At 36.6% G+C, this 144,179-nt stretch overlaps 8 protein-coding genes and 4 non-coding genes across 16 annotated transcripts in view; 7 read left to right on the top strand and 5 right to left on the bottom strand.

The window, feature by feature from the left end:
• cacna1fb (calcium channel, voltage-dependent, L type, alpha 1F subunit) overlaps positions 1-19,131 on the top strand; it is a 51,055-nt gene extending 31,924 nt beyond the window's left edge. The window contains 31 exon segments of the mRNA XM_051117547.1: positions 1-57; positions 325-427; positions 2,096-2,225; positions 2,718-2,777; positions 2,865-2,971; positions 3,356-3,443; positions 5,242-5,349; positions 5,459-5,511; positions 5,654-5,800; positions 5,899-6,100; positions 6,403-6,453; positions 6,455-6,562; positions 6,880-6,990; positions 7,130-7,213; positions 8,268-8,396; positions 8,476-8,541; positions 8,684-8,775; positions 8,929-9,088; positions 9,287-9,414; positions 9,493-9,589; positions 9,670-9,772; positions 10,088-10,189; positions 10,349-10,476; positions 12,988-13,107; positions 13,866-14,125; positions 14,223-14,246; positions 14,351-14,473; positions 14,561-14,718; positions 15,136-15,248; positions 16,960-17,307; positions 17,761-19,131. The exon segment at positions 1-57 is cut by the window's left edge and continues 1 nt beyond it. Of these exon segments, the coding sequence (XP_050973504.1) occupies positions 1-57; positions 325-427; positions 2,096-2,225; positions 2,718-2,777; positions 2,865-2,971; positions 3,356-3,443; positions 5,242-5,349; positions 5,459-5,511; positions 5,654-5,800; positions 5,899-6,100; positions 6,403-6,453; positions 6,455-6,562; positions 6,880-6,990; positions 7,130-7,213; positions 8,268-8,396; positions 8,476-8,541; positions 8,684-8,775; positions 8,929-9,088; positions 9,287-9,414; positions 9,493-9,589; positions 9,670-9,772; positions 10,088-10,189; positions 10,349-10,476; positions 12,988-13,107; positions 13,866-14,125; positions 14,223-14,246; positions 14,351-14,473; positions 14,561-14,718; positions 15,136-15,248; positions 16,960-17,307; positions 17,761-18,027 (3,827 nt within the window). The 3' untranslated portion in view covers positions 18,028-19,131.
• On the bottom strand, positions 11,859-11,931 carry trnar-ccg (transfer RNA arginine (anticodon CCG)). Its single transcript has one exon. It is a non-coding gene; the product is annotated as a tRNA-Arg (tRNA).
• Positions 12,742-12,814, bottom strand: trnar-ccg (transfer RNA arginine (anticodon CCG)). The gene has a single exon. It is a non-coding gene; the product is annotated as a tRNA-Arg (tRNA).
• trnar-ccg (transfer RNA arginine (anticodon CCG)) lies at positions 13,649-13,721 on the bottom strand. The gene has a single exon. It is a non-coding gene; the product is annotated as a tRNA-Arg (tRNA).
• Positions 19,132-19,285: 154 nt separating the features above from the next.
• On the top strand, positions 19,286-19,358 carry trnaw-cca (transfer RNA tryptophan (anticodon CCA)). The gene has a single exon. It is a non-coding gene; the product is annotated as a tRNA-Trp (tRNA).
• Positions 19,359-22,506: 3,148 nt separating this feature from the next.
• On the top strand, positions 22,507-29,996 carry sypa (synaptophysin a). Its single transcript, XM_051117602.1, has 6 exons — positions 22,507-22,650; positions 24,234-24,299; positions 27,465-27,589; positions 27,977-28,175; positions 29,354-29,545; positions 29,678-29,996. Exons 1-6 carry the CDS (start codon positions 22,633-22,635, stop codon positions 29,960-29,962), a joined length of 885 nt encoding a protein of 294 aa, XP_050973559.1. The 5' UTR covers positions 22,507-22,632; the 3' UTR covers positions 29,963-29,996.
• An 8,641-nt stretch (positions 29,997-38,637) lies between these two features.
• On the top strand, positions 38,638-42,485 carry plp2a (proteolipid protein 2a). Of its 3 annotated transcripts, none has more exons than XM_051118055.1 (6): positions 38,638-38,750; positions 39,209-39,320; positions 39,548-39,706; positions 39,854-39,952; positions 40,114-40,205; positions 42,312-42,485. In XM_051118055.1, coding segments are annotated over exons 1-6 (552 nt in total). In that variant the 5' UTR covers positions 38,638-38,661; the 3' UTR covers positions 42,313-42,485. The 3 variants fall into 3 exon arrangements, with proteins under 3 accessions (XP_050974012.1, XP_050974014.1, XP_050974013.1); XM_051118056.1 differs by having other exon boundaries at positions 38,666-38,750; positions 39,215-39,320; XM_051118057.1 differs by lacking the exon at positions 42,312-42,485 and having other exon boundaries at positions 39,916-39,952.
• A 429-nt stretch (positions 42,486-42,914) lies between these two features.
• emilin3a (elastin microfibril interfacer 3a) lies at positions 42,915-46,864 on the bottom strand. Its single transcript, XM_051117877.1, has 4 exons — positions 46,716-46,864; positions 45,918-46,037; positions 45,054-45,820; positions 42,915-44,949 (listed from the first exon to the last, which is right to left on the bottom strand). The coding sequence occupies exons 1-4, from the start codon at positions 46,862-46,864 to the stop codon at positions 42,992-42,994; spliced, it is 2,994 nt and encodes a 997-aa protein (XP_050973834.1). The 3' UTR covers positions 42,915-42,991.
• Positions 46,865-56,483: 9,619 nt separating this feature from the next.
• On the top strand, positions 56,484-77,456 carry samd10a (sterile alpha motif domain containing 10a). The gene is made up of 5 exons (XM_051117679.1): positions 56,484-56,657; positions 61,574-61,755; positions 69,557-69,725; positions 73,398-73,538; positions 75,795-77,456. Exons 1-5 carry the CDS (start codon positions 56,645-56,647, stop codon positions 75,815-75,817), a joined length of 528 nt encoding a protein of 175 aa, XP_050973636.1. The 5' UTR covers positions 56,484-56,644; the 3' UTR covers positions 75,818-77,456.
• A 2,908-nt stretch (positions 77,457-80,364) lies between these two features.
• Positions 80,365-93,966, top strand: uckl1a (uridine-cytidine kinase 1-like 1a). Its single transcript, XM_051116486.1, has 16 exons — positions 80,365-80,680; positions 83,260-83,444; positions 83,565-83,671; positions 84,336-84,506; positions 84,657-84,728; positions 85,149-85,338; positions 86,384-86,445; positions 87,654-87,670; positions 88,006-88,104; positions 88,327-88,420; positions 90,377-90,439; positions 90,569-90,691; positions 91,794-91,901; positions 92,099-92,255; positions 92,449-92,537; positions 93,147-93,966. The coding sequence occupies exons 1-16, from the start codon at positions 80,580-80,582 to the stop codon at positions 93,309-93,311; spliced, it is 1,803 nt and encodes a 600-aa protein (XP_050972443.1). The 5' UTR covers positions 80,365-80,579; the 3' UTR covers positions 93,312-93,966.
• Positions 93,967-98,033: 4,067 nt separating this feature from the next.
• On the bottom strand, positions 98,034-135,335 carry si:dkey-70p6.1 (uncharacterized protein LOC570575 homolog). Of its 2 annotated transcripts, none has more exons than XM_051117879.1 (7): positions 134,712-135,335; positions 118,007-118,230; positions 110,344-110,401; positions 109,052-109,139; positions 108,208-108,785; positions 101,551-101,685; positions 98,034-101,257 (listed from the first exon to the last, which is right to left on the bottom strand). In XM_051117879.1, the coding sequence occupies exons 2-7, from the start codon at positions 118,138-118,140 to the stop codon at positions 100,703-100,705; spliced, it is 1,548 nt and encodes a 515-aa protein (XP_050973836.1). In that variant the 5' UTR covers positions 118,141-118,230; positions 134,712-135,335; the 3' UTR covers positions 98,034-100,702. The 2 variants fall into 2 exon arrangements, with proteins under 2 accessions (XP_050973836.1, XP_050973837.1); XM_051117880.1 differs by having other exon boundaries at positions 109,106-109,139.
• Positions 135,336-137,730: 2,395 nt separating this feature from the next.
• Positions 137,731-143,851, top strand: nkain5 (sodium/potassium transporting ATPase interacting 5). 2 transcript variants are annotated; one of them, XM_051117650.1, is made up of 6 exons: positions 137,731-137,978; positions 140,087-140,224; positions 141,895-141,975; positions 142,195-142,392; positions 142,861-142,921; positions 143,048-143,851. In XM_051117650.1, the coding sequence occupies exons 1-6, from the start codon at positions 137,925-137,927 to the stop codon at positions 143,059-143,061; spliced, it is 546 nt and encodes a 181-aa protein (XP_050973607.1). In that variant the 5' UTR covers positions 137,731-137,924; the 3' UTR covers positions 143,062-143,851. The 2 variants fall into 2 exon arrangements, with proteins under 2 accessions (XP_050973607.1, XP_050973608.1); XM_051117651.1 differs by having other exon boundaries at positions 142,861-142,925.
• The last annotated feature ends 328 nt before the right edge of the window (positions 143,852-144,179 follow it).

Genomic DNA, 144,179 nt, shown 5'->3' with positions numbered 1-144,179 from the left:
TGGACATAGAAGATGAGTACGAGGAAGAGGAGGAGCCTGAGGAGGGAGATGACGAAGGTAAAGTCCATTGGCATTAGATACATGCATACTGCTTCGGAACAGTTTGTTTATTCTGAAATGTTTTGTAGTGATTTAGAAGACGTTTGTGACCATAATTACTCATCTTATGGCACACACTCATTGCACTAACAGTCCCTCTTGCTGAGTGTCCTGAGGTTTAGTGTTGGCTACAGTGGTGATAGAGCTAGATTGTGATCTTATTAACTCAGTTTCCCACTGTCTATCTCTCCCTCTCTTTTTCTTTCTGTTCTTCCCTGCTGGAAGAAGGAAAAACTCAGCTCAATGTTGCTGACTTCGCTCCTCCTAAAGAGAAAGTTCTACCAATCCCAGAGGGCAGTGCATTCTTCTGCCTCAGCAAGACCAACCCGTGAGTGGGCACTTTAAACACACTTGACCATTTAAAGAGATAGTTTAACCCAAAAAAATCAGTTCTGTCATAATTTACTGTCATTCCAAGCCTGTATGACTTATTTTCCTCTGCGGAGCTCAAAAGAAATATTTTGAGAAATACTGAGTCTGTGTTTTTTCATCCAGACCAGGGGTGGCGAACTCTGGTCCTGAGTCCTGAGTTCAGCTCCAACCCTTAAAATTCACCTGCCTGTAGCTTTCTAGTAACCCTTCAAACCTTGATTAGCTTGTTCAGGTGCGTTTGATTAGGGTTGAAGCAAAACTCTGCAGGGCTGCGGCTCTCCAGGACCGACGTTCGCCACCCCTTATCCAGACAATGGAAGTCAATCTAAACGGTTTGGTAACATTCTTCAAATTAACTTTTTTGGCATAGAAGACAGTAGGTCATAAAGTTTTGAAATGGCATATGGGTGACTAAATTTTGAAAAAATATGTTTTTGTGTGATCAGTTAAATCTTTGTTACAATTTTATATACACCTTTGTATGGAAGCCCATTTCTTCCACTGAATAAAAAATTTAAAAAAAAGGTTATTCCGACTTTTTATCTCAGAATTGTGTGCAGTTGTGAGTTATAAAGACCAGTTTTGAGGGGGAAAAAGACTGATATGTTCTCAGAATTACAAGTTTATCTCACAATTCTGACTTGCAATTGCATGTTATAAGGTCAGAATTGTGAGATATAAACTCGTAATTCTGAGAAAAAGTCACAATTACGAGATATTAAGAGAAAAAATGTCAGAATTTATATCGCACAATTCTGAGAAATAAACTCAGAACTTTATTTCTAAGAATTGAGAGTTTATATCTCACAATTCTCAGAAAAAACTCTGAATTGTGCAATAAAAAGTCGCAATTACCTTTTTTTTTTTTTTTTTATTCAGTGTCAGAAAACAGACTTCCATACATTTGTGTACATATTTTTCTTTATATAATTTTATTTACCATGAGAATCCCAAGTATTCCACAACTGTTCCAAAATAAAATAATAATAAAATAAGGTAATAATAAGAATTAGATTATATTTATTATATTATTAAAATATCTTAAGAATATATGTTTTCCCCATATATTTTATTTTTGGCACTTACTCCACCTTAAAAATAGAAATTGTGTTTTTGTTTCTCTTTTTTTTTAGCAGGAATGTATCAGAACAAAGTTTTGGAGTTATTTAAAAAAAAACAATTTGGCTTCCTAAATAAACTTCTTATGGTAAATTTTCCAGGGGTACCAGCCAGTCAATCTGTCTTCAGTAAACAAGTCAAATCTTTTTAACTTTAAGATAAACAGCAAAAATTATATCTGACTCAAATATGTGTTATTTTTGTTTTCTTATCATTTGGAATCTAACACATATGTAGCATAATTCAGAATGCAGAATAATGTCTGGAAATGCATCCAAATACTAATTTTCACTCACTCAGTAGTGATTTATGTGACATTCGCTGTGTACTTGTTAACGGGTGGTTTTGGACACAGCATATTCATGATTGTGTAAAATTCCTCTGTTTTATGTTTCATCATGCGCCTCTTGATTTGAGCAACGTGGAGAATAAATTAGAAATAAAATGTTTTGAACCATGTAGACCACACACAGCTTACCGCAGTTATCTTTGTGTCTCCCTTCAGAATAAGAGTGGGCTGCCATACCCTGATCCATCACCACATCTTCACTAATCTCATCCTGGTCTTCATCATTCTCAGCAGCATTTCTCTGGCTGCGGAGGATCCTATCAGAGCTCACTCCTTCAGGAACAATGTGAGTTTCCTGCTGACACACAAGCAGCATCATAAATAGTTATTTACTGCAGCTGTCCTGATTGGCATGTTGGACGAGCTCTTCAGAGCCAGCTGGGGAACGCCATCCTTCAATCAGCTGACCGTCAAACACACACACACGCACATAAACATATAGCTTAACATGATTTACCTAAGTAGGACATGCTTTTGGATCAGCATCCTTGCTAGTCCTGGAACAACATTGGGATCAACCAATCAGAGTTGAAGTTTGGGGACAGAACTGAGGTCAAGGGCTTGAACAACATGGTTATCAGCCTATTATTTCCCTGAAGGTTTAGGAAGACATTATAGTGAGAGCTCAGATTGAATTTTAAACAATAATGGATGCTCCAGGAATGTGTTCTACTTGTCTAATTCACATATACACAAACAAATCTGTCACCAGGCATCATTTGTAGTAGTGAAAAATAATTTTTCATATCAGGGGAACTAATTTTTGTTCTCTCTACAGGTGTTGGGTTATGCTGATTATGCTTTCACTTCTATATTCACTGTGGAGATCTTACTGAAGGTACTAATTAATCAATCAATTTTGTAAACAAGTACACTAAAATACCCTCACGTTTCTTCAAATTTCCCTTCCTTTTTCTCTCTGTAGATGACAGTGCATGGCGCATTCCTCCATAAGGGTTCCTTCTGTAGAAACTGGTTTAATTTGTTGGATCTTTTGGTGGTCAGTGTGTCTCTGGTCTCCTTCTTCTTACAGTAAGTCCACTACACTCATATAGGTATCAAAAGATCCCTGTTCATATCATATTTGTGAATCTGTAAGATATCTGATGTATTGATTGGTGTATGTAAGTGTATACATCGCCCTCTGGTGGATGAATGAAGATGGTTCCCAATCCCATCTCCGCTTTGAATGCAGTGCAAATGTGAAAATAATTAAATAAATAGAAGGCTGATCCCCAAATGTTTTCAACTATTCATTTGCATATTTGGTGCAAAATTATATGAAAAAGTGAAGTGATGTGAAAGGGGTATTATATGACTTGACTGCTTGTGAAACCATATAAATCACACTGTTAGAGACACTGAAGACGAAAGAAGTCCACACAAAGTCAAACCTCTCCTGGTTTTTTCTCTTAGTTCGAGTGCCATCTCTGTAGTGAAGATCCTAAGGGTGCTCAGAGTATTAAGGCCTCTTCGTGCGATCAACAGAGCCAAAGGACTCAAGGTACAGCTTTTAGTGTGTTTGTGTTTGTGTTTTTTTTCTGCACATGTAGTTGTTGCCAAAAAAAATTACAGGCATATACATATGTAATTTTCCAATTCTGACAACATTTCCTCTTTCCTTTACTTTGCCTGAAAAACCTTGTTTCTCTTCATATTTACAACCTCTAATTTTTAGTACATTCTAAAGTTTGGGCTCTGTAAGATTTTGAAAGAAGCTCTTTATGTTCACTAAAACTGAATTTATTTGATTCAAAATACAGTAAAAACTGAAATATTATAATATTATTACAGTTTAAAATAAGCCATTATTCCAGTCTTCAGTGTCACATGATCCTTCAGAAGTCATTCTAAAATTCTGATTTGGAGTTTAAAAACATTTGTACGGATTAATATTTTGTGGAAACAATTTTTTTTCTAAATGATTTGATAAACAGAAATTTCAAAAGAACAAAAAATAAATATTTTGTAATATTCGTCAATAAATATGTCACTTTTGATAAACTTAAAGGGATACCATTGTAAAAAAAGTAATCGATTTAAAATGTATTTATTTTATACTAAGTATAGTTCAGGTTTATAATTACTGACATATTGCTTGAGACTTACTGATATAAAAATTTGAATTAAACTTTACTTGGAGTACAACTTGTGCACAAAGCACGTTTTTTAATATTAAGCCTAAAATACGTTTTAACGTCTCTGTTGAGGATTGTATGATTTTTAAATAGTATCTGTCTTTAAATGCAAAATATTTAAAGTGTACTTAATGTATACTTACAATAGTTCCGCTTTAGCATAATCATATATACTAAAGTATATCTTTAGTTGGAATTCAGCACTACTTCCTCACAATTCAAGTGTGTTAATTGCAAAATTAGTTTAGCAGACTTTAATTATACCAGTTTAGTATAATAAAGGTACATTTGCAGGGTATTTTTTATTAAGTACATAATATGTAAATGTATTTGTAGTGTACTTAGCATGAAACAAATTTTTTAAATATTTTATATATTTTTTTACTAGGGTTATTCACCCAAAAATGAAAATTCTGACATGAATTACTCAGCCTCATGTTGTTCCCGAACCGTGAAACCATCGTTCATCTTCGGAACACAAATTAGGATATTTTTGATGAAATACAAGTGTTTTTTTGACCCTGCACAGACAGTGACACTACTGACAAGTTCAAGACCCAGAAAGGTAGTAAGGACATTGTTAAAATAGTCCATGTGACATCAGTGGTTCAATCATAATTTTATGAATCTACGAGAATACTATTTGTGTGCAAATAAAACAAAAATAACAACTTTATTCAACAATCACTTTTCTTCCATGTCAGTCTTTAACACGTTCAAGAAAGTAACAATCGTTATTTTTGTTTTCTTTGCACACAAAAAGTATTCTCACAGTATTCTCTTATAATTGAACCACTGATGTCACATGGACTATTTTAACGATGTCCTTACTACCTTTCTGGGCCGTGAACATAGTTGTTGCATTACTGTCTATGCAGGGTCAGAAAGCTCTTGGATTTCATCAAAAATATCTTCATTTGTGTTCCAAAGATGAATGAAGGTCTTACGGGTTTGGAACGACATGAGGGTGAGTAACTAATGGCAGAATTTAAGTTTTTGGGTGAACTATCCCTTTAATACATCTTTGCTAAATCAAAGTATTAATTTGATAAAAACAGCAGTCTTACTGACCCCAAACTTTTTAACGGTAGTGTTATACATATTCACAGAATTGTTTGAGTGTTTCTCTGTCATTATTATCTCTTTCTCTCTCTGTTTGTGTAGCATGTGGTACAGTGTGTGTTTGTGGCCATAAGGACCATTGGGAACATCATGATCGTCACCACACTGCTTCAGTTCATGTTTGCCTGCATCGGTGTTCAGCTTTTCAAGGTAAAACACACACTGCATTATAGACTGATTGTCTACATCCTGTGCTCTCACAAGTTTAACATTAGCATATATACATTAATGTATACTAATGTACCGTTGTATTTTATAGGGCAAATTTTATCGTTGCACAGATGAAGCTAAAAACACCCCAGAACAGTGCAAGTATGTCATATTTCATTGCTGTTTAATTCTGTTCTTACATTAAGCACATGTGTGTGCCTTTGGGCAGCATGTGTGCTTATGTGTCATGAGTGTTCGTGGTTTATGTGCCTGCAAATTGTGTGTGTGTGTTTGTGTGACACAGGGGCACATTCGTGGTGTATAAAGACGGAGATGTGAGTCATCCAATGGTGAGAGAGAGGATCTGGATCAACAGCGACTTCAACTTCGATAATGTACTGATGGGAATGATGGCCCTGTTTACAGTCTCCACGTTTGAGGGCTGGCCAGCGTGAGTCTGCTCCTCTGACATCTTCCTCCATATGTCACTGAAGGTCACCATGACCATGTTTACGCAATATGCTCCACATCCTGTTTTTCCTCATTCAGGCTGCTCTACAAAGCCATCGATGCCAATGCAGAGAATCACGGCCCCATTTACAACTACCGCGTGGAGATCTCTATATTCTTCATTATTTACATCATCATCATCGCATTCTTTATGATGAACATCTTTGTGGGTTTTGTCATCATCACTTTTCGTGAACAAGGAGAGGCTGAATTCAAGAACTGTGAGCTGGATAAAAATCAGGTCGGATGAAAAGCTGTTTTAAAGAATATTTTACATGCTCCAGTATTTCACATTTTACATTTAAGTTTGCAACCAGTTTTACCTCTGTGAGGTGACATATTATTGTTGATTAATGAATACAATTATACACATTACTTCTTTTGAATAATATGCACAGATAAAACTGAAATGTGTATTAAGAATGAGTATATAAGATTTCAGGTTGACTTTTCATTTTGAATAACAGCCCATTCCAGTTGTGCACTACTGCAGTCCAGTGTGTACTTTCTCACATACGTCTCCTTTTTTTTTGTTACTTACAGAGACAGTGTGTGGAATACGCCCTAAAGGCCCAGCCGCTGAAGCTGTACATCCCCAAAAAACCCAGTGCAGTACAAGTTCTGGTCTATAATCAACTCCACAGGGTTTGAGTACATCATGTTTGTGCTGATTCTCCTCAACACTGTTACTCTGGCTGTGCAGGTAAACAGCTGAGTCTGACAAGTCTTACAAAAGCTGTATAATCAGCATGTAGAACCACAGACAACGACATTTTAGTCTATTTTTGCTATTGTGAATCTGAGCTTATATGAGCGTATTTAAAATCCAACATAAACCTTGAAGCCAGTGCATGTTAAAATAGTATTGAGTAGCACCATTTGAGAGAGAATGCCTTAATAAATTGACATTAACCTAAACATATGGGTCTATGAAGTATTAAATTAAGACCAAAAGATTTGAGGCTGATACTGAGATAAATGCTGAATGTAAAACCACACTCTCTCTGGATTCTTCCACAGCACTATGACCAGTCAAAACTTTTTAGTTACGTGATGGACATCCTCAATATGGTTTTCACTGGCCTTTTCACTGTGGAGATGATCATTAAACTGATGGCTCTCAGACTCAGGGTCAGTCCTTTCACTTACAGATGTCTTAAAATCATTGAACCCTTCTCAAACCATTCATTCTGAAGCTTTATTTCATCTTGAACTTTTCAAGTGTGTTTTTAATATCTGATTGATTTTAGTTGTTTTTTCCATTCTGCAGCATTACTTTACTGATGCATGGAATTCCTTTGATGCTCTGATTGTGGTGGGAAGTGTGGTGGACATTGTAGTCACAGAGTTCAGCGTAAGTTCCTCTTTTCCTTATGCAACCAACTGGATTGAAATAGATACAGTTCTATAAGATAGGCTAAACTAGTACAGATTACTTGACATATTGTGCAGTTCAGGGTAATTTCAGTGGTGATTTGTATAAATTATAGAATTTGAGTCTTATTGGATTCTAATAATGATTATATTTGTGTTTAATGCAGATATTAGCTCTCTAATATTTAATGTACAAATTAGAATCACATTGTATGTTATGGAAGCCTGTTTCTACCACTGAATAAAAAATAAAAAATTCTCAGAATTTTGAAAGAGATGAGAGATTATGAGACTATGACAGCAATAGAAATATTCTCGCAATTCAGATTTTTTTCTCGCAATGTAAGTTTGTATATCTCAATTCTGACTTTTTTCTCACAATTTTGACTTTTTTCTCAGAATTGTGAGATATAAACTCACAATTGCAAGTTATAAAGTCCGGTTTTGAGGGTAAAAAAAAAAAAGATATGTTCTCTTGTTTATATCTCATAATTCCGATATACACTCACAATTCTGAGAAAAAAAATCACAGCTCGCAAAAGTATTTCTCAGAATTGCAAGTTTATTTTTCAGAATTCCAAGTTTGTCCCGCAATTCTGACTCTATAACTCGCAACTGCAGTTTATAACACGCATTTCTGACTTAATTTCTCAGAATTGCGAGTTTCTATCTCACAATTCTGACTTTATAACTTGCAATTGCGAGTTTATATTTCACAGTACTGAGAAAAAAGTCACAACTGCAGGACATTTTTTACAATTCTGACTGTATTTTTCGCAATTCTGCCTTTATTTCTCACAATTCTGACTTTCTCAGAATTAAAAAAATGTCACAATTGCGAGATATAAACTCAAAAAAGTCAGTTGCGAGTTTGTCTTGCAATTCTGACTTCATAACTCGCTATTCCAAGAAAAGTGACACGAAGTCAATATTGTGAGATGTAAACTTTTTTTATTCAGTGGTGGAAACAGGCTTCCATAGTTTCCTATAGGGCACATTATGAAAAAAAACGTTTCTCCTTTCTTTCTCCTTAGAGCTCAGAGGACAGCTCTCGTGTATCCATTACTTTCTTCCGCCTGTTTCGTGTAATGCGATTGGTTAAGTTGCTCAGCAAGGGAGAGGGCATTCGGACCCTCCTCTGGACTTTTGTGAAATCACTCCAGGTCAGAAGACAATGATTACTAAAATATTTTTCATATTTGAAGCAAATGTTGTAGTCTAACTGTACTTGTTGTCCCTCAGGCTCTGCCGTATGTTGCTCTTCTGATTGCTATGATCTTCTTCATCTATGCTGTGATTGGAATGCAGGTAATTGAAGGCTTGGAAAATGTATAGATTATTTTTTTAATAATATTTTTATATTTTACATTTTTGCTTTGCTATATTTGTAGTCTATGCTATATCTGTTGTTTTTTTAAAGAAACAACTAATCAGTTGCTCTATTCATCAGACTTTTGGAAAGATTGCCATGCAGGACCATACACAAATCAACAGAAACAACAATTTTCAGACTTTTCCACAGGCTGTGCTGCTTCTTTTCAGGTGAGAGCATAGTGCTAGCAACATCAAGTTCATAGATTTGATTCCCAGGAAATGCATGAACTGATAATAATGCATACCTTCAGTGCAACGTAAGTTGTTTTAAAAAATGTCTGCTAAATGCATAAATGTAAAGTTTGTGCTCTTCACGTGCAGGTGTGCAACGGGTGAAGCGTGGCAGGAGATCATGTTGGCCAGTCTTCCAGGAAAGCGCTGTGACCCAGAGTCTGACTCTGAGCCGGGGGAAGAATTCACATGCGGCAGCAACTTTGCCATTGTCTATTTTATCAGTTTCTTTATGCTTTGCGCCTTCCTGGTAAATGTTGTTGATTATTAAATTAACTCTATTCTTCATAACTTTTCCTTGATAGCTTTTGTCATGTAGTTACATTGTGGCTGTGTAGTTTCCCAGCTTTTATTAAAAACTAAAAATGTTTTTGTTCTTAACATTTTTTTTTAACATTTAATTTTTTGGCTGAAATGTTTTCAGTGCTTTGTTTTTGTGCTTTTTCAGATTATTAATCTGTTTGTTGCTGTCATTATGGACAATTTTGACTATCTGACTCGTGATTGGTCAATTCTCGGACCACATCATCTGGATGAATTTAAAAGGATCTGGTCAGAGTACGACCCTGAAGCCAAGTAAGATTGTCAGTCTCTTTCTAGTGCCTTTTTATGTAACCAAAAAAATGCTTCAAGTCTAAGTAAACATGTTTCCAGGGGTCGTATAAAGCATTTGGATGTAGTGGCTTTGCTCAGGAGAATCCAACCGCCACTTGGATTTGGGAAGCTCTGTCCTCATCGTGTGGCTTGCAAGGTACAAACACGCACATAAAATTCAAAATTGGTCTTTTCCCCTATTCTCTTTCTCTTACTATCTCTTTAACTTTTTGTCAGAGGCTGGTTGCCATGAATATGCCCCTGAACAGTGACGGTACGGTGACCTTCAACGCCACCCTGTTTGCCCTGGTCAGAACTGCTCTGAAAATTAAAACTGAGGGTCAGTATGAGTGAACACACAAACACACACACCCTCTGCATACTTATCCACTTCACCTCTCTGTTTGAACTACAGATGATTCATATGAAGGTGTGCTTTGCATATGAATACTGGAGCGCTTCGTTCATTGTCGTTTTTGTTTTTCAAATGAAACATCACTGAATTCAACCATGTACAAAAATATAGGTTACCATGCAGAATAATAATATGCATTAAAACTTTTAAAGAGTGAATAAGACAATCTGAGACTGTGTAAAATAGGAAATGGTGTTAGGTACCCATGTAAGCTGATTTGGCTTTAATGCGTTGTCTCAGGGAATGCTGATCAAGAGAACGAAGAGTTAAGAATCATCATTAAGAAGATCTGGAAAAGAATAAAACCCAAAATATTGGATGAGGTTATTCCACCCCCTGCTGGTGAGTTCCTTTATCTAGTTCTTTAAGTAAGTAAAATTACCACAATGCACCAGGGTTTTGCAAAATTTGAAATTTATTTATAATCCTATGAGCATGAGAAATATTTGTAAACTTTTTGTGCTGTTTTATTTGCAACATTCTATGTTGGTTCTTTCACAGAGGAGGAAGTGACTGTGGGTAAATTCTACGCCACGTTCTTGATCCAGGACTATTTCAGGAAGTTTCGGAAAAGGAAAGAAAACGTGGGTCTGGGAGATTCAGAGAATCGTAACCCTTCCGCTCTACAGGTAGATCTCTATCCCAGCTTCTGCATTTTATTTCTGTAGAGACATTTCCAATACATCTAGACACAATAATAGCCTTGCATTTGCTAAATCACACATTTTATGCAAAATGTCCTGCACTTGCACAAAATGAAATCGCAAAGACAGATGAGTTGACAATCATTTAATGGGTTCGTTCAAATCCCACATTGAGAGATGATACACTGCAGCAGACTAAACTAACAAAAGCTTTAACTATAGAGCTGTGATCCTGGCTGTCTTCATGCCTAGTATCACCTTACACAGGCTCTTTTTATTATTCTCTGTGGGTGTGCTGTCATTGGTAGGTTGAGGTTACTTGTGTGGGTTTGTGTCCATGCTGCATGCATTTCATCATTCTTACAGGTTGCTTTGTTCACAATCTGCCAGTCTTAGAGAAAACATTGTGCAATAGACATTCCATCCTATACAAAGGAGCTAGTTCTCATGACCCAGGTGGGACTTGAACTCACAATCCCCAGCTCCAGAGGCTGATGCCTTATCTCTTATCCATTAGACCACTTATTTTAGCCTTCGCCATGAATTCTAAGTATAAAGCATAAAAACAACATCTAATATGTTTGCCATAATTTTGGCTTCAGCTTCATTTTACAGACAGCTTAGGTTTGATAGGTTAATGATGTCAGTTTTCTACAATTTTAACTTACATTTTCTTTGGCAACACAAATTTACTGTCAGCAACCCAGGTGGGACTTGAATCCACAACTCACAGCTCCTGAGGCTGATGCCTTATCCATTAGGCCACTGGGCCTTTTTAAGAAGTTGATATTTAGTCTCAGTAATAGTTAGTACAAGCCATGATAGTGTAACAGTTTTTTTATTTTCTCTTTCACCCCTTCTTGGTTTTAAATTACCAATTGTTATGTTTACAACCTCAGTCCTTCTCATATGATCTGAGCAAATTCATCAAGCAGGACTCACTTCAACATTCTAACAGTCAGGTTTTCTTTGACCTGATTCAGGTTGACCCAAGTGGCTGATAATAACAATTTTAATTAGAATTTTTGGTGGCAACACACATTTTAAGGTTTGCAACCCAAATGGGACTTGAACCCACAATCCCCACCTCTAGACTCTAGAGGCTGATGTCATATCTATTAGGCCTCTGAGCCTTACTTTTAGCTTTGTCCGTGTAGCCTCAGTCAATAATGCTAAGTATAAACCATGAATCTAACAGGCCTGTGATTATCTCTTGTAGCGCTACTTGGTTTTGAATGGTCATTATGTTTGCAAACTTAGGCCTTCTCATATGATTTTAGCAATTTCATCAAGCATGACTGGAGTTTTTACTTTAATTTCAACATTTTTACTTAAAGATTCAGATTCTACACAAGTTTTATGTTTTGTGACCCAGGTGGGATTTGAACCCACAATCCCCAGCTCCGGAGGCTGATGCCTTATCCATTAGGCCACTGGGCCTTTTTCTGTGTTTTATATTTAGCCTCAGTAATAGTAAGTACAAGCCATGATAACAACACTATTTTTGTTTTTGTCTTCTAGCCCTGCTTGGTTTTAAATGACCAGTCATTATGTTTACAGCCTCAGTCTCTCTCATATGATCTCAGCTAATTCATCAAGCAGGACTCGCTTTAACATTCCAACAGTCAGTTTTTCTTTGACCTGGTTCAGGTTGAGCCAAATGGCTGATAATAGCAATTTTCAGTGGAAACACAAATTTTTAGAATTGCAAGAATTGCCAAGTGGGACTTAAACCCACAATTCCCACCTCTAGACTCTAGAGGCTGATGTCATATCTATTAGGTCTCTGAGCATTACTTTTAGCTTTGTCCATGTAGTCTCAGTCAATAATGCTAACTATAAACCGTGAATTCAACAGGGCTTTAGTAATTTCATCAAGCAGGACTGCAGTTTTTACTTAAATATTAAGATGCTACACAAGTTTGATGTTTTGCAACCCAGGTGGGGCTCTGGAGGCTGATGTTATACCCATTAGGCCACTGGGCCTGTTTTTGGCTTTTATATTTAGCCTCAGTAATAGTAAGTACAAGCCATGGTAACAACACTACTTTGATTTTCTCTTCTAGCCCTATTTGGTTTTAAATGACCACTCATGTTTACAGCCTCTGTCCTTCTCACATGATCTCAGCAAATTTATCAAGCACGACTCTCTTCAACGTTCTAACAATCATGCCTTCTTTCATAAGTTCACCCAGCAGGACAACATCTTCAACTTAAATTTTCTGTTTTCCACACAAGTTTTATGGTCTGCGACCCAGGTGGGACTTGAACCCACAATCCCCAGCTCCGGAGGCTGATGCCTTATCCATTAGGCCACTGGGTCTCTCCCATTCTTTCACTAACCTATATGCCTAAAACCTTACCTGTTAAATTGTTGGACCAACATTTAGTGGTGTCTGAATTGTTACATAATGTATTTTCCTCAATGTTTTTGGTGATTTGGTGAGCTGCATATATACTGTGGTACCTGTCTCTTTCCGCGTGCATCTGTGTCAGGCGGGGCTGCGAACACTACAGGACCTGGGGCCAGAAATGAGACTGGCCATGAACGAAGATCTGGAGGAGGAAGAGGAGGGTCTGGAGGAGGAGCAAGAGGAGGATGATGCTCGTTATAAGGTGCTCATCACTTGGACCATCAGTATTATTTTGGAGCACAAAAACTTAATTGCTCTGTTTTTCAATCAATTAACTGAAGCACACTGAGCACATCCTATAAATTGGCTGAATAGAAAATAGTCCATTATATCCAAATAGTCAGAGACAGAAGGCTTAGATCGTTATTCAGAGTAATGAGGCACATGGTCTATTGAGACGGATTGTAATTTGAGTACCAGGCAGGAGCAGATATCAGGTAATGAATGGAAGTTTAGGCTGAGAATTTTGTGGTGTAGGTGTAGATGTTGTGGTTTGGTTGGTTAAATGAGAATATCAACTAATGCATTCCCTTCCCGTAGCCATTCAAATTGTCAGCATTCACCGTATATCTAGGTGTATAATTAGTTTACACGTCAATCATAGAGTACATGATTGCCAATAGTTGCTCTCCTTAGTTAAAGTACACCAACTGTAGGGTAAGCTAAGTAATTTGTCCTTAAAGTCATTTTTGCAGCACGTTTTTAAAGTGTTATGAGCATTGCTAACAACATTAAAATGCTCACGACCCAGGTGGGACTTGAACCCACAATCCCCAGCTCCGGAGGCTGATGCCTTATCCATTAGGCCACTGGGCCACTGTTTGTTTCTGCTTTTGTATGGGTTCAGCCACAAGCAAATTCTTACAGTCTTCAGTGCTGATTTGATGCCCAAGAAACATTTCTTACTATTATCAGTGATGAAAAATGATCTGTTTTTTTCCTCTCTCATATTACTGCTAGAACGAAAATGGCTATGCAGGCCACACCGAGCCCTCAATCAAAAGCCGGCGCTCCTCTTTGGCCACTACTCCCAGCGGTGCTCCTGTTCCTGTCTCAGGAGATGGCATCTTGAATGGAGGACTGGGACGTAGGAGCTCCTTCGCAAAAACACCGAATGGAAATGGCGCTCTGGAGCACGAGAACTTCAGGAGACGAGACAGCATGCGTTCCTCATTTCATTACCAACACAAGAATGGAGTGATTGACCAGCTGCCCAGAAGGTAAACCTAGTTGTTTCTTCTGCATTGATATTAAACCTCATATTAATTATGTAATTTATTGTTCATTTATTTCACATACTATTTGTTTGTTTGATAGATCATCATACTACAAATACCCAAGGTAAGCATTCGGCATAGTCAGCAGCCCCACCCATCACCCTTCTCTGTTCCTGTCTGCTGTTCTCTCAGTCTCCTGCTGACTGCCTTTCCTCTTTTGTCCCTCAGGAGGGACTCCAGGGACAGATTCTCCTCTCCACTATCTCGGAGAGAGGAAGGCGGTGAGTACCCTGGAGAGCAGCGCTTCTATGGAAAAGACGAGGACAGCGAGAGCGTCATCTCTAGAGAAAGGTACGCATAAAGTCTTACCAGTGCCTGAATTAATGAATTCATATTTGGATGCTGGATTTTAATCCATTAAATCTTTTTCATCCTCAGGCATGGTTATGCAGAGGACAGCACAATGTTCCAGGGACATAGAGACATGTATGATGGACACTCTATGAGACACCCTGTCTATGGTAATCATTATGGAAACAGTTATGGTGAAGGCAGGAGGACAGCAAGGAGACGCCTGCTGCCAGCAACACCTACTGGTAAAACCATCAATTGTGATTTATTTAAAGGGATAGTTCACCCAAAAATAAAAATTCTGTTATTAATTACCCTCATGTTGTTCCAAACCCATCTTCAGAACACAAATTAAGATATTTTTGATGAAATCTTTATGATTCTGCATAGACAGCTGTGATTCTACCACGTTCAAGGCCCAGAAAGATAGTAAGGACATCTTTAAGATAGACCATGTGACAGTTTCAAACTTAATTTTATGAAGCTATGATAAAACTTTTTGTGTGCAAAAAAAACAACAGTGACTTTTCAACAATTTCTTCACTTCCATATCAGTCTTCAACACGCAAAGGTCTTACGGGTTTGGAATGACATGAGGGTGAGTAATAAATGACGGAATTGTGCATTTCACTGCTTTTCATTATTTTCTGGCTGTTTCTCAGGGAGAAAGGCTTCATTTAACATACAGTGTTTAAGAAGGCAAGGTAGCAGTGATGATCTGCCCATCCCAGGAACTTACCATCAGAACTCCCCACCCTGCAGAGCACGTTCACAGGTAATGTGACAATATATAATATATTTTAATATATAATCATATATTGTATTGTGCTTTTCAAATGCTTTTGATTTTATAGTCTTACCCTTTTCCCAGACCCAGACTTTCAAATGAAATCTTAATTAAATAATGGACAAGTTCACTTCCAGAACAAAAATGTACAGATTATTTACGCACCCCCTTGTCATCCAATATGTTCATGTCTTTCTTTCTTCAGTCGATAAGAAATTCTGTTTTTTGAGGAAAACATTTCAGGAATGTTCTCCATATAGTGGACTTCAATGGTGCCCCAAGTTTGAACTTCCAAAATGCAGTTTAAATGCAGCTTCAAATAGCTCTAAATGATCCCAACTGAGGAAGAAGGGTCTTATCTAGTGAAACAATCAGTTATTTTCTAAACAAATTGATTTTAACCTCAAATGCTTGTCTTGTCGAACTTTGTGTAATCTGGGTCAATAAAAACTCCCTTCTCATTTTCTTCTCCAACTTTAAAATCATCCTACATCGCTGTAGAAGTACCAACCGAGTGTTTACAAAATGAACATGCAAAGAAGATCAAACACCCTTTACAAAAAAAGGTAAAACAGTGATGTAGGATGATTTTGAGGTTGGAGAAGAAAACAAGAAGGGAGTTTTCCGACCTACCCTAACTATATTAGAGTTCGCCTGCGCATTACAGAGAATAGAGAAGACGACCATTTGAGGTTAAAAAGTATATAAATTGTCAATTTGTTTAGAAAATGACTGTTTGTTTCGCTAATAAGACCCTTCTTCTTTGGCTGGGATCGTTTAGAGCCATTTGAAGCGGCATTTAAACTGCATTTTGGAAGTTCAAACTTGGGGCACCATTGAAGTCCACTATATGGAGATAATTCCTGAAATATTTTCCTCAAGAAACATAATTTCTTTACAACTGAAGAAAGAAAGACACAAACATCTTGGATGACAAGGGGTGAGTAAATTATATGTAATTTTTTGTTTTAGAAGTGAACTTCTTCTTTAACAACTATGAAAATAAACAAAGGCCAAAATTAATGCACATATCTTAATATATATTGTGTGAAAATAATTTTGATATATTATGTATTACTTCTCGTATATATAGAGGGTTTGCAGTACACCACGGTTTGGTCAGTTCACCAGATGCATGGCCATATTGGCGATACGCAGATGTAAACAACAGCATTGATTGCACGGTTAATGTACAACTGAATATGTTGAAAAAAATGCGTAATGCTTGCAATAATTGACATTATTACGTTAAGTGTCTCCAATAAGGCCAACTGATGACACGTTATGAAAACACTCTATAAAACTCAAATGTGTGCTTGACTAACACTGATGTCTGCTAAGTAAATACATTTTTAAAAAAGTTATTAAGGGGATAAATTGTTGTGAAACTATGTGACCAAATGTGAGTTGTTTTTGTGTGAAAATATTTTATATTTATGTATTTAGGATGCATAAAATGTTACTTGTTGAAATTAGCCTTAGCAGACAAATTAAACAAGCTTGAAAATTTTCTAAAAGTATTCTGTTTTCCAAACGTCCACAGACGTCCACAAGAAACACCTTATCTTCACACAGTTCACAGTTCCTGATTGTCAACTGCTTTTTATAACCGAAGTGACTCCCTTGAATATTAACGAGTCACGACATTAAGTGAGTTTCAACAAAAGTGTGACTCTTTCTGTTTCTCTCTCCCTTTTAGGGATACGGCAGCTACGATTCTCGTCGCAGCAGCGCTAGATCGTCCACGGGTTCAACAGCCTCCTGGGCAAATACCGGCCCTCGGCGGGGTCGTCTCCTCTATGCTCCCCTTATCCTGGTAGAGGAGGAGGGAGCAGGAGGGGCTGGAAATGTGGGCATCTGGGACAAAAAGGGCGGTGCCGTCGGAGTGCCTGCGTCGGTTCGGCAACCCAGTTCGGGATGGTACTCGGGACCCTCTTCGGGTGGAGGGGGGCAGCCGTACAGAGCCTACACCACCCTCAGAGTCCCCACCCAACTCAGTCCTCACTACAGCGAGAAGAGAGGCAGCGCTGACAGTCTGGTAGAAGCGGTATGAGCAGAGAAACACTAGAGCAACATTACAATAATAGCAAAATAACATTACAGACACATTACAGTTTGACTACATCAATATTGGAGTAACATTATAACATGTTAGAACTAAAACAACATTAAAGCAACGTCAAGGGAACATTACAGAAACAGTAGCTTAACAACATCTAAGCAAACACAGGAGCTCTTCATCAAATTACTAATGCTGCTGTGTTAGATATGTAATATAGTATAATTTAATAACATTACTACAGTCACATGATCCTTCAGAAAGCATTTTAATATGATGACATGATGCTTAAGAAACATTTCTTATTATTTTCAATAGTGAAAACAGTTGGTGATGCATTTTTTAGGATTCTATGATTGAACGGTAATATGTCATCTGAGTTTGACGTGTTGTGGCGTCACTCTCAGTCACTCCAGATCTTTCTCTTTTTGTCTTCCTCAGGTCTTGATCTCCGAGGGTTTGGGGTTGTATGCCAAGGACCCGAAGTTTGTAGCCTTTGCCAAGCGTGAGATTGCAGATGCCTGTCACATGACCATAGATGAGATGGAAAGTGCTGCAAGTGATCTCCTGAGTCGTGGGGGCTCTGAGGAGAGCCAAAGCTTCCTGAACCACACAGACATGGGACCCATATACAGTGACGAGGAGCCGATCAGGAGCCACGAGGAAGAGGAATTGGCTGATGAGATGACTTGCGTTACATCTTTTTGAATGACAGAAAAAGAGCCAATCAGGACATGAGTGGGTGGAGCAACAGAATCCTGACTGACCAATCACATTGTTCATGCTGCTGTAAGTCACAGAAAGACTGGAGGTTTTGCTCTGAAATATTGTGACCGATTCTTAATCTGTGAAAGATGCCAGCTTCAGTTTACCCTGTCAACATGGCAGTTTTAAATTTAGATCTCTGAAAGGACTCGTTTTATAAATATCTTGTTGAACATTTTATATATGTAAATGTGTTTTTACTCCATTCATGTTTATGTTTGTCATTTACAGAGGGATTCGCCTACCTAAAATACATACAGTATTTTAAATTATTCAAATAAATTATTTAAGAATATTATTAATAAATAATTGAAATATAAACACTTATAATTAAGTATAATTTTTCAGGTTTGTCATTTTGTGTATATGTGTGTGTTTTTTCCACAGTTTTCCATGATAGGCTCCAGTATTGGTTAATCGTCTTTGAACACGGTGTTTACTCCAATTCATTAAATTTAAAATAAAAACATGATTTTCGAACAAAAAGCACACTGTTTAGGAGACACAAATTGCACAGAGCCTGGCTGGAATTTCAAGGACACTTTTTTTAGGACAGTAAAATAAAAAACAATGTCTTTTTTTGGAAAAGTTGTTTAATTTTGTATTTTGTTTGTGTATTATTATTATTATTATTTATTTTTTATTCCAGTTTTATACGTGTGGTTGCTTTTGAAATATTGTTGGTATGCCTAACCACTAGTCAGATTCCTTTTACTGATCACAATACCCAAAGGACAGCCACAGAAACAGTGATCTATTCAGAAGAAGGACACTCCGCCCTATTCATGGGGCTCATTCAGTAAAAAAGGAACTTTCTGAACATTTTCTAAAAATAAATGAGCACACATTGCAGATGTGAACATGTCTGTCATACCACATCTCTATGTAATCCCCAGCGTTTGCTCCATTTCCCAACAATTTTACTTCGTTAGTGTAAATATACAGAACGGGATTAATACAACTACTTCACATGGAATATTATAAGAACTAAAGCTTTATATGTGAGATTGAATGAGTTTATTTATGAAATTCTGAATGAGGTTTGTAAACAGATATAAAGATGAAATGTTTCCACTCTTTGCAATCTGTCATTTTTATAATATCCGGAAAATTTGGGCCATTTTTAATTCGGAAAGCCATTTCGTGGGAAGGCTTTTGTGCAAAGCCATTTTGTAATGCAAAATGGAGCAAATTGTGTAATGGCCTGGTGGCCTAATGGAGATGGTCTCAGCTTCCAGAGCTGAGGATTGTGGGTTCAAGTCCCACCTGGGTTGCTTTAGACTGTATGTTTGGTCAGAGGAAAAATATATGTTTAATATTGAAGGGATAGTTCACCCAAAAATGACAATTCTGTCATTATGTTATTCCAAACCTTAAGATAATCTTAAAATATTCTATCAAAGGAAAATGTAGAAAAGGTTAAAGACTGTCAGATGACTCTCTGACCTCAACAAATTATGCAAGGCCTGTATATGTGAAGACTGTTTATGATTAGCCTTCATAACGTACAGTTTACACACAACTAAGGCTTATAGCACCAGTCCGTGTGAGAAAAAGTGTTAAATATAAGCTGTGCTGATGCATTTTATTGTGTTACTTTTGTACTAATTTGACACCAGACCACTTTGCAAGCCGCTGGCTTCAATTATAGTGGTGCATTGTGGGGGAGGACACTTTCTTGAGCCTTACTGGCCTTCGAGCGCAACTGTCCCTCCCCTTCTTCCAGACATCTGGATCTATGATAAATGCTCTGCATCATTACTTCTTTATCAGAATTAAGCATTTCTCAGCCTCGTTTACAATAGCAAGGCTAGGGATATTGAACTGCATGAGTTTTGCAATGAGACACCTTCATAACATACATAGAGATGCTCTAATTAGTATTTTTATTAGCAACGAGAAAAACACAGCTGCAGTGCTTTAGGATTCAAAGGAGGAAGTAGGGAGTGAGGGAAAGATGTATTTTATCATGATGCTGCCTTTTCTGCTTATGTTTCAAAGACTCTAGTAGAGAACATTTCACCATCACACCAAAAAACAATCCGCTCTAGATATTATCCACCTTATTTTTTAACGTGGAAGTAGGCCTATGGGCGAGACTTCCGGTTCATTAGACGCTATAAGGAAATGACGAGAAGAATACTCTGATAGCACACATACGTCATAGAGACATCTGGAAGACGTATTTTGTGTTGAGTGCTGTATCTGCAATACGTCTGAGGGTTTGTTTCCTATCAGATGTCAAATAGACGTCTAATAGATGTCTTTAAGATGTTTGTGATTTAGAATGTATGTAAAACTGACATCTGTCATATGTTTGTACACAGCAGATGCTTTCCAGATCAAATGATCTTTAACAGACATCTTGCAGACGTACGTGTGCTATCTGGGTAACAACGTGCAGTAAACGGTAAAACGGTTTGCTTTATAAACCAGTTTGTTCATAATTAATATAAGCAAAACCAGCTGTACGGCTAAAAAATTACTCAAAATAAGATGAATATACATTATATGAACCAAATGATGTCATAATTGTGCATATCAGATTGTGAATCTATTTAAAGGAGAAGTCCACTTCCAGAACAACAATTTACAAATAATTTAATCACCCCCTTTTCATCCAAGATGTTCATGTCTTTTTTGTCCTCAGTCGTAAAGAAATTATGGTTTTTGAGGAAAACATTTCAGGATTTTTCTTCATATAATGGACTTCAATTGTGCCCCCGATTTTGAACTTCCAAAATGTAGTTTAAATGCAGCTTCAAATGGCTCTAAACGATCCCAGCCGAGGAAGAAGGGTCTTATCTAGCAAAACGATTGGTCATATTTTTCGAAAAATAAACATTTGTGTACTTTTTATGCACAAAAGCTCACGTAGCACAGATCGGATGCGCGTCCACGGGTCGTTCTTGAACGATTCATTCATTTTTAACGAATCTTTATTGTGACTCGCGAAGAACGAGTCATCTCGGGGAGTGATTTGTTCAGTTGCACATGCGCAACATCCTATTAGGTTCTGTACTGGAATTAGTTCACCTGTTTCGAGTCTTCAGGTTTTTCGAGTCATTTGTTCATCTTATGGGGCTGTCACATGATGCTGATTTTGCTAAAATTAACAAAATGACTCGAAAAAAGATTCGAAAACTCCATCTTATTTTCTCCTACAACTTCAGAATCGTCCGACACGTTGTACCTTTTTGTTTGTAAACAGCGTTTGACTTACTTGCACTTTTTTAGTCTTTGCGCGTTCGCTTTGTAAACACTGGGTCTGTGGTTCCGCCTACATTCGGCGTGACCTTTCAACATGATTCAATAGTATGTAGCGTCGTGAACGCACATCCCAGAACCTGTGCTACCTAACCTTTTGTGTTTAAAAAGCATACACACTTTTATTTTCCAAAAAAAATGACCGATCGTTTCTCTAGATAAGACACTTCTTCCTCGGATGGGATCGTTTAGAGCACTTTGAAGCTGCATTTAAACTGCATTTTGGAAGTTCAAAATCAAGGGCACAATTGAATTCCATTATATGAAGAAAAATCCTAAAATGCTTTCCTCAAAAACCATAATTTCTTTACGACTGAAAACAGAAAGACATGAACATCTTGGATGACAAGGGGGTGAGTAAATTATTTGTAAATTGTTGTTCTGGAAGTGGACTTCTCCTTTAATTCTTACAAGTATATCCATATTTACATGCTGGAGGACCAACAACTGCAAGACTTCTCAGCTGAGATTTCAGAAATATTTTCATGTTCAACATTTCTTTATTAAAACACCCATGTTTATTTTTTTCCATCTCTAAAAATAGTGTATGAGTCATCTTTAACAGTCCAACTCTGTATGGCTACTTCCCACAAGGAAAACATTCTATTCACACCTTCCTTACTTTGTGAAAGATCTTAATAAATATAGTATGGGTTCATTATGAAATTTTAACAAGATTAGTCGAGGATATGAAGGCCTACAGCACGCCATCTTCTTTGTGAACTCCTGAGTTAGCAACTGTCGCGGCAGAATATCCACAATCCTACATCATTCTCATATAGAGCTACAGATATTCATCATAACTGTGATGCTTTTGTTGTTGATGACTCCCACGAATAGTTATTATTTCCCAAATGGCATCTTAGCATACCTCCGAACCACTGCAAAATGAAACGATCTAATTCAATCTCTGCACTTAGTGGATGGTGTTGTGTGATCAATCACATTCATAATTTACGGCCTCTGCAGCGCAAGCAGAATGCCATCGAAACAACAGCTCATTAGAAGGGGGAAATATCATATTCGAGAGCATTACTGAAGATAGAGCTAGAGGAAGCACGTAAATTGTGACAGGTTAATGATCTCATTGCTCTATTGCGATCGGCGTCGGTCGATTCATCCCGTTCTTTGCGCACCGAAAAAACGCCTTCTGGAAGCGTGCGTGACGCAACTGAAGCTGTTCTGTTGATTTCCCCTCCCCCCTCCGTGGGCTGTTCCGCTTCCATCACTCACCTCCCCCCGATTATAGCTGTTTCTCCTATCTACGAGCAGGCGACTAACATGGATATTGTAAATCAGGTAAGGCATTTGGCTTCAAAATGATTTTAGTATATTATTGCTGTGTTTATAATGCGCATGTTTTTCGTTCGTCTTTCAGTCAAGGATTAATTGTATACGATAAAGATGCGCTTAGAAATGATGGTGGAAAATTCTTATAGGGAGAGGTGCCCTGCTGATGCTGTGCGTCTATTCACTGATACATTATTTCAAACAGCTTCTTTTTGTGACTTTCTATATTTTCGTTTTTAACACAAGCTTTATGTTTAAATTCTGTATAGTATTTAAACAGATCTGATGAAGCGCTAGATTTTCTAGACGTGTTCGTAGAGGGATGCAACAACGTTGCATGCAATGATACATTTACTAAACGCACGTTTATTGTTATGATATTAAACAATATTGTGTAATTTACATTTTGTTTAATGCAAAAGCAACATCAATCCAAAGTGAAAGCACAAGGCCCTTTATCACACGCAGATGCGCTCGTAGATATGCTTTTAAAATGGCAGCTGACTTCCATCCCAATACTGTGACTTTCAGCTCCGAGCCCAGGCCTTTCTGTCTTATTGTTATTATTAATATTATTAATATCATTGTTTATTAATTAATTAATATTGGGCAGCAGAAACGGGGATCGAGAAATCTGGGTCTACTAAATATGACACACAATCATATATTGGTTATTGATGCTTATATTTACAGACCGTCGTTTGATACATATTTTTGCAAGGTGATCCAAACTACATTCATGTGTAGGCGAATATAATATTGCAATGAATAATTTAATTCCGTAAAAAGATCTCAATCGTTGTATTGATCGATTGATTTATTTATTTGCATGGTGTTTAAAGGAGGACCATCCTCACGGGCAAACAATGGTGTCGTGTGAAACCGCACCTTCCTACGGTATCACATACCACAGGTCTGATAAGCAAATATATTCAAATATCATAACAATACCGTCATGCCTAAAGCTGAAAAACGATCACATTTACGCACCACGCTTAATACTTTTACCTCCAATTAAGGGCCTTGCATTTTTTCTCACATTGCTAGAGAACAGCGCTATCATTTTTTTTTTATTTTGTCGTGAGGAATGGTTTCAGAAATCTTTATCGTTTGCTGTTCAATATCTCTTGGGCTCGGAGATGGCGGTGACGCGCACGCAGGCAATCTGGCCATGATTCAAGGTCCTCGCGACTCACCTTTCTTTCCTCTGCTTCGAGCAGAGATATGAAGAATTTATGACTTGAAAATATGTTTTCTGTTGCACCCTGTTTTTGCTTTGCGATAGGTTTTCGTATATATATTTTTGTTATTTTTTATTTTTTGACGACGCTTTACAGTAGCAGCAGATGATGTGCGTAGGTTTCACAGTCGCTTCAAAAATTGGCTCTTATAAGAGCGAAGAGGCCTGTTTGTGTTATGAGTCATCGTGATGAAGACACACCATCCATAATACATTTTCATTTTTTATCTGTCTATCTATCTATCTATCTATCTATCTGTCTGTCTATCTATGTGTCTGCCTGTCTGTCTGTCAGTTTGTCTGTCTGTCTATCTGTCTGTCTAACGTTTTTCAAATGTTATTCTTTTGACAGTTGGTTGCCAATGGGCAGTTCAGGGTGCTCAAAGTCCCATTAGGCTTCATCAAGGTCTTAGAATGGGTAAGTTTTCATTTTTATATATACAGACTATATAAGATGGTGTGTTAATCAGTTTTAGTCCATATATACATTTCAGCCATTAATTTACTTACTCAAGGACTGAAACCAGAGGTTTAAGCAGATGTCCCTTGTATATTATAGCTGAAAAGGGACATATCCTATATCCAATATCATGGAGAAATGATAGGCTACTGTCACTTTTCATATTACAGCTGCCTCATTATATCTAAGGCATATGTAACACTTCAACTTGTTAATCAAACGTGCATACATACAGAAGCATTCACCACCATTTGACTTACGCAGTCTGTTGCAGATCTTTTTTGGTTTGAAGTTGGTTTCTATATGGTCAGTAATTTCCTCAGCTTGTTTTAGGAGCTGGATTCTTAAAAGCTGTAACTACCATTTAAGCTTACTACTTTACAAATACAGTATATACATCCCAGAGGAGATTCAGTTTAACATAACTGTAACATATGTTCATCAAAATCAGCGTTGTGTTTGTTTGAAATCTAAATTACTAATAAATTAGTAGTAATAAATAACATTTAAAGGGATGGTTCACCCAAAATGAAACTGTCAATAATTACTTATGTTGTTCCAAACTTGTAAGACCTTCGTTCATCTTCAAAACACAAATTAAGGTAAATTTTTAAGAAATCCGAGAGCTTTCTGACCGTTCATAGACAGCAACGTAACTGAAATGTTCCTAGGGCCAGAAACGTAATAAGGACATCGGTAAAACAGTGCATCAGTGGTTCAACTGTAATTTTACGAAGCTACAAGAATACTTTTTGTGCTGAAAGAAGACAAAAATAATGACGCATGCGCGTGCATTCCTCTGCGTGTAAATGTGTCCTTCGCCATTTTCGAGAGTACTACAATTCATGTGTGTGGTTGTTCTCGATAATGGCGGAGGATGTGACTTAGAGGAGAAGAATTGTTGAATAAAGACATTATTTTTGTTTTCTTTGCACACAAAGCATATTTTCATAGCTTCATAAAATTACGGTCGAACCACTGATATCGCATGAACTATTTTAACAATGTCCTTGCACGTTTCTGGGCCTGGGAACATTTCGGTTGCGTTTCTGTCTGTGCAGCGTCAGAAAGCTGTCGGATTTCATCAAAAATATCTTAATATGTGTTCCGAAGATGAACAAAGGTCTTACAGGTTTGAAACGACATGAGGGTGAGAAATTATTGACAGAATTTTTATTTTTTAGTGAACTAACCCTTTTAATAGCTCATTTTAAATCATACAAATACACTTAGTGACTTATTTGAATTAATTTTGTTGAAATATATGTTAAATAGCAGGACAGTTTCTATATTCTGACCTGTCAGAGCCTCTTTGAATTTTTAGCTTCTTCTTTTAAAGCAACCTAGGGAAAAATACAGAAGATTTTACCACAATCATCCATGCTGTTCTTGTACTCTGCTGTAATTTGACATTTGAACATTATATATTAGTTTGTTTTAAAGCTCAGTGTTCTGTACTGCTTCATACAGGCAAAACCAGTACATGGCCAGTGTAATCATGGTATGAACACAAGATTACAGTTGAAAAGGTGCAAGTTTTGTTTCTGAATGCCCATGGTAGAGACATGGTATCATTTTTACACACTTTCGTAAATCCAGTCAAGCCTAATCACAATGAAAGCGTCCAAACTGCAATATCTAGCATATTGTAAGAACTGCAAAGTGGCCAATATGTAAACAATATTACGCCGCTGCCGCGTGATGTTTTCCGCTCATCATTTGTATAAAATTGAGTATTTCTCACGTTCTCAATGTTTTATGTTCCTTAAGGAATTAACTGAGGATGCTGTACGCAGGGTTAAACACACCGTAGAACACACCGTGAACACACCATTACCTAGATGCACATGGGAGAACAGACACAATTGCAGTGTATTAGTGCCATCTATTGGTCACACAGTCCTTCTTTACTTTGCAGTTTGCACATAGTGCAAAATGGCAACAAATAACAGGCTATGCAACGTAGTAAAATACTGAACAAGGCTAGATGTGTATTTTGTCTTGCACCTGAAAAATCATAATTTTAATTAATCTCTTTAAGTAATACAAAACTGTTAAGACATATAAGGCAGTTGTAATTCTCCAAATTATTTTATTTAATAAGCTGTTGATACACATGCTCAGTTTAATTGATTCACTGAACCATGAAACTCGGTTTAGTTCATTTGGGTTGGTTTCTGTCTGGGATCAGTCTTTTCTGGGCATGGTAATGTGAGCTGATCTGATTTTGTTTGATTTGATCAGATTTGATTTGTTTGGTCTGTCTTGTGTGGTGTGTTTTTGTCTGGTCTGTCTTGTGTGGCTTGACTAATTATTTAATAATCTCACTTGGACCTTGTCTGCTCTGGTGGTTAGGCGATGTGATTCGTTTTTTCTAACACAGTTTGTTTGCTTGTACAATAACTGCATTAGTATGTCTTGTTATGGTTAAGTTGCTTAGCTGGTTATCAGTCTTTGTTTAGATGTTTGTTCTTTTGGCCTCATTTGACTTGTTTGTTTAGCATGGTTTGCTGTGGCTTGATGTGTGTCTATTGTTTTGGTCTCCTGTGATGTTTCCTGGGTTCATAACAGAGCCCAGCTCAGCGATATGACAGATGGCAGAGTATCTCAGTGAAATTTAATAGCTTCATTCTCCATTCAGTCCCGCCACCAGTCAAAATCCATAAGTAATCTCTATGAGTCTAAATCCTGAAAGGAAAAATAATGTGCTTATGTCAGGATGCTGGTGTCACGTGGTGAAAGATGCTTTCATTTGGTTTGTGTAGTCTGTATTTTAATTGCATTCATACACACCTTCTACAGTAAACAGTTTTAATATGTAAAATATGACATTTGCACCAGTCTTCACTAATTTTTCCCCTGTGTGATGTGTGAATGTGAGTCTTCAGATGAAAATGTATAGAAAGCGTTCTAATTTTTTCAGTTCCAAACCTTGATCTTATTAGTCAAAACAACCTTTCAGTCACTGAAATGTGTGAAACACTTGTTAACCTTCCTGTAGCTCAAAGAGAAGAGTGTGGCGCAAGCAACGGAAATGTCAATGTGTGAACTGATAAAATGTTTACCATGAATGCTTTTGAATAAAAAATCTGCCAAATGCATAAATATAAACCTCTTTTCCAGGTGTTTGCCATCTTTGCGTTCTCCACCTGTGGGAGTTACTCCGGCTCCTTCAGGATGAGTGTGGAGTGCAAAAACAGATCAGACAGTGACCTAAAAATAGATGTGGATTTTGAGTATCCCTTCAGGTACCTATGCCTTTTTAGACCTGTTTGGCTATATCGAAGTTGTACTTCTTCAAACACATTTACTTTTTCATGAACAGCTTTTAATGCAGTACAAACCCTTTTAAATATGCAGTATTTATCTCTGAACCCCATTCTGAACCCTGTTTTATTAAATCCTAGTGCTTCTGGGCACACTTCCTTTTTACGTATTGTTATTTACAATCCCAAGTACACATAAATGTGTTATTTCTTCTTTCTTCATGGTCCATAATCCAAGCTAAATTGTTTCTCTAGCCCACTGAGATTGTAGTCACTCTAAATTAGGCTAAGTTGTAAATATGCTGAGATGCCCAACTTTGAAGGTGTTATGGTTCTATCAGTAACCCTGTTCCCTCCTATCTCTTCCAGGCTTCATCAAGTGTATTTTGATGCCCCTGCCTGCAAGAATGGCCAGACTGACCGTTTCTTCCTGGTTGGGGACTACTCATCCTCAGCAGAGTTCTTCGTCACCATAGCCGTTTTTGCATTCCTGTATTCCATGGCAGCTCTCAGCATCTACGTCTTTGCCTTTGAGAAGTACCGCGAGAACAATAAAGGACCACTGATTGTAAGTCTTCTTCCGTGATACATAAACACTAAGGTAGCAATTTGTTAAAAGCTTGGTTCATCCAAAAATTTAAAATCTGCTATTACTCACCATAGACAAATTGTCCCCCAAAATATTTGAAATTCTTGCCCTTCTTTGCTGCACTCCATTAGGCAGTGCTCTGTTTTTTAAAATGAAAAGGAAGGCGTAGGACCATAAAATGTTTGACCAATCTGATCATTCGGTCCGAACATTACGATAGGCTGTCCTACCTGCCTGTCAGCATGTGTATTTGCATACCCCCGCACACCCCGTTCGCACAGCCATGATACATCATTATCGTGCTCCATTATAGTATTGCAGACCGAGTGAGAATGGAAGGCGTTATTATTTTAATATTATGCACTTTATACTGTAATGTTTTCTCACCGGTGAATGAGACATGAGGTAATCTGACAGCATTGGGCTTAGTCCTCCACCAATGCCATCTCTCATTTTGTCGCTGGTTAGCTTCTGTAAGATAGAGTTATGAATTTTGGGTGAATTATTGATATAATGTAGCAGCTCAGTGTTGTATCCCAGCAGGCACACAATGTCATAAGACGTTGATATGTGGTTAAATTTCGGTTGTGACGTCGGGTGACCAAAATTCAATTCAACGTCAAAAACGATATGTCGAAAACACAATGTCAGTTCAACCTCTAATGTCTATGTTAATTTCATGTCCAATACCGACATCAACTGACTTGGACATTTTGTTGTTTTAAGGTTGTGTGACCAAATTCCAATGTTAAGTCAACGCCAAATACTGATGTCACCTCGATTTTCATTTTCAACCAAAATGTAACATCTGTCCGAAATTGGGGCCCAATGCCACCTGACAAATAAGCTTTCCATTGATGTATGGTTTGTTAGTATAGGACAGTATGTGGTCAAGATACTGTCTGAAAATCTGGAATCTGATGGTGCAAAATAAATAAATAAAAGTATTGAGAAAAGTTCTTAGCAATGCATATTACTAATCAAAAATTAAGTTTTGATCTATTTACGGTAGGATATTTACAAAATATCTTCGTGGAACATGATTTTTACTTAATATCCTAATGATTTTTGGCAAAAAACCCATGCTTCTTAAGACTGGTTTTGTGGTCCAGGGTCACATATTTGCGTATAATTCTATGTAAATATCATCATTGCAGGATTTTGGCGTGACATGTGTATTCACCTTCATGTGGCTGGTGAGCTCGGCAGCATGGGCGAAGGGTTTGTCTGATGTCAAGACAGCTACAGACCCAGAGAAGGTTCTAGATCTGGTCCCCACTTGTGAACAGGAAGGAAACCGCTGTCGTGAAGTTCACGACCCCGTCATGTCTGGTCTTAATACTTCCGTGGTGAGTCAGTTCTGCTTGGCCATACATGAAATTCACTTATTAACAAAAATGAATTTTTATGATGTCATTCTCTTGTGATTACAACTTTTAAATTGAATTATTAACCTTATTTTTATTTATTTTTCTCTCAAGGTCTTTGGCTTCCTCAACCTGATCTTGTGGACGGGTAACCTGTGGTTTGTGTTCAAGGAGACCGGCATCGTCGCACCATTTATGCGCCAACAGCCCGCCCAGGAGAAGCAGCCCGCCCCTGATTCCTACGGGCAGGGAGGATATGGGCAGCGAGACCCATACGCCAGCTCCCAGGGAGGCTACCAGCCCGATTACAGCCAGCAAGGCTACAACCAAGGAGGAGACTACGGTCAGGGCGGATATGACCAGCAGGGGGCACCCACCTCCTTTTCCAACCAGATGTGAGCAAAGAAATCTCTGAGGAAGCGGGAGATGGCTGGTGAGTGGAGATGCAATGCTTTTGCTTAGATATCAATGGTTTAATGTTAGATCTTGGATATTTAATCATGCCTAACCACCTTTTTTTTGCTCTCAGATTAGACAAAACTAATCTTTAAAAACACAATTTAACAGTTAAATGTAACCTTAAAATTAATATTTCTTTTTTTATACTGTATATTATAATGTTGTGACATCTAAATTCACTTGCAGCATTTTAAACATTTGATTTTACATTTTGCTATTTAAAGGGATAGTTCACCCAAAAATGAAAATTCTGTTATTAATTACTCACCCTCATGTCGTTCCAAACCTGTAAGACCATTGTTTATCTTCAGAACACAAATTAAGATATTTTTAATGAAATCCGAAAGCTTTCTGACCCTGCATAGACAGCAATGCAACTACCACGTTCAAGGCCCAGAAAAGTAGTAAGGACATTGTTAAAATAGTCCATGTGACATCAGTGGTTCAACCTTAATGTCATGAAGCTATGAGAATTTTATTAGGAACATTATTAGGGCCAGAGCACCGGAGGTACTATTGTAATTGCTTAGTTTCTTCTTCTCCTCCAAAATAAATCGCATTTTTGAGGGCCTAAACATGGTTGAAAACGCACGAAACTTGCACATACGCCAAAAGTGATAAAAATTTACATCTGATATAGGTTTCAGAAGTGGGTGTGGAAAAATGGCTTGATAGCGCCACCTATAAAATTTGAAAAAAGTGCCCCTCAAGTACGAAATTTGGTAGACATATGAAACACACCAGTACCTACAAAAAAGTCCTCTGGTGCAAAGTCTTAAACCCAACAGGAAGTCTGTTATTAAGAATTTTCTTGGCAAGTTTTGTGCCGTTTTTGCCATTTTCAGGCGTTGTATTGAAACAAACTCCTCCTAGAGATTTAAACGGATCAACACCAAATTTGGTCAGTCTAATCTAAAGCCCTTTGGGATGTTAAGTTTCGAAGATCTTGAGTTTTCGTTGAAGGGCGTGTCTATGTCGGCCTGACAAACTTTGATGGAAGGAAACAGGAAGTTGTTATAATTCAGTCATACAATGTCCGATGCCCATGCCTATATTCAGTTATAGTCATAGCACCACCTGCTGGCAACAGGAAGTGACATGTTTTACGCTGTAACAAACTCCACATAGAGATTTAAAGAAATCAACATTCAATTTGGTCACTCTACTCTACTTTTTGTTTTTGTTAAAGGGTGGGTCTGTGGGTTTGATGTTTCACCATGTGAAAGGAAGTTGTTATAACTCAGCCATACAATATCTGATCTGCCCCAAACTTCACCTGTTCGATAAGAGTCCTGACCTGAACACATATAAACCCAATATTCTGTTGTAATCATAGCACCACCTGCTGGCAAGAGGATATGTTACGTTTTACACTAACTCAAACATACCATGTTCAATCTGCCCCAAACTTCATATGTTTGATCAAAGTCCTGGATTGAAGACGTCTACATGCCAATATTCAGTTGTAGTCATAATGCCACCAGCTGGCAGCAGGAAGTTTTAGCACACTTAAATGACTATTTTTAACAATGTCCTTACTTCCTTTCTGGGCCTTGTCAGTTGCGTTGCTGTCTATGCAGGGTTTGCAAGCACTACGATTTCATCAAAAATATTTTAATTTGTGTTCCGAAGATGAATGAAAGTCTTACAGGTTTGGAACAACATGAGGGTGAGTAATTAATGACAGAATTTTAATTTTTGGGTGAACTAAACCTTTAATTTCAGATTTATTTAGACAAAACAGGATGTAGAGTTTTCATGTCAGCATAATCTCAGGTAGCATGTGTGTGTCTGCCTGTTTTTCCACAGAAAGAAGTTGATCGTGCGACTCTAGCAGTGTGGTGCCTGAACCCTAACCACAACCCCACACTTCCTCCTGTTTGTGTGTCTGTGCTCACATCTGTGAAAGATAAGAGGGGTGGGAGGGAGGGGAGTGGGGGGTCTAATCTGAAATCACATATAGATGGGAGGGGGATAGAGCGGAGGAATTTTAATGTGCTGTTTATTATTGTGACGTATACAACTAAAAAAGTTTGATCAAATTTCAAAACACTTGAATACTGTACCAAAATATGAAAAAGTATATGAGTCCTGTTGCTATATGAATTTCGAATTGATGATGTTGACAATAGTAATGCTAAACTTGAGAGAATGTATTTGTCTGTGCTGTATAGATATCATTATAAATGAATATATAAATCTAAATATTTCCTAAAGATATGTATGGGATTATTCCACTGTAGTCTAGTTCAATTTAGAGACCCCAAATAAATATAATACTAATAATGTGAAAACAATTCACAAAGCCCCACAGAATTTCTTCCTTGAAAATGTTTACCTCTGGTGGGTCGTGGTTTGGTACAGTTTGTTCCATTTATAAATGTATGTTGACCAATTTTGTTTGGTATTAAGTTGGTTTTTATTTCTTCATGGGTGGGATGGAGCACTGATGTGACTGAGGCTGAGGCGGTGGGGGGCGTCCAGGGCTACCGTGGGCAGAATCATTCCCAAACTCATGGAGGGACCACATTATTTCAACCAGCAACCAAAACGGTCAAGGGTATCTTAAAGCATTTCTCATTTCCTGACTGCAAATGTTAACCTTGTTTAGTTCTCTCTCTCAAAAATCTTTGTCTTATGAAAAGCACATGCGTTCTCAGTGCAGAATTAGCATGGTTGTTCATGACACAATGCCTCTGAGTGCTGTGTTGATGTAGTGCCGTTTCAGTTAGAGGATGCTAAAAATAGATATATAAATATATATATATATATATGGACTGGGGTTTTGTTTGTGTTGTGTGAGCACCGGACAGAGAGAATCAATCCTGTGTGTTGAGATGTCAGTAATGTAGATATACGTGCCAGTTTCAATTTCATCAATATTTTCTTGTTTCCCTCTCTCAAAAGCATATGCAATATTACAGGATTTAAGCCTGTGATATTGTGGTATATTTTCAGATGTACATATAAAAATATATATATAAAGCACCGATATCATGAACTGCTGTAGTGTGACCTTTCCATGATTTGCATTAAAACATCACCCGAATGCCAGTTTAGATTTTTTTTTCTGCTTGATCAATCACTTAAAATGCAGATGATCAAAAATATCTGGTGTATATGATAGCTTGACCTCTCGGCTGGAATTAAGGGGGGGTCGTTTAAATTAGCTACGAAATTTATCATTGAACCGCGTTTATGGCAGGTTAACTGATGCAATAAAGTCTATATTGTTTTGTATAGTATTCAAACAGTATATATTAAAGTCTAGCACTTTCAGATGCAAGGATCTAGTAAATGCACCAGATTAGTTTTTGCCCTGAGTTGCTCATCGTTTTATTTAGGGCTGATGCAGCAGATGTTGTTATGATGAGATCCTTTATATTATTGCATGATCAGATGCTCATAATGCAAGCTTACCCAGACTTATAACTATCTATTTGGTATTTTTTCAGACTCTTTAATTTGCCTGTGACTTTGGGGAAAACCAGGTTTCGCTTTTGGGTAGAAGGCCGTCGGCCTGCTAAATGTATTAGTGTGTCTCTCCCTCCCTCATTCTCTCTCTGTCTTTCTCTCTCTTTCTCTTCCGTTGTCTACTCTGGCCCACTCTTCTCCTCCTACAAATGAATATGCTACTCAACTTCTCCGTTGTTAGTGGTGTTTGATATGTCTTGTGAAACTCTCGATGCCTTTGGGTTGTGCTGTATTTAATGTGTATGATATATTCTTAGCGTTTATGAAGATATTGATGACAGTGGTTATGACCATGCTGAAAACTCAATCACCAAAATTATCCAGAAATTCTGTTGTATTGTTCTATGGAATCCATGAAGGAAATTCAATAAAGAATAAGTTATCCTGTTGAAAAAAAAGGGTTTGTTGCTTCTGTGATTCAATAACTACAAATTTTATTTTACTGAAATTATATATATATATATATATATATATAATAGGGCTGTCAAATGTTTAATCGTGATTAATCACATACGAAATAGAAGTTGAATTTTGCCCAATATATGTGTGTACTGTGGGTAATTATTATGTATATATAAATACACACAAATTAATGTATATATTTAAGAGAAATATGTTATGTACAAAATATTTTTATTTATATATAAATTATATAAAAATGATAATAAATACATATACTTGTAAATATTTCTTAAATATATACATAATAATTACACACAGTACACACACATATATTAGGCAAACTCAAACTTTTATTTTGTATGTGATTAATCATTTGACAGCCCAAAACTGAAAATTCTGAATCTGTTTTATGATAACAAGAACCAATGTTTATTTCATTTTTATGTTTTACAGCAAAATAACATGAAATAATACAAAATGTTCAAGTGAGAGTTATGCAGATCAAATCCATGACACTTATAAACAAACAGTTAACCAGAAACAACATATTACACAGTGTCAAGACGAAGGAGAAACTTGTAAAAATAAATCTTGATTATTTATTAATCTCTGGTACTGTGAGTGATTTTTCTAGTATTTCATCAGGACCCATGCATTGAAACCACGTCATAAATTCAAATGTTCAAGCTTTCATGATCGTTAATATTGCTCATGATATGTTTTGCTTCATATACAAACATTCAAATTTTTTGACCAATTATACAGTCCCACCTATAATGGTAGAGCATCCGGTGTCAGGAAGGAACACTAGGGCAACAACTGATGACGTTTCACAAGTTCTTTTCTTTTTTTTTTTAATTTCAAATTCATGTATTATAATAGTACAGAGGGAACAGGTGGCATATGGACAGCATCACATGCAGTTATGAGCGCTTCACAAAACAATATATTATACATACTGAATACATATTGTGGTTAAAAGCAAACTTCCAGGATTCTAAGGCTTGTTTATGAAAATTTGAGAGTTTGATAGGTAACTTACAACACTTAAAGGGGTCATCGGATGCCCATTTTCCACAAGTTGATATGATTCTTTAGGGTCTTAATGAAAACTCTATAATATACTTTGGTTAAAAATTCTCAATGGATGTGTAAAACAGCATTCTTTTTACCTTGCCAAAATCAGCTCTGCAAAAATCATTTCATTCTGGTCGAGGCTGCTTTAAATGTTAATGAGCTCTGATCGCCCCGCCCCTCTCTTCTCTCTGTGGAGTGACGAGCTTGTTTACTTTAGCCGCTAAACTTGCTAACTAGTACATTATTAGGAAAGGCGATCGCAAAGATTCATAAAAAAACCCCTTATACTCACTTCTGCTGTAAGTGAAGCTGGATCACAAATGATTTGCGTGAACATAGACGGATATATGTAGATCGGGAGGCGCATTCCCTTCACAAACAAACGTAATCCACTGCATCTTCGGGGCTCAGATGTCGGAAGTAAATTTGATGACCACTATGTTCATTATTACATCCAGCAACACAACACCTCAATCGCTCAATCAGAGATATTCTTGTCTAACTTACATCCCTGCTCCGGCATCAAAACAATGGAGGTTGGACTGTTACAGCTGATCTGAGGTAAGACGCTCATGTCAATCAACTATCGTGGGAGCGGCCTCTGTCGGTCTGGCATGGGCTGTTGGAAGTTTCCGCGTACATTTACAAGTTTACAAAACACAAGTACAGACAAAAGTGCATGTCAGCGCCTATAGCCTTGTGGGCGGTTGCGCCTCAGGTGAGAAACGGCTAGTAGGGTTGCCAGGTCTGATTATTAAATCCAGCCAGTGCCTGAAGTGGGCCGGTGTTGTACCACACCAGTATGCAGTACCGTGTTGAACGAGAGGGGGTAATAATTTGGCGGGGTCGAAAATGGGCACATAATTATTGATTTATTGATTCCTGATGTCATGATGATCATATTTATTACATTTATCTGTTTTTTTTTTTTTTTTACTACATCAAACACTTAAATATTTAATAAATACTTTAATCAGTAACATAAATTACATTAATATAGACTGTTACAGAACCCTTAAGAACCCTTTTTTAAGAATTATCATTAATATCGATTAACACAAATTAATACAATACAAACTAGAGACAAACTTTAAGTTGGCTTGAGAAAGCCAGAACAGAAAGTTTTAAAAAGTTTGAAAAGTTTATAAAATTTGAAAAGTTTAAGAAGTTTTAAAAAGACTTTACATTTGATGGTTTTCAGTCTGAAATAGTTTGAAGTCTAAAGTAGTTTTAAAAGGTTAAAGTTTGAATGTTTTGAAGGCAATACAGTCTGTCAGAGATAGATATATAGACAGATAACATAATTAGCAAGTTACTAGAATGATTCTAGCATGATTAGCATTTTACTAGCATGTTGCTAATGTGTTTACCATTTTATTAATATGATAACGGGTGGTTGCTAGGGTGTTGCTATGCGGTTTCTAGGGTACTCAGGGTGGTTGCTAGGGCGGTTGCTAAGGTACCCAGGGTGGTTGCTAAGGTGTGCTATGCCTTTGCTAGGGTATCCAGGGTGGTTGCTAGGGCGGTTGCTAGGGCACCCAGGGTGGTTGCTAGGGTGTTGCTATGCAGTTGCTAAGGTAACAGCCGTGGTTGCTAGGGTGTTGCCATGCGGTTGCTATGTGGTTGCTAGGGTATTCGGGGTGGTTGCTATGGTGTTGCTATGCAGTTGCTGTGGTAATCAGGGTGGTTGCTAGGCCGGTTGCTAGGGTACCCAGGGTGGTTGCTAGGGTGTTGCTATGCAGTTGCTAATGTAACAGGGGTGGTTGCTAGGGTGTTGCCATGCGGTTGCTATGTGGTTGCTAGGGTATCCAGTGTGGTTGCTAGGGTGTTGCTATGCAGTTGCTATGGTAACCAGGGTGGTTGCTAGGGCGGTTGCTAGGATACCCAGGGTGGTTGCTAGGGTGTTGCTATGCAGTTGCTAAGGTAACAGGGGTGGTTGCTAGGGTGTTGCCATGCGGTTGCTATGTGGTTGCTAGGGTATTCGGGGTGGTTGCTAGGGCAGTTGCTAGGGTACCCAGGGTGGTTGCTAAGGTGTTGCTATGACATTGCTAAAGTATCCAGGGCGGTTTCTAGGGTACCCAGGGTGGTTGCTAAGGTGTTGATATGCAGTTGCTAGGGTACTCGGGGTGGTTGCTAGGCCGGTTGCTAAGGTATCCAGGGTGGTTACTAAAGTGTTGCTATGCCATTGCTAGGGTATCCAGGGTGGTTGGTAGGGAGTTGCTATGCGGTTGCTAGGGTACCCAGGGTCGTTGCAAAGGTGTTGCTATGCCGTTGCTAGGGTATCCAGGGTGGTTGCAAGGGTGTTGCTATGCAGTTGCTAGAGTAATTGGGGTGGTTGCTAGGGTGGTTGCTAGACTGTTACTAGTTGTCACAGATCATTACTATGGAGTGTTATAGAGTTCTTAGCATGTTCTTAACCTGATTTAGCACTTAGCTAATCACTTTTAGCATGTAGGTATTCACTGCTAGCATGACTAGCATCTTAAGGATTCATATTTGCTAGCATGAGTCAAAAGAACACAGTCAGATGTTCTGATGTAGAGATATAGGACTTGCTAAACGGTTGCTAGGGTACTCTGTTTGGTTGCTAGGGAGTGGCTTAAAAGCTGCCAATGATGACACACCAAAGGCTGCTTGCCAGTATGAATGAACCAACCCCCATGTCTCTATGACATTCAGATTTGAAGATATGTCTGTGTGGGTTTGGGTTACTAGGGTCCTAGATAGATAGATAGATAGATAGATAGATAGATAGATAGACAGATAGATAGATAGATAGATAGATAGATAGATAGATAGATAGATAGATAGATAGATAGATAGATAGATAGATAGATAGATAGATAGATAGATAGATGATAGTTAGATAGATAGATAGATAGATAGATAATAGATTAGATAGATAGATAGATAGATAGATAGATAGATAGATAGATAGATAGATAGATAGATAGATAGATAGATAGATAGTAATGGTTAGATGATAGATTAGATAGATAGATAGATAGATAGATAGATAGATAGATAGATAGATAGATACATAGAATGATAGATTTGAATGATAGATAGATAGATAGATAGATAGATAGATAGATAGATAGATAGATAGATTGATAGTAATGAGATTTAGATAGATAGATGAGTTTGAATGAGTTTGAATGGATTAGAAATACAGTACATAGAAGGGAAGTTTGATTGAGTCTCAAAGGATTCTGGGGATTTTGACAGTTGGAATTTGAAAAGTGTTGGCTCATTTGAACATTCCGTCAGTGTCTATGGGATTTTTCAGAGTTTTAAATTTTTTAGGAAAACCGTAAGTCCGATCAGTTAGAAAAGATATAGCAACTCGAGTCAGACCAGTCTGAAGATCTGGGCTGAGTTTGCAGTTTGTAGAGTTAAAGCTCTAGAAGGAGTAGCAGTCAGAAATTTTAGTCTCAGAAGAATAATAATAACTTTAAGTTTAAATAGCATATCAGTAAGTTGGCTTTCTCAAGCCAACTTAATTAATCAACCCCAAGTCATTCGCAGCCTGGCTTTAACCCGCGGAGTAAAAACAACCCGCAGCAAAAGAGTGAAATAAGCCTACTTCCACTTGAAAACATGTGTCAACATGCAACATTCTTTAGTAGTTTTAGGAGGAGTTACTCGTGTTGGGTCTGAGTTGTATTAGGTTGTGCAATAGATTTATGTCATTAGTTTCACATCTGCTTTACTTCATAAAGCACCGTTGTGAAAGCATCCCATCCGAGCGATTTATTCAACAGCTTCTTATCAGGTATTTGATGCATCAGTATTTGATATCAAAGCTCTGATCAGATTTTTAAATAATTTATAGCCCACTATATATATATTTCAGTAGTTAAGTGTATATTTCAGTTTTATGCTTAACAAGTTTCTGCCTGAGGGATTTTTTTTTTCCGTGTTCATTTTAAAAATGAAATATGTAACCCTTTTGGTTTTAAAATACAGTGATTGCGTGCATTTAGATCACCATAACAACAGTTAAAACCACACATATAGCACCTCAGCACCATGATAAAAACAGAACTATGTAGTTTGTAGGTATTCACAAAAAAAGTGACCTAAATACATTTAGTATAAAGGCACAAAAGCTATTGGTCTCTATCTCTCTCTGTAAGTTAATACACTTCATATGCTCATTAAGTATAAGAATACTTTTTTATGCACACATTATCTGTTACTGTACCTGCTTCTTTATTATTTTTAATGAAGTTACAGGATCAAGATGGTAGACACAAAAGAAGATAACCAGCCATTTTCAGCCACTGAGCAAAACACCAACTTCATCTGGTCACCAAAGGGGAAGATTTTAGCTCTTGAAATTGTAAGTCTGCCCAAAGAAATGAAGCTAGTCAAGATTCATATTGATTCCAAATGAATAATTTACTAATCTAATTAGTTTAAAGTAGAATTAAACATGATACTTTTATTTGATACATTTATTACAAGCTGTAGTTGATTCATACTGAACAACTGTGCGTATGTGATCAGAGAAATGCATATATTTATACAGAAAGATTTGTTTTAATTATTTTATATTTGTTTTCATAGACTATATGTGCCATTGCGACTATTTGTAAAGCAGTGTCCTTTGTATGCTACCTTTGGGGCTGCATTACAGAGCTGGTCTGGGCCATTTTCATGTTCATCGTTTATGCCATGGACCTGCAAACCTACATGCACCTATCGCTGATGTATTTACAATGGCTGGTAAAAATATTCATGTACTGGATATTGGATTATCTAGATTTTTTGCAGCTTACTCAATACCTTTTATTCTCAACCTCTTTCTTTACATTTAGTACTGAAAAATAAATGAAAAAAAGAAAAAGTCATATGTTCTCCTTTGTATTATAGGACTTCTTTAGAGCAACCACAGGATCGCTCATCCTTCTTGTTACTTCTCTTGTCTGTCTTAGCTGGGGGCGGGAAAGTGCCGGGGAAGTTTTTGGTTCGGTGAGTAAATTAGCACAAGTTTGTGACTAAAAGGGATATTCTTAAAAGACAAAGTAATAAAAGTCTCTTATCATATTTTACAAAATGAGATCCTAATGTACCCTTGTGCTTTCACCATTGTTGTTTTTTTCACACTTTTTTCATTTTGCTCTTTCTTTAAGATTTTTGCTTTGCTGGCAGCGGCAGCGCTTGGATATGATGCCTTTGGCATAATCAAATACATAAAAAACCTGAAACAGCAGGGCAACTGTTAGTAAGTATCAGCACCAACATACCTAAATAGTCACTAAAAAGTTATATGCAAAGTTTTTAAATGTCAAACGATTAATCGCATCCAGAATAAAAGTTTTTGTTTACATAACATATGTGTGTGTACTGCATATATTTTTTGATGTAAATATGAATACACACACAGCATATATCTAAAAAAAAAAAAAAAATCTATGTATTTCCATGTATATATTTATATTCATAGAATTTAACCCTCTATGGTAGGCAACACAGCCTATTTTTGTTTTTTTAAATAAAATGAGCCACCCATTTAATGAGTCAATGCTATCTTAGTAAAGAAGAAGTCAAATACTAACAAATGAAATTGCAAAAAAGTGGCCACATGACCTATAGGGGTCTGTTTTGCTTCCTCTTTCAGGACATGTGCACATGTTACATGACTCCCCCTTTTTTTTGTCCAGAGAAAGGTGCAGTTTTCATCAATTTTCATCCATATAATTGCCAACAAAAAATCTGAATCACCTTCACTGATTAGTAAAGAAGTATTTTCAAAAACTTTTCATAATATATCATTAAATATATCATAGGAAATGACAAAAAACTGCATGTTGCCTCAAAGCAACATTGTACCGTAATGGAATCACATATGGCCATACCAGGCATATAGCATAGCATACATGTATATGATATTTGTAAGAAAAAAGTTAGAATTATCTAAATGTATTTTCCATTTTTGCATGATATTGTAATGCATTTATAAGAATTGTAATTCATATACAATATCTAAACATATTCTGTTGAGAGGAAGTGCTTCCTCAGCTTTCACAAGCAGTGAGGAGTCATTAGTGAGGAAGGAGATTTTACATGCATGTGCTTGTGTGCGTATGTCCATGCTTGTAAGGAAAAGTTATATATTAACATAAGGTTATGATAATTTTATTTTTTTTTACTTTGAAACAACACTAATTATAATGTTTTGGTATGATAACAGATATGATAGTTTAGTTATACTTGTGATCCACGATGGTACAGTGTTGCCTGAAAGCAACATGTGAGTATGAAATCTTACTTTTTGTTAAATATGAGATGTGCAAAACATTAAAAGTGTGATAAATCTATTTGTTCAAATGTTTGATTAAAGAAATTGGTGTTTTAAATAAACTGATTATTTTTTTTCTGCATGAAAATATCAAATGTTTCATTTTGTCAATTGTGGTACAATGTTGCCTTGAGGCAACAAACTTTTAAAAAATAAATAAATAAATAAATCATTTATAAAAATCTTTATTGATATTGTTATAGTGTCCAATTTTAAGCAGGAAAAACATCACAAATAATTGTTTCCTCATTGATATCATATTGCGTACCATAGAGGGTTAAATTATATGTAAATATATTTACTATATGAAGATAACATATTTTTCTTAAATATATACATGTGTGTGTATTTATATAGACATAATATATATACACAGCACACATATGTGACTCTGGACAACAAAACCAGTCTTAAGTCGCTGGGGTTTATTTGTAGCAATAGCCAAAAATACATTGTATGGGTCAGAATTATTAATTTTTCTTTTATGGCAAAAATCATTAGAAAATTAAGTAAAGATCATGTTCTATGAAGATATTTTGTAAAATTCCTATTGTAAATGTATGAAAACTTAATTTGATTAGTCATATGCATTGTTAAGAACATGATTTGAAGAACTTTAAACGCAATTTTCTCAATATTTTGATTTTTTTTGCACCCTCAGATTCCTGTTGTATCTAGTTGTATCTCGGCCAAATATTGTCCTATCCTAACAAACCATACATCAATGGAAAACTTATTTATTCAGCTTTCAAATGATGTATAAATCTCAAAAATGACCCTTATGACTGGTTTTGTGATCCAGGGTCACATATATTATGTAAACAAATTTTTTTATTTTAGATGCGATTAATTGTGATTAATTGTTTGACAGCACTAACAAATTTAAATGTTAGAAAACCTTAAATAAAACATTTCAGATACTGGATGTTGGTTTCACAAATACACAGAAGTACAGGTCTAAGTTTTGGCCAGGTTTTGATGATACAACAGCTCAACTAATTGTACTGTATGTTCTGTTTTCATTCCCAGATGCTGCTATGATCTAAACTGTGGTTCACTCATTACAACAGGAACTCACATATGATATCAGTTGATAATTTTGTAGATTTTTTGTCATGTCTTGTTAGCATCTAAAAATCTAGATTAGAAATTATACATTTTTAAATCTACTTCATGTCATGCCATTAAAGAGTGGAATTATTAGCCTGTTTCTGTTTGAATATTTTCTCTTGGAGACCAATAATACACAGTAATATGCAAACCTCATAAAGTAAAAAATGAATTTTATTAAGAACCAGCTTTCACAAACCATATATAAAGGTACAAACACACACACACACACACACACACACAGAAAAAAAGGTTTCAGGTTTACCTATATGAACACAACAGTCTTTCTAATTTATAGCCCTACAAAAAAAAATAATAATAATAAAATGCAAAGACAGACATCCAATTCATATAAAAATATTCACAAGAACAAAGTAATACACTTTACCTAAAAACCCTAAGTGAAAGTTAATAAAATACTTTAAAAAATCACAAAAGACAAATGATTTAAAAGACAAACAAAAAACAGCAGCACCACAGACTGGGAAGATTGAATTTCAACACTGATGTTGGTAAGAAAAGAGTCTCCTGAGAAAGATACTATATAATAGTACCTACGAGTAAAGACTGTCTGCACATTGAACTGTGCACTTGAACTACTAGTCACCTCTGTACTCTGTGGGTACTGAAAACTGGTCTCCTCTGGGATGGGATGGTTCTGTTGCGTGTTGTTCTGCCGTTTGTTGTGTTGTAGCTAAATTGTCCCCAGCTATCCTTGTAGACCCAGATTGTCCAGTGCAGTTTTGGATGCTGTCTCTGAGCTCAGACAGCTGGTGAGAATGGTTAACAAGGGTGCTATTTACATGTGACAGATACCCATCAGAGTGTCTCTCCAGCTCTCCACGAATTCTATCTAGGTCATCAGCCAGGTGTGCAAGGCCTCCACACTGACCCTCCACGCGCGCAACACGACCCCCGACTTCAGTCACTTCCTTCTGGACACCCAAAGCAGTGGAACGACAACCCTGGAGCTCTCCGGCCACTCTGCGCCGCAGATCCTGGAGTTCCCCTTTCAGACGGGTCAACTTTCGCTCTCCGGTACCCAACATAGACGCCTGTCGTCCCACCAGCTGAACCACACCCTTCACTTGCTGTGCAAGCCTTTCTTCTCTTTCTTGCCAGGTGAGGTTGGTTTGGCCGACTTCTCTGATCACAGAGCCAAGAGACTCTTGCAAGCCACAGAGAGACTTGTTAACGGAGTTCACGCTGAATTTCAGCAGGGTCACCTCACTCTGAAGACCTACCTCCTCTTGTTTCTCTGCCAGCTGGACAAGAAGATTATATAGAGTGGCATTGAGGAAGTTCAGTCTCTCCACTTGTAAATCAAGTTTCCCATTAATTTCCTTGTGGCTGTCCTCCTTTGCCTCCTCCTCAGCTCCCAAAGGAGCTACATATCCTGTAAGAACAGGCTGTGGAACACAAGATGAAGTACACATAACCTCTATGGATTCAAGTTGTTTCTGTAAGCGGACCAAGTCGTCCTCAACTCTTCTTCTGAGCGATTCTACTTCTGTCTCCAGTGTGGGCACAACCTGACCCTCTAGTAAAGTTGGTGTTGTGACGTTACCTAGCTCCTCCACTGCAGCCAAAAGACGACTTTCAAGAGCCTTAAGCTTCCCGTCCAATTGCGCCTCAAGGTTGCTAGGCACTTTTTTGTTATTGCTTGCTTCCTCTTGATTTAATGCAATGTCCATCCTGGATTCCACATAGGCCAGTCGGCCCTCTAATATGCCCTCTATATGATCCTTGTGTCCACCAAGTTCGGCACGTAGGTGCATTTGGGACTCATTCAAGCCACCCACTGACTGTTCCACATAAATTAGCCTTTCAGTTAGACCTGATAAAGCAATACAGCAACCTTCTTCAGGCTCCAGGTCTTGAAGCTGAGCCTGCAGTTTTTGGAGTTCTGTCCTCAATCCTGTAGCCCTTATGTCTAGGACTTGCTCAATTTGCTCTTGTCCATCCAAAAGTTCCTCTTTGCACTGGAGCCGCACCTCTGTCATACGACCCTTGCATCGCTCCTCAGCACTCTCCACACGCTTTTCGAAGCCATCTAAGATGGCCACCCGAGCTTCGCTCATTTTGGACTCCACCATTGTCTCCAGGGTCTTTTGAAAGTCAGTTGGTGTAAGGTTCACTGACCCGTTTGACAGTCTTTGAAGGGTGTTGTTGTGACCCACAACTGCACCTCTCAACTCTTCAAGCTCAGATACCTTTGCAACGAGCTCTGCTCGGAGCTCTGAAACCTTTTCAGCCAAATCCACCAAGTTTGGAAACTGCCCCACCATATCTGAACCCTCAATATCCGGTGCACCTCCAGGCAGATCTCCGAAACCTACGGAAGAGTCTCTAGACAGGGAAGGAGCGGCGATAGGGCTGGGTCCTGCAGAAATGAGAGCCGTCAACATTCGGTTGGCGTCTTCACGAAGGGAAGCACGCAAGCTATCCTCCAGGCCTGTCACTGTACCACGGAGAGTCTCAAGACCAAGAGAGAGTCGCTGCACATCCTCTTCTATCCTGTCCAACCGCTCATCTTCAATACTGTTTTCATCATGATCTGTGAATGGATAATATTTGTTAAGTTAGTGTGGACACACTTAAAGCTTTATTTTCTACAAAGAAATGCTGACTCTAAAGAACTGTGATATATAGCTCTTTTACCTTGGTTTGTTTCACCACCACCAGAGGGCGCCTGTGCATTGGGAACAGGCTCTGTCTCACTATGTTCTGGTATAGAACTATGCTGATCTGGCTGAGGACTCTGGTAGTCTGTGATTGGCTCATTCTCTTCTGGAATTAAATCGTGGCCAAGATCTTGAGGCTCTGGCATCAGTTCAGGATAATCTACTTCCGGTTCCTGGTGGTCAGGAGAAGGTTCAGCTGAGGTATCTCGGGACGAGGGACCAGTATTAGGGCCTGGGTATTCATTCATGCCATTAGATGGTGCCTGAGGCTGATTCCAGGGGTTTCCACTGAAACTGGGATAGGGAAACTGACCTTTATATGAAGGGACTGGACCCTTCTGCATAGGCATGGGCCCTTTAAAAGAAGGCATGGGACCCTTCTGTGCAGGCACAGGCCCTTTAAAAGAAGGCATAGGACCTTTCTGTGCAGGCACAGGCCCTTTAAAAGGAGGCATAGGACCCTTCTGCATTGGCATAGGTCTTTTAAAAGGAGGCATTGGACCCTTCTGCATTGGCATTGGCCCTTTAAAAGGAGGCATAGGACCTTTCTGCATTGGCATGGGGCCTTTAAAACGAGGCATAGGCCCTTTCTGCGCAGGTGGTGGTCCTTTGAATAGGGGCCTTGCTTTCATTCCATATACCGCAGTACAACCTACACCTGCATATCCAGGACAGCATTTCCACTCCAGCTCTGTCACAGTCTTATATGCAACTTTATACATGGGTTTGTAGTACATGCGATACCTGTAAGAACAGACAGAGTGTCAAAATGAGCTCAAGCTAACAAATGCATTTATACAAACATTAAGTGCATGACAGTTATTATTATTAGCTGTCTTACTTTATAGTTGGGCATTTCTGACCCCAAGCACACTTGTTGTACTCTGGCTTCATAAAGGGAGTTGCTCCATCCTGAAAGGTGAACGAGACACTCTTCTCCACAACATATGCACAGTGGTTCCTGAACAGAGACGTTATATGAAGTTGTATGTAGGGGGGATTTAACTAAAGTGGTCAATAGCAAGAAAAACAAATATTGCCTCTCTTTCCACACTGAAAGAATCAGCCTTTTGCAGTGTTGTTACCAAATCTTTTCCAACTTTTTTTTTTCCGTAAGAGTGGGCACAGCCTTTGGTAAATTTTATGAGTCTGGCTTCCGGTCTCTTCCACGTCCAGCTAGTTTTAGCTTTTCTGCTTGATATTGCAAATTGTTGTGTTTTACCTCATTATTTTAGTGTGTTATCTTAATACACACTGGTTTGTATTGCAAACGGTTTTGCCATTTACTGCACATTGTTATTCTTATTATTATTTTCCTATAGCGGCTAATGAACCGGAAGTCTCGTCCATAGGCTTACTTCCACATTGAAGAATAATGTAAATATCAGATATAACAAAAAATATAGAAACTTTTTAGAATAAAGTTTTAAATCTTAACATTAGCCAACCAGTAGTTAGCACAAACTAATAATTTTAACAGCATTTATTAATCTTGGTTAACATTTATTTGTACATAACTACATACACATTTTTAAATGAAAAAATGACATACAGTAACATTATTTAGTAACATCCAAAAGCTATATGGCCATCTGTGCCATCAGATAAGAGAATGAATATTTCGCTCATGGATACTCACTTATGCCTGGCTGTCGGTTTTGCTGAGTTGTACTGTGGATGGGGTCCAGAGTAGAGGCTGTATCGGTTTGGTGCAGGTTGAAATGCTGCCACAGTCACAAAAGAACTCCAAAAAAGGAGAAAACTGTGGAAGCTGAGCTTCAATGACATGATGTTTGTATATTATCAATTCTGGGAAAAAAATTAAGAAACTACAGAGGGAAATCCCTCTATTCCACCAGAATAGAAGCTAAAAAAGACCTAAAAATTGACACATGTGTTTAGGAAAATACAAGTGTGACACTAGTTAGTGTCACATCTGTCCATATTGGTCTTCGTCAATCAAAAAAAATCTCAGTGTCTAACAAGGACGCTATGTGCTCTAGATGTGCCGGTGATGCTGAGATTCCTGCAGACTGTTGGGATTCAGAGTTCTGGTCACCTCATAAAACACCGGACCACCTCATTTACATAGATCCACCTACTATGCCACCTAACACAATTCACACAAAGGTGCTATTTTTGAGACCTGATCCACACAGTACAGCAGTGATGTTCAAAAGTTTAAGGAAAGACTAAAAGGGATAGTTCACTCAAACATGAAAATTTTGTCATCATTTACTCACCCTCATGTTGTTCCAAACCTGTATGAGCTTCTTTCTTATGTTGAACATAAAAGAAGATATTTTAAAAACTCCTGGTAATGACAGTTAAAGGTCCCCATTGACTTCCATAGTAATTCTTTCCCTATTATAGAATTCAACGTAGACCAACAACCGTTTGGTTTTTCAAAATATATTTTGTGTTCAACATAAGAAAGAAACTCATACAGGTTTGGAACAACATTAGGGTGAACTATTCCTTTAAAGATGGATAAATAATAGTAATAATTGTGAGTATGAATGAAATAATTCAAAGCAAATCAATTAATAGTAATTATCATGGACTGATATGTGACTCATATGTGTCAATTTTTCAAAATTCAGATTTATACATCATCTGAAAGCTGAATAAATAAGCTTTCCATTGAGTTCCATTTGTTAGGATAGGATAAAATTTGGCCGAGATACAACTATTTGAATATGTGAAATCTGAGGGTGCAAAAAAATCTAAATATTGAGAAAATCACCTTTTAAGTTGATCAAATTAAGTTCTTAATAATGCATATTACTAATCAAAAATTAAGTTTTGATATATTTACAGTAGGAGTTTTACTAAATATCTTCATGGAACATGATCTTTACCTAATTTCCTAATGATTTTTGGCATAAAAGAAAAATCAATAATTGTGACCCATACAATGTATTTTTGGCTATTGCTCCAAATATACCCCAGCGACTTAAGACTGGTTTTGTGGTCCAGGGTCACATATTAGTTTAAAAGTGAGCACTTGCCTTCTGAAATGAACAGTTGTGTCTGGTTTAATGGTGTATATTTAATTGTGTTAACAATCTAGTTATGGGAATGCGTTTTAAAAACCCTCGGTTTGATGTAAAGTGTCTGATTATTGGTCATTTTCTGAACACTAAATGATTCAGGAACATATGGCTCTGCACATAATCTAAGAAAACATATGGACTCACTAGCTGTAGGCTGCAGTCACATGCTCACACAAACACAGGCACAGCCATATGGAACAAATACAGTTTTACTGTATAAACACTGAGAGCCGGACTGTAAATACTAACGATTACTTGGCAATAGCAAAATAGCTCTAATGAAAAATATACAATGTGAAAGAGAATCTTTCCTGTTGACCTTGCTTGTCCCATATAGGATTAACTGCAAAGCTGAACAAACGAACAATCATTGAAGTAACCGCTCCTTTCTCTTTATTGCTGTATGACATCCGTCCACAGTACTTGTATCCATGGCTGTCGCTATGGTAGTGGTCGAGGTCTGTGGTTGGATAAAGTGAGAATTCCAAATACGCTTTACTACTCATAGACCTTAATTGTGCACGGCCCAAAAAAAGTCATCTATAACACACCACCAGCAAACACACACACTACCTCAAACCGCCCCTCTAAAAAAAACCCACAAGGGCAAAACACACCATGCCTTTGTTTGGTTGCAGTGGCTAATTAGCCAACAATGTTTACTCTGTTTCCAAAGGCTGTGCTACTCTAATGTGGCGGGTCAGGAATCTGTATAAACAGGCTCCTATTTTCACTTTTCCATATTTGCAAAAACCCTGCTGATGTGGTCATACAGGTCTGAAATAAAGAAATCTGTAAATCACTGCTAGCATAACCTAAAAATTGAAAAGTGTGTTAAAAAAAGTAAACAGAATTTTTCTTATAGTTGACAGTTTGAAGAAAACAGTTTTTCTTCAATTTTTGACACTTTTGACTTTTGATTGAATAAAATTACGTTTGGAAGTGATATTTACATTCATTTCTTCTTTATTTACAGTATTTTTTTTAAAAAAAACGTCCATACTCTAAAATGATTACACCACTTTATGGAATTACTTTTGTGCCAATAAAATATATGACACTAGTATTGTCTTTAAATTGAAACAGCACAACCTCTATAGACCCTACAATGCAAAAGAATCATCAGCATTAAACAAATATGCTATGAAAAACATTAGACATCATAAAATATTTTCAGTATATGCAGTACTTTAATAATTAAACCTCAGTAGACCTTCATTTTTTCTCGCGTTTGATCTCTCGTTTGATGTCGTCAGAGTAGTAGCAACAGATAAATATACATAAAATACCAAAACAAAACTCCTAACTTTGCATCACTTAGTGTAAATTTCGTTGACGAATAATTTTCGTCAACAACTTTTTTTCACCGACAGAAATGAGACAATAACGAAACAAAAACTTGTTTTGACATTTTGACATCTATTGACATTTTGTCAACGAATGAAAACGAGACGAAAATGTTAGGGAGGGACGATTTGGGAAGAGATTCATTTAGAAGGAATCTGCTGCGTGGTTAGGAGGTTAGATGCATACATTTGAACTGTATCATAGCCTATTGATCTGTCCAGTGAGACATAAGCTGGCATACATTTGCTGCATGTCTCATAAAAATGATAGAGAAATGAGTAAGAGAAAAGCAGACATGTGGATAAATTTGACAACGCAAAAGAGAACTCAACTCGGTCTGGTTTTCTGAGCGCAGACACCAAAGCAGCACTCTTTCGCATTCCATGAATGGAGAAATACACACAAAATGATGTTAAATTGTCTTTTGATGAGTATTCATGTAAACACACTCGGTTACGTCTCACGTGAACGTAAACAGTTGAGAGAATATCGGACGTGTATCAGTACATTGCCTTAAGTTTTAAAGGGACAGCAGCCTACCCTGTAAAAACAATTTGTTGAGTCAACTTAAAATAATTTGTAACCTTAAAATTTTAAGTTCAGTCAACCCAAAATAAGTTTATTCAACTTGAAATGTTAAATTATACTAAGTGACAACTTAGATGTTTGAGTTGAATCAACTTAAAATTTTAAGGCAGCTGGGTTACTTACCCATCTGTTAAGTTTAGCAAAAACAAATATCTAAGTTGTTATTTAGTACAACTTAACATTTCAAGTTGACTAAACTTATTTTAGTTGACTGAACATAAAATTTTAAGGTAGCAGGGTAACAAATTATTTTAAGCTGACTCAACATATTGTGTTTTTTATTTTTTGTGTAATTTAGTTGGTATTGTCTGAGTCATTGATGTTAATCAAGCAACAAACGAAAGGCAGAAAATCACTGCTCTTGACTGAATCACTTTAGTAGCCGTAATAAAGATTAATCTAAGTTTATTTTATATAAATATGTCTGCTTGAAAGAATGAAGCATGTGGTATACAGAATGCATAATTAGCCTATATAATCATTGCTATTTCATTGAAATGAAGACCATAGAAGTGGTTTTATTTAATTTTAATATGAAGGCATTTTGCGTGTCACAGCAGTTAAATTTGTCTTTTCTGATTAAACATTAATATCAAACCAAACCAAAATGATCACTGATATCACTAAAATTAAATAGGAAGCCGCTAACAGACACTCACATCCACACAGGCACAACACTGACGTCTTCACTTTCAGGTCAAGAAGCTGTCAATCAAAAACTCAATAGCTAATGAGAACACACCGTGCCAGAATGGCGAGCGAAAACTTTAGAAGCGTAAACGAAAACCTCAAAAGCATAAGTGAAAACTCTGGAAGTGCATTTGTAAGTACAGATCAGCAAAAGAGGAAATACAATTAGCAAAACATGCAAATTATTAAAACAATTCAAAGATTTTGTCTGCAATTTATTTATTTATTTCATTTTCAAAGACATTTTATTCAGTTTCATTATATATTTTTATATATTTTTTTTTTGTTTTGTTTTCCAAAAGGTACATTCACTATTTTTGGCACAAAAGTAATTCCATACTGCTTGGTCAGTTTACTTAAAATGAGCAAATGTAATTTAATTCTTGTACATTTTGTGCCAAATTCATTTTGTGGTGTGTGATTCCCTAACCTTTCTAAAATGGAAGTTTTAATTCTGTTGTGTTAGGATTGTAATTACTTTTGTTGGCATTTATAGAAGCAGGACTGGGGATTTCTAGTTTCCATCATGCTTTGCATGGGACTGAATAGAGAGAATAAATGTTTAAATGAAGTGTAATTTAATGTATTTTTTTTAGCAAAATGATCAAAATTGCCACTTTTTTAATCACTGTAAGATTCAAAGTCTAGGTCTGGGAAAAAGGTAAAATGCTGACATTTATTCATAAGAAAATTTAAAAAAGTAGAAAAAAGTTCATTCATGTAATTCATTAATGTGACATTCATAAAAAGAACTGAATTTTAAATCTGTTTCGTTAAAAAAAAGGTGAAGAAACATCGGTTACATTATTTAAATACACAATATAATAGCAAAATCTCATGAAAATATTCAGACATGATGCTCATATCACTCCACACTCTCAAAGAATATAGCAATTTCAGCTCAAAACAGTTTTCATGTCCATGTCATTATCAATCAAAGACTTTGAGGATGATTCAAACCTCTGCTTCATGCTGGTGTCCTGATCGCCCTGGTGTGATAATGACTGTCTAACTGCACAATAATAATATATTTAAAATGTACAAACTTTGTAAGTGAGGTCTTTTTAAAAGACCACATGACATAGCTCTTGCTTGTTTCAAGTGGCTTTCTAAGAAATGACTCCCAAACGTTAAGTATGTTTGCCTATGTGATGCCACCCTCATATTATTCACAAACTGTTTGACAAAACATGCACAGTATGTTGTTGGTACTGGCTTTCCACTACCACACCGGGCACACATACACCATTCTTCACAACCGCCTCCACCCAGGAAGTCCACAGGACGTGACATCACAATGAACCAGCTGTTCATGCCTCAAACTCTCATAATGCTGTTCTGTATTCAGTAGTGGGCAGAAACTGCGTTCATCAGGTGTAATGATGTGTTACACCTCAAATAGGGTGGAGCCCTTTTTCATTTCAATCACTATTTGTGCCTTGTAGAAGCCAAAACATGTGAATGATTTAAAGAGTGCAAAACATGGTTAATAGGCTATAGGGTGTGAGTGGGGTCAAATGTTCATTATAAGGGGACAGAAACCATAAGTAAAAGTTTTAATAAGGCCTTTGACATGAATAAAGGTGTATTACTCCTCTTTCACTCTCATTGATATATTCTTTTGTCTTTTTCTGTAATAAAATTAGCACCAACCATCTACATTCAACTCCTCATGGTGAAATCAGTCAAGTCAACTGTGTGTTTGTATACTCAGGACTGTTATGTTTGGTGTGAAGTGTGGCTGATGCCTGGCACCTTTCCACTACACTGATACTTACGGAAACACAACTGAGAATGTTTGTTCTCTGTCCAGAGCCAAAAGTGACCACCAGTTTCTTCTAGTATAGAGCTTGGTGTAAAACTTTCTTGGAACATTACACATGAATTTGGCTTATATTTTATTACAGATCCAGCTGATATATTACTCTCTTTGTAACAGTCCTCTTTTTTAACTTACATATTTCAGTATTGCACACTGGCATATGGTTGATGGATTCACTATCAACTTCTCATCAAAAATGTAAAGTTTAAAGATACAGATATTATATAAAAAATTCACAGATATACTGAAATTTAAATCATAAGCCTTGAGGCTACCCTACAACGACATTTCTCAAATACAGCAATTCAGAAAGATGAGAAGAAAATATCTCAGCACAACAGAGAAGCAAAATAGAGGGAATACTTTAGTAGAGAGGGACAATTCACCAACATTAGATTCCATCAGTAATGCTACTTCACTTTCATGCATAATGTCACTATTTAAGGTCATTGAGGGGACACATTTGTGAAATGCCATTTATTCAGCACAATGCACCGTTTCTTTCTCCACACAAAATATAAATTCAGTATTGGATGATATACCCTCACCATCATCATGTTAACAGTGATGATAGAAATGATAGATAGTAAAGGATAAGATTTTTTAAAAGTGCTGTTTAGGGCCATCATTTAAACTCCCACGGCCCAGGACAACCCTTATAAACCCAACAATTAAGTGGGGTCCTGTCCTGTTTTTCAGAGAGACCAAATGTTTGTACGATTCATCATAATCATTTCTTCTTCTTGCTCTTTAAATTATGGCTGATATTAATTTAGTGATCAAATATAACACCCTTATGGAAATATGATAATATTTTGTAATGAACATTTAAATCTGACACATTTTCAAATTGTTTGTCATAAATCAACATCTCTGGAAAATGTTATGGGGTTTCAAATCAAAACCGGACTTTCTGTTACAAAACAGGACATCGATTTTATACATATCCATTGTAGAGAACACCAGGAGTTAGAGCATGTTTAATACGCATTATGGGAGACACAACAAGTGAATAGGGAAATAAATTATATATCAATATTCGTATAAAATATTGCCAGTTATTACTCCCATTACTACAATTCTTTTTTTCATTAGGACTACATGTTGCCCCAAAACATATTACTATACAAATTAAATACAGTATATAGATACATTGTGTATTTTTTTTTTTCATTTTCTTCTTATGCTCTAAAAAATGTAATGACATGAAAAAATATTACATTCACCAAACTTTTTTTTCTTTTTTTTTTCTAGTATTCAGGAGGATACACTATAACGCCCAATCCCACAAGGTTTCCTATACAGCTTTAGTCAGTTATCTTTATGAAATACACTTCAAATGTGTGTACATCACAAACACTTATATTTATTAATTTAAAAGACAATTTTTATTTAAATCACATGATCTGTGTCAGAACATTAAGTGTACTGACATTAAATTCTGAATGTTTTCAGTCAGGTCTCTCCACGTATGAATGATGGACTAATTGCACTTTTTTGTTCATTTAAATTTTTTTTTTTGAGAGAGAGACTAATTTAAGATGACATGTTTTGAAATTTTAACTGTAAGGTGTTTTAATGTAGTGCCTAGGTTGCAAACAACACATTGATGTCTTAATGTGCCTGAATGGTTTGAGTACTGTATGTATAGAGGGTTTGCAAATACATCACAATTTGGTCAGTTACCGTGGATGTGCAATCGTATCTGCGATACTCGAATGCAAACAACAGCATGGATTGCACGGTCAACGTAGTACTGAATACATTGTTCTGCTAATTTATGCTGTCTTAACCACAGAAAAGATGTGTGGAAACTGCTAAATCATATAGAGAAGGACTTGGGAAGTGCGCTATAATTTGATGAACTAATGTTAATAGGTGGAAAAAATATGTACAAGCAGTATTAACTAAGATATTAGCCTAATATTTCATCTACCTGACCAGAAATGATAAGAACAAACAGAAATGTTGTTAAGATTCTTGCCCTGGAGATCCTGTTCAGTCTGGCCAACCACAAACGCCTTTTGTTCCTCAGTTTTTTGCACTCTTCTCCTTGATTAGTTATAACTTTTGGCAGTCTATAGTACTTCAAATGTTTTTTTTTCTGGTCCGACCGATCTGTATAGCCCAAAACATGACAATAATTGACCATTTTCAGCAGAAATAATCAGCAAAATATGTGAGTTTTGTTCAGTTCAGAGCATTGTTTACGTTCAGTGCCACCAATATGGCTGATTTATGACACGCTGTGAAAACTATTTGTAAAGTACCTGCTTCTCGACATTGAGTGCTTTAAGTCCTTTCTTTTGACCCGGATGTTGCCCGATAATGTCCAAACAACTGTGAGCTCTACTGAAAAAAAACAGCATATGCTGGTAGGCATGTTTTGATGCTGGTTTAAGCTGGTCCTTAGCTGGTTTATGCTGGTCCTTTGCTGGTTTATGCTGGTCATGTTGCTGGTTAAGGGCCAGCATAAACCAGCTTAAACCAGCAAAGGACCAGCTTAAACCAGTTTAAACCAGCAAAGGACCAGCTTAAACCAGCAAAGGACCAGCTTAAACCAGCAAAGGACCAGCTTAAACCAGTTTAAACCAGCAAAGGACCAGCTTAAACCAGCAAAGGACCAGCTTAAACCAGCAAAGGACCAGCATAAACCAGCAAAGGACCAGCTTAAACCAGCAAAGGACCAGCATAAACCAGCAAAGGACCAGCTTAAACCAGCAAAGGACCAGCATAAACCAGCAAAGGACCATCTTAAACCAGCAAAGGACCAGCTTAAACCAGCAAAGGACCAGCATAAACCAGCAAAGGACCAGCTTGAACTGGCATCAAAACATATCTACCAGCATATGCTGTTTTTTTAACCAGGGAGGGCAACGTTGTTAAGCAAGTATAGTGTAACTATAGTGGCACAACTTATCTGCACTTGAAAAGAGCCCCCTGTCTCACAGTTTCCCGCTATTTCTTACATTTTTAAACTTTTCAAATCAGACAGTTTGCTCCCAAGATCTCACTGGATAGAAAAATATCCACTGGCTGAACACTGAGCAGATGCAGCTGGTTATGATGTGGGTATTGTTTACTGTTTCTTTTTTAATGCATGTATATGGCCTGATTCTCACATACTGTTTCTGCTCAGGACCCGTACACAGAGCAGCAGAATGTAGGCTAGTTTAGGAGAGGTGGTCTTGTTGAAGCTGAGAGAACTGAGGTGAAATGCCTCCCTCTAGTGTTTATAGTGTTAGAAGAAAATATCGTCCATTTGTTGGGATTTTCAAAGCGTTTTATAAACATTAGCGTAGTAGGCTACAATACGGGCATTCGTACATAACTCACATAAGTCAACAAAGCTAGCAATAACAATGATTTCAAACAATCCGAGCTTTGGTGAAATATACGAAAGGTCAAGGAAATGCATCCCCATAATGTGCATGTTGCCGTTCACAGACTAATTACAGGCTTTGCTTCTCCCACTGGGACGTGAGAGAGAATCAGACGACCGTTTCTCACGAAACACCCCTTTGGTGACAAATATGACGACTAGAAATAACCTAATACACGATGGTAGGGGGTTTCCACGTTAACTGCACATTTTAAATACTTTTTTTTTTTTTTGTAGGTTTAAGAGACGAAGCCCATTTTATATAGGCTATGTTGCGTACACTAAATAACCATATAATGTATGTAATTTATTTACAATATTTAATATACTTAGATGTATGTTAAATTTGTTTATTTTATTTGAGATCATAAATTTTAAATATATGACATAAATTATGTTAAAAAAAATGCTGTTTCTTCACAAAATATGAAAAAAGCTTCATAACAGAGCTGGATGAGGTGAACAGTGCGCGTGGGGAGGCGTCAGTGTGAGAATGAGCAGCGCGATGTGTGTGTACTCTCATATTTTACACTGTGAAGCGCTTGAGTCGATCACTACACACTGGATGTACCTGCTAAAGAAACACCTTTCAAGGCGCCCAAGGTGGAAAATGGGACACTTCAGTTCCCAACTTTTTATCTAATAGGAGTACTGTTTCTTGTTGCAGAGTCTGGATTGTTGACATGGCAGTTGACGGTAATTACATTAATTTTATTTCATTCAAAAAGATGATCGTAGTAGTTAGATGGTACGTTACAAGCTAGATGAATCGATGTATCAGTTGTTCCAGAATAATATTCTCTCTTTAATTTCCTAATGATATGGTTTTGAATGTATCATAATTTGAATTAAATATAAACGTTGAAATTGCGCTCAAGTAGGCAATATTTTTAAGCACATTAGCTATTTGTTTTCCAGTTAAAGGCATATCTGCTCTGAATAAAACAGCCTACAGTGTGATTTGACTAGTTTTAAAGACAGTTTGCTAATTAATGTGTGTGATGACTTAATAATTTTGGGCTTCAATGTGTACAGGATGACAGCCTTTTTATTTTGAATCATTTCAAACAGTCATTTGCTGTTTAAGCAACAAAAACTTAAACCCAACTAAGAAAGCATGTCTTTTTTATTTCCCCAGCTCACCAATAATGAGTGTAAAATGCCAAAATAACTGATTTATTGATTTTTTTTTTAAAGTTTGGGTAAAGTATCTATGATGCTTTTGTTGTGTAAATTTAAAGGTGTTGGCTTGTCCAACATGTCTTTCAAAACCTCAATAGAAAACAGTTTTTTCGTTTCTGTCACGCATTCAAATCCGGAACTGTTTGAAATCACATGAAACTATCTTTAATCTCTTTAGTTTTCTAGTGAACCAGGTACCTGCTGAGCGGTTTGTGTCGCTACACCGCTTTAATGAAGGCTTGCATATTCATTTTCGCATTCATCAGCATAGATAATGAGGCCAAACAGATCTGAAGCAGCTCCAGCTCCACATTTCTCTCTCTCTCTTTCAGTCTGTAGCTCATTACTTCACACAGATGTTGTGTTTCTCTTGCTTCCCCAAGTTCAAACCCCTCATGCTGTTCAGAGATCTCTGGCACACTTGCTTGGTTTCCCACAAGAGACCACATCGTTAGTTCAGTCCAGTGGGTGCAGCAGGTGAGAAAAACACCTTGGCCTGGATTTAATTATGTGCTTCAGGGTATGAAGAGCTGTCATGGTTGATGAATCTCTAGATATAAGGATTTAGATTCATTTTTTTGATTGACACATGTGATGAAATGGGTCACATATGCTTGGCCACGAAGCCAAGCTGTGGCTGTAATCACATATTCAAGATATTCAAATCTAATAGATTGAAGGAATAGTTTAACCTGAAAATGCACATTTTATCATCATGTGCTCACACTCATGTCATTCAAAACTCATACTTTTTTTTTTTATGCTGCTTTTTTCCATACGATGAATCAGAATGATGCAAAAAAATTGTTTAACTTTGATCTGCTCGTCATACAAAGCTATCATTTGAGTTCAGAAGTGTAAAAATATAGAGGTCACATTATAGTCGATTACATTATAGTGCTATTTATCAAGTCTGGAGATGGATAACATCTGGTCACCATTTAGTTTTGATGTACGGAATAGAGCAATATGAACATTTTGATAATTTCTCGTTTTGAAATATTACTCTTTTTATTACGCATTAGCCACTGGACCATATTCATGTAAGAATATTTTATTTTAAGATGGTTGCGGCCTTGAACATAGATAAGCTTTTTAATACAAGAACCGCATACGCTTTTATTAAAAAGTTTGGAGTCAGTAAGATTTTTTTCAATAAATTAAGAGCATTATTGAGCAAGGACACATTAATTGATCAAAAGTGACAGTAAGGACATGTACAATGTTACGAAAGATTTCTGTTTCAAATAAATGCAGTTCTTCTGAGCTTTATTAATGAGAAAAAATGTTTCTTGACCAGATATTGGAATGATTTCTAAAGATCATGTGACACTGAAGACTGGAGTAATGATGCTGAAAAATCATCATACATAAATTGTGTTTTAAGTAGAAAACAGTTCTTTTAAATTGTAAAAATATTTCACAGTTTTACTGTGTTAATGTTCAAATAAATGCAGCTTTGGTAATAAGAAACCTCTTCAAAAAATTCTTACAAACTTGAAACTTCTGTACATCAAAACACTGCTGTCTATAGACTTTTCCATTTCTTCTTTAGTGGGTCAAGAGTAAGGTTTCAAGAGGATATACTGTTTCTTGATTTAGGAGCACATCTTTTTGTGCACGAATAAATAGAAAATAAGGGCAACATCTGTCCAGGACTAACAGGCCTTGACGTGTTTTCACCCTCCAGCCACAGTTGTGCGACATCTCTCTAATGTCTGCTTCAGAGGCACTGTGATGAAAGACTGTGTTCATCTGTGACTCCATCCCAAATGCATTCATACAGGCAGGCATCCCCCATGCACTCTTGATGAGGACGGCCTTTGTAGCCGCCTGTGAGGCTGCAGGGAACGAGAGCAAAAGACATCCTTTTTATCTCATCCCGGCCTCCACCTTCCAACACACACACAAGCTTATAGTCTCTCCCTCTCATCAACTCTTGCTTATTCACACACACACACACACATATATGAAGATAAAATACCATCACACACACTGCCTTGCACAGAGATGACTGATTGTACTCATTTGTGCTAAGACTAAGGTGGTGATTAGAACTGTGAGGTTTTAATGAGCGCATACGCACACCGTCTCTGTCTTTGTCTGTTAATGCACTGGCCTCTTGCAGCTACTAAAAGAAAATCTGCTTATGCTGCCCACTGACTCATTTACAGTCACCAGCCGAGCGAAACTGTGCTGGTCTGCTGTATTGCTTTTAGAAATATGCACATTTTATTTTCACAGTATTACTCTCACCGCTAAATTTATGTATGCTGACTTTTGTGTGTGTGAGTGTGTGTTTTAAAGGGATAGCTCATCTAAAAATGAAAATTCTGTCATCATTTACTCAGGTTGTTATAAACCTGCATGACTCTTGTTCTTTTGTGAAACACGAACAATGATATTTTGAAGAATTTTTCAATGGTTTTGTCCTTATAATGGACAAAATAATATATGGAGGTTTTTGTTTTTTAGGTTTACCCTGCAAAAAACAACACTGAAACATTTTGTTCTTTGGTGTTCCACAAAAGAAAGTATGGGAGCCTGTTTTCCACCATTGAATTTACTTTTTTCTCCAAATTGTGAGATCTAAAATCGCAATTGCGAGATATAAAGTCAGAATTGCAGGATATAAACTTGCAATTCTGACTTTTTTCTCTGAATTGTGAGATATAAAATCGTAATTACGAGTTAAGTCAGAATTGTGGGATATAAACTCACAATTCTGACTTTTTTCTCTGAATTGTGAGATATAAAATCTCAATTGTGAGTTATAAACTCAGAATTGTAAGATATAAAGTCAGAATTGCAGGATATAAACCTGCAATTCTGACTTTTTTCTCTGAATTGTGAGATTAAAAATCACAATTGCAAGTTATACAGTCAGAATTGCGAGATATAAAGTCAGAATTGCAGGATATAAACTCACAATTCTGATTTATTTCTCTGAAGTGTAAGATATAAAATCGCAATTGCAAATTATAAAGTCAGAATTGCAGGATATAAACACAATTCTGATTTTTTTATCTGAATTGTGAGATATAAAATCGTAATTTCAAGTTATTAAATCAGAATTGTGGGATATAAATGAACAATTCTGACTTTTTTCTCTGAATTGTGAGATATAAAATCGCTATTGCGAGTTATTAAGTCAGAATTGCAGGACATAAACTCACAATTCTGACTTATTTCTCTGAATTGTGAGATATAAAATCGCTATTGCGAGTTATTAAGTCAGAATTGCAGGACATAAACTCACAATTCTGACTTATTTCTCTGAATTGTGAGATATAAAATCGTTATTGTGAGTTATAAAGTCAGAATTGTAAGATGTAAAGTCAGAATTGCAGGATATAAACTCACAATTCTGACTTTTTTCTCTGAATTGTAAGTTATAAAATCGCAATTACGAATTATAAAATCAGAATTATGAGATATAAAGTCCAGTTCTGAGGGGGAAAGTCAAGATCTTTTCTCAGAATTGTGAGTTTATATATCACAATTTTTGCTTAATCGCTCGCAATTGTGTGAAATGTGAGTTTTCTCTCTTTCTAAGTTTTTTAAGAGTTTTTTTCTGTCAATTAAACTTTTATATCACAAAATTCTGAAAAAAATATCTGGAAATTCTGACTTTATAACTCGCAATTGTGAGTTTATATCTCAAAATTCTAAGAAAAAACTCAGAATTGTGAGATGTAAACTTGCATTTGCAAGAAAAAAAGTCAGAATTGTAAGTTTAAAAATTGTGGCGGAAACAGGCTTCCATAAGAAAATCAACTACTCCTTTAAAGCTTATTTAGTACCAGGAGGATCCTAGCAGACGTCTTTATTAATTCGATATTCTGTTAACTGTTTCATGAATTATGCTAGTTTTGTCTAGCTCAGCAAGAAGTAATGTTTCTGAGGCGTTTGGTATTTAACAGCACTTAAAGTTTTCCTTCCTGGAAATCTGGAACCTCATATGCTTTTCATTAGATTACCCCACGGGCTACCAATGCTCTGCTTTTTTATCACCCTCTGACACGCTAATGCATAATTTTCCCATTAACTTTGCTGACTAGCGTCTTTAGGTATTATTCTGGGTAGAATCCAAGCCACCCAGTCAGCCGCAGGAGATATGGGTCATTCAAACATGTCTTATTTGCTTTGACTTAAGCCTAAACCTTAAACTCCTCTCTTAACCACCAAAACCTGAATGAAAAACCCATTCCACAGACCTGTAACCACAGCATTTTTGATTAACATAAACACTGAATCTTCTACAAGGCACTAGTCAACATAATGCCAGGCTGCTGACTGACAATGAACAGTGCTGCTGCACATCGTCGTAGTCTATGTCTTTCTGAAAAGAGAAGTGAAAATATAAGTAAAGATGAAATGTGTATATTTAAATAAATGAATAATGCCAAATCTCTCTTTTTCTATCACAGCGGCCTCCAGTTTTACTTTCTGTCGTCCTGCGGTGGAGTACAGGGCTCTTCCAGAAGACTTTAAATATCAGCTGAGTCGTTGTGCAGGTGGAAACCTTACCTGGCATGAGGGGCAAAGCCGCAAAACAGCCGGCGGCCGAACGGTCAAACTACTCCAGCAGCCCGGAACCGAAGGTCTGCAGGTAAGACCAAGAAGGAAATCTTTAACAAATGTCTCAGTCCATCTGAATGTGAGCTTTTTCACATTTTTTAAGGATTTCAGAAGCAGGTGTCATCATAGTTGGGTCAGCTTCTATAGTGGTAAGCGGGAGCGTAACATACATACGCTCCAAACGCAAACATTTTACAATACCATTTCCATGACTTTTCAAAAGACAAACAATATAAAGATTATGGAAGTCCGAACAGAAAAATATTTTTCTATATAAATAAATTACCAGCAGTATTTCAGCCAAAAATTACTTCACCCAAAAATGAAAATTCTCATCAAAATATCTTAAATTATGTTCTGAAGATGAACAAAGGTCTTCTGGGTTTGGAACGACATGAGGGTGAGTAATTAATGACAGAATTTTCATTTTGGGTGAACTATTCCTTTATCTAGTTTTTTGTAATTTGATGCCAGGGTATATAGTGTTATAACTGATCCTTCACAAGCCATGCCGCTCTCACACTACACATCATGCTCTCAGGTAGTAAAAAACACACTGCGGAGCAAAAAGGAAACTGACAACATGCTGACAAACAGGACAGAGCAGGTTACTTCTGGTATGAAGCAAGGTCTCAGCTTTTTAAATTTTGTAATTTTTATAGAAATTCAAACAATAAATACCATTTTGTGGGTCTTAAATGTGTTCTGACAGACGAGACACTATATTGCCTCAGTTCAAGCCACACGTGAACTGCTCGTCTTTTCGTATTTACTTAAAGTGCAAAGTAAACATGAATGAACATCAGAAAGTTTTTTATTTCAACTGCATAAAGACGTAAATACACAACATTTTCTAAGTTTAAGTCCAATGAAGTTAAAGGAGAAGTCCACTTCCAGAACAACAATCTACAGATAATGTACTCACCCCCTTGTCATCCAAGATGTTCATGTCTTTCTTCAGTTGTAAAGAAATTATGTTTTTGGAGGAAGACATTTCAGGATTTTTCTCCATATAATGGACTGATATGGTGCCCCGAGTTTGAACGTCCAAAATACAGTTTAAGTGTGGCTTCAAATGATCCCAAATGCGGTTGTAAATGATCCCAGCCGAGGAAGAAGAGTCTTATCTATCGAAACTATCAGTTATTTTCATAAAAATAATACAATATTCTGCAGTGATGTAGAATGATTTTGAAATGATGTTTGAAGTTGAGGGAGAAAATACAATCAGAGTTCAGGGAGAGTAAAACAAGACGAGCGTTTGAGATTAAAAAGTATTTAAATTGTATTTTTTTAATGAAAATAACCAATCGTTTCGCTAGATAAGACCGTTTTTCCTCGGCTGAGATCATTTACAAGTGCATTTGGGATCATTTGAAGCCGCATTTAAACTGCATTTTGGAAGTTCAAACTCGGGGCACCATAGCAGTCCATTATATGGAGAAAAATGCTGAAATGTTTTCCTCAAAAAACACAATTTCTTTATGACTGAAGAAAGAAAGACATGAACATCTTGGATGGCAATTAGGTGAGTACATTATCTGTAAATTGTTGTTCTAAAAGTGGACTTCTCCTTTAATCTACTCACCAGTCTGATTTGTTTGTCAGACAAGATGTCGGATTCAGTATTATGACTGGTCAGATCACTTGTCAGTCAAGCTCTTTGCAAATGGTCAATGGTACATTACAATTTTTAAAATGAAAATATATAAAACTTTGCCACATTCATGACGTTAATAACTGTGGAAACAACGTCATTGCAGTCTGTGATAAAGAGTCTATTGTCTTTTTATCAGAGCTGGTGTTTTAAAAGTCGCACTGAGCATGAAAAACACTACATTCCTCTTCTTAAGATTATATAATAAAGATAAGACTGAAGCCAAGTGTTTTTTTATCATGTATTCCTTCTATCAGCTTGAAATTATAATCATTTTGTATCTCATTAACATGACTTAATTATACAAATCAAAGCTTTTTCTAGTGCACTTTCACACGATGTTGAAATTGATCTCAAGAGGACATTGAGACAGACCAAGCTACTCAAAAATGTAGCTAGCTGATTACCATATTCATATATCATATAAAAGGACAAGAATTTGTGCGCTAATATAATGTATGTATTGCTCGCCTTTCAGAAATGCACTTGTATGAAAACCTGTGCATTAAGGTGGAGGAGGGGGATTTGGCTACAAAACGCTTCCTTTCTCTCTCCAGCCATCAATCTTTCCATCCATCTAAAAGCGTGTTTAGTTTGTAGAGATTTAGTAAGATGCTCTTAGGCCAGCGGGTAGAGAAAAGAGAGACCACTCTCCGCAGAATGGCTTTAAAAAGCCTTGTGGGCCTCAGGTCACATGGGCACTACTGATTTGAGCACTGAGAGCAAAGATATGGGTCGTAATGTGTGTTTTTAACTTCATTTGATCTTCCGCATTAGCATATTAACGAAGCAAGTGCCTCTACTCGGCTCTGCAGAGCTTTGTGGGTCAAAGTCAGTCTCGCCCGCGCAATTAGACCTCTAGATTTTACAACAGGTTTGCACATGCTAATTAGACCCAAACCTGATTATGTTTAACTGATATAGATAAAATTATCTTAATGAGTTTGTGTTCTGCCTTTAATTAATAGTATTCAAAAGTAATTACTTGAGGCAAATCCAGTGTTCTGTGGTCATTTCCATTTTCTTTTGTATTTTATGTTTTTCTAGTGCTAAATTAGTTTTTTATCTGCTCAGTGAAATTAGCAGAGGTGCTGTTCAATTGGTAATTTTATGTTTAGTGGATTAAATGTGAGGGTTTAAACAATTTTTTGCGAAATTAAAATGTTGCTAACACATTAGAAACAAGCCGCCTTTTTTTAAAAAAAAATATTTTTACATAGGGTCACTAAGATTTTAAAGTATTTTTGAAAGAAGTCTCTTCAGAGTCTTTCTTTTATTCTTTAATGAATAGAAAGATTAAACGAACAGTGGTGATATTAGATATTGTTTTTTAATGAAATATAATGTTTAATGCGTTCATCTGTTTACTTCACGTCTTAAACAACAATGCAGCTTCCAAATCGTTCCCAAGTCTTGCTTTTTGCCAGAGTAATTGGAAGAGGAACACCAGACTTAAGGTGAACCTTCTGAACTTCGGTTTAAATTTGTTGCATTTTGCTGAACCGGATCAGAGCGCAAAGGTTCAGACTGTTTGCCTTTGATTTTCCAAAAAGTGAATTTATGATCAAAAGCTTGGCGTGATCAGACGTCTATGTTAATTTATTCCTCATGAAAACCCCAAACAGGAGCTGATGAGATCCTAACTAACCTCTGCACTTTTTGGCCTTAATTTAAACCATCGTTAATGAATGGTGAACCTTGTTAGCCTCTTCTTAAAGTGACAGGAGAAAGAAACAGCTCCGTTTTATCTCTTCCCCTAATGGCTTCATACACAAATCCTTTGTTCATCGCAGCTACACTTGTTAGTATTTTTCTCAACAATGCAGGTTTGTGTATCTCAGTACATGAAAGATTCACTGACATCTCACCACACAGTGTGCTCTTCCCAGAAAAAAAAAGTGCGAACAAAGAAGAAAGAAAAATAAAAAACGGCACTTTTATCACAAATCTTTTCTCACTTTCATCAGCTCTGTTGTGATTGTCTATAAACTTTGCCAAGACACGCTACTTTCCGCAGACATGTCATCGCATAATGATCAAAGGAGAAAAGAGGAACTCAGTGCCTGTTGACTATTTGTAGTCAAAATGTCACTGTTAGGTATGCATTTGTGTACTGGGGGCAATTTTTGATGAGTAGGGTTTGTATCTTCTCATTATTGTGCTCGCACTGATCCTCTGGGGTCTTTGTGAATGGAACGCATACTGTAAATAATTAATGTTGTACATTTAAGGGGTGCGAATTCTTCTTTCACTGACAGTTCCTGTAATGTATAGAAGCTCTCTATAGCATTGCCTATAGAGACATTGCAGAGTAAGACGGATTGTACCAGCTTTTCTATATCGCATGTCACCGAGTGTTCAAGAGAGAATCTCAAAATAATGAGCATTAAAATAAGGAAACTTTGACAGCTACTTAGTCAGATCCATTTATAAGACACAAGCAAAAGAAGTTAATGTTTTACACAGAGAGAAGGTACTTAAAAAGATGCAAATGTGACAGTGGCATGCCTGATAGTCTCATTTACAAGGATTTAAAGGGATAGTTCACCCAAAAACCTGTAAGACCTTTGTTCATCTTTGGAACACAAATTAAGATGTTTTTGATGAAATCCAAAAGCTTTCGGACCCTGCATAGACAGCAACGCAACTGACACGTTCAGGGCCGAAAAAAGGTAATAAGGACATTATTCAAAGTTCATGTGACTTTATTCAACAATTTCTTCTTTTCGTCGTGGTACTTTTGTGAACATGCGACAGAGACTGACGCGGAAGAGAAGACATCATTGAATAAAGTTGTTATTTATGTTTTCTATTTGTGCACAAAAAGTTTTCTCGTAGCTTCATAACATTACAGTTGAACCACTTACGTCACATGGACTATTTCTTCTCTTTCTGGCCTTTGAATGTGGTAATTACATTGCTGTCTATAAAAGGTCAGAAAGCTCTCAGATGTCATTAAAAATATCTTCATTTGTGTTTTGAAGATGAAGCAGGTCTTACGGGCAGTGATAGGAATAACGGTGTTATTACTATTACTTTTTTCCGTAACAAGTAATTAAACAAATTACTGTTTACCAGTTACAACGACGTTACCATTACTGATAATAAAATGCCGCGTTACTATAATTTTCGCATTGCGTTCTTCTTCTAAGGTAAATTCTGGCTTATTCCTTTCAGCTTGTCTTCTTCCAGAAACGAAAAGTAGCCGAGATGAACTTGATGAATGTTCACGCTTACAGAGGTGATGTGGGTGGTTACCTACATGTCAACGCGTCTCAGATGCATCTTTAAAATTTGAAAAGCGGAGCCACTTATGGGCGAGATTACATTAGAGATGAGTTTAGCCTGGAAAAAATGGAGCTTGTGTTGCTATCATACAAATTACTTTATCAGACAATATTTGTTTGCAACGTGACTTACTTCATTTAAAAGTAGACATTTCAAATCTATACATATATTTCTCATGTCTGTGAGGCATGTATTTGCAGAGGTTGAGGTTGTTTTATTTACATGTCTGTGGAGAGGTGATGGAGAATGAGACCTCAGAGAGCACACCATTTTTAATTTACAAAAGCACATTCTTGTTATTATGACCAGAGGTCGCGTTAACCGAAAATTGTCCGTCATTGACGGAATTTTTTTTATCATTTTCTGAAAAATCTCAAGGCTGATTACACTGTGGGCGATCAGTAAAGTTTTAGCTGTAATTTCCACCCCTGTCCAGTTGGTGGTGAGTCCGCTCCAGTGTGGCAGCAGAGCACGGGATCCAGAACAAAAACAAAACTGTCACGAATGTTTTCCTATGCGTTTGATTAGGCACAGACGAGAACACAAGCTACAACGATATGTCACTCCACATTGAAGAGCGTCAAAATGGTATTTATTGCTTGAAACTCCTAATGAAATGGACAGAATTTGAAATCTGACACTTTTTTATATCAAAAGTAACACAATGTCTAGCCTATTGCTATTTATTGGAAGGAAGACACACTACGGTTCATTCATCAACTGAAAACGGCATAGACCAAAAGATCAATTGTGATTTAATAATCAATATTGGTTTTGTTTTTGTTTACACAGCCCTAGGGTATTTTGTTGTTTTTAAACATTGCGCTATCGTCCTGTAGGTTCATGATTAAAAATGAAAATGTGAACAAAAATAAAAGCAATTAAATGTGTTATTCTAATTAAAATATGAAAATTAAAATGACGGGTAATAATAGATTATGATGGAATTTTTACGACCCTGTCCGTCAAAGTGACAGACCGTGTTCTAGCGCAACCCCAATAACGTGCTATTTAGCCCCTGGAAGGTGTTTCTCACATTGTCCCACAGCAACATTAAAATAGTGTACACTAGGGTCCAATGTTTTATTCATTTACCAAATTTAATTTTGGGGGCACCAAGTTATTTTTTAAAGTAACACAATAGTTACTTTCCCTGGTAGTTACTTTTATAATGATGCAACTCATTTACTATTTGTGAGAAGTAACTAGTAACTATAATTACTTTTTTAAAGTAATGTGCCAACACTGCTTACGCGTTTGGAATGACATGAGGGAGAGTAATTAATGATAGAATTGTCATTTTTTTAAAAATTGTTCTACAGCCATGAAGGGACCGCAGTGTTCTAATGCCCTACAGAGACAGTTGCTGGGGAGATGTGCATCCTCTCCCAGACCAGCTGAGTGGAACAGTCACTTATTCAGCTTATATGTGTGCATGCATGCATGCATACATGTATGTGCACGTGCAAAAATGTATGTGTGCAATTTCCCGCAGTTGCAGAAGAAAGAATTCCCCACTGCCCTCAAGGGCAAACACAGCAAAAGCATAGAGTAGAAAGTTGCCTGAGGGAGAAAGAGAGAGAGAGAGAAGTAGAGATGGGGCAAAAACTGTGAAGGAGAAAGAAAATTGAAGATGAACTTGAGGGATGGGGTACAGATGGCGGCAAATGGCTTAGAAAAACAAAACAAATAGAGGGAGAAGTGGGGAAAATGGAGGGCTGTGATTTTGTGAGGATAAATGACTTAATGAAATGGAACACTGAGGAAAGGGAAGAAAATATGCAAAGCACAGGGAATGAAACTATTTGTGAAACAAGTACCCAGAATTTACAGCAACCTAGCACATTAGAAAATCGTAAAATATAATATATACATAGTATCATAATACATTTATTATAAGAGCTTACCTCCAGTTTTTGGATCACTTTGTAAGGTTTATGATATTATGTTTATTAATACCATTAAAATGTTTAGGGTCGGTTGATTTGTTATGTTTTTGAAAAAAAGTGTCTGATGCTCATTAGTTTTATCAAAAATATTTATTCTAAAATGCTGATTTGCAGGTCAGGAAATATTTCTTATTATCATTGCTGAAAACAGCTGTGCTGCTTAATAAGCATTTATTTGAAATAAAATCTTTTGTGACTTATAAATATTTTCACTGTCACTTTTAATCAATGATTTTCTTTCAAATAAAATCTAACTGACCCCAAACTTCTAAACTGTAGTGTAAATATTAGCAATGCTTTTTTGGTGTCACAGTAAACAAACATCATAATTTTGTATGTCACAGATTTAAACTCAATTTCATTAGCCCTCATAAACTTTCACTGGCTGTAGATGTGGATGATTTGCTGGAATCGTCTTTGCTGGATGATTTTGTATAATTACTCTGTGATCATATGGAAGTGTGTGATGAAGGTCAAGCGAGTGTTACTGTGGCTCGTGTCACTAGCGCAGCCATTGTGACGAATGCTAATCATTCTAGAATGGCCTTCATTTATACAGCTCGATGTGCAGAGTCATGGCCGTGTCCGTTAGGCAGCCAATCAGATGGCTGTGTGAAATGAAAACATCCATCTTAATCACTGCCGGTGCATGACATGGAACACAGTTATTTAAAAAAAACAACAACAACAATGTATATTTCCCAGAGGTCTTAGCATGGGGGAGAGATGTTTATCTGTTTATATTCTTTTTTGTTTATTATTCTGCTAGAGATTGGTTTCAAATTAGTAGTGCTATAAAAAGTTGCGCATTCAAGCATGGAAGGACTCCAGAAGGACGCATACAATTCAGCCACATTTTGAAATTGTGTTTTTCTCTGCCAGTTCTCTGTGAAATGCGTATTTAAATTAGTTTCCCTGTCTATTTCTTTCTCTTTCAGATACGTTCGGGTGAATCGTACTCTGTTTACCACACCAGCCCCACCTTGCCGTGTCTCTCCAGGCCAGTGGTTTTGTGGTCTCAGCAGGATGTGTGCAGATGGCTGAAGAAACACTGTCCGCACAACTACTTGACCTACGTTGAAGCCTTCTCCCACCATGCCATTACAGGTGTGTTATCCAACACAAAACAAAAGAAACTATTGGAGTTATTGTATGGAATTGAATTGATATTAGATATTATTCAAATGGAACTGCATTCTGTGTAAAATCTCACATCTCACAGTGACCCTGCACAAAATCATTTTTAAAAAAAAGTACCACATGCTCAGCAGTTAGACCAATCTCTTGACACCAACACATCTACTATATCTCATATGGTATGACAGAAGCATTACCCTTTTAGCTGAAGGTCAGCCAACCTGTGCTCATCTACTTTTCCAAAAATATGTGTCTTGTCATAGAACTGGTATATTTCATTCTCAATCCCTAAATTTACAGTGCTTTAGTCTTTCATGCTCTATTTTCAATATTCTAGAAAAATGTAAATGTTGTAGCTAGGGGTCAACCGATATGTGTTTTTAAAGATTACACATCAAGTAGACCGATAACCGATATTTTGAACCGATATACTGTTTTGGATCAGTAAGTTTTTTTTATGTTTTTTAAAGGGGTTGCGTCGGATGCTAAGTTCACTTTTACATGTTGTTTAAACAATAATGTGTGTTGGCAGTGTATGTACCCATCTACCCTATAATGATAAAAATCCATGCAGTGGTTTTTAATTAATCTGTAAAAATAATATTCCCTTTTTCATATCGAGCCTTTCTTAGATGCCTGTTGTTGTGGCGTCACACCCACACCTCAGATCAGTTGTAACCTCCATGTTTTAATGCCGGAGCAGGGATGTAAGTTAGACAAGAATTGAGCGATTGAGGTGTTGTGTTGCTGGATGTAATAATGAACATAGTGGTCGTCTCCACTATTTACTCCCGACATCTGAACCGCTGAAGATGCAGTGGATTATGTTTGTTTGTGAAGGGAATGCACCTCCCGATCTACACATATCATGTCTTTGTTTGCGCAAATCATTCATGATTCAGCTTCACTTACAGCAGAAGTGAGTATAAGCGTTTTTTAATGAATCTTTGCAATCGTCTTTCTTAATAATGTGCTAGTTAGGAAGTTTAGTGGCTAAACGCGGCTAAATGCGGCTAAAGTAAACAGGCTCGTCTCTCCACAGCGAGAAGAGAGGGGTGGAGCGAGCAGAGCTCATTTGCATTTAAAGCAGCCTTGACCAGAATGAGAGGATTTTTGCAGAGCTGATTTTGGTTTGAGCAGATTTTGGCAAGGTAAAAAGGGTGTTGTTTTACACAACCATTGAGAATTTTTAACCAAAGTATATTATAGACTTTTCATTAAGACCCTAAAGAATCATATCAACTTGTGGAAAATGGGCATCCGATGACCCCTTTAATGCTCATTAAGGCTGCATTCAACTGATCAAAAATACAGGAATGTAATATTGTGAAATATTATTATGATGTAACAGAACATTTTTCTATTTTAATATACATTAAAATCTAATTTATTCCTGTGATCAAAGCTACTTTTTCTGCATCATTACTTCAGTATTTCCTTCAGAAACCTGTGATACTTTTTTTTCAGGATTCACTGATGAATAAAAAAGTTAAAAAGAACAGCATTTATTTAAAATTATTTTATTTTTAAATTATATTGAATTAAATAATTTTTATTCAGCAAGGACGAGTTAAATCAATAAAAAAGTGACAGCAAAGACTTATATTGTTAGAAAAGATTTATATTTTGAATAAATGCTGGTTTTTTTTACTTTTTATTCATCAAAGAATCCTGAAAAAAGTATCGCAGGTTCCAAAAGAATATTTGGCAGCACAACATAGATAATTCTAATAATAAATCAGCATATTAGAATGATTTCTGAAGGATCGTGTGACACTTAAGACTGGAGTAATGGCTGATGATAATTCAGCATTGCATCACAGGAATAAATTATATTTTAAAGTATATTCAAATCAAAACCATTATTTTATATTTTAATAACATTTTGCTAAATTTTACTGTTTTGAACAGTAAACTTTAAACTTTTAAACTAAAGAGTATATCTCTGGTGTAAAAATTGAAATTTATGTCAAAATTAAGAATAACAAGGTCTCTGACAAAAAACTTTCTTCAAATGCTTTTAAATTATTTTATTGGCAGATCATTTTAGAAAATGACCGATACCGATAATCATAAAAATGCTTAATATCGGCACAGATAATCGGCCAGGCCTTACACAAAACCTTTAAAAGTATGAAATTAGAAATCTGCCATCTATGTTTATAGACATTTAATTTTGTTTTTGAGCCATTCATCTGAGACATTTATTATTTTCCCTCATGATACAGGAACATGTACAGTCCCAAAACTCTCATTAGCTAATTGCCTGAGCTGTGAAAAACAAGAAAAATGTGTTAATTTCAAGCCTTTTAAGTGTGTATGAAAAGAATTGGGCACTGGAAAACATATCTACTGTCATGTAATATCATATAATGATACTAGTGATATCTACAACACTGTTCAAAAGTTTAAGGTCAGTGCATTTTTTAAAATAGCACTTATTCAGCAAGGTACATTCATTTTAATTAAAAGTGGTGTAAAGACTTGCATTGTGACCCCCCAAAAAAAAAACAAATTTAAATAAATTTTGTTCTTTTCAGCTTTGTATTCATCAAATAATCCTGCAAACTGTATCAGTTTCCACAAAAATATTAAGCAACACAACTTTGATAATAACAATTGATGAAATGATAATAGTGTTTAATGAATATATAATAAGGAAATGTTTCTTGAGCACCAAATTGACATATTAGAATGATTTCTGAAGAATCATATGACACTTAAGACATAAGAAATGGCTATAACAGTTAAAATTGTAATAATATTTCACAATATTATAATTTTACTGTATTTTTCAATACAATATATCAAATTAATGCAGCTGAGTATAAAAGACTTTCAAAAACATTATACATTTTACTGACCACAAACTTTTGAATGGTAGTGTATGTGTTTTTGCCAAAAAATTAAGTTGGAAATAATAAGGATTTTTTTATTGGCCATCAGTGGAGAAAGCTGCAGCCAGTTGGATTTTTTAAGCTAGGACTCGCTGGCCATACTGATATCCTTCATTATTATTTTACCATGTTTTTCTTGGATTTGAAGAATTATGGTGTGAATATGCGATTCATGTCTGAGCGTGTCACGGGGTCCCACTCACACGCTAGCGCTTAGACCACTGCTTCTCCCACTCACTCCTTGAGCACTCTCTTGCTCACTAGGGACCCGAATGGCTTCCCGTCCCCCACAATTCCTCTCTTTTCTCTCGGTGGACACAAAGCATCAAGATCACAGACACCCTGGGTGAGATCCTTAGAAAAGGAAATGGAGAGAAAAGGAATATAGGGAGTTAAAAAACATGCGGACAAAAGACAGGCGGAGTGTTTTTTCCTGCAAGGCGTTGGACTGAAGTGTTTAGAGTCACAGCACGAGAGGCTCAGTTGGAAATAAAGTGGGAAATGAACCCGGGGCGGCCCGTGCCCTCAGGCAGCAGTTTCACACAGCATGTTACCATAGTCACACATGCAAAGATCACTGGGAACACAGAGATAATAACCTTAGGCAGATTTGCAATGCTGTAACTTGTTTATTGCTGCCAGCAAAACTGTGCATACATAATGCAGAGGCTCTGCAGAGATTGTGTGTTTCCAAGGAGCTCATGTCGAGTGAAATTGTCTCTCTCTGTCACTTTGTCTTTGTCAGGTCGTGCTCTCTTGAGATTGAATGGCGAGAAGTTAGAGCGGATGGGTTTGGTTCAGGAGACTCTCAGACAAGAGCTTCTCCAGCAGGTTCTGCAACTACAAGTACAAGAGGAAGGGCGCAACTTACAGCTGCTAAGCAGAGGTGTGTGTGTGTGTGTGTGTGAATAAAGAGCAAAAATGAGGAAGAAATATTCTGCAGCAGGTGGCATGACCTAAAAGCGATAATGTGAGCATAATGGAAAATAAAAGTTATGGCGGTTTGGTGTATTTGTGCCAATTTATCTTTCCCTAGCATTTTATTTTGTGCTTTAGTGCAGGGTTTTTTTACATTTTTTGATTTCTGGGATGCCAAATATGTTGAGCCTCTTGCAAGAGACACCCTTTCCAACAACATAAGCCAAAAGAAGTGATTAAAATAATATTTAGGAAATATTTAAATGTGTTTAGTTGGCTACATCTTTTTTTACTCATTGTTGGAGTCATGTTAGATGAATTAAACTGAAGAAAAATATGAAACTAGTGCTGTCATTAAAACTAAACAATCAGTGTGCACACGGTATAAAAGTTGTTTATCTGTTTATGAATGTTTATGACTGTAATTTTATGAACAGTCTGTAGTAATGAATAAAAATTGTGACCCTGGACCACAAAACCAGTCATAAGGGTCAATTTTTCGATTTTAGAATAGGACAATATTTGGCCAAGATACAACTATTAGAAAATCTTGAATCTTGGGGTGCAAAAAAATCTAAATATTGAGAAAATCACCTTTAAAGTTGTCCAAATGAAGTTCTTAGCAATGCATATTACTAATCAAAAATTCAGTTTTGATATATTTACTGTAGGAAATTTACAAAATATCTTCATGGAACATGATCTTTACTTAATATCCTAATGATTTTTGGCATAAAAGAAAAATCAATAATTTTACATTACATAATTGCACTATACAATGTATTGTTAGCTGTTGCTACACATATATCTGTGCTACTATTTATTCCTGTGATGGCAAAACTGAAATTCTAAATTCTATTTTTTTATTTTTATCTATGTTGAAAACAGTGAAAGATTTTTTTTCAAGATTCTTTCATGAATAGAAAGTATAATGTAACATTATAAAAGTCTTTACTGTCACTTCTGATCAATTTAATGCATCTTTAAAGTATAAATTAAAAAACAAATCAGTAACACCTGACAATAAGGTGTCATTTGTTAACATTAGTTAATGTATTCACTAACATGAACGAACAGTAAACAGTACATTTATTACACTATGTGTTAATCTTTGTTAATGTTAGTTAATAAAACTACAGTCGTTCATTGTTAGTTTATGTTAGCTGTCAGTGCATTAACTAATGTTGATTTTGTGTGATTTTAAGAATGCATTAAAACACTACCAGTCAAAAGTTTTTGAACAGTAAGATTTTTAATACTTTTTATAAAAGTCTCTTCTGCTCACTAAGCCTGCATTTGTTTGATCCAAAGTACAGCAAAAACAGTAAAATTTTGCAATATTTTTACTATTTAAAATAACAGTTTTTTACTTGAATATATTTTAAAATAAAATTTATTCCTGTGATTTCAAAGCTGAATTTTTAGCATCATTACTCCAGTCACATGATCCTTCAGAAATCATTCTAATATTCACTGTTCAAAAAATATTTATTATTATTATGTTGAAAACAGAGTATAATTTTTTCAGGTTTCTTTGATGAATATAAAGGTCAGAAGAACAACAGTTATCTGAAATAGAAATCTTTTCTAACACTATAAATGTCTTTATCATCACTTTTGATCAATTTAAGCATCTAAATAAAAGTATAAATTCTAAACCCCAGACCAGCAAATCAGCATATTAGAATGATTTCTGGTGCATCATGTGACTGGAGTAATGATGCTAAAAATTCAGCTTTAAAATCACAGGAATAAATTACATTTTAAAATATATTCAAATAGAAAGCAGTTATTTTAAATAGTAAAAATAATCCACACTATAACTGCTTTTGCTGTATTTTGGTTCAAATAATTGCAGGCTTGGTGAGTCGAAGAGAATTCTTTAGAACACATTACAAATATTAACATTAAAAAACGTTTGACTGGCAGTGTAGATGCTAAAATTAACTAAGGTTAATCAGTTCTGTGGAAGTATTGTTTATATTCAGTTCAATGTAGTTAACTAATGAACCTTCTTGTAAAGTGTTACTAAAAAATCTTATTGCCCTTGACTTTTGAGTCATAGTGTATATTAAAACTCAAAGAGAAAACTGCCTCCTCAATTTTAAAGTCCACCAAATATAGCACTGATATGTGTGTAGGTTGCCTTTGAAGAACTATTCTGAGATATTTTAGGTTCATTCATGCTTTTTCTCTCCATCCCTCACTTCCCTTTCTTTTCCAGGGCTCTCCGGAAACCTGTCATAGCTTCAACCATGCGTGGGGCAGTTCTAACAGACTGGCTGCACTCTGAAGGGACATCAATGTGTCTGGTCAGGCTGAGGCCAGAGACATTTGACTGGAGCTGTCATGGACTGGGACACGGGGACAGGTTTCAGTTATACAGCTCAACCCCCATATTCTCACTACGCTTAAAGAAAACTCACACCAGATGAGACCTGCAAAGGGAGCTTTCGTGTGCATCCATGATTTATCCACCCCAAATCTGCTTCGAAATGGAAACATAAAATGCAGAGGAATCTTGAATGCTTATATCTGATAAAGCTGGACCAGCTGGCTGTACCAAAGCTCCCTGGATTTTGTAAAAACTCAGATCGGCTTTAAAGTCTACAAGACATTCTATGTCTGGTAAATCTGTCAGAACTTATGAACTTTTGCCCACAGAAACAGGCTTGCTAACTATTTTCTGCTGGAATGTGACCTTGCCAGACTTGCCAGCAAACGTGCCCGTCAAGATTGTGGAACTACGTAAGCAAAATGTGTCTGGTTCCTGCAGGTGTTCCAGGAATCATTTCACATTAGAGATGAAGCTAAATAATTCAAACCTGCATTTGTACTGTAAACCGAACTAGACGGCCTGTTTTAGTGGGTTTGATTTTTTTCTTAGTTGCTTTTTAACTTAAGATGATTCTGTTTCTGGGAATGCAAAGATAAAATGCGTCCAAACTAGTTCCCCATTTGACAGTGACGACAGCATTTTCACTGAAATGATAAGTATCTTTGGCCACAAAAGGCTGTGATTATGTTGTATAAATTACAAAGCTTTGTAAGTGTCTGAGAACTGCAGATGACACATGTAAAAAACAGATGACGTGCTGCATTGTAGACTCAAAAAAGACTCAAGTGTGGACTTGCCCAAAGGACCACATCAAAACATCAAGATGATACAGTGTGACAACCTGAAAGTGGTTCGGGACACGCAAAACTGCACAGAACTGTATTCATGCATTATTATGTGGAGAGTTTTATGTGTTATTATTTAAGGAGTCTGATTCTTTAATTTGGATTAAGTGTTGTGACACCATGACTCAGTTTGTGATATATTAGATTTGATTATATATTTCCTGTCAGTGTTAGGCAGAAACATTCCTCTAATACAGTGGGAAGTGAATTGGTTTCTAAGATGTTTTGAAAGACACTTTACAGGCAACAGTTTTCTACTGAAAAAGGCTAAACTACAGCCACAGTTCGGATTACACAATGTGCTTTTACCCAAGGGCAGTGCTGTTCATGTTAAACCTGGATTGTACATTTCCAGAATGCACTGTCACATTTTCACATGACATACCAAAAGAAACATTTGCATTTTGTCACATATATTTGTATGGTTTCCAGAGACCGTTCTAATTGATCACAAATGTTGTATATTAAATTGTGATTTTAACATTTAAATGAATCATGTGCATATTTGTATATCTGACACTCCATACAGGTAATTTTGCTTCTCACATTTTACATTTAAAAAGTTCTATTCTAACGTTATACATGACAGGTTGTTTGTGATTGTTATGAAGCAACTTTTTTCCCCATTTCTTTTTATACTTTTTGAGTATGTGTGTGATATGGGAATTCGTTCAGAGATAACAATACTCCAAACAAACTGGAGCTCAAGCTGTTGTGCACTTTTTATTTAAAATAAAGCAAGCCTGCACAACTTTCATCATTAATTTTTAAAGAGATTGTGTTTTCGTTCTCTGTAATTATTTGTTTTATTTGGGTCATTCCTACATTTCAGTGCCTTTTGAGCTTTGAAAAAAGAAAACTAGTTTATAAAAGCGGGTTTGTTTCATCATAAAAAGAAAATGCTCTAGTCGTACAGTTCATGAACTTACTAAATATTATTTACAAAACAAACTTTTAAACTTCGGAAACTTGGACTACAACAATTATAGAGAAGTGACTTTGCGTACAAATCATTCAGCAGTTACTCTCCGAGTAATGTTAACCACATAAATTATTTATAAATCTATAGAGGGTTTGCACTTACGTCACAGTTTGGTCAGTTACTCCAATGCGTGGCCATATTGGCGATACTCGGATGTAAACAATAGCATCGATCGCACGGTTGCTGCACTACTGAATACGTTGTTCTGCTAATTTATGCTGTCTAAGTCACGGAAAAAAACGTTTGGAAGTTGCTAAATCATATAGAGAAGGACTTAGTAAGCAGAAAATTGTGCATATTTTGACAAACTAAAGTAAATAGGTGGTAAAGATACATACGAGCAGTATAAATTAAGATATTTGCCTAATATTTCACCTACCTGAATGGTTCAGTTGTATGGTTTAATTTGGCCAACCACAAACGCCTTTTGTTCCTCAGATAGTTTTTTGCACTCTTCTCCTTGATTTGTTGTAACTTTTGGCAGTTTATAGTACTCCAAATGTTTTAGTACAGCCCAAAACATGACAATAATTGACCATTTTCAGCAGCAATTATCAGCAAAAATTGCCAGTTGCGTTCGGTTCAGTGGCATTGTTTACATTCAGTGCTGCCAATATGGCAGATTAATGGCGCATTGTGAAAACACTCACCATAGTGAATTAGGCTTTCAGGTTGGCCTACTAATGTCAGAACTGAAGAGGTAATTTGAGGCTAACATAAAAAAAACATATTAATTCTTTTCAATCAGCCCCTTAAACCACTCATTTAAGCCACGGTAATGACACTTTATGGCATATCTTTGGTCTTAAATACACTGAATTGTAAGAATGACCTATGCCAGTCACAGAGCGGTACGAAACTACATTTCCCATAATGCGTTTCGCGAGGTATTAACAGCTGACAGTCGAGTCCCGCTTCATGGCGAGTCGGATGTGAGTGGAGAGTTTTGTGTGTGAGATGGAGTACAGGAGGAAAAACTCAAGCCGATCGAACAGGTATCACAATACAGCTGTCTGCGATCCACCTTTTATTCTACAAACATAGATAAATGATAATGAAAAGCGTCAACGCGTTTTGACGCAGGTGCACCTCTGACGTTGCTATCTGACGACCCATATCAAGCCAATTAATCATTTTTTGGAATGGTACGGAACGGTTATTCATACTGTGGAATACAGCGTTCCATCGTTCTGATGATGAAAGAAAATTCATTATCATAAGAACATAAATCAACCCTGCGTTAGTTAACCCCCTTCCTTTCCTCCTGCCCCAGTTTCAGCAGGCGGCTGCTGCGCGCTAATGACGCGTTATTATTATAATGAACTATAGACTGAGGTCTCCCTCCTGACACCACATGTGTTCCTATTAGTGCACCATAGAGAGATCAAATCCTAACTGATCACCAACAGAGATTTGACCTTTAAAATGTCGATTTGATAGAATCGTGCAGTAAAACATGGTGGTGTATGTAATAATTCTTTACAACACCATGGTACCTGCAGGTGGTATGGCCTATATTTTTATTTACTTTATAGTTATTTTTGTAATATATGCATTATTTACTTTTATACTGTTTCAAAGTGTAGTTGTCAACAGGTGGCTGGCTCAGAGATTTTTTTTCTCTTTCGTAATCGTAATCTCTCTCCCAAGTGAAAGCAAGTCACAAGTGATATCTCTTTAATATCTCAATAGTTTCACCTTGAGATTTTTATTTTTTGTAAATTATTACAGAATGATTTCTGAGGCATCGTGTGAAACAGAAGACTGTAGTAATGGCTGAAGAAAATTTAGCGTTGCCACCACAGGAGTAAATTATATTTTAAATTATTTATTTTAAATAATAATAATATTTTCACAATAGTTTTTTTATTGTATATTTGATCAAATAAATGCAGACTTGATGAGCATAAGAGACTTCTTTAAAAAACATTAAAAATCTTGCTGATTTTGAACAGTAGTTCAATAAAATAAAGAAATAAATACTAAATTAAAAGTAGTGAGTATAATAAAAATGTAAATTAAAATAAATAATAATAAAAAAATATATTTGTAAAACTTGTTTATTTAAATTGTTATTTTAATTGTTTTTATTTAAAAATCCTTAAAAAAAAAAAACTCCAGAAGTTTGTGAACCCCTCTTTGGGAAACCTTGGCATAGCATATATATATATATATATGTGTGTGTGTGTGCGTGTGTGTGTGTGTGTGTATAAATATATATGTATTTTTTATTTATTTTTTATTTATTTATTTTTTTCTTATTCTTATTCTCTGCCTTCGTATATATTTTCTCCTGAGGAAAAATAAGTCTCCTCTAGAATTCGAAAAAATAAATAAATAAAAAGCTAGAGAAGACTTAACACTGTAATAAAAAAAAAAAACATGTTATAAGATGTTATATAACATCTGAGACAAAATTGGCTTTTAAATGAACTGAGCAGTTAAGCTTTCCTTTAGGCTGTCGGTGTCTCTTGCTTCTATTAATACTTTCCATCCATGTTACCTGTAGAGCTGATCCTCTTATTCAAACAAGCCCACACACTGTGAGCACGTATCCAGACACAAAGAAAAGCTGTTTTTCTGTTTATTAAGAGGTATCTTGAATACATTAGTCAGTGGTCAGCTAACATTCAAACTTCAGGGTTTACTCTGATAAAACAAAGGCAAATCCCGGTGTTGAATCTGCAGATCTGGTGCTTTCTTAGAGCAGGCGTGTTTTTTTGCCAGTGCGCTCAGAGTGGTATGATGTCCGCCCTCTCTGTGACCCAGGCTTTGTGATTATTAGCTGGTTTATCTGTGTTGGGCCGTTTGAGCTTCGATGAGAATGTGACCTTTATTGCTCATATGGAAGACAGCCGTCAGACTGTTTTAGCTGATATGAGCACGCTGCCCGGATACACAGGGGCCAGAATATCAGGCTGCTGGGCGCTCCGTACAGATGGAGGGTAAGTTATTAAATGCACTGTTTAGTATTTAAAAGGTTAGTTAAATGCCGATTCGTTCACTCGTTTGAGTATAATCTGAACAGAGCGACATATGCGGTTAAAGTGTAAATCATTAAAATGGTTTAGAGTAGCTGCTGTTTTTCACTGAAAAGAGTTTATCTGCTTCATAGATTTCAAGTGTTACCCTATAGATTTATAAGATGTTACGTCTTTTGGCTATTACCATAATTTTAGCAGCACCTTTCTCTTTTGCTCTGCGTTTTTGAGCTGTTTTGAATGTGCTGTGACTGGTGGCCTGATTTAGTCACTCAATCTTGTTGATACAAAGAGTGAAAGAGACAGGCTGTGTATGACACTGACGTGATGCAGGTGGAAAGATCTCATGGCTGCTGTTTTAAACCGGTTAAATTAGTACAGATGGATTTTTATCACTGAAAGCTTGTTTCAGTTTTAGGTTGAATCAGTTGATCATAACATTTTATACAACAAAATAATGTAGAAATTCATTCACACCCACTATTGTTATTTTAGTAATATTTATTGTAAATACTATTATAGTATTTATACGTTTGTATTCAGTTGAAAGTTTTACTAATTTGCTTTGTCATTTGTATTTGTTTTTGTTTATATAATTAGCTTTCATTTATTTTATTCCAGTTTTAGATTTATTCATTTTAGCGGGCCTACTTCAACTAAAACTTATTTCAGTTGCGAAAGCAACATTCCTGAAATTTGTAATATGTATGTTTTATGTACTTTCAGCCTTATTTCAGTTAATAAAAAAGATTTTTTATTAGTTTCAATTTTACTTTTAGTCAAATATAACAACAATGACACCTACAGTCACTGCAGTCATATGCATGAAACATTATGGAATTTAAAAAAAGTACACTACCAGTCAAAATTGTTTGGACAGCAAGACTTTTCATGTTTTTAAAGAAGTCTCTTCTGCTCACCAATCCTGAATTTGATCCAAAGTACAGCAAAAACAGTAAAATTCTGGAGTATTTTTACTATTTAAATTAACTGTTTTCTTTTTGGATATATTTAAAATGTAATTTATTCCTGTGATTTCAAAGCTGAATTTTTAGCATCATTACTCCAGTCACATGATCCTTCAGAAATCATTCTAATATTCTGATTTGCTGCTCAAAAAAACATTTATTATTATTTTATGTTGAAAACAGCTGAGTAGTTTTCAGGGGTTTTTTGATGAATAGAAAGTTCAGAAAAACAGCATTTATCTGAAATATAAATCTTTTGTAACATTATAAATGTCTTTATCATCACTTTTGATCAATTTAAAGCATCCTTGCTAAATAAAAGTATTAATTTCTATCATTTATTTCACAAAAAAATATGCTGACTCTAAGCTTTTGTATGGTATAGTGTATGATGTTACAAAAGCGTTTTATTTCAGATAAATGCAGATTTTTGTATCTTTCTATTCATCAAAGAATCCTAAAAGAAAATTGTACTCAACTGTTTTAAATATTGGTGGTAATAATAATAATAATAACAATAAATGTTTCTTGACCAAGAAATCGGCATATTAGAATGATTTCTGAAGGATCATGTGACACTGAAGACTGGAATAATGATACTGAAAATGTATGTTTGATCAAATGAATAAATTACGTTTTAAAATAATAGCGGTTGATTAAAATAGTAAAAATATTTCACAATATTACTGCTTTTGCTGTATTTTGGATCAAATAAGTGCAGGCTTGGTGAGCAGAAGAGACTTCTTTTAAAAACATTAAAAATGTTACTGTCCAAAATTTTTTTAATATTTTTATAGTTATAAAGTTAGTATAGCTTTTATAGTTATCGGTATCAGTCATTTTCAAAACTGATTTGCCGATGAAACAATTTAAAACCATTTGAAGAAAGTTTTTGTCAGAGCCTTTGCTATTCTTAATTTTGACATTCATTTACGGCAGGTATATATCGGTTCAAAATATTGGTTATCGGTCTGGTGATCTGTAATAATCGGCACCTGCTCTGAAAACACATATCGGTCGACCCGTAAGTGGCACCAAAAGGAATAGCAAAAATAACTTTTGTGAGTAAGGTTTCCCAAACACTCCTCCTGTATCTCATTGGTTGGACATACAAATTGCCCCACGCCAAATGCATCCCATTGGTTGAGTTGCTGATGTTATGTTGGGCTGGTCAGACAGAGAACTGTTTTCAGAATCAGAATTAGCTTTATTCGCCAGGTGTGCGCAAACACACAAGGAATTTGGTTTTTTTTAAGGTGCTCCTGGGACATGCTTGCATGCATACATACATGCATATCTGACATGAGAACAGAGAAAACATTTAAAAATAAAATCGTAAAATAAATAATAATATGTTGAAACTATGAAACTGGAACAAAAGATTTATGTAGAGATTTGTGCGTTATTTACTCTATAAACAGCTGTATAAATAAAGAGTTGTGCGTATGTCCATTAAATTATATAAACAAATACAAACATTTAATTTTAATAATGTATTAAAAGTACTGAAATTAAGCTGAACCAAGATTACTTAAAACAAAAACTAAGATTAAAATAATTCTCTTTTTGGTCCAGTGGAAGTGGTGAAGACTCACTGGACAGACTCCTCCCAGCAGTCAGCACGTCTCGAAGGAAAAGCAGCACTCTGGGTAAAACAGAACCTCCGCTGCTCCGCACCGGCACACGTACCATCTACACAGCCGGCAGACCGCCCTGGTATAATGAACATGGAGCCCAGTTTAAAGAGGCCTTTGTTATTGGTACGAGTAGACTCATATACTTTCAATACTGGCTCAGTTTGTTCCCTTTTAGGTTTTATTGTAGATTTGAGCTTAAATACTAAATCTGAATGTTTGAATGAAGTAATCATGTTATTACAGGTCTGTGTGGTGGCAGTGCCTCTGGAAAAACTACTGTAGCCAATAAAATCATTGAAGCTTTAGATGTTCCTTGGGTGGTTTTGCTGTCTATGGACTCATTTTATAAGGTGAGATGTTTGTAATTGTGCTTGTGAGAAATTGAGTGTCTGTATTGAGTGTGAGATCTGAATGAAAGTCGACCATGTGAAGTTAATCTGGTTAAGTCAAGTGCTTCTGAAAGTCTTTGCAATCCCTCTCCTACTTTCTTCATCTCTTAGTGAATCAATTTGTTACAACACATAACAACACAAACACACTGCAGTCGAAATTACGCTCATTTGACAGTCACATTTGATCTGTATGTATAATATCAAAATGACTGCTGTGGAAATTTGTTTGTTCATTATTCAGCAAAACTGCATCCCACGTCAAGTTAAAGGAATAGTTTAGTCATTAATTACTCACCCTCATGTCATTCCAAACCCCAAAGACCTTCATTCATTTTCAGAACTCAAATGAAGATATTTTTGATGAAATCCGAGAGCTTTCTGCCCCTGTATAGACAGCAACGGTACTACCACGTTCAATTTTCTGTAGCTCTTAACTTGTTTTAACAAATCCTAATATATTAACATCAACCTCAGATGGCATGGTTTATGTGATCAGAATCTAATAGCGTCCCTTGCATTGCAGTTAGGCACATATGGTGGTAGGGCAGGATTGTGATCTTTCTGGTGTCTGTGTTGCCCCCACCAGTGATCAAACATGCAACCTTTATGTTACCATCTGTAGGTTCTGTCTCCAGTGGAACAAGCTCTGGCCGCCAGTAATGACTATAACTTCGACCATCCGGGAGCTTTTGACTTTGAGCTGCTTGTGACCACGCTTCGGAAACTTAAACAGGGAAAAAGTGTAAAAATCCCAGTGTATGACTTCACTACACATGGACGCCAGAAAGACTGGGTGAGTGTGTGTAGCAGATGTTTCACATACTTTCCAGACGTATATTAAAAATATATACCACAGATACAGTCAGAATTTATAATAGTGATGGCATGAAAAAGATCTCAGTTTGTTTAATGGTCTTTGCTGTTTCATTTCTTGCTCTTCCAGAAAAATGTTTATGGTGCCAGCGTCATTATCTTTGAAGGCATCTTGTCCTTTGCAGACAAAGAGCTCTTGCAGGTATGATGAAATGTTTCGGTTTCTGGATGTTTAGTAGACACAGATAAAAATTCAAAGCAATGTAAGTGATAAAAATATTTTGGTGATGAAGTAAGGGAGATGTTGAGGGACCATTTATCACAAATACATCTTAATAGGATCCTATGAAATCAAAATGTGATATTTGTGGCTTGTAGCCCATATCGAATAGAACGGGAATAGGATCTATATGCTAATATGCTCCTAAAAGTTCACAAAATCAACATTTTACATGTAAATGCATTTAAAATGTACAGTTTTTCTATTTTGTTTTTATTGATTAATTAAAGTAATTACTAATATTGATTCATTTTGATCTTGGTCTGAGTGTAAAAATATCTATGTCACTATGTCCTACAACTGAAAGCATAATATTTCTTCTTTTTTTTTTTTTTTTTGCAGCTGATGGACATGAAAATTTTTGTAGATACAGATTCAGATATCCGACTGGTACGGCGGCTGAGGAGAGACATCACAGAGAGAGGACGGGACATTGAGGGCGTCATTAAACAGTACAATAAATTTGTAAAACCAGCCTTTGAGCAGTACATCGAACCCACCATGAGACTTGCAGACATTGTAGTGCCACGTGGTGAGTTCAACATACAGTTGATGTCAAAAGTTTACATACACCTTGCAGAATCTGCAAAATGTTAACTATTTTACCAAAATAAGAGGGATCATACAAAATGTGTGATTTTTTTTTTTTTATATTTAATACTGACCTGAATAAGATATTTTACATAAAAGATGTTTACATATAGTCCACAGTAGAAAATAATAGTTGAATTTATTAAAAATGACCCCTTTCAAAAGTTTACATACACTTGATTCTTAATACTGTGTTGTTACCTGAATGATCAACTGCTGTTTTTTTTTTTTTGTTGTTAAGTGAAAGTTGTTCATGAGTCCATTGTTTGTCCTAAACGGTTAAAATGCCTGCTGTTCTACAGGAAAATCCTTTAGGTCCCACAAATTCTTTGTTTTTTTGGCATTTTTGTGTATTTGAACCCTTTCCAACTTAAAAAAGTTTTCATCCCCCAGCTCTTAATGCATTGTTTTTCCTTCTGAAGCATCAGTGAATGTTTGAACTGTCTGTGTTTATTGCATATGAGTCCCTCAGTTGTCCTCAGTGTGAAAAGATGGATCTTATAATCATACAGTCATTGTTGGAAAGTGTTCAAATACACAGAAATGCTGAAAAACCAAATAATTTGTGGGACCTGAAGGATTTTCTGAGGAACAGGGGGCAGTTTAACTGTTCAGGACAAACAAGGGACTCATGAACAACTATCACTAAACAAAACAACACATCTGTGGATCATCAGGTAACAACACAGAAGAAATCAAGTGTGTGTAAACTTTTGAACAGGGTACTTTTTTATAAATTCAACTACTAATTTTTCTCGTGGACTATATGTAAACATCTTTTATGTGAAATATATTGGTCGGGTCAGTACTAAATAAAAAATAACATGCATTTTGTATCATCCCTCTTATTTTGGTGAAATAATTAACCGTTTGCAGATACTTCAAGATGTATGTAAACTTTTGACTTCAACTATATATGCATTTCTGCAGTGAATTATCACAGTTAGCAGATGTTACCATTATTAATTTCTCTCCTTCACACACAGGTGGAGGTAACATGGTGGCCATTGACCTGATCGTTCAGCATGTTCACAGCCAGCTAGAAGAGGTGAGTGAAAAAGGAAATGTGATAGTGTCCTGTGAACTAATCTTATCTATTCTTCCAGCTCAGAAGTTCTGCACCTTTTAGTGGTTATATTGGTAGTCTGCCCAAAACAAAACATCTTTCTTAAAACTTCATTATGTAAGCCTGAGATGTTTTTTCCCCCAGTATCATCTCAGAAATCTAAGAAGTATGTGGCATCAGTGTTAAAGTACAAGTGTATCTCAGTGACCAATCAAAAATAGCCCAGTAGCCCTATCCCAAGTTTTAGAACTCAAAATATGCTATATCTATACTTAAACAACATATTTTACACAATTTCAACTTAAAATCACTGTACAGCGGGAACTATAAACACAATCTGTTTTCATAAAGGAGCTCACAGTGCCCTGCCTCACAAAACTCATTTAGCACTTTATCACTGGTTATTGGTAATATATTACAATACAAGCATTCCAGTTGAATACAAATTATGCAATATGCCGAACTCAGGGTGGCATGTTGAATAGTCTCAGATTCTTCTTAAAGGAGAAGTCCATTTCCAGAACAACAATTTACAGATAATGTACTCACCCCCTTGTCATCCAAGATGTTCATGTCTTTCTTCAGTCGTAAAGAAATTGTTTTTTGAGGCAAATATTTCAGGATACCCTAACTGTCCTGAGCCAGAATGCACAGAGTTCAGGGAGAGCAAGACAAAACGAGCGTTTGATATTAAAAAGTATTTAAATGGTATTTTTTAATGAAAATAACTGATCGTTTCGCTAGATAAGACCCTTCTTCTTCGGCTGGGATCGTTTACAACCACATTTGGGATTGTTGGAAGCCGCATTTAAACTGCATTTTGGAAGTTCAAACTCGGGGGACCATAGCAGTCCACTATACAGAGAAAAATCCTAAAATGTTTTCCTTAAAAAACACAATTTCTTTACGACTAAAGAAAGACATGACCATCTTGGATGACAAGGGGGTGAGTACATTATCTGTAAATTGTTGTTCTAGAAGTGGACTTCTCCTTTAACATTTCCACACACTACAAACAGAAACAGCGCCCTCTGCCTGTGAATTTAGGGAAAGTGAAGTAAACGGTTGTCCTAGTGGTACTTACTCAAGACAGATGACTGCTCTCTCACTCGCAGCCTGTTCATTCTTTCTCTTTCGCTGTTTTTCACTGATCTTTCATCTCTATTCTGTTGCATGCATTCTCTCGGCAGCGTGAGATTAGTGTCAGGTAGAGAAGTTTTTCCTCTTTCTCCCATACACCCTCATAACATAAACACACATTTACGATCTCTAAAGCAATATAGTTTTTTAACTACATTTGGAATAAAAAGCGTGACATTTAGCCCTAGCCCAGTCATACATATATATACATATAGTTGGGCTTGTTGTGTATGTTTGTGTGTTTAAACACAACTATAACCCATAACTATGTTTTCAGTTTAAGGCAAACTGTCCACATAGATCCTTTAGTGTCATTGGCTGGTGTACAAGTGGCTTTCATTTGTATTTGAATCTGGTTTGCTTTATGTCTCTTCTCTTTCATGTGCACACACACACATGCAGGGCTCTACTGGCCACGGCCCATCAGTCGCAGCCGCTTCCTCAGACTCTCAGTGTGTTGGAAAGCACACCACAGGTCCGCGGTCTCCACACCATCATCAGGTGAGTGTCATATGAATCAGTTCTCTGAAGCACATCAAAAGAAATCCTACTTTTAAATGCTAATGTTTGTTGTTGTAGTGTGTTTTGGAATCCATTCATCTGTTCCGGCTGCCATTCAGAATTCCTCACATGTCTGAATCAGGCTAATGACTCACTGGCCTGCGTTACCCTTTTCTTCGCGTCTGTTATGTACTCCTCCTCAATTTTTCTGTTTGTTTTTAGGAACAAAGACACCAGCCGTGACGAGTTCATCTTCTACTCAAAGAGACTGATGCGGTTGCTTATAGAACATGCACTGTCTTTCTTGCCCTCTGAGGTTTGTGGGTGTTTTTCTCTGTGTATGTGTGCCACTCAGTGTCTTTTTTGCCAGTGTTTGATATTGTTGTGCGATCAAAGCTGAATCTGTGGTATAAATTACTAGTAAGGCTTGATTAAAATTTTAATAAAATTAATTACATGACCTACATGTCAGTTAATTAATCTAATTATTTGCTAATGACACATATCAATGAAAATTTTAATTGAATTAAGTGTATGCCAGTTAATTAATCAAATGGGTAGCAATCAGTCACGCATATATTAGTAAAAACTACTTTTGAATTAATTACATTATAAGGCAGCTAATTAATTTCTAATAATCACATATATACCAATAGAAAATTGAATTTAATTAATTATATATGACTGTTGATTAATCAAATGAACAGCAATTAGTCACACTACAATATATAACTACAATTTTTACTTGAATTGCATGATGTGCCAGTTAATCAAACTAATTGCGATGAATAAGATTTATATGATTACAAAATTTATTGGAATTAATTACATTAAATGTCAGTTAATTAATAAGCATACAAATCAGTTGGCATGAATAATTGTTTAAAAAAGGATCACTTTGTTTTTTAATAATACTAATTAATCATACTAAGTTTTTCTGTTACTTTAAAAGTGCTTTTTAAAATAAATACTAGAAATATGTGCTTTATGGTTAAGTGTTAATGTAAATATGACTGCCTTAATATAAATATTTTAATGACCTTTTGCCATCCCTTTTAAAATTATTAGTTCACTTCCAAAATAAAAATTCCCTGATAATCTACTCACCCCCATGTCATCCAAGATGTTCATATCTTTCTTTCTTCAGTCAAAAAGAAATTAAGTTTTTTGAGGAAAACATTCCAGGATTTTTCTCCATATAGTGACTCCAAGTCTCCAAGTATAGCTTTTTTTCCCCAGGAAATTCAAACAATAAATGCCATTTTGACAGTCTTTGATTTGGCATGACAGATCACTGTATAAAGCTACTAGTTTGAATGTGAATAAACATGAATGAACATCTCATGCCTCATGTAATCACTCAATCAGTGTTTCAACCGTGGAAAGATATCAACAAAACAGCATGGAAATAAAATGTCACATGGCATTTCATTTACCTCAGGCAAGTCATCAGTGTCCACAGCTTGTTAGTTCACTAGAGAAATTAAGTTTAGAGAAGAGCATTTTGCAATATGCTGCACTAAATACTCATATTTCTAGTTATATTTAAGTTAATTTAAAAACTGTGCTATGTGCAATTTACATATTTGCATACATTTTTTTTTTAAGTTGTTGATTTATTATATTTAAAAATAAATAGTAATTAAATTTAAGTTTGTGTTAAGCTGTTATTTGTAACCTAATAATGTAAAAGGGCTCCCTATAGTTTAAAGCATAAGCTGAAGTAGATTTATCACTACGAAAATGTTAATTATAACTGAATGTATTTAAAAAAAGAGCAACTTGTTCAGTACACCACTGTTTATTAAAAAAAAGTCTTGGAAAACAGTTTTTGCCGAAATCGTACCGAAACCGTGATGTTAAAACCGAGGTAGGTGCTGAACTGTTATATTTGTGTACTGTTACACCCCTAGTGATTAATTATATTCATTTTTATTTTATTTTAGAAAGTGACTTGTTTCGCTAGGTAAGACCCTTATTTCTTATGTAAAACCCTTTGAAGCAGCATTGAAACTGCAATTTAGACCCAACCCATTAAGTCCCATTGAAGTCCACTATATAGAGAAAAATTCTGAAATGTTTTCCTCAAAAACCTTTATTTATTTTCTACTGAAGAAAGAAAGACGTGATCATTTTGGATGACATGGGGGTGAGTAAATGATCAGGGAATTTTTATTCTGGAAGTGAACTAATCTTTGATGAATACAGGGTAAATCAATTCTTTTCAGCTGTACTATGTGTATCATCGCACAAATATCTGTCCTTTTCACAGGCCTGTTTTGTTCAGACACCACAAGGCCAAGAGTATGAAGGCTGCAGATTTAGCGGGAAAGGGGTACATTTGTGTGTTTCTGTTCATTTTCAATATTCAAACATTCATTTCCACAATTTAGAATATTTTTCATAAGATATTTGATTGAAATCATATTGGTGTTGAAGCAGCACCTGTCCTTCTGTCTCCTAGATCACAGGTGTGTCCATTCTTCGGGCCGGTGAGACCATGGAACCGGCTCTGAGAGCCGTGTGCAAAGACGTCCGTATTGGCAAGATTCTCATCCAGACTAATCTGGATTCAGGAGAACCAGAGGTAAAACAGGCCTCAAATCACTTCACACTATATTAGTAACAGATTTGAAAATACAATGAAGCCTGTCTTTTTTGTCTTAAAGGGGTCATCGGATGCCCAAGGGTCTTAATGAAAAGTCTATAATATACTTTGGTTAAAAATTCTCAATGGTTGTTGTAAAACAACACCCTTTTTACTTTGCCAAAATCAGCTCTGCAAAAATCATCCTGTTCTGGTCGAGGTTGCTTTAAATGTTAATGAGCTCTGCTCACCCCGCCCCTCTGTTTCTTCTGTGGAGTGACGAGCCTGTTTACTTTAGCTGCGTTTAGCCACTAAACTTGCTAACCAGCACATTATTAGGAAAGGCGATTGCAAAGATTCATAAAAAACCTTTCTGCTGTATAAGAAGCTGGATCACGAATGATTTGCGGAAACATAGACGGATATATGTAGATCGGGAGGCGCATTCCCTTCACAAACAAACGTAATCCACTGCATCTTCAGCGGCTCAGATGTCGGAGGTAAATGACGACCACTATGTTCATTATTACGTCCAGGAATCTGAGATATTCTTGTATAACTTGCATCCCTGCTCCGGCATCGAAACAATGGAGGTCGGACTGTTACAGCTGATTTAAGGCAGGTCTGAGGTAAGACGCTCATGTCAATCAACTATCGTGGGAGCGGCCTCTGTCGGTCACACCGACAGGCATCTGAGAATGGCTCGATTTGAAAAAAGAGATATTATTTTACATAAATAAAAACCACTGTATGGATTTTGATCATTATAGGGTAGATTTGTACATACACTGCCAGCACACATTAATGTTCAAACAACATGTAAAAGTGAACTTTGCATCCGATGACCCCTTTAAGTACTGTAAGAAAGATTTTACAAATAAATCCCAGTCTGACTAATTGTAGCAACTTTCTAGAAAAAGAAAGTATGGCCTTTTCTCAGTTGTTTTCTCAAACCCTACACGTCTGTTTTGCCTGTTGGTCTCTGTCTCCGTGGTAACAGAGATCTCCTGACTCTTCAGTTTCATTCTTTTTTTGGTGGCTGTGGTTCCCTCTATCTCACTTGGTTTCCGTGGTAACTAAGACTCCCCCCTCCTCCATTTAGCTGCACTACCTGCGACTGCCCAGAGACATCAGTGAGGACCATGTGATATTGATGGACAGCACTGTTTCCACGGGAGCAGCAGCCATGATGGCAGTGAGGGTGTTGCTGGTACGTGGCTATCGATCTCATTCCTGTCAAAATGTACAAACAAACAGTGCAAACCCTGGATGGCTGTACAATCCACAAACTTTTACACAAACCGACTCTTATTTCTGGGAATAAAATAATTAGGTGTCACAATTTGTTGAGAAAATGATATAATGGTTTCATTTGGTGAATGTGAGTGTGTTTGTATGTATATACAGGACCATGATGTACAGGAAGAGAAGATTGTGCTGGTGTCTCTGCTGATGGCAGAGTTGGGTGTTCACTCAGTGGCTTACGCCTTCCCTCGTGTCAAAATCATCACCACTGCTGTGGACAAAAGCCTGGATGACCTCCTTCATGTCATTCCAGGCATAGGTGAGTTTTTCTGACACGGATATACTGCCGTCCATCAGAGAATCCTGAAAAACTGTAGAAAGTTTCCACAGAAATATTAAGCAGCAAAATTGATAATTAAAAGAAATGTTTGACAGCAGATTAGATCAACAGTAGTGTGTATAAATATACTATGTACTGAAATCTTGTGGGTGTATAATTGCTGTCATTAAAGGGGACTTTGGTGACCGTTACTTTGGGACAGATGGATCTTCGTCATGGAGTGAAGAAGAACCGCAAGAACCACATAGCTGCTCATCAGAGGTTTGACACTTCATTCAAGCAATTCAGGCAGTTGTGACTAGCGAGGATCAACACTTATTCTAATTTTATAAAACCAGGCAGGAACAAAAATACATTTGGTAGCACACTCATGAGGCACAGTATTTTGTAGCACTTCATTTTTTGACCATATGTTTATGGTAGGATCAGTCAAATTTTTTAGCAATACACATAAACATGTTACATTTGATACCTTATTCTGGAGTACCATTTGTTCCTTAAACACTGTCACAATAGTTCAAAATGTTCAAACGGGACACTTTTGTATATTTCTAAATAGTAGTTTTTAGATTTGTATAAATATACAAATGAATGAATGGCTGGACCCATTTGGCTATATATTGGTTTTACACATTCAACATAAAATAAAGTTTTTAAAACACTTGATAATGCCTCAGTCATTTAAACGCATTGTTTATTTCCCTTAATTCAACATCAGTTTCAAAAGAAATTTCCGTTTGATCATTCTTAAGGCAGCTCAGAGGGAGCAGGTTGGAAAAGTTTTTTTTTTTTTTTTTCCCACATGTGCTGCTGCAGTATTAACACCAGGGGGCAGTACTTTACTCCTCCTGTCTTGTTGTGTTTTTGCAGGTTCAGCGAGGACATTCAAAATCCAGCTATGGAACTAAAATGCATATAAGAAAAATTTGTTTCTCACGCAAGAGTTTAGAGATAATCAAGCTGAACAGTTTCTACAATTTTAATAAAAGATCAGATGAAGACCTTGACATATCCATGACCTTAGTTGCTAAATAGAATAGTGATAAGAGTAAACTCAAGGTGTTTTTGTTGAGAAACCCTGCGAGGAAACAATTGCACACATACAAGACCCTGTTCAAAGCTCTGGGTGAAGGTGAAGGTGTCCTTACTAAGGAAAAAACTGAAAAAAAAATTCTATTGGAATGCAATAATGAATGCTCAAAAGTGTAGAGATAGTTATAATTTGTTAGAAAGAACAAGCCATAGAAGGTTAGACAAGATAGATACGACATCTGTTTCAACAAAATGGAGGAAACTTGGCATAAACAAGTCTTTTTTTTTTTTTTTAAAAAAAGATCAGACTGTTTTACCAAATTAGGAAACTGGAAAAAAGGGCCACTGTCAAAAAATTAACCTTAAATATTTGGATGAAATTAACCAGACATCATCAATCTCTTAAGTATTTTACAGATATGACCTATTTGGCTTGAGGGAAGAGACTTTTTTAAAGGCCAGAGTCTGACCATCTGCATTTAGGGCAAAAAAAAAATAAAAAAAATTCCAGTAAATCCACAGCTATGATGTAGTTCCAGGTCTGTCGACCGCTTTACAGTTTAGTATCACTTCGCCAAACTATTTCAGTTGTTTAACAGGTCCGTAAAAAAGAAGTTCACTTCTAGAATTAAATGTTTCCTGATAATTTACTCACCCTGTGTCATCCAAGATGTTCACGTCTTTCTTTCTTCAGTCACGAAGAAATTAAGGTTTTGAGGAAAACATTCCAGGGTTTTTCTCCATATAGTGGACTTCAGTGGTGGCTAACGGGTTGAAGGCCCAAACTGCATTTTCAAAGGCTCTACATGATCCCAGCCAAAGAATAAGGATCTTATCTAGCGAAACAAATGGCCATATCTTTAAAAAAAAAAAAAAAAAAAAAAAAATTGATATACTTTTTAACCCCAAATGCTCATCTTGGACTAGCTCTGCGATGCGCATGTGCGTCGTCAAGCATTGCATAATCACATTGAAAAAGTTCTTTGTCTGTGTACTTCAGTTTAAAAAAGGTTGGGAAACTTCAAAATCGTCCAACATCGTTTTACCTTATTTTTGTAAAGAGTGTTTGACTTTCTTTGCATGTTCGCTTTGTAAACACTGGGTCGGTACTTCCGCCAACGTCACGTGTGTGACGCGTGTGGTCGAGCTACTGCAAGATGAGCATTTGTGTTTCAAAAGTATATGTACTTGTATTTTTCTAAGAAAATGACAAATTGTTTTGCTAGATAAGACCCTTTTTCCTCAGCTGGGATCATGTTGAACTTGGCAACCATTGAAGTTCACTATATGCAGAAAAATCCTGGAATGTTTTTCTCAAAAACCTTAATTTCTTTTTGATTTAAGATAGAAAGACACAAATATCTTGGATGACATAGGATGAGTAAATTATCAGGAAACTTTCTTTCTGGAAGTGAACTTCTCCTTTAAGGCCTACAACAGCAAATGAAAACCCACAGATATCCACCAAGGAAACAAATTTGACAAAAAAAATTGTATAAAAAAGCCAAACAATTTCCTTGTTTTTCAACTACATTACCTTTTATTAACTATAGTAAACACTTTTTTTCTCCCGCGCTTTCTCTGCCGCATCCATGTATAGACGCCCTCATCTATGACCGGAAACAAATTCAATTTCAGTTTCAATTTTCTACCTATTAGATTGTTTTATTAACGTCTACACCTACCCCAAGCCTATACCTACCCCCAGTAACTGTTTTTGACACGACTTTAACACAACTGTTTTTGAAAAGTTCAAAACTAGTTCAACTACGCTGCTGCCGAACACTGTTGACAGCCACACAGACTCAGGTAAGTCTCTCTCTCTCTCTCTCTCTCTCTCTCTCTCTCTCTCTCTCTCTCATGTAATGTTCAAGTGAAATTACGTTCTTTAAAATTACGTTATGGAATCAGCAACAGAGAAATCAGTTCACGCACAAGAGCGTTTAAGCGTGACCTGTTTTGGCACGTTATTTCTGGATATATTTGTAAATATCTAGCATAATGTGAGTTAAAATGCGATTATCGTAGTTTAATGTTAAAGAAGAACAGCACTTGATCCTTATTGATGGTGCTGTGGGAGTACATAAGACAAAAAAAGCTTGTAAACACTGCATTAAAATGTCTTTCCACATTTTGAAATGGGAGTACGATACGTTACCTTACGTTACATAGTATGAGAAAAGAACCTAATGCACCATTACGCCAAAAATATTTAATAATATGGACTAATTGAATGCTTTTTGAAGGCACTGTACAATTCTGACACTGTAGACTCCCATAGAGACTGTGTTGTACTCTCACTAGGTTTCTACAACATGCAGACCCTTTCTCCAATGTCGCTGGAGCTCTAAAGCATGGGTGACATCTTGACTTAGCACAGCTCCCCTAATACATGCTGGATTCGCCTAGACAACAAACTGGTCTGCGACTGCAGCCTCAAGGTTAACCTGTTACTATGGAAACAAGTCAGCCAATAAAAAAACAGCAGACGGTTGCTATGTTGACTGCACCCTTTTTGTTTTAAGGATGACCTATTTTTTTTTTTTCCAGAGCAAGTCAGATGCAAGCTTGTGACACTCTCACACATAAACATACGCAGGGACACAGTAAGAGAGGTAGGAAAACAGGTTACACTCTTACAAACACAAGTTCACATGTTCTAGCAGAGGATTTGAATGAAATAAAAAAATGAAGAAAAAAATTAAATAAATACAAAATGCTATGACCTCCTCCATCTGTTTGTAATGTAATCTTACTGTGAAATGCGATGAGATTTTGTCTCAATGGAGGGGAATTCTTAAATACCATACCATGACAGTGAGGCAGTTGTCATAGGAACAGCATGTACCACGGTGAAAGGCTGATGTGACTGCAGCTTCAATGGCTAATTAGGGTAAACAAAGAACTCTAATGCAATTCCTCATCTACCTGAGTGTATAAACTAATCAAAGCCGGTTTAATCAGAGCCTAATCACATCCAGATTTAGAATGAGAAATGTCCTCTGGAATATTTGCTGAACCTTTTGCATTGATGCCTACAGACATCACAAAATGCAAATCTAACACAGGCGCACATCTGTTTCTAAGTCAGTAAGTCGGAGGAGCAAGACTTGCCTATGCCTTGCTTACGCCTTTGTTGCTGTTAAAATCCATAGTTCTTTTTAAAAAACCTCATTAATACCTGTAAGAAAATTTTCAGGCTTAGTTTCTTTTGCCATTCATTTGTCCACAGATATTTACTGTAAACAAATCTGCAAGTTCTCGCAGATAACAGAAAAAAACAATTAAATGTTTATTTTAATTTCTGAACAAGCGAAATAACTGAAATCTGACTGAAATTAGATTTTTAATGCATATCTGTATGAGAGATCAGGTCAGATTTCATGTATTTTCCTTATGCAAAAAACATCTCACATTCTTCGCATTTACAAGTTCATATCCCTCTTTTAAAGGAGAAGTCCACTTCCAGAACAAAAATTCATAGATAATTTACTCACCCCCTTGACAGATCGTTTCGCTAGATAAGACCCTTCTTCCTCGACTGGGATCGTTTAGAGCCATTTAAGGCTGCATTTAAACTGCATTTTGGAAGTTCAAACTTGGGGGCACCATTGAAGTCCTCTATATGGAGAAACACAATTTCTTATCGAGTGAAGATGACAACGGGGTGAGTAAATTATCTGTACATTTTTGTTCTGAAAGTGGACTTCTCTTTTAACTGTGGTATATGCAAATAAATATTGCATGTTCCACCCTTTCTGATTTTTAAATCTATTGTCTGTGACAAGATGTGTGGGTACTACTGCACTCATGAAAAACTTTAGAGAAACATCCATTACTAAAATCCTGTGCATGGTGCTTGTGTTGTTACTCTGACAGCTATGGTTTCTGTAAGTGTCCACCACAATCTCGTGTCAATTCGGAAGGATTTCATCAACTATAATTCATATGAATTCATACAATCTCATTCGTATGTTTTCATACGATCTGCTTACATTCCATTGATAGTTAGGTTTAGAGGTAGGGTTGGGGTGAACCATCAAGCTCCTTTTTAAAAAAAAAAAAATAATAATTTTCACACAGTTCACATAATATGAATTCATATGTAATTGCCACCTTTTGTTAGAAAATTAAAATTAAAAATTGTTAGATTTTTCTTTGAGATCAGATTGTCTGAGCACTTAGTGGTATTGTCTCTTAACAGAGACTTATTGTACTCCTTTTTACAATATGTAATATAAGTCTTAGTTGTTCCCAGAAGTTTCAGCTGAAAATACCCCACAGATAATTTATAATATAATTCTGAAAATGCCTATTTTGAGTGGAAGCAGAATCACGCTGTTTTCGTGCCTGTCTCTTTAAATGCAAATGAGCTGCTGCTCCCCACCCCTTTTCTAGAATAGGGCTGTGCCTTTACAGCTCTTGCCTCAAATACTCTGCCAAAAAACGTTTGTTTGCTTTTGATTATCATGTCTATCGCACTGAAATCATGTGTTTTAAATCCATATAAGTTTAAACTTCTGATATAGGGTTTTCTGAGCGTGGCTGTCACACGTCATGTGAGTACTAAACTCAGTTCTCTTTCATGTCATATTGCACTTAAACTGTCAAATACACAAGTTTATGTTAAAAACACACAGGAGTTAGAAAAACAGTTATGTCTGTGAAGATAAACAGCTGGGAAAGAAATTGCATGCTTCTGTTAGATCTGTGTGGCAGCAGCATAATATACAGTAAATAAATCAATAAATCCACTGTTCTCTTGTCTCCTCTGAGGCTGGAGACTTTAAATAGTGTTCTGTGCTCGTCTGTGCTTTCGCCATGCCGTTAGAACTGGTTAAATTAAGGGGTGGTAATATTATAATAAGGTCTTCTTTCTATATCATGAAGGTAGCGAAATCTGAGTGGCTCGTTTTTTCTCGAGTTTGCAGAAAAAAGCTCACTAAAAACAAACTTACTGAGTTGTTCTTTTTCATGTTTTCTGGGTTGGTAAATGCACCGGGGACCCGATTATAGCACTTAAACATGGAAAAAGTCAGATTTTCATGGATACGTCACCTTTAAGAGAATTAATAGATGGCTTATTGCGAGAAAACACTATGTGAATGCTATATGCTTTGTGTTTTTTTTGAAGTGCTACTTTATTTAAAAAAGTATAAACTTGACCCGACATTTTATGAATAGTCATTTTGATATAAAAACATTACAATCTTTTGCACATTAGTACTTAATTACACAGCTTTAATACACACCACCCTGTTGTTTGATAAGCAAACGCACAACATTAGCTGCCACACTAAACTCAACTGGTCTTTGAGATACACATTATAGCTAAAATGATGTGGAAAACAAAAGAATCCCAAAGCACATAATCAAAACTCACAGAGATACTGCTGAGATAATTTTTCACCAGAGAAAAATCATTCCAAAAGGACAACCAGAAAGAAACAAATACTTTCAGGAACACCAAGAGCAAATTCCCTCCCCCCCCCTTTTTATGCATTTTCTTCTGTAATTCTTCTTGTAACATATTTACAACATTGCACCAACATTTGATAGCAACGAGGGCTTAGACAAGCGCTTTGATTATATTTGGTTGACCTGAGCCCCTTTTGTGTGTGCTCCAGCCATTTGGGATAATTTAATCCAGATCACATTAGCATCAGATTCAAAGACACCAATAGACAGCGGCTATAGTCCACATATCATAGAGAGTTTGACATTGTCCACTGGTGAAACTTGTCACTATCTGGCCATAAAACCCCAAACCCCAAACCCCCCTCCCACAGACTTACAGGGCGACATACACTAATTTTAAATCACTTCTTTTTTTTTTTTTTTCGCTGTACCTTTTTTTAATCTCCCATTATTTTCATATAACATACAGGAGATTTTTTGCAACAATCTAATGTATGTGATTCCATTCAATCTGATCTGGACATACATGGACATCCTGACTGCTGCTGAAATGATGGGGGAAAGGGATTGTCTATGATACATTTCTTCTGACCAATTGTGTTATTTTCCTAACTGTTCAGTTTCTTATTTAGAGAGTCCTCCTCGAGTCCTCATTGGTCTCCCCAGTCTTGAAGCGATTCACTTTGTGCTCTTTCTCAGATGAAGAAAAAGGCATATAAATCAAACAATCCACCGACAACAGCAAGAAATAAACCATTCTCTGATACCACAGGACAGTGCTAGTTTCACTTTTCTTTCTTTTCTTTTTTATCCCTTCACAAGGGTATTTTTTTTCTTGAAAGCATGCATCTTTTTAATCAGGCAAAGTGCATAAACAGTATTGACAAAGAAAAAACACTTACTTTACCGCATTGAAGTGCTGTGGTGACTTATGTGACAGTTTGATTTGATGTATGACCAAAACAAGATAACATGAAAAGACATTGGGGGTCTCTTGTGAAATATGTGGTAACATTTTGTGTGCAACTACTTATTTTGTTCACTGTCCCTGAGCTTTTGCTAATTCTCTCCTTGCTTTATTGACAATTTACCATTTATTACTTTTAACAGATTTTAAATTTCATAAGAGAGCTGTCTCAGACAGACGACATGCTAAGCATGAGATATTTGTGCTTAAGAAAATACTTTCTTGGCGTACAGGATCTGTTTGACCAATCGAATTAGAATCTGTATTTTAGCTCTAAAATTAGGATGAATTTTTTACATAAATAGAGGCTTTGACATTACAAAAATAGGGCCATGCGTTTCCTAAAGCTTTTAGGTAATAGATAGCTTTCAGCCATTTTAAAATAGGATCAACTCTTCTATGAACAAATTAAATAAAGGCTTTTTGTCAATATATGATATTTAGCTTGGCATTAGCTTTTGATTGGCTTTCTAATAATGTTCACTTTCTGTATATTCTTTGCTAAGGGCGTCAACCAAATTATTTTTTTCTTCTTCTCAGAGGAACACAATTAAACTGTGCTTTTTAACAAATTACTTCTGTAATAGACTTGTGCTCTATTTGTTCTACTTTGGGATTTTCTAGGCATCAAATACAAGTTTGACCCGCAATTCCGATGGTCACTTTGTCCTTAACTACAGCATGTAATGACAAAAAACAAGAATTTCCTCTATAGGAATGCTACTGTCAGGTGTGATATGTAGTGTCTGTAGTGATATGTCGTGGCTGGTGACTACTTTTCTTCTTCGTGATGGAGGCGTGTGACTAGTCGAAATCATTTTGCTTGGATTTTCACGTAAGCATTCTATCATTTTGTGCTGCGAGAATACTGACCTTTAACTAGACTTACAAAACTCAATTAATGCTCAACTAATACTTGGAACCCATGTAAAATATATAGCATTGGCACAATGCGCGTGGCCCCAGATTCAAGCCCCAGAGAGGAAAGTTCCCTTCCCTAGAGCACCTCCTACAGGCCAGTGACATACATCTCCATGCCATCATTAAAAGTAAAGATGGTGGTTGTGCTGGAGGTGGCCGAGCCCTGCTTTAGGTCAGGGATGCTCTCGTACAGGCTCTCCCCAGGAATCAGCATTGTTTTGGCTGGGAGATGCTGCAGTTTGGGGGTCTGCTGAGGGGGTGGAGGGGGCGGCGGTGGCTGTTGCAATGGCTGCTGGGGCCGCTTCCGCTTGGGCCGCAAGGTGGCACTTGCATTGGGCGGAGGCCTGTCGCGCCTCCAGCCTCCCCCACCCTCCATGGTCTCGTAAGCCAGGTCTGTTTCCTCAGTGCTGATGGCTTCGTAGCAGTGGTCCTCCATGCAGCCAGGTGGCGGTCTCGTGCCTTTGCCCTCCTGCGGGGCCCACGTTTGGGGTTTGACTACCACACTGAAACCCCCGTCACGCTCACCGCGGTCACCTCGAGCCAAGGTCCTATAGCCGCTGATGTCCCTCGTGGCCGTGGGCGAGCCAGGCACGCCTCGCTTCTTTTTGCCCGGTTTGCAGACTTTCGAATACATCTCTGTGATCTACATGATTATAGAGAGACAAAACATCTGAAACGTATTCATGAGTGGGAATTCAGTGTATATATCTTTTACTCCAAAAGTTTGTTTTTCCAGTTCCTGCTGTCTGATATGCAACAAAAACAATCCGGCCATTACAGCTGCTTCTGGTTAACTCCGAAATGGAGTTTAGGGGCAAGGAAGCACTCTGAGATCATTGTTTCAAGAATGTTTAATACCTAGAAGATATTTTGACTGAACAGAATGAGAAATGGAGGACGTGTCTTAGGACTGTGGAAAACTAAATGCACACTCACCCCTGCTGCAGATGCTGCCATATTCTCTCCCGCATGAGAGCTCAGAATACCCATCTGCTTGTGCTGGAAGATTATGTCATCATCTTCCGGAGGTTTCCATATGTACTGCTCTCCATTTCCCATAAACACTGCCTCCTGATGTATTAAAAACAATTGACTATAATAAATATTATATTACAGTTTAAGGGTCCATCTTAAACAATATACACTGTAGAGTAGAGCTGAGTAGAACAGCATCATGAAACGGCATCAACAATGCCCTCCAAGGCAGTTCAGAGGTTTAGTTAACTCAAAATTGAAAATTCTGTTATTAATTACTCACCCTCATATTGTTCTGAACTTGTAAGACCTTCGTTCATCTTTGGAACACAAATTAAGATATTGAAATTCAAGAGTTTTCTGACCCTGCCTACACTGCAATGCAGCTGACATGTTTAAGGCCCAGGAAGGTAGTAAGTATTAACAATTTCTTCTCTTCTGTGTTAGTTGGCGTGCGTTCATGACAGTGCCAGCGACTCTCAGATTTCATCAAAAATATCTTAATTTGTATTTCGAAGTTGATCAAAGGTCTTACGAATTTGGAACGACATGAGGGTGAGTAATTCATGACAGAATTTTCATTTCTGGATGAATGATCCCTTTAAAGCAGCAGTAGTAGGGAACCCTGGGTATGTAAGACTTAAGATTTGTACGGCTTAATATAAGACATGGCTTAATAAGACATTGGGGGTCTCGTGTAAGATATGTTTTGTGTGCAACTGTTTAATATTTTTGTCCACTGTCCCTGAGCTTTTGCTAATTCTCTCTGTGATCTTGCTTTATTGACAATTTACCATCTATTACTTTTAACAGATTTTACATTTCATAAGGGTGCTGTCTCAGACAGACGACATGCTAAGCGTGAGATATTTGTGCTTAAGAAAATACTTTATTGGTGTACAGGATCTGTTTGACCAATCGAATTAGAATCTTTATTTTAACTCTAAAATTAGGATGAATTTTTTTACATAAATAGAGGCTTTGACATTACAAAAATCGGGCCATGTGTTTCCTAAAGCTTTTAGGTAGTAGATAGCTTTTAGCCATTTTAAAATAGGACTCTTCTATGAGCAGATTAAATAAAGGCTTTTTGTCAATATATGCTATTTTGCTTGGCAATATCTTTTGATTGCCTTTCTAATAATGTTCACTTTCTATATATTCTTTGCTAACGGCGTCAACCAAATTTTTTCTACTTCTCAGAGGGCCACAGGAACACAATTAAACTGTTTGTCTTAACAAATTACTTTTGTAATAAACTTAATATAACATAAGTCTCTTACTAAAATATGTAGTAGAAAACCTATGAAAGACTTGCGATATTTTAAAAATCCACATTGTTTTATACATATTTTGGACCATGGGGGCACCATTATTTTGATTACGTAGAACGGTTGCACTTGGTGAGCTACTGGCACTGAGCTACGCTATTTTTACCACAACGCAACTCGGAATACATAACTTGCACAATAAAATACAAATACGATGCCACATTGTGCGGCTTTTGGTTGTAATTTTTAGTCAAAGGGCAACGAGAAGTGATGTAAGTCTTCACTACTTTCATGTCTGTGGACAATTGTAATACTTGAAGACCCACGTCTTTGTTCTCTCCACTTTAGCCCTGATGCCTCTGAAGCTTTGAGTAGACCACAGCTACTGAAAGAGCTTACGAATAATCTAAACATGTCAATGCTTGTCATGACGCCGCAGCGACTGAAGGAGTTTCTCATCGCAGATTTCACTGGATATCTGGGTGCATTTAGACTCTTTGTGGGGAAAATTGACAGTACAGCATTTGGTTCAAGCCTACGCTTACACACATCACCACCTGTATGCTCTTTCAGTAGCTGTAGTCATCGTACCAGTATTTTATTTTCCGAGTTGTGTATTCTGAGTTGTTGCGGTAAAAATAGCAACAGGTAACGCCAGTAGCTCACCGAGTACAACCATTCCACATATTTGAAAGAATGGCGCCCCCATACTCCAAAATATGTATATAACAATGTGAATTTTTTAAATAATGTCAATCTTTCATGGGTTTTCTACTGCATATTTCAGTGAGAGATATCATTTACGTTATATTAAGCCATACAAGTCTTAATACCCAGGGTTCCCTTTAAAGGAATGATTTACCCATAAAATGAATTGTCATTATTTGCTCACCCTCATGTTGTTTCAAATCAGTATGACTTTATTTCTTCTGTGTAAGACTAAAGCAGCTTTTAAATTTGAAGCTTCAAGTGGTGCAAATGCAGAATGAAAATACCATAAAATTATCCATACAACCTGTGTCCAATGCAAGTCTTATTGATGTCTTTGTGTGAGAAACAGTTTGAAGTCACTCATAATAGTCACCTCCAGTGAGCAGAGCTCAAAAACTGGTCCAATTTGTGAACAAAGCGGTTAGACTGATTTTGTAAACCAAATCAACTGATTCAGTTGTTTACTTCCATTGTATTGAAAAGAGCCAGGTTATTGTTCAAAAATTTACCTTCGCTGATAGATTAAAGGGTTAGTTCACCCCAAAATTCTGTCACTGATTACTCACTCTCAAGATGGAGTGAAACACAGACAGATGCATTTTCATTCATTCATTAATACCGGAGTCGTACAATGTCTTGCTCCAGACTAAAAAAATGTGTTGAAAGCATATCGAGCCACGGAAGAGACAGCTGTTTCTCAAGTGCTTTCCGTGAGCGCGATCCGAGACGGAGTGAAACAAATCCATTTAATTCATTCACTAATACCACCCCCAGACACAGTTTTGCGTAGGGCCCCCTGACGTCCAGGATCGGCACTGTCTTTACTACCTTTCTGGGCCTTGAATGTGGTAGTACCATTGCTGTCTATGCAGGGTCAGAAAGCCCTTGGATTTCATCAAAATTTTCTTAGTTTGTGTTTCGAGATGAACAGTTTTACGGGATTGGAATGACATGAGGGTGAGTAATTAATGACAGAATTTTCATTTTTGGGTGAGCTATCCCTTTAATAGAACATTAGATAGATAGATAGATAGATAGATAGATAGACATACACTTAACCAGTTGAGGAGTCAGTTAAAAACTCTTCTCCCAGAAAATAAGCCTATGTAGCATAATCAGGCTACCGTCCCCTTCTTAATGCCTGCCCTCATGTCAAACCATCTTCTGCATCTAATGATATTGAGCTTAATGTGTTTCCTGTGCTCAGGCGTAAGGGAACAGGCTGATGCTTGCTGTGCATTTTCTCCTCATTGTCATGCAGGAGAAACGGAAGGTGGGCAATGGGGTGTGTCACAGTGCCATTTTTAAGGCAGGGATTAGCATGTTGTTGTAGCTTCTTTCGTTCACCATAGCAATTCGCTTTGTCTCCCATTAGGACTGGCCCATTTTCTGGGTCTGGCTGTTTGCCTGGGTTTCGGTGATTGAGAGGTTTCACTCCGCGTTTCCGCTGGTTGCATCATCCTCATAGTAAAGTGCCTGTGAGCGCGCAACACCCCGAATGCTGTGGACGGACCGCTAAACGCTCGCAAGTATCATTGATTTAGACAGTGTTCTCACAGAGAAAATAATGAAGTACACTTGCAGTGTACTTAATTGCAGATCCACTTCAGTTGCAAGTCCACACTACTGCTGAGGCACACAGAAATAGGGGAAGCCATTCCCAGCATGCGTCTATTTATAATATGTTTCATTTTAAGACACAATTTAAAGCACAATTGGAAAATTACAGCGGAAGCTTTTAGTAGTCATGAAACGACAAGTAGTTTCCATCAGCAACAAAACTCTCGTACTGCAATTGTGCTTTTTACATTTGTAGCCTCAGCTACCTGTGGTTGCAGTGCTATATGAATTACTAAATTACACAAGTGCTTAATGTATGTGTAGAAGACCACCATTCAGAATGGAACTAAAAATACCCTTTAAATTGCATTTCAATTACTGAATTTTAATTGAGACTGCAAACAGGATTCAGAATTGTATCCAATTTGAATTTGAATCTAAGGAAATCAAAGAAAAAAGTTCATAAAGTTTTATAGGTCTTACAAATGACAATAGATCAATGCCAGCAGGGGCGTTTCCTCGAGGAGTCACAATATGATTGGATATGACTGATTATGTTCAGCTGTGATTGGTTCATGAGATAAATTCGCAAATCAGTCTGAACAAACAATATAATGGTGTTGATGAGAAGACAAAAAGCCCCAGTATACTCAATAAAGAAGTTCCTTTTCATTCTTCGTTTAGGGGTAAAATATTTGAAAAAAAAAAAAAAAAAGCATTTGTAATGCGATCTAGGAAAACCCAACACATGGTGAAATTTTACCTTTTTTAGGTTTTGATACCATATGAAAGTTGGGTTCAAGCCCTTTCCAAAACTGTTTTTATTTAGCTTGAACGAAACCAAAGTTATGGCTATGTTTTGCCTTTTTTTTTTAACGAACAGGACAGTAGAGAGATGACAGGAAAGTACTGGGTGGAGAGAGGGGAGCGGGATCTGCAAAGGACCTCGAGACGGGATTCGAACTCGGGTCGCCGCGAGCACAGTTGTGCGATGTGTTGACGCACTAACCACAAGGCTAAACCACAAGAAAAACGGGTTTAAAGTAAAATGGCTTTTACTTTGCCTTTGTAACAACTCGTTTAGATTATAGTAACTCCCTTTATTATGGTGTTTCTCAGTCCTCTCTCTCTCTCGTCTACAGCTAGTGCAAAACACAGCTGCTAGATTGCTCTCTGGCACCCATAAGTATGAGTCAGTAACTCCTATTTTATTTTCACTGCACTGGCTACCCATCAAATATAGAATTGATTTTAAAATTCTATTATTCGTCTATAAAGCCCTTAATAATCTTGCCCCTCAGTACCTTTGATTACCTATCTGCTCCGTCCATACACCCCTTGTAGAACATTGAGAACCAGCGCTCTTGGTCTACTTGTTGTGCCTAGATCTAGACTTAAAAAACGAGAAGATTGAGCTTTTGCAACTGCTGGTCCGAAACTCTGGAACAGTCTACCGCTCCATATTAGATTAGCCCCCTCTATCTCTGCTCAGTCTGCTAAGTCTGCTCTAAAGACATATCTTTTCTCTCTTGCTTTCAATAATCCTTGATCTCTGTTCCATTGTTGCATTTATTGTTGTTTTTATTTTTGATACTTTTGTTTTGCTAATTTTATGTCTGAGATTTTCTTATTCTACTATGTTCAGCACTTTGGTCAACTCCGGTTGTTTTTAAATGTGCTTTATAAATAAATATTGTATTGTATTGTATTGTACTTTCAATTCACGGGTTTAACGAGAGCTGTCTGTCAAGTTAGGAGCACTATACTGCTTCCTTACACAAACAGACAAACGTCTGTTTTCTGTTGTTTATCATGAGCATAGTCTCCGAACTTTTGATCACCCATTGTATGTTTAGATAGCATGAATAGTGTACCTTGTAGTTTAGAAAAGCGAGTGCAGCGCAACTGTTCGCACACTGTGCATATGACAGATTGTGATCGGACTCGTCCTCTTTAGTAACTTCATCATCCGATCCTTCATCTGGATGTGGAATAGTCCATTTTAACATTGTTAAAGGCACTGACATCACCAAGATTGTGCAGATTGAGACGAGTGAAATGGTTTAAGTGAACAGGTACAGACTGCGCTGTTACACTCCGCCATCTCACAATATTAAAAAAATAAATAAAAAACTTTGTGTGCCATAATTTACAGAGGACTGGCGAAAAATGTGCATTGATGCACCTTTATTAAATATGTTACGTGGTTTATTTTGATAGGTAAACTGTTTTTGTGGTAAGAGAAAGACACGGTCATTTCTGCTTGCTGCAACAAATCGCTATTTTTTTGCACTTAACAAGTGAATTTCGCCAAGATATTTTCAGGGATGATAGACAAGATGTTATAGAATAATAGTTTAATGAAATCCCAATTTTGACAAAAAACTGACATTCGACCTATTTTTAGAATTTCCTGAAAACGTCCCAGCGCAATCACATTTGAGGTCAAAAAGTATATAAATTGTCAATCTTTTTAGAAAATAACCAATTGTTTTGCTTGATAAGGCTCTTCTTCCTTGGCTGGGATCATTTAGAGACCTTTGAAGCTGCATTTAATCTGCATTTTGGAAGCTCAGTCTCGCAGACACCACTGAAGTCCACTATATGAAGAAAAAACCTGTAATGTTTGCCTCAAAAAAACATAATTTCTTTACGACTGAAGAAAGACATGAACATCTTGGATGACAAGGGGGTGATGAAATTATCTGTAATTTTTTTATTCTAGAAGTGAACTTTAACTATTAAAAAGAATAGCTGAACATAAGTTCACAAATGCAGTATATTGTTTAAACTGTTACTGCCTTAAGTTATTATTTTGGAATAAATGCAAAATGCTTAGAAACACTAATTTGATGATATTCATATGTGCCTTTAATAAACAAAATATTATTTATATTGTTAATGTAAAAATATATATTTTTTCTGATATTGTAAGTAAAGTTTAACCAAAAAAATGTGACTGGGATATGAATTTACATTTATTTAAAAAAAAAAAAAAAAAGAACACAACTTTGAGGACTTTACCTCCCCATTTCACACCACAAATAGATAGATAGGTAGATAGATAGAACAGTACCTTAGGGAAAGATGGAAGATTGAAGGCCTCCACGTTTTTCCGAGGAATCTTCTGACTGTGTGGGTGTGTTGGAGCCGGGGCTGGGTGAGTGGGTGGAGCATGTCGAATGTCCCCGCTGCTGTGTCGTTGCTGTTGTCCGAGCCCCTCCTCAGTCTCCGTCCCATTGTCCCTCTTCTGGGCTGCTTTGTCCACTCTCCGGACCTTTCTGATGCAGGCGTACTCCACTGTTTCCTGCGGTTGAGGGGGCGTGTTTACCACTTGGGGCAAGGTCTCTGGCTCCGGAATCCCGCCCTCCAAGCAGTCCCCGTCGGGATCAGGTGGAGCAGGAGTATTAGCAGGCACCGCCGGTGGGGCGGGTGTGTCTGTCTCTCCGGCTCGACCTCCGACGCCATAGCGGGCATCCTCAGAACCACGTGTGGGAGAAGAACGACGGCCCACCTCGGCGTACGTGTGTTCCCCGTCCTCGCCAGAGGGGATCTGAGGCAGCTGGCGGCCTTGAGAACGCAGGTCGGAGTTTGAGCGACGACTAGGAAGTAGAAGCAGATCCATGCTGGCAGGACGGTTCTTCTTAGAAGATTCTGCAGAGAACAGTATGGTATTAACTGAAACTCAGAGCTTCAAATCTTAGAAGCATTGTTTTTCAAAGAGACAATGAAAAGATTTGCTCGAAACTGCAGAGGCAAAGGGCAGCAGACACATGCCAATCACTATAGAGTAAAAGTAATTACATCTACTAATAGCCCCTATGGAAACTCCTGGAACATAGCTGGTACCATGCTCAGACCTTTCCCCCCGAACTGCAGGTATGTGTGAAGAACTAAAGATGTGATTGTACAGTACATACTCTTGCCATTGCAGTTGAGTCTGTTCATCTCATGAAGCTTGGTGTCTGACTTACTGATGGAGGTCAGCTTGGACTGTCGCAGTATACTCTGAAAACAGATACACAGATAAACGGCTTAAAATGTGTATTCAAATAAATATAAAACAGCATAACCAATACAACAGCAAAAAAGTCAATATTAATAGATTTGTGTTTGAAACTATTGCTTGCTTTTCAAGTTACTTTTGCGTACTATGCTGAGTCACCGTTACTACTTCATATCCAATGTAAAATCAAGGCAAAACAGTTGAGGAACACTGTTCTGGCTGAAAATAATACATCTACTAGGGTGTCTTACTGTGTGGGGTATTAAAATAGTGAAATGGCTCAAACCTTTTTGTTTTAAATTCAAAGCTTAGAAGATCCATTCAAAGTTTAGGTCAGATCTATTTCCGCTGAGCCGATTAGGAAGATTAATTAAATTCTAGAGGAGCCTTCAATTTGTTACTTGAAAACTAGTGTGAGGGAAGAATTTAAATCCTGAAACAAAACCATGAACTGCTTGAACTGACATGGAACTGAGCCCAGACCTGGGTTCCTTAGAAAATACAGAGAAAAAAGAGGGAAATGATTTGGAGGAAGAAGAATGGGCTTCATTCACTAGCAACGCATACACTCGTAATTGTGCGTAAACACCTGTGTGTGAATGTTTTCATGCAGAAATCATGTTTTATCAATAAGGTTACTCTGTGAAGATTACTTGAGGTTACCTTCTCGCTCTGCTAATATCAGTGCAAAAATTTGGGTTTGGTAAGATTTTCTTTTTTTTAAAGAAACAAATACTTTTAATCAGCAATGACATGTTAAATTGCTCGAAAGCCACCGTATAGAAATGTATAATGTTACAGAAGAGTTCTATTTCAAAAAAACATTCTACTTAAAGAATCCCATCACCAAAATATTACTTGGCACAACTGTTTTCAACTTTGATAATAATAAATGTTTCCTGAGCACCAGTTTAGAATGTTAAAATGACTTGAAGATCATGTGACACTGTGGGGTAATAGCTGCTGAAATTTTTGATTTAAATAAATCAAATCAAGCAGCCTTGTTGAGCATGAGAGATGTTTTTCAAAATCACCAACTGACCCCAAACTGAACGGAAATAAGCTATATATAGTGTATATATATGCTAATAGATAAGAATATGTTTGACAAATGGCTGTACAAGTTGTGTGCAATTACTAGTGAATGAGACCCAATGAGAAAAAGAAAAACAGGCAGCATGAGAGAAGAAACTTAGAAATGCTCACCATGTCCATGAGCCTGTGCTTCCTCTCCTCTCCAGGGCCATTGTGCGTCTTTCCCTTCCTGCGAGACACAATCAGCGATTGTAAATCACGCTGTTCCAAATCAAACATTTTAGAAGGTTAGATTCAAACTTCAAATGCTCCGTTTATCCACTGATTTATGGAGGCTGAATGCGCTGACTCATTTGAGCCCCTGATTCAATTTACTTTAGTAGCTCCAACTGTTTATCTTGTGCAGAAAGAAAATGCACATTTCAATTCAATTAGGCTACTCGAAGGATTCAAGGCAGTTGTTTTTCATAAACTGTTTGAGTGAAGTCATTTGATCAGAAGTAACTGTGCGAGTGCATTCAAGATGCACTGTCCTCAAAATGAGTCCAGATTGGCATTTGAAACAACAGAAGGCTTTCACTGGGTGATTAACAGGCCTCTGAGTAACTGCGGCACGACGGTGTACAGGCCAAAACTCAGCCACAAAGAAAATCAATCAAACAATCAGCATAATGCAATTCAAACATCGCTAAAATAGCTAAATGGATGTTGAGGATTATTTTCTTCATGAAAAGACAAGTACACAGTGACTCAGGAATCTAAACTTTCCTCGCTCACAGATACACAAGGCCCTGATCCAGACCACTGCCCGGAATGTTCAACCAAATTTGACCGGACATCTGTTTATTTTTGGAAAAAAAAAACGTCAGTTGTTTCCTCTGATTGCTTGCATTGCTTTGATGAGATTACAGGAACAGTGTAGGTATCTGAAATCTGCCGACCAGCAGAGCGAAATGGATACAAAGTAGATTTTGTTAAGTACTAAAGCTATTACTGAGATTCCCATGAATCACTGATATTTGTTTTTTTAAGACAGAATAAAACACATTAGTATATCACACAAGAACATCTAACCTTTTCAAAACCTTTTTGAAATAAATATATAGTATACAAGTACAACTTCTTAAACCTATTAGTAAATATGCTATGTTGAATATATCCCATCTAATTAATGTGATAAATGATGTGGAAGGTCAGTGAGGAGGAGTGCCCATAAAAGCTTGAATTTAGCTATTTGCTTTTTAAAGTGACAGTGTTGGGGAAAGTTAAGTTTAAAAGTAATGCATTACAGTATTGTGTTACTTCACAAATGCAGACTTGGATTTAACCTATCCAAATGCACACGCAGTCGTAGAGAAACTATGTTTTTTGAATTAAACATTTCTGGATATTTCTCCATATAATGGACTGATATGGTGCCCCAATTTTGAACCTCCAAAATGCAGTTTAAATGTGGCTTCAAACGATCCCAAATGCGATTGTAAACGATCCCAGGTGAGGAAGAAAGGTCTTATCTAGCGAAACTATCAGTTATTTTCAGCAAAAAAAATACAATTCAAATCCTTTTTAATTTAAAACGCTCGTCTTGTCTTACTCTGCCTGAACTCTGTGTATTCTGACTCAAAACAGTTAGGGTATGTCGAAAAACTCAGACCGTATTTTCTCCCTCAACTTCAAAAATCTTTTCAAAATCATCCTACATTACTGCAGAAGTACTGACCCAGTCTTTGCAAAGTGAACATGCAAAGAAGATCGAACACCCTCAACAAAAAAGGTAAAACAGCGATATATGATGATTTTGAAGTTGAGGGAGAACATGAGATGGGAGTGAGACAAGATAAGTTTTTGACATTAAAAGTATATAAATTGTATTACATTTATGAAAATAACAGATCGTTTACAACCACATTTGGGATCGTTGGAAGCTGCATTTAAACTGCATTTTGGAAGTTCAAAATCGGGGCACCATATCTGTCCTTTATATGGAGAAAAATCCTGAAATGTTTCCCTAAAAAAACATAATTTCCTAATGGCTGAAGAAAGAAAGTCATGAACATCTTGGATGACAAGGGGTGAGTACATTATCTGTCAATTTTCGTTCTGGAAGTGGACTTCTCCTTTAATGTAAGCCATTTTTTGGTGTCCTGTGCTTCCTGTTTGATGACTGCGCCATCCTCATATATGACTGGACATTTGAGAGGTATGTGATTTTGATCACATGACACCACAGCTTTGTTACCTCAGTTTCCCTGGCATTCATGTAATTATGGGGAGATACGAACACTACACCTTAGGTGTCCCACATTAGGCAGTGTCCCACTTTAGGGCAATTCACCCTACTTGCAAAAGGTAATCTGATTATGTAACTCGCATTACTTGTAATGCGTTGCCCCCAATGCTGGTTACAATAAATTCTGATTTGGTTTCAAACTTCAGAAATGATGCGAAAGCATCATAAAAGTGGCCCATAATACTTGTACACTATATTTCATTGCTTTGTGTACAAATGTGACCCTGGACCACAAAACCAGTCTTAAAGGGGTCATCGGATGCAAGGTTCACTTTTACATGTTGTTTGAACATTAATGTGTATTGGCAGTGTATGTACAAATCTACCCTATAATGATAAACATCCATGCAGTGGTTTTTAATTGATCTGTAAAAATAATAACCCCTTTTTCAAATCAAGCCATTCTCAGATGCCTGTTGGTGTGGCGTCACACCCACAGAGGCCGCTCCCACGATAGTTGATTGACATGAGCGTCTTACCTCAGATCAGCTGTAACAGTCAGACCTCCATTGTTTCGATGCTGGAGCAGGGATGTAAGTTAGACAAGAATATCTCAGATTGAGCGATTAAGGTGTTCTGTTGTTGGATGTAATAATGAACATAGTGGTCGTCATTTACTCCCGACATCTGAGCCGCTGAAGATGCAGTGGATTACATTTGTTTGTGAATGGAATGCACCTCCCGATCTACATATATCCGTCTATGTCATTCGTGATCCAGCTTCGCTTACAGCAGAAGTGAGTATAAAGTTTTTTTTTTATTGAATCTTTGCGATCGCCTTTCCAAATAACATGCTAGTGATGACCGCTTTAAGTAGCAGAGGTATATTTGTAGTAACAGCCAAAAATATATTGTATGGGTAAAAATTATTTTTTTTTAATGCCAAAAATCATTAAGATATTAAGTAAAGATCATGTTCCATGTAGATATTTTGTAAAAAAAAAAAAAAAATAATAATAATAATAATAATTGTAAATATATCAAAACTTGATTAGTAATATGCATTGCTAAGAACTTCATCTGGACAACTTTAAAGGTGATTTTCTCAATATATATATATATATATATATATATATATATATATATATTTTTTTTTTTTTTTTTTTTTTTTTTTTTTTTTTTTTTTGCACCATCAGATTCCAGATTTTCAAATAGTTGTATCTCGGCCAAATATTGTCATATCCTGACAAACTATATATCAGTAGAAAGCTTATTTAGTCAGATGTTGTATAAATCTCAGTTTTAAAAAATGTACCCTTATGACTGGTTTTGTGGTCCAGGGTCACAAATGTATAATCTTCAGTGGTCTGTTAAAGATCCACTAAAGTGCTTTAAAACATGCAGTGTGATTCTATGTGTTGTAATTTCAACTGAAACAGAAAGACAGGGCAGGACATATCAACCAGTCCCACCCCCTTTTTTTAAATAGCCAATAGCGTTTAGTTTATTTCGCACCTTGGCCGGAGCCGTTGAGCTCCTGCTCTTCTATATCGCTATAAAACATAGTATTCTGTGTAGAATTAAAATGGGTCTGAAACGTTTTGAGGTCTGCACTGATTCACGCATATGATCCGGTCCGTGCTATAATGTCTCTGGACTGGAGCACACTGTGTCTGTGCATTGGTGGTTTGTGTGAACAGCGCATAACCAGACTTCATTTGTCCAATCATTTATTCCTGATCCCCTATACAGTGCAGTACATGCCATTCACCATACAGAAAATACTAACTCTTGCTGTGAACAAGTGACTGATCTCAGCCTAAGCTTGAGCATCTATTTATAGTGTAGGGGGCAGAACGCTTCGGATTCTAAAGAGCATTTGATTGGACCGAAAGTTTGATGAGAAGGGACTTTAACCACTGTAAAAGAATCACTAAATAAGTGAATCAATGAGAACTAGATCAGCCTGATTCATCAACTAATCATTCCAACTGGTTTTGTGAACTGTATCAACTTTATATATTTTTTAAATGAACTGTTTCTTTAAGAGCCACACCTTGATGTTCAAATGTATAAACCAGTAGTTTAAGATCACCTTTGACTGTTGTGGTCAGTATTCATATGTAAGCTTTAAATAATATTTTTCCAGCAAACTTGACCTAAGAGGTGATCTTTATCAGTATTAATATCTCATAGAAAACGTTCTCCAACATCATCTCTCTGATTTTCTCATTTACTTTTCCCTGCAATGTCTTTCTGCAATGTCATCTGTATTTCCTTCAGTCCTTGTTCCTGTCTTTCTCCTCCATCTCTCATTCCTCTAATACTTTTTCTTTGTCCTCCCACTACCAGATGCATCATGTGCTTTGACAAAATGAGACATTAGCATTCACACAGCGTGCTCTGTGCTATCATCGGTGGAACAAGGGAGACAGAAATGGAAAAGTAAGAAAAAACAGCCACTTCCTGTTTAAACATCACTGCCATGTCAAAATGACGTCCCCACAATTACACAGTGAGCATGAAAGAGGCGTAGGTGAACTTCAGTGACATTTTTAAATAAGTGCTATTAAAGGCCTTAGTGACAGTGATGGGTGAAGACAGGTGATCTCTGGGTTTCAGCTTGGAACACACACACCGTAGCCGTTGAATATGTGGCTTTATATTACAGAAGAATTTTCTGTGATGTTGATGATATGAAGATTTACAGTACATAGCACACTGTTATAAGTATGAGAATTCTAGTTTGGTGTGAAGATGCTGGTCAAAATCTCTGTACCATTGGTTCGAAACTGCTATACTAAAGTAAAGCATCAGAAGTTAAGATCTACCAGTAATAAAATTTATTAAAAGCAATGGACTAAGAAAAAGATCATGGTTGTAGCACATGGAATGAAAGTACATAAAATATTGCCAGATATTTACGATTAATTTTTAGGCAGTGTAAATAGCGATAGGTTCTATTTACACTGTTAAAATAGCATGATTTTCTGCTATTTATAATACTTGTTACAAATATAGGCAATTATCTGCACCTCACCATTGTGCTTTATTATAAAACAGTATGCAATAATAATGTATTGAGTGTACATTATAGTTTTAATTCAGATTATTAAATGGATGCTGCCTTATTGGGACAATAAGCCCTCCTTACACCTACCCTAACCCTAACCGATACTTTATTTTTTTTAACTTTTTGATTATTTCCTTCATTTTTATTGAAAACAAATGCCTTTCTGATATGAAATGAGATTTGAGAGGGAGAAAAATAAGTTTGTCAAAAGGCGGATTTGAACCGGGGTCGATCACATCGAAAAGACTACAGCATGTGCTTTACCATCTGCACCACTGGAGCTGGTGTATTGTGGTTGTCTTTTGTAGCGTTGACTAGCTCAATCGCACGTTGGTGGGCGGAGTTAGTGTCAAGAGCTTCTGCCAACAAGACAGGCTATTTGCACTTAGTGTAAACAGACAATCCGTAATTTTTTTATTAGTGTAAAATCTGAGTGGTGCTATGCTAAACTCCCAGTGAGCACTATGGAAGGGTCTAGATATGCGGTTTCTTATGAGTGTTTTAGCATTACATTTCTGTGCAGTTTATAGAGAGGTCTGAGAGAATGTTTACTAAAAGAATATCCTTTTTAAAATAAATACTTTTATTTAGCAAAGACACATTCATTTTTCGAATAAACGCTGTTTCTTTTTAAACATCTATTTCTAGAATCCTGAAAAACACAGTTTTTGCAAAAATACTAGGCAGCACAACTGGGTTCAACAATGATAATAAGAAGAAATTAGGGCCCTATGAAATCCGTTTTAGTTTTTCCCAAATTCCGTTTTATTTTTTTCCAAATTCTGTTTTTTCCATTTTCACTTTTCTGGTTTCCGTTTTCATTTTTTTAGACTTTAGTGATTAAAAAATCACTAAAAAAGCTTGTTAACCCTTTAACTGTCACATCTTGAACATAGACATGAAAATGCACTATCCAAAGTTAAATTTTTATAATACGTGAACGAAAACTTTTTGTAATATGATTTTGATGTACAATTTCCATGGTAATGCAATAACTGATTTTAAAATGGTTTTCAAAGGATGAATTTTAAGATTTTAAGTTTTCAGTTGATATAAAATTTCTTAAGAATTCTATTGTGTGATAGGGAAAAAGTCAACGAAGAAAGTCTTTGTGACAAAGGTTATGTAGATTTTTGAGGTGCACTCTTGTCATAAATTAATCTATTACTACATAATAGATAATTACATAATTTGTCACACAAAAGAGTGGTAAAATATCTATTTAGGACTCTTAGACCTTCCCAACGATATATAGTTTGTCATGATTAAATTAGGATTTATTTGAAATATGGTGAAGTAAACAGAGGGGATGGTGACAGTTAAAAGGTTAAGCTAAGTAATTGAAATCATGAAACAGCTATTTATTACAAGTTTACAGCTGTACATTTTCAAGGCCCTATGAAATATGCTTGTTTTTGTCTGAAATTCTGTTTTGTTTTTACCAAATTCTGTTTTCCATTAATTTTCTAGATTTTAACGGTTTCATTAAATTTTAATAATCAAAAGCATCTCTAATTAATTGATATATCATTTATTTCTTTTAGCAATACATTATTGTGTATTTACATATCTTTGGTAAACAATTTCTGTTAAATATTTCTTTAAAATAATGTAGTACTAGTACTATCATTACATTAAGTAATACATTTCTGTCACAGTTTCTTCAAGTTAAACCAAACGTTTATTTTGATGGGTCGCTGTGAAGACCTTTAAGCTTCTGTTTGTATATGAAATGATAATTGTTTTTCTCAAAAGAAACTGTAAAATGCTTATGAAGTGACTCTCAGAGCAGCTCTAGAGATTGTTTATGTGTTCATGTACTCTGAAAGGCTGAAAACAACGCAAACATCACATATGCTTCAGTATGTGTGTAGTAAACAAAACCACATGTCTGTGCCCTTCATTTACACAGAGACGCATAACAGTATTTTTGCAGCTTAATATTCACAAACACTAGTCCATATTACGTTTTTGATTTAAGTGTACTGGCCTACTTTGATTTATTCATCCAAAATTTGGCAAATTCCATGACATTCCACGTTATACAGTAAATTCCATCTTTTTGACTGAATTCCGTGATTTTTACCCCAAATCTATTAACAGTAATGTATGAAAGCCAAATTATCAATATCAGCTGGAGGCTGAATTTACCAGGGTGTTGCTGTGTGTTTGTTCTGAGTGGTTATTAGCGTGTTGCTGTAAAATTTCTTTGGTGTTCTGGATGGTTGCTAAGGCATTCCTAGATGATTGCTCTTGTGATTGGGGTTAATCCTTCAGGATAAGTCTACGGAAGTCTTTTGCCAATTTGGCTTGTTTTTTGTGTACAACAGGAACAATCGTAAGCCTCTCATCAATGAACTGCATGATTTGAGGTATTACGTCTGTAACACAATAGCAGGATGAGTTAGCACTTTACGTTAGGGGTTTGAACAAGCAAGCTCTCCAGAATATGAATCTAAACAAATACACCACCACAGAAACTCCAACCAGAGCTCTAACCACGAGCATATGTGTTTGTATGTACAACTCACCTCTGGCAGCCAACACATAGCACGACGATGAGGATGGTGACAACGAAGGCTGAGGCGGCGGCGATGGCCCCCAGCAGCAGTACTTTGCCGTAGGGATGAGCAGAGAAGTTCACCCCGTCCTGCATGGAGGCCATGTGGAAGTGCAAACACACACACTTTCACGCTCGCCCTCACACACGCACACACATATGCACACACACACTCTCAAACACCGTCCACAAGATCTGAAAGAGAAAAGTGAAGGTGCGAGAATCAGTTCCTATGCTTTGTAAAACGCCTTTTTCACCCATCAGAGGAATAACAAAAATGAATCCTACTTTTTCATTCCTCCCTGCAGCCATTCTCTGGAGTGTGAATGAATGACAGAGAGTGAGTCTCCCCCACACTTTCTCTTGTTCTCTCTCCCGTCTCACTCTTGTACTTTTATTTTGTCTTTCTCCTTCTGCGTGTCTCCTGCAGGTCTCTCTCTCTTCTCTCCCACAGTGTGTCATTTTCTGCCCACTGACTGTCATTCAGCGTTTGTTTGGAATCATTTGTCTCAGACTGGGGGGCATTTTTCACTTTTCATGCAAAGACTCATGAGCATCAGGTACCTCACCTGTCTGTCGCCGCAAACAAAGCGACAGTAAACGCAGTTGCTGAAAGGCTGAGCTTTTACACTTCACTTTAAAGCCCCTTTTTAAACAGCTGCAGTGCTTGAAAAAACACACTATACTTATGATCTTGCCCCTCGCTCTGCCAACTGTTAAACAGCATTGGTTTTAAAAACACTTGATTTTGCTAAAATAAAATTAGATGACTAAAATAGTAGCAGGGTCCTCTCATAATAAGCTCACACAGAAACTGTTGCAGAGCCCGAGGGTCCAAGTGGTCAGCTACTGCTAAATGCGCCATGGTTCCCAGGGGCCAGTGGTCAGCTTGTGCTGTATTCCTCGGGAGCCCAAGTGTTAAACTTCATTTGACAGTGTCAGGATACACAGCTTGAGGCTTTGGAGGCCCCTGGCACTCTGAGAGGAACATGCAGAAACTAATGGCAACAGTGTCTAACCTGCTACAGTGCATTTTAATGTGCCAAGTTTAAATCTGCATAGCATAAATACAATCACACACTGATGTAATGCTCTACAACACACACAAGTATGCATTACAAGTAGTATACAGTTGAGGTCACAGGTTTACCTTGCAGAATCTGCAAAATGTTAATTATTTTACCAAAATAACAGAGATCATACAAAATGCATGTTATTTTTTATTTAGTACTGACCTGAATCAGATATCCCATATAAAAGACGTTTACATTTAGTCCTCAAGAGAAAATAATAGTTGAATTTATAAAAATTACCCCTTAATTTTTAATACTGTGTTGCTACCTAAATAATCAACAGCTGTTTTTTTTTCCTTTTTCTTTTTTTTTAGTTCCTTGTTTGTCCTAAACAGTTAAACTGCTGCTGTTCTTCAGAAAAATCCTTTAGGTCCCACTAATTAATTGTTTTTTCTGCATTTTTGTGTATTTGAACCCTTTCCAACAATGACTGTATGATTTTGACATCCATCTTTTCACACTAAAGATGACCGAGGGACCTTAAGACATTTAGAGCTGGGGGTGAAAACTTTTGAACAGAATGAAAATTGTGTACAGTTTTCTTATTTTGCCTAAATATATATATATTTTTTCATTATGACTGCCCTTCAGAAGCTACAGAAGATACTTGCATGTTTTACAGAAGACAAAACAAGTCAAATTTACCCTGATTTTCAAATTCCCAAAGTTTTCACCCCCACTTCTTAATGTATCGTGTTTTCTTCTGAAGCATCAGTGAGTGTTTGAACCTTCTATAATAGTTAAATATGAGTCCCTCAATTGTCCTCAGTGTGAAAAGATGGATCTCAAAATCCTACAGTCATTGTTGGAAAGGGTTCAAATAGAATTCGTGGGACCTGAAGGATTTTTCTGAAGAACAGCATGCAGTTTAATTGTCCAAGACAAACAAGGGACTGATGTACTCAACTATCACTAATAAAAAAAATAAAATAAAAAAAACAGCTGTTTATCATTCAGGTAACAATAAGCATTAAGAATCAAGTGTATGCAAACTTTTGAACAGGGTCATTTTTATAAATTCATCAATTTTTTTGTCTTGTGGACTATATGTAAACGTCTTTTATGTGAAACATCGTATTCAGTTAAGTACTAAATAAAAAATAACATGTATTGTATATGATCCCTCTCGTTTTGGTAAAATAATTAAAGTTTTGCAGTTTCTGCAAGGTGTATGTAAACGTTTGATCTCAACTGTATATAGAATACACAGTATATCTTCGTCTTCTTTATATCCATATATCTTCACTTTCTGTTTCTGTAAGGGACATCGCAAACGTCTGCGCAGGAGAACAGCTGAACCCATGTGAGACAAATGTATAGTACAGTCTACACACTTGATTGCACTGTTGCGTACACTCCTCCAATTGACCAGTTTTCTCCATTACATCAGAATTCCCCTGAATGAGCCAGTGCTTCTGAATGAAGAGCGAGTACTGAATCGTTCAGTCGCTTTTTGTTTGCAAGCACAATCCAGTCTTTATTTTTTAACGTGAAGACTTGTACTGCTAGTGGCAGTACATGGAATTCTGTGGCTATTTCTGACTTGCACCTTACAGGCAACATGCATGAGCTGAAGTGTGTGGATTTTGTCAGATAAGGAATTAGCCCAGTTTTATTAATTTGGCTCTTGGTTTAGTACTATCAAAGGGAAGTGAGTCATGGTAAGAGCTAAAAATACCTCTGTGCACAAGCAAACAACAGCATGCCGAAACATTAGGACAATGCTAGGAAAAAAATGCTAGGAGTTATAAACTAATATGAAAACCAACAATTAACCACGGTGACAGTACATGACAGCAGTAGGGGTGGGCACTGCAAGAATATGATCCATTTACACAGTAATCAGAGATTTTAGTAAAATAAACTGTCAAGTCACCTTTATTTATACAGCGCTTTATACAATACAGATTGTGTCAAATCAGCTTTACAGTGTGTCAATAATCAATTCTGCTGTAAAGCAGCTTTAAAAACAGGACAACAGTAAACAGTAAATATTTCATTTAAAGGGATAGTTCACCCAAAAATGGAAAATACCTTATGATTTACTCTCCCTTAAGCCATCCTAGATGTACATGACTTTCTTCTTACAGGTGAATGCAATCGGAGTTATATTAAAAAATGTCCTTGATGATGGCTTGAAGGTGAGTAAATCAGAGGGTAATTTTTGTTTTTTGAACTGTCCCTTTAAAGTCAGTTAATTGTTAATGAACTCAGTTCATTGTTAATGAACTCATTGTTAATTCAATGATGTCCTCATGCAGCTGAGTTCAGTGTCTGTGCAACCAAGTCGAAAATATTGTCAAAAATTCAGTAACTAAATATATGGAATATACAGTAGTCAACATTTGAAGTGGATCAAAACCTTTCATTAAATTTATCCTAAAACCAAAAAGAATACCTGTTCTCGTCTTAGGACAACTTTGATGAACTTTTTTTGATCCACTTCAAATGTTGACTACTATATATCATTTTACATACATACACACTGGGGATAACACATTCCCCTTCTCCCCTATGTGAAAGTTGAAGTGGTGTTGTTGATACTAGCACCATACCTCTCAACCTCCCTGTGTTTTTGTGTTAACAAAGCTCTTGCTGTCTCTCACCTTCACTTTCTTAATACTTCCATCTCGACTCCTGCAGTGTATCATGGTTTTAATGATCTGTTTTAAGGGGGTCTCCTCAGTGGGTAAGCAGGGACACAGTATTTAGTGTTTGCAGCCTGGTTTCTGAACAGCTCAAGTCCTTTATAAGGTTCCTTTTTATTTCTCACATACATTTTAACCAACTAAAGGTGTGTTCACATTTACCGTTCGGCGAATTTATTTAGTCTTTTCAAGAGACGTTAGTCAGGGTAGTGACATATTTAATTGTTGACAGGAATGAAAACAAGGCTGTGGGGGATAAAAGTACAGTGTGTTCAGTGGATTGCACTGTTGTTTAACAACAAGCCAATTGTTCAGCTGATGAAACATCTTTCCAAAAGGCTTTCAGCAAAAAACGCCATAAAACTGTATTGAGTTTTTTGAAAACATTACATGATTTAGGGCCTTTACACAATGCATCCCCCTCACAGCCTTGTTTTTGTCTGTTTTCAATTCAATACGGTGTCTCCCCTGATTTTATGTCTGTAAGAATCCACACAATGTGCAATTTATTTGTGAGGACGAAAGATTTACCTGTGCAGATTTCGCAAATTTGCCATGTTGGGCTGTTGACCAGCAGAAATCTGCTTGGTTTGAAAGTAACTTCTGCAAGAGCTGTGCTTCATACATCACTAAATTATTGACAATAAATAATGGATGTTTTTGCCAGCAAAATGCTGCTAAAACTTCACTGATGTGACTGTACTTTACTGGTAAGTTCAAAGAATCAAGATTTGAATTGTTAACATGTTAACATAAGCATTCTGACTAAATGCATTTGTGCAAGGAACATCTATTTGTACTATTTAATCACAGTATAGGAGATGTTTTGCTCAAAATATGTCTAGAGCGCCCATGGCATATTTCACATCTTTTTGGTTTGCTGGCCTTGACACTGATGACTAATAAAAGCCATTGTGATTTTAATTGGAGGAGAATCTAAATTTTGCTCATGAGCTGCTTATTCAGGTTGCAGTGGTATGACAGAATTTGCTAGTGGCAGCCTAATGGCTTATGACTTGAGCTTTCTTGGTTTCTGGTTTCCCAATCACATGTGAGAGTACCTGATGAACTGCAAGGTTACAAAAGTCATCATCTCCATAATACCCTTCAGCCATATGGCACTGTGTCCTAACTAGGTCTGATGCAAGTTTTCACTGACAAGCTATTTGTCTGTCCACATTTAACATGAAACTGCTGTGCGTTATAAGACAATCACAGTCAATCAGAACATAATTGATGTGCGGTAGAGTGCAACAGTCAGGTTCATTTTCTTCACAGGCAAATTAATTTTTAACGATAACTTATAAACCCCTAACAGACCTGTTGTGAGCTCCGAGGTTGTTAATTGATGGCATATGCTTTTGTTGAAGCCATCTGTTTGCATTATTTGGACTTAATTTTTAAATAATTGTTCAGCAGTGAAATTTGTGGTGAAAAATTAAATTACCCATGAATTTGTGCAAAAAAAAAAATCCACCAATTAGACAGTTGCAGCCAGCAAATTGACAATCCCAAGCGGTCTCCCTACACTCTCAGAGTACTTTAATATTTGCGTATATTTGCATATTTTGTAATAAACTTAAAACTAATTGTTTTATAGATATAATAAACTTTAAATTCATAGATTTATATTTCATGTTTTTATTTTAATTATATTAAAATATGGGATTATATATGGGATTGTAGTTCTTTCCCCTCACTAAACCCGTACAGTCTTACACCTTTTTGCCCAATTTTCCAAAACTTTTATGCTTCAAATAAAAGTTTGTAATGTTGTTATTCACTTTGGTCCGTGGCTTATAATGCTTATGAATACTTTTTTTTTTTTTAAATCCTTATAGGAAAAATGAAAAAAATCCTTATAGGAAAAATAAAATTGAAAATTGTGTTGCCACTAAAAAACTCTGTATGAGCAGAAGGAATCTGGACCAATGAGATGTCACAGTGGGTGGGACTTACCCGCTTGATGCCACTGAAAAGGGGTGGGCACTAAAAAACTCTGTATGAGCAGGAGGAATTTGGACCAATGAGATGTCACAGTGGGCGTGGCTTTCCAGCTTGATGCCACTGAAAAGTGGGCAGGCACTAAAGAACTCTGTTATGAGCAGAAAGAATTTAGACCAATGAGATGTCCCAGTGGGTGGAGTTTTCCAGCTTGATGCCACTGAAAAGTGGGCAGGCACTAAGAACTCTGTATGAGCAGGAAGAATTTTGACCAATGAGATGTATCAGTGGGTGTGGCTTTCCAGCTTGATGCCACTGAAAGGTAGGAAGGCACTAAGAACTCTGTATGAGCAGGAAGAATTTTAACCAATGAGATGTCACAGTGGGCGTGGCTTTCCATCTTGATGCCACTGAAAAGTTGGCAGGCACTAAAGAACTCTGTATGAGCAGGAGGAATTTTAACCAGTGAGATGTATCAGTGAGCGTGGCTTTCCAGCTTGATGCCACTGAAAGGTGGGAAGGCACTAAGAACTCTGTTATGAGCAGGAAGAATTTAGACCAATGAGATGTCACAGTGAGCGGGGCTTCCCAGCTTGATGTTGTTAAAAAGTGGACAGGCACTAAAGAACTCTGTTATAAGCAGAAAGATTTTGGACCAGTGAGATCTCACAGTGGGTGTGGCTTCCCAGCTTGATGCAGCAAAATTAAGACACCAGACACCCATCAAAATATCCTGTCACAATATTTTTGTAGCCAGGATAAAAATACATATTTTCACTGAATAGTTTTGTCGTGTTTCTGGAAAAAAAGGGGTGGCGATTGTTCTGTCATGAGCACATCATTAGTCTGAGCCCAGATGGAGCTTGATGTGACTGTGTTTCACCCCACCGAATGGCCGAATCACATGTTAGACCTATTGATTTGCGAAGTCATTCCCTATAATGATGTTTTTCATGCAGAGACCTAGGCAAGCGTGAGCTGGGTAAATAAAATAGACCCAGTCACTGTCAATAGGAGCAGATGCTGTTTAGCCCATGTGAATATGTGACTAAACTAGACTGTGTCACATAAACAAACCCAATCAAAGATATTATAGATGCTGAACTTTCTGACATATCAACATATTCTGCATCTACAGAACATAAGCAGCATTTCAGTGTGATTAATGGCATGCTACATTGAGTCTTTCCATTAATAACGGCCATAAATTATAAAACTGTTATTGTTGTCTTTTCCAGTCTGAACCTAAGGCGGCATTATTATTGTGGTTTAATCAATATGTGTTGGTCTGTTCCTGTCTAAGTGGGCGGTTCTTGGCCAGAAAAAGCTGTGGACCGGACCTTATGTTGTTTATGAGACAAGGGCTCTTTTAGTCATCACACACGCATATACATGGACACACATATGTGTTCTGTCAAAGTTCAAATCTCTTAAAAATAGCACAGTTAAACTCCCATCACACTTTCTGGACTGAGTCAAACTTGGCAAATGTGAGGAGTTTGTGGCTAAATCTACATCTTGTCTTTGCTGGGCTAATTAAACAGTAAAGAGCTTGTTTCCTGTGTAATTACACAGATACTGTTTGGGAGAAGCAGAGCCTGTCTCTGATACTGAGTCCCTGTCTTTATTCTCAGACTGATTAATTTGCCTTTCTGAAAACCAACTCATTAGAGCAAGACAAAATCCTATTTAATTGGTAAAATCAGCTAATGCTGTGCTATTATTTAGGATACCCAGGACAATCCCCTTAAAATTATTACCACTTCATATTTGATTAATGTGACCAAGCAAAACGAAAACATCCTGTTCGCTCTTAATTGGAGATTTTCAGTCCACCACGCAATTTAAAATGAAACACAAATGAAACAACCCCTACAGACTTGAGAGCTACTAACAGAAATCGTGGTCTATTAGTGCAAGAAATGATTACGTACAACTTCATGACTACAGTATAAATTAATTTAGCCAGTAAAAATGTCTAACCTGTTGTTAAAACGTGTTAAAGGATTAGTTCACGTCTTTCTTTATTCAGTCAAAAAGAAATTAAGGTTTTTGAGGGAAACATTCCAGGATTCTTCTCCATATAGTGGACTTCAGTGGTGACCAACGGGTCCAAATTGCAGTTTCAACGCAATCCAAGGAATATCCCAGCGTGAGGTCACCATAGTGCAAGATGAGCATTTGTGATTAAAAAGTATATGTTTTTTTTTTTTTGTTTGTTTGTTTTTTTTTTTTTAGAAAATGACCAGTCGTTTCACTAGATAAGTCCCTTATTCCTTGAATAGAGCCATTTAAAGCTGCATTGAAATGGCAGTTTGGACATTCAACCCATTGGCCACCATTAAAGTCCACTTTATGGTTTTATGTTTTCCTCAAATACATAGTAAATTATCAGGAAAAAAAGTTTTATTTTTTGAAAGTGATCTAATCCTCTAAATATTCCAGATTTATAAATATAAAAAAATAGATAGGGGTGCAGCAATATTAAAATTCTGGCTGATACTGACCAGTGAAACTTTAAAATTATATGTATTTATTAATTAAGGTACATAAATAATACTAAAATGGTTTATTGGATAAAGTCTAAACTTCATTGGAACTTTCTATATTATTTTGTGTAAATGCATTAAAAACAAAATATCAAAAATTGGTGTAGAAACACTTTTCACTAGTAATTGCTAGTAAACCTAAATATATCTACTCATTAATTAAAAAAAAACTTCAATATTGGCTAATATAAAACATCTCCTATAATTTAATTAAATATTAACAGTATATACATTGAGGAAATATGCTTATTGAGACCAGCAGGGGTTAACTATGCTAACCAGCCAATCCCATCCAACATACTTCATGTAGCGCTACACTGTAGAAAATAAAAAACACAATTTGTTCAGTCAGCTTAAAATAATTTGTTACCCTGCTGCCTTAAAATTTTAAGTTGAGTCAACTAAAATAAGTTTAGTCAACCTGAAATGTTAAGTTGTACTAAGTAACAACTTAGATATTTGTGTTTGCTAAACTTAACAGATGGGTAAGTAACCCCGCTGCCTTCAAATTTTAAGTTGACTCAACTCAAATATCCAAGTTGTCACTTAGTATAATTTAACATTTCAGGTTGAATAAACTTTTTTTTTGAGTTGACTGAACTTAAAATTTTAAGGCAGCCAGATTACACATTATTTTAAGTTGACTCAACAAATTGTTTTTTACAGTGTACATATTCAGTGCTTAAACTACTGCTTCCTAGTGGTTGTTGAATGCAGTTGCCGATATATCAAACAAAAGCTTACAGGTCCCTAGAGTCCTTCATGGAGCCTCAGCATGTCCAAACTCCAGTAACTCCAGGTCAAAAGCACATGATTAATATTTTTTATTCAAGGTTCGCTGTATTTCCTTTCTTTACCATTATGGCTTGTATGTGTGTGAAATGAATCTTGTCTCTTTAACAAAAACGAAATCAGATCACGTAACAATGGCAGGTCTCCATCTCTATGTCAGACACCAGCTTCTATTTTCCAGTCAATTACTTCCCCAGAGAAATAAAGAGAAAGAGTGTGTCAGTTTATAAGGAGCTCAGGAACAGGGAAGAAGAAAGAGAAACAGAGAGAGATTGGGGAATGGCATGTTTTAATTACTGTGAAGCCCTAGATTTCAGTCAGAGAGAAACTGGCACGTCCCCCCAAACCCCCGAGACATGACTCTCTCGCCTCCTCCCCCTCTCGTTTTTCCCCTTTTCACTCTTTTCCTTTTCTTTCTGTCCATTCTACATCAGCCAAAAGAATCGCAGAATGGGTATAAGATGATATAAAGAGACGTAACCAACACAAATGATAACGACAAATGAATATGTGAAACAAAAACACCTTTTTAGTAGACTGTATCCGTAGCGGGCGAATTACTATCTACACTTTCATTGGTAGTCTCCAGTCTCATTGCACTCCGCTCAACTTCATGTCGTCAGAAATCACAGACTCTCATTGAAAATGAATGACTTCCTGTTGCTTTGTTGCTGTAAATCTCTGTATGTGTGAACAGGCTTGAAGTCTCCTCTGAGCAGAATGTTAGCATGAGGGATGTTAAATGATTTATTCGCAAGCAAGCGGTAAAAAGGGTGTCCTCTGTCATCTTGTCTTGGGTTTAAAACAAACACATCCTTCAAGACAAACTCCTCAGCGCCACCTTTACATAACTGCTTTGTTCTAAGATTATAACTTGTTCCGGAACTAAGAATAATTGACTGTTGAAACTATTGGTTACAGCTGTTCTGCTGCTACTATTTCCATCCTACAGCACTAACAGCTAATGCTACTAGAACTCACTTCAGAAAACAGCTGCACTTCGTGTTCATATTTACAGCTACAGTGTCTACTGGACTGCCTCTAGCTCTGTTTTTATTTGTCCATTACTTGTTGTGTTATCTGTTCTGCATTATCCAGGGGTCACTGTATTTTGTTTTGTCTCCTACCAAGTGGAAGAGAAATAACAATAAAGAAATGTCCTATTTAAGGCGCCATGTATAATAATCAAACCTGAGGGTCAGCTCTTTTGACCTAAAACAGTATATCAGCCGTATAGCAATAAAAAAAACCCACTCATAAAACATTAGAGACACCCTGTTATCGTGATTGTGAGGGAGAGTTTTGCACTAGCAAACATCACTGCAGAAAATGTTTTATTCAGAAAATGTAATGTAAATTCATCACTGCAAAAAACGTAAACAAACACCCATTAACTGTAGCTTAGAGCAACATACTGTAACTCTACTCAGTAAATTTCCCTAAATGGGTTACAGGAAACAACCGTCTCGGCTCAATTAAGTTGCTGAAGTGAATTCACTTGTGTATTTGAAACTTTCCACGAACAGGGAAAAAATAGGGTCTGAAATACTTTATTTCATTTTAAGCAAATGATTGGTGAAAATAAGTGTGTAACTTTGAGATATATTTGTCATTTTATACCCTGTTACAAAACAACCTGACACCTAAATGTAGTTGAAAACCCTGCTTGGTGTGATTTGCTATTTTCTAGCAATAACCATTTTTTATTTTTATTTTTTTATTTTGCGATTTAATAACTTGTATTTGAGGGATAGCTCACCCCAAAATGAAAATTTTGTCATTAATTACTCACCCTCATGTCATTCCAAACCTGTAAGATCTTTGCTCATCTTTGGAACACAAATTAAGATGCTTTTTTATAAAATCCAAGAGCTTTCTGACCCCGCATAGACAGCAATGCAACTACCATTGTCAAGGCCCAGAATGGTAGTAAGGACATTGTTAAAATAGTGACATCTGTGATTCAACTGTAATTTTATGAAGCTACGAGAATAAAAGAAAGCAAAAATAATGGTGACGCAGGTGCTGACGTTCTGTCTTGTTGTTCACCACCATATTTCATAACCTAAGGGGTTAATCTTATCAAAGTCTGTGAGCCAATAAGCATGCAGCATGCCTTATAAATCAGTGATTGGCTCTGGCGAGGCATCAAAGACAATGCACGTTACATGACCATTCATTCACACTGTAGCATCATGCTACATAAGACAATTTATAAAATGAATACTATGCTATTACTCATAATTCACTTCAAGTGTTTTTAATAAACTTCTATTGGGATCTAATGAGGGTATTGGTAATCGCTACACCTGCTTAGCATTTCTCATGTAAACACACTGCATTGTTATAAAAATAGGCAAAATCTCATGAACATCACATACAGTTCATATACTGGCGTAATTGCGTATTTATTAGCTTCTTGTATAATCCCTATAAATGTTTTCTGGAAGTGTAACGCATGTTCGTCGTCAGAGATAGGGCGGGGAATAAACGCGTATATGAGTGACATATGAGCAGTGATCACGGAAGAGAAAACACGACCAGACTAGAAGCAGTGAATGCTAATCAGATCGTGTGAATTAGTGGAAAATGAGTAGAAATGATAATTCTGTCCTGAGGACATCATCAGTAAAGAGAGGGCTTGTCTGTCTCCTGAAAAAGCAGACATGCTATTTTTTTAAAAGACGAACTGCTGAGTGATTTAAAGATCTTAAGTATGCAGCAGTGAGCCTCACATACTGACTTACAACTGTTCATTTTGCACTTACAACTACTTGAAATGTATTAAATCTAGGGCTGGGCAATTTTTCCAAGTTTATCGATTAATTTAAATGTAATGTTTTACCACAATTTTATTTTTTAGAAATCGAGGAATCAAATGGAAATACTACCAACCGTTAGAATTAGACAATTTAACAATATGCCAACGATAACAGTAAACAGAAAAGAACAATCCAACCACATGTCGCCGCGCGTGATTAACCGCTCATGTGTGATGCTCTCATACCGCTAGGCGCCATTCACACAGAATGCACTTTTGTGTTGACAAAGATGCGTCGTGGGCAGTGGAATAGAAAAACATAAGAAGATGGGAGTGAACTTCTTTTGACTTGAGCACTGTGTTTTTACAATGCAGTTTCATGCATGAGATGCTGCAAGAGACAACAAGCAAACTTGTCCATGTTTACATAGAAAAACACTGAAACAGAGAGTAATCAAATAAAAAACGTGAAGAACTACTAATGTATGTCTGATGTTTCATGTTTACGTTGTGATGACAGGCTGAAAGCTGTTATTCATTGTTTTTACAGAACATTTATAGTTAATAATAGTTACTGGTGTTATACCTTCAATCATTTTGAATTTAAATTACCTTGACTTTTGAGATTTTTTTAAAGCATTTTCCTCGTATTATTTCTGAACATATAATATCTATAAGACAAGTCTGTACAAGATGTAGTTCATGCATCTTTTCAGCAAAGATACAGCATGTACATAATGTTGACATTTCATGTGTGGTGCACTTGGAATAGAATTTACTTTAACTAGAGGATTAATAAAGAACAAGCATGAATCATGTTGTAGTTACAATCGTAAAAATTCGAGAATCGGTCAGATGTTCTGAAAAAAATCGAGATTTTAATTTTTTGCCATATCATCCAGCCCTAATTAAAACTATTTGCACTGATTTTTTGTGTTGGTTACGTTTTGTTTTTTGCACTGCAGAGTCTATAAAAACCTTTACAAACTGAAAAAAAAAAAAGTTTTATAAGGTAATGTGTAATGTAATCTTGCTAAAATCGATTTCATAAAATTGGTATCAAAGTCATAGTATCAGTATTGGTATCAGTGTCAAAAAAATTTGAATGATACCCTGCCCTACTGTCTATGAAGGGTCAGAAAGCTCTCGGATTTCATCAAAAATATCTTAATCTATGTTTCGAAGATGAACAAAGGTCTTGCAGGTTTGGAACAACATGAGTGTGAGTAATTAATGACAGAATTTTCATTTTTGGATGAACTATCCCTTTAAATTAGAAAAAAAACAATGTGGACAAATTAGCGTCATGAACAGCCTCTGAACTGTGGGAGAAATAAAGCACAACAACTCAAAATACCGCATTTTAAGGTCACCAGAGATTCCTGACTTCATGACCTTTGTTTGGAGGAGACAAGGACCTCTTGACCTCTCGCTAAGAGACTGATGAAGTAGCTGAATCATACTGGTTTGATCAGAAAGGGTCTCTTCCAATGGACATCACTGTAAGGCTAAGTTTGCAAACATTGACCCTCACAATCTATAACTATAAGTCATTTAATTGGGGAAAATAATTGCTGGTAGAAAATAACTTCTGGTAGATACTGCAGGTCTAAAAACCCCACAGACACAAACACACGCGTATGCACACACACATATGTTCAAGGACAGATATAGGCTGTATGTTTCCTCCTGTGAGGAGCTATGGCCACTCATCTGCTTCACGATAAGGCTGAGAGAAGGAACTCCTCTGCAGTTCACAGTATCATCAGCAGAGCCTCAAGTTTAATGGATGTCTGCCTGCGGGGCCTTATCACACCGTCACAGACCTACAGCAAATCTGTGACAGTTCTCTCAAAATCTTGAAGGCTCTGTTCACGTAGTAGGCCACCTCGGGATAAACAAGAGGTTCAGGAAATTGAGTACAGCGGAAATACATTTCATATGTGACAACAAGGTGTGTGATTCATAAGAGGTTTCCAGAACAGAAGAACTTAACAAAATTTGTAAAAATTTAAATATGACATTTATCAATTTGAGGATGAACTTCTATATTATAACCTGCAATGATAGTGACGCCAACCAGTGCAGCTGCCTTACCTTTATTGCCTTAATAGAAACGTTTTTTTACCCCTCCTGACTCCAAACGGCACACTGACACATGTAAGCCAATGTGGGATTTCTCTTTTATTGATTGGACAGAACAGAACATTCTGCTTACGTTCTCTGATGCTCATGGTTGGGGACATCATATCTATTCAAGTCTCCACCAATCAACAGAAAGCTTATATGACTGAGCAGTTCTGCCCCAGTGGTCTGATTCACTGCAGCCACTCTCATAAACTCACATACGTGACACACTCAGAACCTTCATCTGTCTGTTGTATGACAGCAGGTACATGGACAAGCCTTCCCTCTACTCTAGTGCTGGTGATTTAATTCATTTCAGTGACTTGATTCCTCTGAATCCATTCACAAAAGATTCATTCAGATTGGTACTGTAGCCCCTGTTGCCAGTAGGTGTCAACCAGTGCCTTGTGTTATGAGTGAGTCAATGAACCGTTTAGGAATTTGTGACCGAAAGGAATATTATTAGTAGTGCTGTCAATCGATTTGAAAAAAAAAAAAAAATTAATCACACATTTTCCAGAAATTAATAGTGATTAATCCCACCTAACATTATTATTTTTTTTAAATATACTTTTATATTTCAGTCATTTCACATGTAGAAACAATAAAAAGACAGTATATTTATAATATTTGTTAAATACTTCTTATGCCTAAAGGTGAGTATAACTGATACCAATATTACTTATGTCTCTAGGAAATTATTTTTTTCCTAATATTGGTTACAGCCATTCAACATTACAGTATAATTGAGAGCTATCAATTTTAACATTTATTAGACTTTAAAAAATAGCAACTTCTAATTTAAGTGAACTTAAAACAATCTTCACATAACCTATTATTTACCTGTGCACTTCAGCAAGAAGAAAATACACAAAAATTGAATAAAGTTACCAAACACTAAATACTAAATTACATATAGATGAATCCTTAAAGCTACAAAAGTTATTGATTCATCTTTTTTCTTTTGTTCTTTGATTAACAGACATAACAGCAACTGGGTTATTAGGTTATCTGGCTGCTATTACTTTAAGAGCTGCTGAATGTCATGCGGATCTGACTCACATGCTCGTAGTTTCATTCGTGCTTTAATTTGAGATGATACAGGCTACAGTGTGTGCCGGCACATTTGATGCAACCACCACAGTATAACAGCTGACAGAAACTGAAATACGGCCTGACAACATCTCATCTGACCACAGTTCACTGTTGTTCTCCTGATGCTCCCTCGTCGCCTGTAGCGCCCTTTCACTGAAGTGAAGTTGGAGTGCGCGTCTGAAAAGTCTCCAGTTTGATGTGGTCGTAAAAAGATGTTCTGCGACTAAATAAACACTTCTATTTAAGAAAAAAAAAGAATCAACAGTTTTGAGTGGGGTGGCCAACCCTAGCCCCACCCCTGCGTTAACTATGTTAAATATTTTTAACGCGTTAAACTGGGAAAATTAATCCCCTGCGTTAACACAGTAATTTTGACCGCACTAATTATTAGCCTAAAGATTTATTAAAAATTTGCGTCTAAAAATCTACTTATATATTCCAGAAAGAGTTTGGAATCATTATACACCTTATCGGAAGGAGAATGACTCACTAACTCACTAAAAAGTATTCGTTTACGAAAGAGATTCCGCACCGAGCAGTTCCGATTCAAAACGCGACTCGTTCAATATAGGAGGCGTGTTCGTTCAGTAAATTAGACCACTGATACGCTCCTTGCAAGCCGAACTCAAATGCTATTGGCTAGTATTACAGTCAATCAGGAAAGCACCTTATAAAATTAGTTAACGGGTGGATATAATGTTAAACAAACAATTAGTAAACTTAAAATAGAAATTTACGAACGGAATACGGACTACAGGGAATAGTTAAAAGTCATTAGACTTTTGCATTTTATCTGACAGGGGCGACTATAAACCTGCCGTCCTAACCTGTTCGGTACGTTTATTGACTGGTCTCATGCCCAAATTATACATCATCATTGAAGTACTGCGCCTTTTTTGCAGACAGGAGCTCAGTCAGCCTTTACTGCGGCTGTTTAATCAGGCACACAACAGGTTAGCAAAATAAACGTGATTTTGATTGGGCCTGGCCTGTATGAATTTTAAAACGTGAGCTGTTAGAGCTGAAATAATACTGTATTTGTCAATCGTGCCAATATGCAACACCATTGTTTTCCCGGCTCGCGTACGCGAATGCATGATATGTTGTGGCCCGCAGCGGTCGACCTCTTATTCAGCACGAGTAATTCGTTGCTCCCGTGGGTATTGTCCCGCCAATCACCGATGCACTCAGGAAATAATCTCGCAAGATCAAAGTGGAAATGCACGCGCAGTGCAGGCGCGTCCTCGAGGCCAGCTCCCACAGCAGACGGCGAGAGGGTTCCATCGAAATCCCTTTTAATTGAGGGGAAACAAATAAACGAGCGGCTATGTCTCTGTTCTCTTAATTGATTCCATAATTTACGGTATTAAATGTGATATCGCGCAGTGCTGGTTTCCGCTGAGTGAGAGAGAGTGCCACAACCTGCTTATAAATCGTTTAATTAAGCGTCGAATCACAAAGGGTAATGCGGCTACACTGAAGCTGTTGCACACGTGTCGTCTGACTTATATGATGCGAGTCATTAATCTCATATAAACCGGACGCGTATTCCTCCAGCGTCCAACAGCAAACGATCACGCTATAGATTCTGCTATGCGTTTAACAGAGGATTCCGTTGTGTGGTCAGCACGTAGGCAGAAGTGCATGCCAATGAGAGCCGTATACAGATGCTGCTGAAGATACTCACTCAGTTTAGGGATTCAGGGGGCGCGTCGCCGCGCAGCATCCACCTCGCTGCACTCTCGCTGCTGCTGCTGCTGAAACGTCTGGCTCCCGTTCGGACCCCGCAAGCATAATCAATAACCTGCGTTGAGCCTGGATTCGTATGTTAGGGAGGACATGTGTGCGGTATGGCATCTGGCGTCCTCAGCGCAACCTCTGACCATCCCCATTGTTCCTGTGCATGCCGCGTCGCTCACAAGGCGAAAGGTGCAAACGCACAGCTGGGTTATTCCAAGTCTAGGATCGGTTGTGATATCAAGACCACGTCACGACTGCCTCCGTTGAGCCTCAGAGCCTCCTCAAGCCTCAATCCTGTCTCGAACATCGGCGACAGTACCATATGACAGCGCGGTGCCCACTCCATTGGCATCTGGAGCTCGCGTTTTGCGCCACAGCGCGGATAGTTCGGGAATGACAGAACAGAATGAACAGAACAGAAAGTACTGGTAGTATCGTGATTGTATATACACCCTGGCGGCCAAAAGTATGGAATAATTAAGAATTTTAACGTTTTTGAAAGTCTCACCAAATCTAAATTAAGTCTCACTTGCTCACCAAGGCTACATTTATCTAATCAGAAATACTGTAAAAACAGTAATATCGCAGCTTCCACAAACTATTTAGCTGCACAGCTGTTTTCAAGAGCACCAAGAGCATTTTTTGAGCACCAAATTCATGATTATTAATGATTTATGAAAGATCATGTGATACTTAAGATTGGTGTTATGGGTGAAAATTCAGCTTTGCCATCACATTATATATCAAAATGTATTCAAATAGAAAACAGCTTTTTTATATTGTAATAATATTTCACATTGTTACTGTTTTGATCAAATAATTAGCATAAGAAACTTGTTTAAAATAAATAAATAAATAAAATTATTAATTATTCCAAACTTTTTTCACCAATGTGTAATGATATCTAATGATGACCATATTTACACATCATCATATCATGACACAGTTTTTGTTTTGTTATTCCTATGGTGTTTATGGATGAGAATATAAAATGAATTATAAAACAAGTAACTATTTATTTAGACAACATTTATATTAAAATATATTAAAAATGTGTACATAATGTGTAGGGACTGATAAACATGTTTCATTAATGAAAGGTTTTTTTTTTTTTTCCATAATTCTTTCTACAGTTACTTGGGTAACAGGGCTGAAGGGTTGAGCATGAATGATATTTAACCAATATTAAGCCAAAATCAAAGGTTCCAAAACTGTGTTTTTGCAGCGGGAATATATTTTTTGTGTTTCCCAAAGAGCCTTTTCTTAAAAGACATTAAACATGGTAGGACCCTTGCTGTCTATGGAGGGTCAGAGGGTTCTCAGATTTCATTAAAAATATCTTAATTTGTGTTCCGAAGACAAACGAAGGTCTTACGGGTTTGGAACGACATGAGGGTGAGTAATTAATGACAGAATTTTAAATTTTGGGTGAACTATCCCTTTAAGGTTCCTAATGGAACCATCAATGCCAATAAATAGAATATCTCTTTTTAAGTAGTTGTGTCTTCCCATCATGCTGTAGAAAATTAGCTGTTCAATTTGCACAACAGGATCTGTTTATTTGATGTCAGATAGTATGTTTTGCATTGATTTTGTATGTTTAATCAGACCTACAAACTTTCATGTTACAAACACATAACACAAATCTATATACAAACATATAGAGACATATAGGCTCAAAAGGAGAGCAAAGATTCACAAACATGTTCTAGTTTTCAACCCACCAATCAAACCTACAGCTCTCTCTAAAGATAGTAAATTTGTTTATCAGCACATACTGAGACTCACAGACCTAAACCCCTGCACCCTGCTGTTAATCACCCATCTGTGGGACTACGGACCGTGCCAACGAGCGTATACTCTCTGCAGCAGACAGCTGTGTTCAGGTGGGTGATATGTGCTGAACATGGCTGGGCACTGCAGGAGCTTGTCAAGTAGGGGGTGTCCAAATTATGAAAAATGCAACCTCAGGGCTGACATCTTAATTACTCTAGAAAAGGAAAACACAAATGAGTCATTACACACAAACAAATACAATTAATGTATTATAAGTCTGGAGGCTGAAATTTAAGGCACTACACTTAAAAAAAAATCTTTGCTTGATAGCTGTGGTATACTTTCAGTGCAGTTTCAAAGCAACTTCAAATGGCTCTACACAATCCCATCCGAGGAATAAGGGTCTTATCGGTCGATCAAAACAATCCGTCAGTCATTTTCAAAAAAAAAAGTATATACTTTTTAACCACAAATGCTCGTCTTGCGCTAGCTCAACCTCACGCATTATGTGATCAAGCACGCGTGACTTAGGCTAAGGTGCAAAGAAAGTCAAACTGCCTTTACAAAAAAAAGGTAAAACAATGATGTTGGACGATTTTGAAGTTGGAGAAGAAAATGAGAAATGACTTTTAAAGCTTATCCTATCTTTTAGAACTGAAGAACTAACCGCGCTTGACTTTTTCAACATTACGCAATGCGTGAAAATGCGCATATGCATTGCACAGCTAGTGCAAGAAGAGCATTTAGTTAAAAAGTATATAGTTTTTTATTTTTTTATATTTTTTTACAAAATGACCAGTCATTTTACTAGAAAGGCAATCCTTGGCTGGGATCCTGTAGAGCCCTCTTAAGCTGCACTGAAACAGCACTTTCAACCCGTTGGTCCCCAATGAAGTCCACTATATAAAGAAAAATGAAATGTTTTCCTCAACAACTTTCTTTTCGACTGAAGAAAGAAAGACATGAACATCTTGGATGACATGGGGTGAGTAAATTATCAGGCCATTTTTATTTTGGAAGTGAACTAATCCTCTGATGGTAGTCAGATTTAGATTTCTAAAGAAAGTAAAGCAAATCAGTTCCCAACTCTTCCAGTCGTTAGTGCTCCACCTGCCGCTCCCTCTCGACAGCGCACCGGGAGGTGGTGGCTGCTATATATAAAGACCCACCCCGTTTTATTTACCCCCGATCTCACCCTCTTTACCCCCGCCTACTGCTTCATACTGTTTTTAACCCTATGCGCTATATACAGCGATGATTATCGCCCATTGTGAGGGAAGCATATCCTACTGAAAAATACCGATAATAAACAGGCTACCTCAAAAATGACTCTGATTTATTTACCATTTTGACTTTTACGTTTATACCAGAGAGAATAGTGAAGATGGGCTGCTGCTCGGGGAGGTGTATGTTGATGTTCTTCTGCGCTCTTCAGCTGGTAAGTGCGTTATAGAATTGTAGTAAAAACAAACGTGCACTCGCTGCAGTTTTGTAACGCATTTATTAATATGTCTGACATAAAAACACTATTTATGAGATTTGACGTTGTGATAACTTCGAGACGAGTTTCTGAGCATCTCAAGTCTATTGTTAATAAATAGTCCATTGTTTGAAAGACGTCAAGTTTTGAGCCACAGATAGCTGTAGTTTTTCATTTATAATTAATACATAGACAAAATTTGTACTTTTGTGTATATTAGAAAGGATATACTGGCTGCACAAACATTTTTGGACAGTGATGAGACTATTATCAAAAAGTAATTATCGTGAAAGAGCACAAACAAACCTAGACAAAAATGTCTGTTATATAAGAGTACAATAAGAACTGAAGTGAAAATTACACATTAGTGCAATAACTTTGCCTGTGTAAATATCTAAAAATAGAATTTTTTAAATATCCATCATCCATCCCATTTATTCAGGATAAAATATAGTCTATTTAAACTGCATATGTCCTACATTTGATATATACTGTAAAACAAGTGAAATGTCAGCAGTGCATTGTGATACTAAGAAATGTTTGTGTGCATTTTAATGCACCTTACTGATTACACATTTTTATTTCAGTGGTATGAGATCCTGTTCTCCTCTCACAAATTGATATTTTGAATTCATCTCAGTTCAGCAGTTGCACTTGTGTTCTCCACAGGAGGAAACCCTCTTGTTTCTGTGCTGAACACAACAGAGAGAGTGACCTACATCCCTGCTGTTATTCTGCTTAACCTTTGTATGGCTTTTAACTTTGGTCTAACCTTAGCTTGTCTGTCTTTCCTAACCTTTCCTTTCTTTCCTATTGCCCATGAGAATGTGTATGAAAGAAATAGAGAGTGAAGATGCGTATCCAGTTATATATTTTTAAACAAGCATAAATTATCTGGTATAACATCACATTTGGACTACAATCTCAGTGGATTAACTCAGCCTTGACCTTTTTAAAAAAAAATACTGCCATCTACTAAATAAATGATGAAGATCCAATGAGACAGCGCAGAACTGATGCATGCAGTTATTAGTCTTTACAATTGTGTACATTTGATCTCGGGTGGCTCAAAAAAGAAAATATAGCTGTATGGTTTAAACGGTTTAACGAATTCACTATTTCACACCTTTTACTGCAAGTGAATAGAAAAAGAGAGGTCTGCTGCATGTCTGCCATACCATGTCCGATTTTGTGTAACATTTGGCGCCTATAAGTCTTGGCTGAACATCCATCCTTCATGTTGACTGTATCAACAGGTTCAGTCACTGTTGCTGTGTATAATGGTGGTTTCATACTTGCTTTAAATATTTCAGATGAGTTGAAGACTGTTCACGGATTATATTTACTGGGACGGATATATACTGTGTGATCTGAGTGTGTTACCAAAAGCGAATAGCTCATCTGTATCTGTGAAACATCCCACCCATCTCTCACTGTTTTCATGTTTGGCTTGTAAAGTCAACGCACCTCGTGCTGGAACACAGCGGATGGGGACTGTGGTGAAGACATGCTACGAATGGTTGATTTGAGGTGGAACCTCTGGGAACAGCTGGTACACAGCAGCATTATGGCATAGAGAGAGAGATTGTATGGGGGATGGGTGCTTAGTGGCAGAGAGAGGGTTTATGACTGCTGCAGTGAAGCTTTATGAGAGGAGCAGCATCCCCCACACCCAGCACCTCCCATCTGAATCATACATCTCCCCTCACTGAGCCTCTGACCTCCAAGGAGAGCCCTCATCTCCTCTCGCTCACCCTTTCTCCCTCCCGCCCTCCTTTTCTCTTCCTCCACCTCTCACTCTCTATTTCTCTGTCACAAGCTTTGTACCCCATTGGCTCTGTTACCCTGGCAACCCTGAGTAAAAAGCCAGCATGTGAAAAAAACAGAGGTGGGGGTTTTGATTGTGTTTCTCTGGGAAAGAGAGATGGGGTCTCCATCATTATTGTGTTTGGGGCAGCATGAGGGTGTTTTTTTTTTGGTTGTGTAGATGCAAAGTAGCTGGTGGTTTTACTGTTTTAGCGATGTGTACAGATTTTGATCATATCTTACGTTCTCTTTTTCTCTAGATCACTGCTGTGGAGAGACAGGTGTTTGACTTTCTAGGTTACCAGTGGGCGCCGATCCTTGTCAACTTCCTGCACGTCATTGTGGTGATTTTGGGCTTGTTTGGGACAGTCCAGTATAAGCCCCGCTATGTAGTTTTGGTGTGTGCTGTATTTACTTCAAGACATTTTTATAACTTTTGTCCTTTAATAGGTATGTTAAATAATATTACATTTAATAAAACTACACTACCAGTCAAAAGTTTTTGAACAGTGAGGTTTTTAATGTTTCTCTTCTATTTACCAAGTCTGCATTTATTTGATCCAAAGTTCAGCAAAAACAGTACATTTTGAAATGTTTTTACTATTTAAAATAATTATTTTCTATTTGAATATATTTTAAAATGTAATTTATTTCAGTACTTTGTCATTTATTTCAAAGCTGAATGATGCTTTTTTCAGCATCATTACTCTAATCTTCAGTGTCACATTTTTATTTATTTATTATTATTATCATTATCATTATCAATATTTAAAACAGTTGAGTACATTTTATTCGGAATTCTTTGATAAATCCAGATCCAATAAATGCAAAGATAGATCCAAAATTAAGTAATATTTTTATTTAGCAATGATGCTTTAAATTGATCAAAAGTGATGATAAAGACATTTATGTTACAAAAGATTTCTATTTCAGATAAATGCTGTTCTTCTGAACTTTCTATTTATCAGAGAAACCTGAAAAAATCTAATCAGCTGTTTTCAACATAATAATAATAATAATAATAATAATAAATGTTTTTTGAGCAACAACTCAGAATATTAGAATGTTTTCTGAAGGATTCTTATGTGACTGGAGTAATGATGCTAAAAATTCAGCTTTGAAATGACAGGAATAAATTATGTTTTCAAATGTATTGAATTAGAAAACAGGTATTTTAAATAGTAAAAATATATCAAAATTTTAGTTTTACTGTACGTCGGATCAAATAAATGCAGAAGAAAAATCTTACTGTTCAAAAACGTTTGACTGGTAGTGTAGTTTTATTAAAACAAATATGTAACATATTACTTATAACTTATTTATAAAATATATTATTTGTACTTATTATTTCTAAAATACTGAATATACTGAATACTGATAAAATACTGATTTATTAAATATAAAAAAGATTACAAAAATACCTAAATGAATAGATTTCTTAAAATAAATGTTTTTATTAAAATAAATGTATAAAATTCGATAATACATTTTTAGTTGATTAGTATGATTAAATGTATTGATTTCTTCATTAAAAATGAATAAATAAATACAGTTCAAAAGTTTGGGTTTAGTAAGATTATTTTGAAAGATATCAATGCCTTTATTTAGCAAGAATGCAATAACATTTATCAAAAGTGAAAGTAATGTTTATAACAGATTGTTAGAATTCTGTTCTTTTGAACTTTCTATTCATCAAAAGATTTCTGGGAAAAAATGTATCAGTTTTCACCGTTGATAATATTATTGTTTCTCAAGCACAAAATCAGCATATTGGACTGATTTCTGAAGGATTGTGTGATACTGAAAAAATTCAATTTAGCCATCACAGGAATAAATTAATTTTTAATATATAACAGTATTACTGTTTACTATATTTTGATCAAATTAATGCAGCCCTGGTGAGCATAAGATACTTCTTTCTATATATTACCCACCCTAAACATTTTAATAATGTATAGCCTTCTGCAGTAATTTGGTTGTTTACACAGATATGGATATTTGTTTTACAAAGTTAGCTAGATGTGGTTCTCTAATGACCATTACATGTTCTTTCTTTTCTTTTTTTTAGTATATAGTCTGGACCGTGTTTTGGGTGACTTGGAATGTCTTTATCTGTTGCCTTTATCTAGATCTTGGAGGGCTTTCAAAGGTAAAGAGCCTCATTTCTTATATGGGTCAGTCTAGTGCTAGACCAAGTTCACATACTTTCATGCTATTGGTATGAGATGATATCATCACTGTGGGTATAAGCTTACAAACCACAGATGAACAAGATTAAACAGCATGTAAAACTTACACTACATGTTTCCTCAGTACCACAGCGTTAAAGTCAATAATGTTTTAAGGCATTTCTGTGCTGTTCATTTAGGACAGCGATTATCTGTCACTGGGACTTTCATCTTACCGCTCATGGTGGAAGGACAACGGTCCGGGCTGTGAGAACAGAAACCTCCCAACCACTAGATGGCAGCATCTGGAAAGTCCTGCTCTGGTCTCGGAGCTGGGCTGTGTGTTAGAGTATCAGTACATCGAAGTTATGCACAGCGCCCTGCAACTGTTCATTTCTGTAAGACCCTAAAACTGAAGAAGTCATGGTCTGTTAAAGCTGAAGTGTGCAGAATTATTGACTGTTTTCAAACAGGTTTCCACCCAGCAATGCTGGTGTGTCATAACAAGTTTAGTTACCTACAAATACAACATGCTGGTTAGGTATGTTTTGAAGCATGGCAGCTGGTTTGAGCTGGTTTAAGATGGTCCTGAGCTGGTTATGAGCTAGTTGCCAGCACAGGACCAGCTTAAACCAGCTCAAACCAGCTGCCATGTTTGAAAACATACCTAACCAGCATATGCTGTTTTTTTTTTCAACAGGGTAAGCTACTGTAATGTTGAAAAATTACATACTTCAATTTTAATATCAACACTTCACACATCAGCTCAAACTGTTCTGATACACCTACATACGCTAATATAGAAATTCAGATACAAAGTGACCTGTGTAAGACTTTACAGAATCTGTTTCTTTGTTTTTCTGTAGGCCCTGGGATTTGTATTTGCCTGCTATGTCGTCAACATCTTCAATGAAGAGGAAGACACATGTTTGTAAAATAGTTTTTATCTTACACCTTTTAAAAAAGGAAACCAAGTATTTTATTTCAGTTTAGCTGGTTCTTGTTTTTCTTCTTGTGAAACTAATTTTGTATCTGCATTGTGTTACTTTTCAGTTTTGTATAAGTGACAGTGTCTGGATCTTATCATCACCTCAAGAGAGAGAAAAGAAACGTTGAGAAAGAAAGGGGATGGAAGAAAAGGACATTAGCTGTTCTCAGAATGGATTCCAAATTATGTATATATGTATAAACAATACACACAACCTCAGAAAATAAGAGTGATGCGAATATGAACGTAAAAATGCATATGTGTGTTTTATTATTTTATAACAGCTGAACAAGAAGCAAGTCACAAGGTATTTGTAAAACTATTAATTTAAAGCAAAGGATTCTGTCATGAACCTCACATGCTTTTATGAATACGTATTTATTTTCCTTTCAGGATATGATTTTTCTATGAAACAATTTTGCATAGCATTTTAAGTATGTGGATTCTAATTTGAAAGGTCAAATGGTAGTCTATATTTTGTACGTGTTAAACATATTGTTAAGATCTCTTTCAGTTTAACGATTTAATAGTGGAGATTAAATGAAGAAGAATGAATTGCTTTACATGCACTTGTGTGTCACAGCACAAGGCTTTTAAATGTTTAATGATCAACATCTGTCTCTTTTACTATCGATAACACGAGCCATATTTGTGTGAGTGTGTATAGGAAAGAGCAATTATAATACCTGCATGTACTGGTATGTGTCTTATGGCCCAAAGAATACAGAAACGTTGTAACACACCAGACATCAAACCTCATTTTGTAAATGTAAATAAAACAACATTTACTAAGCACTGTATTTTGAATGCCGACACTATATTATATTTTCTTTTGTTAAATTATACATGTATCTTAATAAACATGTGATCGAAACACACCATATGAAAACGACGCTTGATTTCTTAAAGGTCAATGAGTTGATAGTAATCGAGGAAGTTCCACAATTCGCCTCCATTACACTGACACCTAGTGGTTAAATTTTTTTTTAGTGGTTAAAAAAGGTTTATAGTAGCCCACATACCAGATTTTAACTTTAAAACCATTGGGTTACTAATGATCTTCCTAAATAAGCACACCCGGATTAATATGTATGGAATCACTATGTGACACAATATAAGCCAACATGTTCCCTCTCATTTTGCATCACTTCAAACTGGAACCACATTTAAATTCAGTAAAAGCATCACATCGAGTAA

The sequence above is a fragment of the Labeo rohita genome, chromosome 8, assembly GCF_022985175.1.
Source record: "Labeo rohita strain BAU-BD-2019 chromosome 8, IGBB_LRoh.1.0, whole genome shotgun sequence".
Taxonomy (NCBI): Eukaryota; Metazoa; Chordata; class Actinopteri; order Cypriniformes; family Cyprinidae; genus Labeo; species Labeo rohita.
This window is presented reverse-complemented; position numbering and strand designations above follow the sequence as displayed.

Excerpts from the sequence above, each read along its gene's own strand:
- sypa (XM_051117602.1), top strand. Across the intron at positions 28,176-29,353 it reads ACAATAAAGGACCACTGATT|GATTTTGGCGTGACATGTGT; the intron begins GTAAGTCTTCTT and ends TCATCATTGCAG. Across the intron at positions 29,546-29,677 it reads CTGGTCTTAATACTTCCGTG|GTCTTTGGCTTCCTCAACCT; the intron begins GTGAGTCAGTTC and ends TTTTCTCTCAAG.
- plp2a (XM_051118055.1), top strand. The coding sequence starts at position 38,662 with ATGTCATTAGTTTCACATCTGCTTTACTTCATAAAGCACCGTTGTGAA. Across the intron at positions 39,321-39,547 it reads AGATTTTAGCTCTTGAAATT|ACTATATGTGCCATTGCGAC; the intron begins GTAAGTCTGCCC and ends TTGTTTTCATAG. Across the intron at positions 39,707-39,853 it reads TGATGTATTTACAATGGCTG|GACTTCTTTAGAGCAACCAC; the intron begins GTAAAAATATTC and ends TTTGTATTATAG.
- emilin3a (XM_051117877.1), bottom strand. The coding sequence starts at position 46,864 with ATGTCATTGAAGCTCAGCTTCCACAGTTTTCTCCTTTTTTGGAGTTCT. Across the intron at positions 45,821-45,917 it reads CAGAAATGCCCAACTATAAA|GTATCGCATGTACTACAAAC; the intron begins GTAAGACAGCTA and ends CTGTTCTTACAG. Across the intron at positions 44,950-45,053 it reads TGGTGGTGAAACAAACCAAG|ATCATGATGAAAACAGTATT; the intron begins GTAAAAGAGCTA and ends ATCCATTCACAG.
- samd10a (XM_051117679.1), top strand. Across the intron at positions 61,756-69,556 it reads CCGGAACCGAAGGTCTGCAG|ATACGTTCGGGTGAATCGTA; the intron begins GTAAGACCAAGA and ends TTTCTCTTTCAG. Across the intron at positions 73,539-75,794 it reads CTTACAGCTGCTAAGCAGAG|GGCTCTCCGGAAACCTGTCA; the intron begins GTGTGTGTGTGT and ends TTTCTTTTCCAG.
- uckl1a (XM_051116486.1), top strand. The coding sequence starts at position 80,580 with ATGGAAGACAGCCGTCAGACTGTTTTAGCTGATATGAGCACGCTGCCC. Across the intron at positions 88,105-88,326 it reads GGTCTCCACACCATCATCAG|GAACAAAGACACCAGCCGTG; the intron begins GTGAGTGTCATA and ends GTTTGTTTTTAG. Across the intron at positions 90,440-90,568 it reads GCAGATTTAGCGGGAAAGGG|ATCACAGGTGTGTCCATTCT; the intron begins GTACATTTGTGT and ends TCTGTCTCCTAG.
- si:dkey-70p6.1 (XM_051117879.1), bottom strand. The coding sequence starts at position 118,140 with ATGGCCTCCATGCAGGACGGGGTGAACTTCTCTGCTCATCCCTACGGC. Across the intron at positions 110,402-118,006 it reads CTATGTGTTGGCTGCCAGAG|GAAGGGAAAGACGCACAATG; the intron begins GTGAGTTGTACA and ends TGTGTCTCGCAG. Across the intron at positions 101,686-108,207 it reads ATCTTCCATCTTTCCCTAAG|GAGGCAGTGTTTATGGGAAA; the intron begins GTACTGTTCTAT and ends TTAATACATCAG.
- nkain5 (XM_051117650.1), top strand. The coding sequence starts at position 137,925 with ATGGGCTGCTGCTCGGGGAGGTGTATGTTGATGTTCTTCTGCGCTCTT. Across the intron at positions 141,976-142,194 it reads ATCTTGGAGGGCTTTCAAAG|GACAGCGATTATCTGTCACT; the intron begins GTAAAGAGCCTC and ends CTGTTCATTTAG. Across the intron at positions 142,393-142,860 it reads CCCTGCAACTGTTCATTTCT|GCCCTGGGATTTGTATTTGC; the intron begins GTAAGACCCTAA and ends GTTTTTCTGTAG.